Here is a 144,179-nt window from a genome sequence, read left to right as displayed (position 1 = left end):
GAGGCCAGACATTGATCACTGGCATCCCAGAGTCACTCCCCTAATGCCAGCCATCACTGCTCCTCACACCACAACAACCATCTTTTCTTCCACAACCACAAGCTACCCCAGCCTCTAACCAACTGCACACCAGTTATAGCGGGGTGGGGATACAAACCCTGGTTTCGGTAGGGGGTAATGAAAGTATAATGCAAGTATAGAGGGTGCCAGAGGTGGAGGAGGACAAGACACACGAGCAGATTCAGCAGACAAACTCACCTAAACAGTCCTACAATCACTAGAAATGCCAGCAAAAACAAGGCCAAACAGGCCAACTCACCTAAAATGGCCACCTGGCTTTAAAAGGCTCACATGGGCCATACCCTCCACTTAAATACATCCTGGATTTTTTCCTTGCTTCTCCCAAGAGTCTGTTTACCCTAAGTGCTCCCCCTGCTGGGCCCCCAGCTACTATAGCTTCTTCTGATCCAATCCACTGACCGGACCTTACTGCCTCATCTGACATTTCCTTTGCTATTTTCCTCACACTCTGTCCACTTATACCCAACTCCCTCAGTAATGAAACAACAGACTTTGCAACAAATCCTCTACTTCCTACTTCCACTGGACATATACTAACTTTCCATCCTCACTGCTCTGCTTTTTCCTTTCATATGCTTCTGGTACTAAGTCCTCCCAAGGAACAGTCAGCTCTATGAAACAAACTCTCATTCTACTCCGAGACCACAAGACTATATCAGGCCTTAGGTTTGTGGAGGCTATTTCTTAGGGAACATCAAGCTTTCCTCCTAAATCTACCTGCATCAAATCAAATCAAATTTGATTTATATGGCACCTTTCATACTTAAAAACCAACATAAAGTGCCTCACAGAGGCTAAAAACAACAATGATAAAACATACCAACCCTCCCACCCCCATAAATACCCATAGAGACACAGAGACATACACACACACACACATACACACCCACACACAAACTCAGACCCACAGCACCTATCAGACAGAGACATGGCCGGGCACCGAGACCTAAGGAAAGGAAAAAACCACCCTTGGGGGCCAACCACATTGAGAGGGCTCCTGGCCCATGACTTCAGGGAGCGCTGCCACAGAGACAGCCCCGACCCGGGCAGACAAGAGGCCCCACACCAAGGTGCAGAGTCCTCCAGCCACCCGGGTCAGAGCAGTCCACAGGACAGCACCCCGTCAGTGGACCAAAAGCAGCTCCCAGTGTGGTAGGCCCCCCATGAGGAAACACTGGAGCTAAGATAAAATAGATAAAATGCTTTTCAGCTCATGTAGTTAAAAAGTCTCACTAAAATATATAGTTAAAACATATAGTTAAAATAGTATAGAACAAAAATATGGTAAAAAGTTTGATTAAAAGGAATAAAGGAATCAATAAAATCAAATAAAAGCCTGATTAAAAAGGTGGGTCTTAAGCCTCTTTAAACATTAACAGTCTCTATAATAACTAAAAGCCGCCTCCCCGTGTGTTTTAGATCGAACACGTGGTATGGTTAAAAGGCCAGTGCCGGAAGACCTCAGGGTCCGTGAGGGTTGATATGATAAAAGTATGTCCGATAAGTAAGAAGGACCAAGACCGTTAAGACATCTAAAAACGAGTGAAAGAACATTGAAATTGATCCTGAAGCATACGGGGAGCCAATCAAGCGATTTAAAACTGGTGTAATGTGCTCCCGCTCTCTGGTCCTTATCAGCACTCATGCGGCTGAATTCTGGAGTAGCTGAAGATTAAAAATACTCTTTTTTGGAAGACCATTACAGTAATCTAAAAGACAAGAGATAAAAACATGCATCAGCACCTCTGTACTGGCCTGAGAGAGAAACGGGCGGAGTCTGGCTATATTCTTAAGATGGTAAAAACCTATCTTTGTTATGTTTTTGATATGTGGAATAAAACTAAGCTCAGAATAAAAAATCACGCCCAGATTCTTTACAGTTTGTGATGATTTAAGTTTAAGTTTCTCTCTCTGGCCTTCAGGACCAATGACCAAAACCTCAGTTTTGTCCTGGTTGAGCTGTAGGAAATTCGCTGCCATCCATGACTTGATATCTAAAATGCAATAAAAAAGGGCCTCAAGTGGCCCTAAAGATTAAAAAGAATTGGACCTTAAATTGACCCCTGGGGGACCCCACACTTGGTATCATGGGTTCCTTAAGAACATGTATCCATGTAGTCCTCACAGAGAGGACTGATCAACAGATTTGATGTATTTTGTGATATCTGCTAAAATTACTGTTAGTTAAAAGATCAATGGTGGAGAAGAGAAATTTGGGATTGTTTTTATTGTCAGAGATCAGTTTTTTTAAACGGGAAATTCTTTCCTGTTTGATTGCATAATTGTAGGTTTTGAGTTGTTGGTGTAAAATTTGGTAGTGAATGGTTAGTTTTGATTTTCTCCATCTCCTTTCAGCACTCCTGCAGTTTCTTTTCAGTTTCTTTGTTTCTTCATTTCTCAAGGTTTTTTCTTGATTGTTTTGGTTAAAAGAGGAGTCTCTGAGTCCAGCGTTGACTTAAGATTGCTGTTAAAATTGTCAACGATAAAATCACAAGGTGCTGGTAAAATCTCTGCCAGTCACAAGCATCCTCTAAGCCAGAGGTTCCCAAATGGTCTGGCTTCAAGACCCACAATCATTTGTTATAGACAAGCTGCGACCCAGGAAAACATCTCAAATTTCTTGAATGAAAACATGTTGCAGTTTGAACCTGGCATAAAATAAAATATCCCAGTGTGTCAATAGACACAAAATTCAAGTTTAACGATAAACAAAGCAAACAAAAGAGTGTGATGGTAGAGAGGAAAAATTCCCTTTAACACTCAAGTGGCTGCATTTTAATTCAAAATCAAAAAGTGCACTGAGGTCGTTCCCCCCTTTTGTCCTCAATATAAGAAAATCCATATATTATGTAGTCAATGTCGTACCTGCGTTTAGCCATGGTCACTGTCATATGAAAGAGTGACCATGGCCTCCTGCCCTACGCCATGCTCTAAGAATAAACTGTTTCTCTTCTTAATTGCCTCCACAAAAACTTTAGGATATCAGGTACACTTTTATAAACCTGGTAGGGGACTCCATTTGGCCCTGGGGCCGACAAAGCCTGACTACCTGCTCAACCTCCTTCCACCAAGGTGGTCTAACATCCATCTTATGAGCTATCTCTCCTAATGGTGGCATGTCAGGTGGAAGGCCTACAACTCTACACTGCTCAAGATCTGAATATGTATTTCTTAGATACTCTTCCACCTCTGACTTTGTTGCTTTAAGCCGCCTCCCTTTTCCTGGTTAAACAACCCTTTAACAAACTTGAACAGTGCCCTGTAAAACGCAGTCCTTACATATTCTATCTTCTTTCTCTTTCTCCTAAGATATTCAGCCCTTCTGAGTATTGATAGCCTGCTTCTAAATTCTTCCTCTAAAACATTAATTCCCTCCCTCTCTTCCTCTGTAGCTCTTTTCCACTGCTTTCTTAAGTTTCTTCTTTCCTTAACCAGTTTCTCCATTTCTCTTTGCTGTCTAAACTTAACTAAATTAACTAAACTTATCTATATGTACATACTAAATAGAATACAAAAATCATTCCCTTCCAAACATCAAAACCAATCAGATGAACTCAAAAGTGCGCTGTCGTAACATTGAAACAAACTATTTACTTTTCAATAGCTGAACACTATTCTAGCATTCTTTATTAGATGCACAGTATATAAATATCACTGGTGAATATCTTTTTATAGTGAAAATATTTTTTTTGGATGAATGCTTTGTTTTGAACATATTATTTTAAATCATTCAACAAAAAATATGTTAACAATTTACAAAAATATATCCATTTACAACACATAAACCGTAACATTTGTAACTTTCTCTCTCTCACACACTATTGTGATAACAATATTCATCAGCAGGACATATGGCTCCCCCTCTTTACATTAACAATCTGGGCAAAGTGAGGCTTCTCTTCTGTAAACTGGAGATGCATTTAACTGCCTTTGAATACTCTGACCTGGTGGTGGTAGACTGGGTCCTTGTGTCTGCCCACTGAAGCTGCCTGGCTAGCTTCAGGTTGGGAGCTGCAAGGGCTGCTGGTTTCATGGCTGGAGTCTGTCTGGACCTGATCTGGGTCTGACTTGTGCTTCTTTACAAAGAAGTCTGAAAAATTCCCTTTCTTTTAATTGTTATCTGTCCCTACACAAAATAAGACAGCGTGATTAAACCTCAATATTGTGTTAATTTTAAACTATTTGTCTCCATTCTTGTGTTTTAACATACTTTAAAATAAACTATCAGCCTAGCTACTACAAAATTAACTAGCTCATGCAGGTTAGTCAGTTTGGCAAAAGTTATATTATTTGAACTTTACAATAACAAACAAGCTTCATGAACTTTGATATAATCTTTGTGCATCTGTTACAGTTTCATCTAATGTTACAGTCTAGTATGAAATCCTTACGTACTGTGTTGATTGTACACTTACTGAAAACCAACAATGATATGATTTCCCCCACATTATTCCAATACAGTAGTTCGATTACGTGGAATCATTGATCCTCCTGCCTAACCCCGTCTATAGGTTCTACTAACGTCATTTGTGAGATGACGTCATGCGCACGCTTCATCTTTTGGCTCAGATTGTTTCCAACATGGTGTCGATGCAGAAGCGCTCCAAGGTTTGGTTATATTTCATCAAAAAAGACAATACTAGGGCCAGTTGTAACACGTGCAGAACTTTAATCACATCAAAGGGGGGAAATACCTCCAACATGCCGAAACATTTGACCATACAGCATGCCTTTACACGAATGTAAAGTATTTGACACGCTGCTAAGCGATGGCGGCGACTCTTGTGGGGGAGCCTGTGGCACAGCATCTTCTGTCTCAAAAGTCCCAGGTAACATAGGGCTCTCAAGTCTCACGCATTGAGCGTGACAGTCATGCTTTTCAGTCTTTTGTCACGCACTCCTGCCACACATTGTAATTCTCATACTGAAAAAAAATTCTAATATGAATTTCCCTGGTGCCGCTATCGCTATGGAAATAGCAGGAAACAAGCATGTCTCTCCCATGAGTCTGAGCAGAGCAGTTAGTAATAATAACAACAACATGAAAATGATATTATTAATGAAAGACCCCCATTCCTGCGGCCAGTGCCAGATTAACACTTCGCTGTACCCTGGGCAACGATATTCAAGGGCCCCATGATCACAACCCAAGGACCACCATGATCTGGAAAACACAGAATAAATGACAGTAATATAAATATACTGAAAACTTCAGTAGCTAACTGTCATCAAGTACATTTTGATGTACAGATGTACTCATGTATAATGACAATAAAGAAGATTCATTTAATTCTTAAGTCTTTTTTTGTCAAGGCCTCTCACTCACATTTAATGTTATGAAAACAAAAGACAACAGCATCAGTATAATCTGGTAAAATTGATCCACTACATAGAGAGGGAAGGAAGTGTCCTTTATTTTCACAAAAAATAAATAAGGAACACTTTCAAAGCATCCAGTATTTATTTAACAACACCGATTCCCAAAACAAATGTATTGAACTGATAGAGCCATCACAGAGGAAGTCCACACACAGGACAATCAAGTCATAGTGCAATATAAACATTTTGAAATTTGCCTGTTTTCTCTCAACAACAATAAAGCATTTTCATGGAGCCATACCAGAGTAAGTCATGGAGTTCCTCAGGGTTCTGTGCTTGGACCAATTCTTTTTACTTTATACATGCTTCCATTAGGTAAAATTATTAGACAGCATGGCATAAATTTCCATTGTTATGCTGATGATACTCAGCTGTACTTATCTATGAAACCAGATGAAACCAATAGGTTGGTCAGACTACAAGCCTGTCTTAAAGACATAAAGACCTGGATGACTCAGAACTGTCTGCTTTTAAATTCAGACAAAACTGAAGTTGTTCTCTTTGGACCTGAGCGCTTCAGGGAGAAATTGTCTAGTTATATAGTTACTCTAGATGGTATTTCCTTGGCTTCTAGTTCTACAGTGAGGAACCTTGGAGTTATTTTTGACCAGAATTTATCATTTGACGCACATATAAAACTGGTTTCTAGGACTGCCTTCTTTCACCTTCGTAATATTGCTAAAATCAGGAACATCCTGTCTCAGGGTGATGCAGAGAAACTAGTTCATGCATTTGTTACTTCAGGATTGGACTACTGTAATTCCTTATTATTGGGCTGTCCCACATATTCTCTGAAAAGCCTCCAGCTGATCCAAAATGCTGCAGCCAGAGTTCTGATGAGATCTAACAGCAGAGATCATGTTTCTTCAGTTTTAGCTTCTCTTCATTGGCTCCCTGTTAAATTCAGAATAGAATTTAAGATTCTTCTCCTCACATATAAAGTTCTTAATGACCGAGCTCCATCATATCTTAAAGATCTCATTGTAAGATATTTCCCTAACAGAGCACTTTGCTCCCAAACTGCAGGCTTACTTGTTGTTCCCAGAGTTTCTAAAAGTAGAATGGGAGGCAGAGCCTTCAGTTATCAGGCCCCTCTCTTGTGGAATAAGCTGCCAGTAAATGTCCGGGAAGCAGACACCCTTTCCACTTTTAAGATTAGGCTTAAAACTTTCCTTTTCGATAAAGCTTATAGTTAGGGATGGCTCAGGTAATCCTGAAACATCCCATAGTTAAGCTGCTATAGGCTTAGACTGCTGGGGGAGCTCATCTGTCACACCTTTCCTCACTTTGCTCTCTTTTAATTTCACAATTGATTTTATGTACATGTGACATTATTGTGGTTATTAACTTGTGTTTCCCTGTTCCAACAGGTATCCTTTGAATGGTGTTATGGTGTTTTTCCCCCCTCTTTTCCCTCTTTTCTGTCTTCTCAAACCCCAGCTGGTCGAGGCGGATGGCCACCCTTCCTGAGTCTGGTTCTGCCAGAGGTTTCTTCCTGGTTCTGGTTCTGCCAGAGGTTTCTTCCTGGTTCTGGTTCTGCCAGAGGTTTCTTCCTGTTAAAGGGAGTCGTTCCTTTCCACAGTCGCCACAGGCACGCTCAGGACGGGAGATTGGACTGAAGACAAGTTTTGGTGCAATCTGTTGGTTTCCTTAGCTAGGCTATTTTTGAACTGGCTCTATTTTGATTAATTGGATTTATTTGAAATGATTTAATTGGATTTCATTGGATTATGATTACAATGAATTTAACTCCAATTGGCTTGAATTGGACTATATTATTTAAGTGCCTTGAGATGACAATTGTTGTAATTTGGCGCTATATAAATAAAACTGAATTTAATTGAATTGACAAGGAAAAAATAAATAAAATGCAGTAACATTTGTGTCATGATTGTAGTTTTCATAGTTTAGGTTATGTGTTTATTCATTAGTTTTTACCATGTTTCCCCTCAGTCGCTCTTGATCATCGGTTCACTCACTTCACCTGTGCTTTGAGTATTTGTCAATACTTCAGTGTTTATTTTCCAGGTTTCCCCATACACTACAGATCCTCGCCATCATTCTTGTGTTAAGGTTGGTCTTGACAAGTTTGTTTCCATAATTATTAACCATAGTTCATCATAGTTCACGGTTTTGTTTTCCCAAGTATTTATTTCATAGTTAAGCTTTTTGCATTCTGGCTCAGCCGCACTTTTTGTTGTTCCTTTTTTTGTCTGTATTTAAATAAATCAAGTTTTTATGTTGAAATACATCTGTATCTGGGTTCTACCTCCACCTCCAAGCCACACCACAGCAACCACAGCTAAGCTTTTTGACAGTTTGTATAATTTTAACTTGTTTTAAATTAGAAAACCACCTATCACATCACAACTCAACAAGACAGGGAAGAGTGAAACATTTCAGTGCAAGATAAACTTTGGAAATCTGTCAATTTCTCTCAATTAAACAAGACAAAAAGAAATGCTACATAATCTGGCAAAATACACAGTTTTAATCCTAAATAATGGGGAAGTACATGCTTGGATTTGAAATGCTTGATTTAATTTGGCAAACACATCTTACACTGACATTTTTCTGGACTTTGAATGTACAAACTGGTGTACTATATCTTCGAAATCAAGGGAACTAACTAGTTCATGTTTGATGGCCAAGAGAGAAAGTGCAGAGAGCCGTGACTGTGACATTGTGGTCCTCACTCCATTAAAGCTGCAGGCCCCCGGTAGATCGCCTCTTCCCGGAGCTGATTCATAACCGGCCCCCACAGTGCAGGATCCCCAGGGAGTAGAAGAGGCATTGACGTACTGGGGCAACTCGCAGACTCGACAAGCGGCTCAGATGACGGTGAGAATCCGGGCCGTCGGTTAAATATGACGGGGGCTCTTCGCTCTCCGAGCTGTGGACATTAGCTAGTGCCGGCAGTGAAGAAATGTCCTGGCTTGCTGAGCTGTACTCGTTGACGGAAACTGCCTGTGATGTAAAACTTCCAGGCCCTGTTGATTGTAATAATGTTAGCAACATGCCGTATGAATGATTTCCATCTGATATTAACATTTAGTTGATGAGGACTGCAAGAGTGATGCAACAAGCGGTAGGCTCCCGCAAACCTGTAGCTCACTTCTTTCATCAAGGCAGGGAAAAGTAAAATGACAGAGGCCAAAATAGATAAATGTTAGTGTATATTTGAAATTAAAGTGTTACTGCAACCGAAGCCATTTGTACTATATTTGTACTATATATAACAGGATGAGAATCAATAAGAGAACTTATAAGGAACTGAATCAATAGGCGATATCAATAATGGAACTGGAATTGCTAAATTCTTAACAATTCCCATTCCTAGTGGTACGTTGAGTTACGAGTCTAATTCATTCCATGACAGAGCTCATAAGTCAAATAGCTCATATGTCAAATCAATATTCACCATTGAAATGAATGGAAATACCATTAATCCATTCCATGCCCCCCAAATAACCACCCCAATTTTTTTGTTACAGCTTTAATTTATTTATAAATAACAAACACTGTAGAAGAATAAAAGAGAATGTAAAGAAATGTACTGGTTTTATAAAGTGTATTTAACTTGGAGATCAGATGCTAGGACTGGCAGAAGATGCTAGCAGAGGAGAAGGGAGGAGAGAACGGAGGAGGTTTGCAACTGAAAAAAAAGAAGAAACTTAATCACCTTCACTGACGTTTGGCTTATTCACCACACTTATTCACCACAATTTCCTCACTTTTATCTGCAGCGCCTTTTAATAAAAACCTGTCCAATAAGGTTTGTGTAATCCTGCTTTTCAGAAATGAGTGAGGCAAGTGTCATTATATGGTGCAGTGGCACAACCAGCCTTTTTATTCTGGGTGTTTCTTTTCAACGAACTTTGAAAGTTTGGCTAAACAACTGCATAAATGCCAGCACAAAACACAAGAGATGCTTCCTTGGTCAGGTAACACAGTGAAGTGAACGAGTGAGACGTGGAATGCTGGCCGGATTAACTCACCAAGCCAACTAGCGGCTGTGTTCCTGAAGCTTCATAAATCGAGGGAATGACGGCTCGTGAGTCAAACTCGTATGCCGGGACACTCGTAACTCAAGGTACCACTGTACAGTGCTACATGGCGTAACATTAGCCTTTCATAACTTTAGCTTACTAGTGTAGTGCATTTCCTATCACCAAGATGGTGCCCGGACGGCAGCCTCGGTGTGTTGGTGCGCTTTGTTTTTATTCGTTTTGTGTTTTAATTCTAGTTTCTGCTGCGAGACCCGAAGCTCTTTCTCCACAGAAGAGCTCATGAACATCAGGGGAACAACTCCAGTGGATTTATTTCCCACGTTTCTCTGCACATCAGTTGGACATTTTGATCAAAGGTGCTCTCACCTTTGCCCTTACAGTGAAACACCAGAGGAGGGGGAAATGTACTGGTGCGCTTGTGCGACCACAGACAAGGCCTTCGTACACTGCAACCAGGAATATTCCTCTCTACTGTGCGTTCACCGTGCACTGTGTGACTCTGGGCTGCAGCTGACAGGCTTCCAACTCTTCAGAGCGGACTGCGACACAGAACTCTCCAGCAAAGTGAAAGTGGCTGGTGTAAAGACGTGACAGTCATCATACAGCACTCTTCCTCTGTTCTGGAAACTTTAATCATCAACTGCAAACCCTGCTATTCCCCACATGAGTTTGCTTCATTCATTCTGGTCGGTGTTTACATTCCATCCCTGGCTAGCCCTCAAGACACGCAGCGCACACTCACCGACCAGATACTGTGTGGAGAAGACATACCCGGACTCTTTAGTTATTGTCCTTGGTGACTTTAACAAAGGGAAACTCAATCATGAACTCCATCAATCCCATCCATTATCTGCCGCTGCTGCCCTGGGTCGGGTCGCCAGCTGTGACATCAGCCTCGGGAAGGACAGCTGTATCCCATAACACACCAGGATGAGTTACAACAATGACAAACCCTGGTTCACAGGCAAACTCAGTGGGGACGGTGACAAGTTCAAAGAGTCTACAAGTACAAGTTTAGCGGCCATACTCTGAGAAGCTACAAAAACAGTTCTCAGCTAACGACTCTGCTTCTGTCTGGACAGGGCTCAGATAGATAATGAACTATAGACCTACAGCCCCCCACTCCACAAACAATCTGCGACTTACCAACCAGCTGCATGAGTTCTAATGTCGCTTTGAAACACAATAGAGTAGACCTGACACCATCACCCATGACACCTCTCACCAGCCACAGCCCAGGAACTGCACACACCCCACCTCAGCAGGAGTTTCAGGCTCTCTTCCACTCAATGGGACACCTCTCTCCATCCTGGAGAGGGATGTTAACAAGTTGTTTAGGAAGCAGAACCCGCACAAGGCAGCAGGACCTGACTCTGTCTCCCCATCCACCTCAAAGCTCTGTGCTGATCAGCTGTTTCCAGTGTTCACAGACATTTTCAACAGCTCACTGGAGACTGCCTCAAGGCCACCACCATTACCCCCATCCCTAGAAATATAAGGATCACAGGACTTAACGACTACAGACCTGTTGTCCTGACCTCTGTGGTCATGAAGTCCTTCGAATACCTTAAAACACCTCAAATTCATCACAGATCTACTCCTGGACCCCCTGCAGTTGGCCTACATAGCCAACAGATCTGTAGATGACGCCATCAACATGGCCCTCTACTTCATCCTCCAGCACCTTGACTCCGCAGGAACCTACGCCATGATCCTGTTTGTGAACTCCAGCTCTGCCTTCAACAACATCATTTCGGCTATTCTTCATTACAAGCTCTCCCAGCTGAGTGTGCCTGACTCAACTCCACTCCACCTCTCAACGCTTGTCAGTCATTTTAAATTTTTTCCCCTTGTCCTGTTCAGCATTATGGCAGCAGAATTGTAATCTGAATACCGTTGATAACAAACAGATTTTCTTTGCCAAGGGAAGCTTTATAAATGTAAAGCTCCCCTTGATGCCCATCAACTGCTTATTTATTTATTTTTGTTACAATATATAACATGTAATAGAGCCGAACCGGACCAGGGGACAAGGAAAGAGGAAGAGCAAAGAAGAAGAAACAGAACAGAAATAGAAACAAAAACCAGACAACCAGCTGCTACCTGTAAAAACAAAACAGACAACAATCCACAGCCTCTGTTGGGAATCCAGCCTTAGGGCCACCAGGAGCACCTGAAAGCAGACAAGCAGAGAAAAAACAAACACACAAACAAACAAAAACAAACAAACAAACAAACAAAAACAAAACACACAAACAAACAAAAACAAGCACAAGTAGCAGCAATCGCATACAACACAGCTGTGGATAAAAATGACCTGAAACCACAGGAAAACACATCAACTGCTTAGCGAGCATGCTACTGGGCTAATGATTGTGTGTGTGTGTGTGTATGTGTATGTATAAATATATGTGTAATATTTATATATATATATATATATATATGTATATGAATTTTATAGTTATGATACGAAAAGAAAACTAATGATATCCATTGGTCAGCTCAATTATAGTTGTTTATTTGTCCACTTAAGCACATTTTATTTATACTTTTTTAGCCACAGCTGTGACTGTATCTCATGCAGCCGGTATGGATGCTCACATCTGGTAACCTAAATAAAAATTTCACATATGCAATCATTCTGGTGGGAACCTGGAATTACAGCACTCCAGAAGCAAACCGTGACTCCAAAACCTTGGCTCTCTGAAAATTTACCCTCGTTGGCTACTGTCCTCCTTAGTTGTTGTCCACCAACAAAAATTGACCAATCAAGGTCTTAGAAATTAAGACCGGTCTGAAAAAGCAACTGAGAAACAGTAAAGCTTACTTGCATAACACAGGCTGGGTGTACACCCAGATCCTGATTCCTAACGATGGTCAGAGATGCAAAATACAACAACCAAACACAAAACTCATTCAATGAAAGAAAAGTTAGCACATTATGAGAGCACGCACACATCACCAGTGACCAGTTACCAGTAGTGATCACAAAGAACTTATGGGATTTTAAGGAATTAACAGATACTACATTGGAATAGTACTAGATTAAATGTATGCTATGTTTTGTTTGGAAAAGGAGTTGAAATGTAAAGGTAAATATGTGTACCTTTATCTAGGAAAACGAATCCTATAAAACTAATTCCAATTTATCTAGGAAAACTAATGTTTCCCTAGATAAATTTTCACACAAAACAGTAAACCCAGCAGTTTTAATAAGAGCTGACACAGCAGCCATCAGTTCAATTAAATTCAGTTCAGTTTTATTTATATAGCACCAATTTACAACAAATGTCATCTCAAGGCACTTAAATAATATTGTCCAATTCAAGCCAATTGGAATTCAATTAATTTATTTCAACATAATCCATTTCACTCATACAGAGCCAATTCAAAAACAATATCCTAGCTAAGGAAACCAACAGATTGCACCAAAACTTGTCTTCAGTCCAATCTCCCGTCCTGAGCCTGAGGGACTGTGGAAAGGAACGACTCCCTTTAACAGGAAGAAACCTCTGGCAGAACCAGAACCAGGAAGAAACCTCTGGTAGAACCAGGAAGAAACCTCTGGCAGAACCAGAACCAGGAAGAAACCTCTGGCAGAACCAGAACCAGGAAGGGTGGCCATCCGCCTCGACCAGCTGGGGTTTGAGAAGACAGAAAAGAGGGAAAAGAGGGGGGAAAAACACCATAACACCATTCAAAGGATACCTGTTGGAACAGGGAAACACAAGTTAATAACCACAATAATGTCACATGGACATAAAATCATTTGAGAAATTAAACAGGGGGAAAAAGAGAGCAAAGTGAGGAAAGGTGTGACAGATGAGGTCCCCCAGCAGTCTAAGCCTATAGCAGCAGAACTATGGGATGTTTCAGGATCACCTGAGCCATCCCTAACTATAAGCTTTATCAAAAAGAAAAGTTTTAAGCCTAATCTTAAAAGTGGAAAGGGTGTCTGCTTCCCGGACATTTACTGGCAGCTTATTCCACAAGAGAGGGGCCTGATAACTGAAGGCTCTATCTCCCATTCTACTTTTAGAAACTCTGGGAACAAGTAAACCTGCAGTTTGGGAGCGAAGTACTCTGTTAGGAAAATATCTTACAATGAGATCTTTAAGAAATGATGGAGCTCGGTCATTAAGAGCTTTATATGTGATGAGAAGAATCTTAAATTCTATTCTGAATTTAACAGGGAGCCAATGAAGAGAAGCTAAAACTGGAGAAACATGATCTCTCCTGTTAGTTCTCATCAGAACTCTGGCTGCAGCATTTTGGATCAGCTGGAGGCTTTTCAGAGAATATGTGGGACAGCCCAATAATAAGGAATTACAGTAGTCCAATCCTGAAGTAACAAATGCATGAACTAGTTTCTCTGCATCACCCTGAGACAGGATGTTCCTGATTTTAGCAATATTACGAAGGTGAAAGAAGGCAGTCCTAGAAACCAGTTTTATATGTGCGTCAAATGATAAATTCTGGTCAAAAATAACAAAAATAATAGCATGTATAAAGTAACAAGAATCGGTCCAAGCACAGAACCCTGAGGAACTCCATGACTTACTCCAATGTGTGTGGAAGATTCTTCATTTACAAGAACAAACTGGAATCTATCAGATAAATATGATTTAAACCAGCCTAATGCAGTTCCTTTAATCCCAATAACATGTTCAAGTCTCTGTAACAGAATGCTGTGATCGATCGTATCAAATGCAGCACTGAGATCCAACAGGACAAGCACAGAAACAAGTCCGCTATCAGAGGCTAAGAGGAGATCATTGGTAACTTTCACCAGTGCTGTTTCTGTGCTATGATGCACTCTGAATCCTGACTGAAACTCTTCAAACAGATTATTTCTATGGAAATGATCACAAAGTTGAACTGCAACTATTTTTTCAAGAACTTTAGACAAAAAAGGGAGATTGGATATAGGTTGATAATTAGCCAATACTTCTGAATCAAGAGTAGTTTTTTTAAGTAAAGGTTTAATTACAGCAACCTTAAAATTCTGAGGTACATATCCTATCAACAAAGACAGATTGATCAAATCCAATATGGAAGTATTGATTAAGGGGAAAACCTCCTTGAACAGTTGGGATTGGGTCTAAAATACAAGTTGATGGTTTAGAAGAGACTATTGCTGTTGTTAGCTCAGAAAGATCAACTGGGCAGAAGCTGTCTAAATACAATTCAGGTTCGAAAGATACTTCTAAAGCTGCTCTACTTGATGATACATCAGTGATAATAATGGGAAGGATTCCATTAATCTTCTCTCTGATAGAAACAATTTTATTGATGAAGAATCTCATGAAATCATCACTGCTGAGAGTTAAAGGAATACATGGCTCAACAGAGCTCGGACTCTTTGTCAGCCTGGCAACAGCGCTGAAGAGAAACCTGGGATTATTCTTATTCTCTTCTATCAATAATGAATAATAAGCAGTTCTAGCTTTATGAAGGGCTTTCTTATACGTTATTAAACTATCTTTCCAGACTAATTGAGACTCTTCTAAATTAGAGGAACGCCACTGTCTCTCCAGCTTTCTTCAGTCTGCTTTAAAGCAGCTGTGAATTATACCAAGGAGCCAACCTCTTCTGACTGATTACCTTCCTTTTCAGAGGGACAGCATTGTCCAGTGTTGTACGCATTGAAGCTATAGTGCTGTCAACAAGAGAGTCAAGTTCTACTGGAGTAAAATTTAGGTAGCCGTCCTCTGTCATATCAGCACATGGCAGTGAAGAAAAGGATGATGAAATCAACTCTTTAAATCTGGTTACAGCATTCTCTGACAGACACCTTCTATATGTAGAATTCTTCTCAGAAACTGTGTAGTCAAGTAATGTAAATTCAAAAGTTATTAAAAAATGGTCAGACAAGACAGGGTTATGAGGGAACACTGTTAACTGTTCACTCTCAATGCCATAAGTCAGCACAAGGTCAAGGGTGTGATTAAGGCAGTGAGTAGGTCTGTGAACACTCTGAGAAAATCCAATAGAGTCTAATATAGAATTAAAGTTAATATTTAGGCTGTCATTTTCAACATCTACATGAATATTAAAGTCACCCACTACAATGACTTTATCTGTACTCAGCACTAACTGGGATAAAAACTCTGAGAATTCAGACAGAAACTCAGAATAAGGGCCAGGTGGACGATACACAACAACAAACACAAGAGGTTTTTGTGATTTCCACTTTGGGTGGGAAAAACTGAGAATCAGAGATTCAAAAGAGCTAAAACTAATCTTCGGTCTCGGACTGATTAGTAACCCTGATCTGAAGATAGCTGCCACTCCTCCTCCTCTGCCTGTGGTTGGAGGAACGTGAACATTTAAATAGTCAGAGGGAGTTGATTCATTAATGCTAACATGATCCTCCTGCTGCAGCCAGGTTTCTGTAAGACAAAATATATCAATATGATGATCACAAATCAAATCATTCACTAACAGAGACTTCCAAAGGATAGATCTAATATTCAGGAAACCACATTTAATAGTTTGATGTTTTTGTTCAGTTAAAGTTTTTGTTTTAAATTTTTTTTGCACAAGAGGATTTGCTCCTTTTGTGTTTTTTGATTGAGGGGGGGGCAGCATCAGGTGGGAAGCCACAGAGAAGTGTGTAAGACTACAACTCTGCATCCTGGTCTCAACCCTGGGTTGTCATGTTTTTGGATGACTAATAAATTCGTCCATATTTCTAGAAATGAGAGCCGCTCCTTCCAAAGTGGGATGGATGCCGTCTCTCCTCATCAGACCAGGTTTTCTCCAGAAAGATTGCCAATTATCTATGTAGCCCACGTTGTTTGCTGGACACCATCTAGACAACCAGCGATTGAATGAGGACATGCGGCTAAACATGTCATCACTGGTCAGATTTGGCAGGGGTCCAGAGAAAACTACGGAGTCCGACATTGTTTTGGCAAAATTACACACCGATGCAACATTAATTTTAGTGACCTCCGATTGGCGTAACCGGGTGTCATTACCGCCGACGTGAATAACTATTTTACCGTATTTACGCTTATCCTTAGCCAGCAGTTTTAAATAGGATTCTATGTCGCCTGCTCTGGCCCCTGGAATACATTTGACTATGGTCGCTGGTGTCTCTAATGCCACGTTTCTGACTATAGAGCTGCCAATTACCAGGGTTTTGTCCTCAGCGGGTGTGTCGCTGAGTGGGAAAATCTATTTGAAACGTGGACAGTTTGATGGTGAACCACAGGCTTGACTTTAGGACTATGACTCCTCTTCCTGACAGTCACCCAGCCACTCTTAAGTCCCGGCTGCTTGGGATCTGCTCGGGGACGACTAACAGAGCTAGCTACGCTAGGTGGCTCCGCACTGACTAAAGGGGCCTGGCTCGCTATCGGGTGGTTTTCAACAGTGCAGAGCCGAGCTTCCAATTCAGATAACCTTGCCTCCAAAACTATTATTTTTTAAATTGGCTCTATATGAATTAATTGGATTATGATTACAATGAATTGAATTCCAATTGGCTTGAATTGGACTATATTACTTAAGTGCCTTGAGATGACAATTGTTGTAATCTGGCGCTATATAAATAAAATTGAATTGAATTTATTTGAATCAGAACTCTGGCTGCAGCATTTTGGATAAGCTGGAGGCTTTTCAGAGAATATGTGGGACAGCCCAATAATAAGGAATTACAGCAGTTCAATCTTGAAGTAACAAATGCATGAACTAGTTTCTCTGCATCACCCTGAGACAGGATGTTCCTGATTTTAGCAATATTACGAAGGTGAAAGAAGGCAGTCCTAGAAACCAGTTTTATATGTGCATCAAATGATAAATTCTGGTCAAAAATAACTCCAAGGTTCCTCACTGTAGAACTAGAAGCCAAGGAAATACCATCTAGAGTAACTATACAACTAGACAATTTCTCCCTGAAGTGCTCAGGTCCAAAGAGAACAACTTCAGTTTTGTCTGAATTTAAAAGCAGACCGTTCTGAGTCATCCAGGTCTTTATGTCTTTAAGACAGGCTTGTAGTCGGACCAACCTATTGGTTTCATCTGGTTTCATAGATAAGTACAGCTGAGTATCATCAGCATAACAATGGAAATGTATGCCATGCTGTCTAACAATGTTTCCTAATGGAAGCATGTATAAAGTGAAAAGAATTGGTCCAAGCACAGAACCCCGAGGAACCCCATGACTTACTCTGGTGTGTGAGGAAGATTCTTCGTTTACACGAACAAACTGGAATCTATCAGATAAATATGACTTAAACCAGCCTAATGCAGTTCCTTTAATCCCAATAACATGTTCAAGTCTCTGTAACAGAATGCTGTGATCGATCGTATCAAATGCAGCACTGAGATCCAACAGGACAAGCACAGAAACAAGTCCGCTATCAGAGGCTAAGAGGAGATCATTGGTAACTTTCACCAGCGCTTCTTCTGTGCTATGATGCACTCTGAATCCTGGAATTAGCACTTTTTATTTTTTCACATTTGATCATGGCTTTACTGATGATGGCAAAATGTATGGATGGCCGACTTTCTTAATCGGAAAACCCAGTTGTACCACACTGGTCAGAATGTTTCTGAAAAAGGCTTGACTTTCAATAATGAACTTCAGTTCCAATATGGGTCCTCTTGGGCAAACACCTCCAACATCCCATGGAAAGTAAATATTAAGAACATGACTTATAATTTGAACGTCCTGTCATTACCAGCTACTGTCATGAGCGACAGGCTCGCTAGCTCACCTTCTGTCTTTTGGAGCTGTTCTCCAGTTAAAACCAGGTGCTTGATAGCTGAATTTCCACAGCAGGCAGAAATTGTCATACATTTTGTCATTACACAGTCCACCCTTTAGAGAAAAAGTCTAATTGGTCCATTCCACTTTAATTTCAAATAGATTTTTCACAAAATCACCACAGCGATTGGTGTAAGCTATAGGGGGCCCACCAATCACAGAGCCTAATGCTTTCCATTGTCTGCCTTCTGTTGCAACATGGAGCTGGAAAAATTCTGACAGGATGAGAAACTGGCTTCTTTTTATTAACCTGTCACGTTCCAGCAAAAACTCAACAGAGAAAAGATTGGTATGATAGTATTACAGCTAAGGGTGTTTAAGAAATAATTATTCAATACATTTAGCCATCTATTAAGATCCCCAAGGGTTTCCCTCTGCAATACACACACTGCCAAATATGGTTTTGTGAACACCCCTATAGCTGGCTTAAAGTTGCATCAGTTGTGCACTACCTTAAATACCCCATTCAGCCCCTGTACCTACTAACAGGACACCAGTGGACAAAAAAGGCTCATCTATCCCACCATGAAAGTGCTATTTGAAAAGGGCTAACGATATAGGCATGAATTAACTGCACTAGTCTATTAGAAACAGACACTTACAAAGACATCGTCCGGATACTGAGTGTTGTTGATGAATGTTATGCTTTTATTACTGTATAACATTGAAGCTCATTTGTTGTGAGTCCCAGCACTTTTCATCTGAAAAAAAAAATGAAATGGACTCACATCATCCAGCTATAATTATCTGCAAGTTAGATTTCCCGCAACCTGCAGCTTCCATCTTAAATACTTATGTCTAGCCATAGAACAATGCATTTTATGTAAGGTTTACAGTTCCAAATAATGTCAGGAGGGACAGTTGGACCAGGAGCATTTTCACATTATTGAATGTGTTCCTCTTTACAAAAAAGTTTGAGCACCTCTGTTTTATGTAGTAGTTTTTTCTAACAAATATATCAGTGAACTGACTGAAACTTGGAGTTCAGTATTTTTACCCAACGGCACTTAGGTATAAGTAGTGGGGAAGCCTGATCCACAGTCACTTTATTGTGTTATGTAACATGTTATCTTCGAATTAAATACAGACTTTAGCTGTAAGTTAAAATGAAAGTTTATTGTAGAAAAAAACAGCCAATGAGCAGGTCTTAAAAAAAAGTTTGTGTTAATGCTGGGGCATAGTGTGTTCCATTTCTGACAAACATACTGCTCATTTCAACATCTTACAAAGCCAAAGTGAAGCAATTATTTTCATATCAGCTCAAATTCCACAGACATCTGTGATTGCATGACACAAAGCATAGCATTCCAATTAGGGAACACAGAAACATTAACGCACAGAGGAATGAACACACACACACTCAGTGGGATGGAGAGATTAGCTGTCAGTGCGTAGGCCCTTGACCTGCTATTTCTGGGGGGTCTGAGCTATTAGTGTTTAGATGTTCTGTGTGTATGGGTGCTCAATTAATTGCCGAACCAAGAGGTCATTGTTGAGCCAAAGATTTGTTGTTTATATAACTCAGAGCTGGAGAGATGTAGGGACTGAGAAACAACACAAACTTTATTTGTTCCAGTGGTTCTCTAAAAGTGCCACAAGCTGTTAAAAAATTACATTTAGCTTAAAAGCTCTGTATTAACCTCGCTAACTAATTCATATAATATTTGATCCACTACTTCAAAAACAATAGACACCTCAATTTAATTAAGACAATATTACATTGCAGGCTTGTGGGACATAACTTTTCATTTTTACATAAGCTGATTAAGAAATCCAAAACAAACAAATAATCTTTTTCAAATGCTAAATATCTGTAAATGGCAAAAGTATGTGACCCACTAAAATTTGCAGATAATTTGATGGTGAAATTCCGATGTTTTCAATAAGTGGGATGACAGTTAGGCGTGAGGAGGCACTGTGTTGTATTTGAAAACCAACAGGACTAAGGACTGATCAGAGTGAGAGCGTCACAAGATGTGTGAGGAATAGACTTCTCATAAAAAGCAACAGCACAGTTAAATATGTCAACTGGGAATAGCTGTAATAATTATTAACAAATATCAAGTACTAGGGTGAAAATCACCTAATGATGCTTTACGAAGGAAAACCTCCAAAATGGTATGTTGTAATGCTTCAATAACATTGGGTTTAAAACCATTATCTTTTCTTAACTGGGTAAGTTTGATTCCTAACCAAAAACTTATTTATCTAGACTTAACTATGAAAATGGTGTTACCTAACCCTAACTATCATCCCCAACCCTCAGCCAAACCAAAATGACAATTTCTCCCCATAATTCAAATGAACCCTCTCAAAATTGTAGGGTTCCTTTCGGCATTCTTCCAACCCATTATTTTATACTTGCATGTACCACAAGACAGGAGGATCTATCTACAACAAAAATGAACTTCCAAGACAAGTGTTTTGGGAAAGTAAATATTAGCGCAATGTCCATCGTAGACCAACAAATCCTCTTACCAGTACAACCCTGTAGGTTGTTTCTTTATACTATTAAATATTACCTATAGGACCGTCTTCTTAGAGATGGAAGGAGAAATATCATTTCTCTGATTTGAATGTCCTTAAAGAATGTCGGCAAATTTGACTTATATGAGTATTCCAATGGGATATATGAGCAGATGTCTTTATGAAGTGTTTGCTTCAGAATAAGCAACACGGTCCTTGCAAGGGGGGTTGTGTGGATGCAGAAGAGAGTAACACACTAAGAAGCAGGAGAATGACTTTTTAAACTCCTTTTTTTTCATGAATTGACTTTTTTCTGTCAGTTACTCTTTCTTTGGCGTTGGTAATCACAACCATGTATTTGGATATATCAGGCAACACAGTTTCCTGGTATGGTTTGGCACTCCAACTACTCTGTGAGGTTTAGAAATCAAAAGCACCCAGTGAGTCAAGTCAAGTCACCTTTATTTAGCAAATAAAAGCAACAGAAGTTGACCCAAATTTGAGTGAGAAAAGAAATAAAATCAGTTTTTGAAACTCATTTGGTTAAATTTAGAAAAGTTAATTAAAATGCAAGGTTAATATGTGACACCATGACATTTAATTGGTTTCCTTAGTTTACAGATTTCACATGAATTTCAGGTTGTTGTTTTTTATTGTTACTAAAGTAGCTAAACTAAATAAAAAAGAGCTCAAAAGATTGAGTTAAAACACACAGATCAACATGCACCAGCTTTTACTTTGATCACTGACCTGCTTTCATTGGCTCCGTCTAATTAATGTTGTCTGAGTGTCAACCAGCTAACAAAGGAGGCTTATCTCACTCCTGACATGCTTTCCCTCCAGCCACTTTTGTATATATGTATATATATGTGTGTGTGTGTGTGTGTGTACAAAAAAAGAGGCCACAGATCCTCCATCTTTCTCCAGCTTTCCTGGAATATCTAGACGCTGTCTTTTCCCATGCGTCATGTTAACGTTTTTTATCATGTGAACCTCAACAAAACAGTCTTACTCCTCGTAATAATAGTTGGGAGATATCCGCATAGAAAATGACTGAAACAGAGATGATCAAAGGTTGGTGCTCCTACTTTTTTGGTTGGCCATTGGCCTGGCTGCCGGCACACAGGGTATGGGAAGAGATGACAGCTTCAAATGATCAAGAGATCCCACAATCAAGTGGGATCTGGCACCCCTGGCATCTTTTTCATTGAAAGAAATGAACAATAAAAAGGAAACATTTTCCACTGGAACTTCCAAAAAAGAAAATAAAATGATTAAATGATTCATAGCCTCATAAGAGTCTTTTCCATTATATACTGTATAATCCACATACTCACACGAAAGAAACATACACACTAACAAAACACTTGATTACCCTGTCCATTGTTGTTCAGTTCCGGGAGACCAAAAGTTCCCACAGTTAGCTTGAGTGTGTTGGTACAAACAAACACACACACACACGCACGCGCACACACACACACACACACACGTGCACACACACACACACGCACGCGCACACACACACACACACACACACACGCACGCGCACACACACACACACACACACGTGCACACACACACACACGCACGCGCACACACACACACACACACACGCACGCGCACACACACACACACACACACGTGCACACACACACACACGCACGCGCACACACACACACACACACACGTGCGCACACACACACGTGCACACACGCACGCACACACACACACACACACACACGTGCACACACACACGTGCACACACGCACGCACACATGCACACACACACACACACGCATGCACACACACCCACGTGCACACACACACAAATATTAACATATTTTATGTACATTTATGCCTTACTGTTGCACCTTCATTCAAGACCACAGCTTTTGTGTGTGAAAGCAGGATTTCTTGTTTTCTTGGCACATTTGATGCAGTCCCTTAGTTTCCTTTGCAAGGCTGCCTTTTTACAAACTGGCATTATTCATGTGAAATTCTACTAATGTTGACAGAAAAGAATTTAACTGAGTTTGGGTTAATCTGAATTTAATTGAATTTGACTGAACTGGAATGTACTTGATTGTGATGAATTGTAATGAGGGGGAGTACATTGGATTGGGATCAAATGGATTGAATTGGACTATATCTAATTGAACTTTAATCGATCTAGTTTGATTGTTTAATAGTGCCCCAGTTTAATAGTTTAAAGTGCCCTAAAATGATAAAAACTGTCCCAAATGAAATACTTTCCACAATTGAGAGGTCTCCTCTCCTCGTTCAAGCTGCTTCAGAGAGGTGTGCTATGATATCCTATTTGTGCAGCGAATATTGTCCATCCAGAAACCAACTGGGATTACAAGTACTGATGACCACTAGACTTCTCATTACCACCTCTACTTTTATGATAAGGCCCTCTAAGGCTTTATCTGAATCCCTTTCCTGTCTTGGAATAAAAAATGACAGATTTATTAACCAGTTCCATGTGACATGACTGAAAGCTGTAGAGCAACTGATAAATAGATTCAATTCTTTATTGAGTTCAGGAATCAACGCGGGACATCTAAAGATTCAAGTGAGTTTGTGCACAAATGATCTAACCCCATTTTCAATAAGAATGCAATGATTGGGAAATCATTTAAGTTTTGTATTTAAAACAAAAGAGTACAAACAAAACAAAAACTAGAACTGATTAAGTCTATTGCTCTTTGAAAATATAAATGAATTTTAAATACATGTCAGCAACACATTGGAGTGTAGTAACAGGAAATTGGGGCCACTATAATGCAATGACTGATTTTGTGAACAAATCTTTTGTGTAGTTTAAGGAACAGCCACATCCACCGAGAAAGCAGCGCAGGCGAAATCTTCTGTGACAGTAGCCAAGCAAAGAGCTGGAGGTGAGCATTCTTTCAGTTTGTGATTTGCTTTTATTAACATTCTGTTTGTTGGACAAAAAGAATATGAATTCTAAAAGAAAAGTCCAGACATGTTGATCAGCATCGTATATGAAAGTCAGGTGGATGAAATCTGTAAGGTCCAGTCAGTTTTTATAAAGAGTCAGCTGGTGAATTATATCGTTGAGATTTTGTAGAATAAATTCTTGGAAAGGTCCTATTTTAGGTAGGTGTGTCATAGACTGATTCTAGACACTGCTGCCTAACTGGTTGCTGCTGTCATGGTGATAAGTGTTGACCTGGGTCTGTCCTGCAATCCCCAGACTTTCCCTTGACCGCTGAAGTTCTGGCCAATCAATCAAAAAACAATGCAAAGCCAAATAGTAATCATTTTTGGTCTAACGAGGAACAAGTGACATCCAAACACACAGACACAGAGTCATTTTCTTATATCTACAACATTAACAAAGATGAATATCTACAAATGTTTACAAAGACCATTTTCCTATTTACTGACCTCGAGATGTCAAAAAAAAGAGAAATCAGAAAACTGTGTCTGAAAGTTTTTTTTGGTAAGTATGTTTAATCCAAACAGCATCTACGCTGAGGAAATCAGTACATTCAGGCTTTTAGTCTGAGTGTGTGTCTTGTAATACTTTGGTATGCAGGCCATGCTACCGGATTTCATATCCCCTACATGTCTGCAGAGTGGCCCCTCACACATGCATACTCACACACACTTTTTGCTAAACTTGGAGATGGAGAGAAACCCCCTGCACAGAACAGCCTTTCCATTTGAGCGGTGCATGTGTGTGTGTGAGAGAGAGGCAGTGTGTGTAAGTCCTTGACTTCATCTCAAGGCCTGTTCAATAACTCTGTCGCTCCATCTCTTTTTGCACCATGCCAAGTTATTTCAGCTGAACCTTTTCACACTGTGAACTGGATTCCCCCCTTCATTTATACTGTCCAGGAATGTGAGTGCAAGCATGAATTCCCTTCGGATTTAGTCCTTTGTCGAAAAAATGCAATCAGCAGTTAATCAATTTGGAAGTTTTAATCCATGAGAGAAAGCTGTGGTTCCGAAGGAGATAAAATTAGCTTTAAAATGTAAACTAGTCAGCTTGCTTAAGTTAAAAGAGGAGACGCTTCATCCATTGTTGTAGGGACCATTAAAGAATTGAACGTAGCTGGTAACTGTAGTGATGCCAGCTAAGGCTGATCTGTGTTTTTTTTCATTACTTTCTTGGGCAATCACTTCAAATCCCCGATACATCCTCCTTATTGTTTATGTCTTTCTCTGCTATCTTTTTTTTAGCAGTTATGATAAATTCATATATGAATTCACTGAGCTGACCAATTTGCTTGACCCAGAAATGCTTCAATATACAAAGGAAATTCAAGTCCATATACCTTATATTAAGATGACTTTTCAGTTCTTACTTGAAAATTTAAATAATCATGTCAAGAATCAAGCATTTAGGCTTGTTTTCACTCAATGTATCTTGACTATCAAACTATTCTTTATTTAAATTAAGCTAACCAGAGTGAACTCCAAGTCTATCGTTAACTGATTTTCAATAGATAAATTAATCCAGTTTGAGTGTTTCAGTGTTAACGTTAATCTATTTTCTTATAGCTTCAGCTGACAACAAATACAAAGGCTTCATCTCTGCCTCTGTCATTTGTGGGTGTTGAACTGATGGTTATCTTTAAGCATAAAGATGGTATGAAGCTGACCTATCAAATCATTTACATCCCTTACTGACACCAGATATGGATCATCTTTTTTGTTTTGTTCTGTTATGAATTTCTTTTGCAGACATGTGTTTGCTTAGGTATTGTGTGCAGCTGTAACAACAGCATGACTCTGCCAAACACAACAAATACAGAGTCGTGAACTCAACCTAATATACTGACAAACGAGTGCATTCAATTCATATTTGAATTTGTCTAAGAGAGGGCTCAGAATCACAGACTTCAGCTAAATGAGCTGAATGAGTAGCAGCTAAAACTGATTCAGTATGGAATTGATATATAACTGCATGAGAAAACTTGAAAATGAGGCCTCTTTTGACCAGCAGAGAGGACAGAATATGTGATGGCCAAATCCAAAACCAAAGCAACAACTCAGTATATTAAAGACTAAGGACTGATAACTACTAAATGTAGTGGAGGGAGTTCAAAGGAGTGAGGATGGGGATATCTGCAAGTCGTGAAGAGTAGCTGATGGTGGAGTTGCTAAACAAGCTTGAGGTTGTCGGTGTGGACAGAGCATGGAGTGAGCATAGGGGAAAGTGTATAATAAGATATGTAAATGTGTGTTCTATAACATGTAACAAACAATATTTTTGTAGCTTCAACTCTTCTGGGCGAGCTTTCCACAAGGTTTAAGGGTGTGTTTATGGGAATTTTTGAGCATTCTTCCAGAAGCACATTTATGAGGTCAGACACTGATGTTGGACAGAAGGCCTGGCTCTCAGTCTCTGCTCTAATTCATCCAAAAGGTGTTCTATCGGGTTGAGGTCAGGACTCTGTGCAGGTCAGTCAGGTTCTTCCACACCAAACTGGCTCATCCATGTCTTTATGGACCTTGCTTTGTGCACTGGTGCGCAGTCATGTTGGAACAGGAAGGGTCCATCCCCAAACTGTTTCCACAGAGTTGGGAGCATGAAATGGTCCAAAATCTCGCTTTGCATTGCACTTGGTGGTGTATGGCTTGGATGCAGTTACCAAGGATACTCATTCCATGGAGCTGTCTACGCACTGTTCTTGAGCTAATCTGAAGGCCACATGGAATTTGGAGATCTGTAACGATTGACTCTGCAGAAAGTTGCTGACCTTTGCGTACTATGCGCCTCAGCATCCGCTGACCCCACTCTGTCATTTTATGTAATTTTCAGTATTATTACAGCAGTATCTACAGATATATTTAAAGATCTACCTTTAAATATAATTGGCAAAGTGTCCATTGTTTTTGCATTTTTTGTAGTTAAAACAAAATAAAAATGGGACTTGGAAATTCTGAGTTTAAACTGATGGCTTACAGTTTATTTTGAATTGCTACATTAATGTTTTGTTGGTAGTACCAGTTTCTCACTTATGAATATCCTTTAATTAACATAGAAAATTGATTGTATGTTAATTAATCAACCCCCCCCCCTTTTTATTTCCCTCAAAATGTTGTAAGAAGTGTGTAAAGCGCAACAATTTGTAACTTTTTCTCATCCATAAAGTGTCAAGTGACTTGCAGTAATTTGACTCTTGTTTCAACTCTTGTTTCAAGAGTTCAGGGGGCCATACACATTTCAGGAGGAGCCACTGCCCCTCGCCAACAAAAATTCAATATGTTATCTATGGTGGTAGCCTGGCAACATGGTGTTTTTTTAAAAACTCCCACACAGATCAGATGGGCTGAATCTGGGCTACTTGGAGAGCAGTTCTGGCTCAGTTACAGTAATTACTAATGTAATGTTAGCGATAATGAGTTGGGCCAAACTTAGGTTGCAACATGTGTTGTTTTCGACTGTCACATATGGGCTCTGATATGAGTTACAGCAAGGGTCGTTTGGGCCAGAATCCAGCCACATCTGGTGGATAGTAGGCTAAGTCTAGGCAACTACAATCAACCTGAGTCTTTGTTTTCTTAGAGACCAACTGGTCATCAGTCTGATTCACAGCTTTGTTATATATTTCAACTAAATGCTCAGTGCCTAATTGGAAGATTGAAGTGACCATATTTTATAATGGGTCATCATATTACTGAATATCATGAAAATGTTGTTGGTTTTAGGAACACAGACAAAATTTACGGAAATGGTATCCAAATGTCTCATGTAAGACATTTGGATACCATTATCATTTTCTGGACATACAGTGTCAATTTTTGTATCTTCTTGAGATTTACAACTTAGCTTTTTTCTGTGAAAACGTAGATTTCTGAAATATTTTTCTGTGCTGGTTTTGATGCTGTGCTTTTGGAGGGATTTCTGCCAGTAACTCTGGCATTTTTTCTTTACATCTGCTCTGATGCACAACCATGGCAACAGGAAAGTTGTGAAGGTGTTGGAGCAGCTAACTGAGCTTTCCTAAGCTTTTCAGAGATTTGAAGGGGAGACGTCTAAGATGCTGAGCAAGAACAAAATGGTGAAAAAGACAATTTCTTCTCTTGGTCATCATAGAAAGTGTGAGGACATTGGCAGATACAATGGACAAGTTTGGACCCCTGATGAGGACACAGAAGGAATATCAGGAAGGCAATTTTTTTTTTTTTACCCAGACATGGCCGCTCTAACACTGCTCTACTCAGCTTTAAGACTATATGAACGTTAATGGAGGATGATTACAGAGCTTAAAACGACAGATGATGTAATCCTGAACATGTCACTCAGAAGAACTAACTGAGTGAGTTCACGTGTTACCTGCCAACAACACCCAACCTATTGATGGTGACCCTGAAGATTTCAACCTTCCTCTCTGCAACACTTCAACTTTCAACATGTTTGTCAGCTGATTTATATTTAATTTTGTTATCTGTCTATTGCAATAGTATATCTTTAATCATGATTAATATTGCAGCAATATCATTTCCCTTCTTGGATTAATTAAGTCTCACTGGATTGAATTAGATTGAATTGAGGACCAAATTCGTCGGACCAAAATAAATCGAGTAGATATCATAACGGCAATCCAAGGCGACAGAGGTCAGTTAATATTTCATAGACTGTAGACATCCTCGTTCTGCCAGACTGAAGGCCACTTCAGGCTCTTATTTTGAAGGCATGCACGCTCCGTTTTCCTGGAATTGTGGCCTTTACGGTCTTAATTGACGCGACATCCTCCGCTGACCCTCAGGATTGATCTGTTTCCATATGACTGGGCTTTCATCCGCAGCAGGGTCCATACACATGAGGCAGTGCCTCTGAGGAAGAAGAACTGGATCTTGACAGAGAGACAAAGAAGAAGGCGAGAGAGCGAGAGTGTGTGTGTGTGTGTGTGTGTGTGTGTGTGTTATCAGCGGCAGCAGGATAGGACAGCGCAGACACCGGAGGGTTTTTTAAAATTCTCTTCTTTATGGTTCTCGGATCATAAACACTCAAGGACTTCTTCCAAACATGCACCTACTGGGAGTTTCTCTTTTACTGGCATATCTGCTCTACTCCAACTTCGCCAGCGACTCCAGCCACAGCGACTATTATGAATACTACGCGCAGGAGCAGATGGACGAGCCGGTAAGTTCGGAAAACTTGTTTTTGGGGGAACGCGTGTCTCTTCCTACGGTGATTGAAAGTAACCCTGTTACTCCATCACAGTCTTCTACACCACTGTAAGGACGTGGTGAAAGAGGTGGAGGAATTTTGAAAGGTTTGCGCTCCGTGTTAAGTCAAAAGTGTTGATGATGAAATGATTATTTTCCATTATTTAACAGATGTTTCAGACTAACGACACTTCAGTGGACTGAACATAATCTGCAGTGAGCCGATCCCACAGCTGTCACAGCAAAAAGTAAAGAAGGAAGCTTCTTATCACTTTGTCCTCGCTTGATCCATCCAGTTCTTCTGGAGGTTTTGTAAAACTCTTGCTTTTACACACTTCAGTATCTTAACAAAGTGACATCATTGTGGATTTGTACTTGAAGAAAATCATTTTTTGCAAGGCAGGGGACTGGGTTGGGGGGGGGGGCAGGACGGGACCATTTCACCATAATGTTCAGTTCAGAAGCATAATTCATCCTTTCACATTCATCATCTAAGAATGTGCATCATTACCCGGACAGCTTGAGATAAAGGGACGTTTCTTTCTGCAGACAGAGGGATCTAATGAAAGCCACCTCTTAGTTGAATAATAGCTCCCATGTCTTCATCTCGTGTATGTGTGGCTGAATGACCATGCAAAGCCAGATAACACCGACAAATAGCTGAAACATTTAAAAAGCATTGCAGTGAAATCCAGGCTGACACATTCCCCCTGGTGCTTTTGTCTTTTACTTCTCAGTTTTCTTCATTATCTCTCATTACATTCAACTGATACGTTCCTGAGTATAAACTGTGTAACAGTGATAAAAAAGCCCAGAACTTAGAGTTCATCTGTTGGAGCTGTGTAATAGCTGGACTGATGCATCACTCAAAAATGTTTTTCATGTCATGCTTTTGCAACACATGGAACTAAATTAACAAAAAAAGAAGAAACTGGACAAGAGAGGAAGGGAAAGAGGGCAGGGAACACTTCTAGGGGAGGACTGTGTGGCTGGGTGGGCTCTGGGGGATGAGGGATTAGGAAGGGGTATTTCCAAATTAGCCAAAGAAAGGGGCCAATGGAGACAGGTGTCACAGGGGTCAAGTGTGTGTGTGTGCATGGCTTTCACAGTGGCAGGGCAAGGCGAGGGGGAAGATGATTGCTAAGCAGTAGCACACAGCCATTTGATCACAGAAGAGTCTTAATTGGGATGATGAGTTTCCCTCTCAGCCTTTAAACCAGCCATCTGGAAATTAAACTGCTATTACAGTTAAGAGAGTTTTATATCAACATGTGAGAGATAATGCAGCAGAGCATGGATAAGGAGCAAATTATTCTACAAATTCAGATTTTTTTTTTCAGTTTAACTCAGATAAGACAGTGATTCATACCTCTCTGATTACATATGCAATACTGAAAATGACAGTTGATCTATGACTCTGAGGTCAATCCACTGTTGCTCTTTGTAATGTGTTGATATAAAAAAGTTGAAGGCACTTTTATCCTAAAATGAAGTACTGAAGCAGCTGTTAAAAGTAAAACGGCGTTGCTGTTGCACATCGGAGGGCCTCTCCACACATACCTTTGAAGCTGGGACCGTTGCGCCCTCGTTGTGCATCTGTGTCATTTGTAAAACTACAGCGGTGGCATGGTGTGGTTGAAGTTGACCTGCTGCCAATACGCCTCTGAGCCGGCAGGGGAGGTAGTAACACAGGCAAAATGGGCTACGTGTGTGCAGCCAAAATCACAGAACTGGCTTCTCTAACCAATAAAGCCCATTCCTTGGTGGTGGTTTGATGTGTGTAAGCAAACACGATTCAGGGCTGACCTCTATCTGGCTTATGTGAATTACCAAAAAGGAACAGCAGTATGTTAGTGACAATGTCTTTTGTTGCCGCAGCTGAAATGTGAAAAGGGCTACAGTTTCTTTACAGGTGTTGGAAAGAAGTGCTGCAAAGATAAACTATGTCCTACAGAGACTCTAGAGAGACCAAAATACTTCAGTTTGAAGGTTACTATCATTAGGGATAGGGTTATGCATTCAGCTGCGATGGTTAGTGTTAGGGTAAGAGGCTAAACAATGTATTATGCCAATGTCACCTCAAAAAGAGAAAAAACTAATTGGTGTGTATGTAAAGCAGCATTTACCTGGACCTTTATTCCTTCTGACAATCATTTACATATCAATTTATACCTGGCAAGATAGCAAAACGGTAACCCTTGAAATATGTTCTTGTGAAATATTTGGGTGCACCTAAAGTTTGTGGCAGTGCACCTAAAATGAAAAGTTTTGCACCTAAATGCAAAATGTTAGTCTGGAACCCTATTGTCAGACCAAATGGCGACCTACAATCTGTGCTGAGATGGATGTAAAGCTGTAGTCACCTTTTCTTGTCACTTGGCAGCAGACAGCCACCAACTCTCACAGCAGGTGCTGTTTACACATCTCCAAGCAACATGTTGAAAGCCTAAAGGAGAAAAAAAGTTAGTTTGATTCGTAAATGGAATGCAGTGATGTGCATTTTAAATAAAAAAAAACTTTAATTTTATTTCAACACGTCCATGTGTTCAGTGCCATGTGCACTGCTGAACCCCCACACTATCATGGATCTTGGCCTTTGAACTGTGTGCTGATAAAAAACAACAATGATCGGTTCATCTCTTTTCTCAGAGGCAGCATCCACAATTTAGAAAAATCTGTCACATTTTTCAGTCCAAACTAAAGAAGCTCAGGTCAAGAGAGTGCAACTGCTTTTCAGAATATTATTTATTCACTGTATTGGCATTGTAGGGTTTTAAACATTCAACAATGACTTGGTATTGCAGCTTATTACCATTTGCTATGTTAACACATAGTTGTGTGTTGTTTCTCTTACCAGAGCATGCAGCCATTCTCTTTATTTTGAAAGCAGGGAGAGCTGCACATGCACCTTCATGCATGTAAGTCTTTGTCACAGTGAGGGAAGTTCTTGGTTTTCCCTTCACTAAACAATGTTCCTTAATTTAAAAAAGTGCAACACCCAGGAGTTTCTTAAAGCCTACATTAGCGTTTTAAATGGAATTCATGGATGCAGTTACAAACTGCGCTCCCTAACAATGATTTTTTCAAGTGTTCCAGTACACATTATCGTGCACAATGAATGACTAAAGAGCACAGTCATTTTAATATATGTTTAAATTTAGGGCTTCATCAACGTTCTCTGAAACTCATATAATTTGCCAAAATGTACATACCGAAATTTACATTTTCAGTTCCCAAAAAGCTGGGATACTGTGCAAAATGTACATGAAAACAAAAAAGCCGTTATTTGATAGTCCCACAAAGCGTTATGTCATTTAAAATAGAACTCAGAAAATATATCATCTGTTGAAAGTCAGATATTTCAGTCATTGATGAAAAAAAATGAACTCATTTTGAATTTGAAGGCTGCAACACGTCTCAGTTAAGCTGGGACGAGCCTCACGTCTGATTTTTTAGTTTAACAACAGTGAATAGATATTAGGAAATTGGGGAAATCAGTTACTGGACCTTTGTCCCATTCTTGTCTAATACAGGATTCTTTCTGCTCAACGGTCCTTGGTGATGTTTTTCAAAGTTCTGGATGGAGACATTGAGTTCATTCTCAACAGGGATCTATTTCAAACTAACATAATTCTCAGTACAGTGCATACAGCATTTGAATAGTGAAAGAACTAAAGTACTAAAACAGGAACAAGTTTTCAAAGATTCTTTTCTAGTTACCTTGAAATAATTTTAAGATTCTGTTCCAGGTCAATGGTGCAGAATAAGAAAATGCCTTGAGTTGTGAGCAAGTGGTTTATGGCCTGTTACAAACCTAAGTGCTCTGTCCAACATCTGGTGAGAGCTGATAGAGGCATTCATGTAGATAATGTCACACTATAATCAGGCAAAAGGTGTAAAGGAGGCAGAGAGGTGGCAGCAACATGCCCTTTCTTGACATTGAAGGAAAAGATATATTCCTATAGAAAAAACGCAGTTTTAACTTGAATTTTTTACCTCAGTTTTTAGTTTTAGTTTTGGTTTCTTTAAAATATATTATATATAGGGCATACCCTCTGTGCATCTATTATCAATTTAAGATGAGACAGATCTAACTGAGTGGTATCAAATGCAGACTGCAGATGATCGAAAAGCAGGGCAACAGTGTTCTCACGACAGCATAAAGTTGCATGTCATCAGCATAAAGTTGTCATGATGCAGCCGTGATATTCTGTCCTACGTTATTAATGCAGCTCATAGAGAGTAGGTCATAAGACTGAACTTTGTCCCATTCTTGTCTAATACAGGATTCTTTCTGCTCAACGGTCCTTGGTGATGTTTTTCAAATTATTACTTTTAGACATAGGCCTCTCAGACCAAGCCATAAAGATATTAAGCAGTTTATAAACTTTATTTTGACATGGTCATAGTATCAATGTAACTGCTCATGAAAAATAGATTTTTTTTGGCTTAGTTCAAACTCTCGAACAGAGTAGTGAACCTGTGATATGTTGCATGCTACATGTTTTAAGGCCAGCTCCATCTGCCATCACTTCATTCAACACATTTTGTAGATCATTAAAATTCCCACTTCTAAATTTGATGCGCTTCTCAGAGGGCATCTACCCCCTATCATCTGTCACCACTGAACTGAACCGGAACTAATGTGGAAGTCTTTACCATTTGGTTGAACCATTAACTTCTCTGATCTCTCAGATCTAAATGTCAGCTTTGCAGCAGAAATATGTTGTATTCATTCTGAAATGGAGTGGATTTAGTCTGAGTGTCTGTCCAGAATTCTGATTTATCACATTAGTTTGAATCCAAAAATAACAGCTTGCGTTCAGGCCTGAAAAAACTATGTAAGTTCTGAGATGGGCTGAACTGGATGTAATGCATCAACATGAACAGGAGAACAATGACTGAGGTTGTACATGGTTCAGCCTAAATCTTCCCTGACTCTGTTGACTTACTCCATTTGGCTTGTCCTGGACAAAAATCCCCAGTTAGTCTCTCCCATGAACTGTGTTCTCATTTGTCTTCATGATTTTTCTCATGGTTCCTTCGAGTCTTTTACCCACTCCCCCTTGTTTTCATTGGCATCACAGTTTTCCTTTCGACCTGCAAGATCTGAACATTTTTTGCTTCATGGCTTTAGATGTTTTCTTAGTGTAAGCCCTATCAAACCACTGATCTCACACCAGTGCATTTGGAAATACGGTTGTTGGAGGGTAACATCAGCGCTGTTCAGCAACCCCCCTGTACCATAAGAAAGGGCTTTTACCTAACATTTCAAGACTGTGACTGTGAGCAAAAACTTCAACAAAGAGAATTAAGTATTTAAACATTATGTGAGTAACTGTTAGATACTTGAAACAACTAAATGTTGAAAATATATAGTAGTTTTTTAAAATACTTTTTGCTTCAGTATTCAAGTAAAGATTTTACATAGAGAAATCTTATATTATCCTTTCTCTCCATAAAAAACAAGATATGCCTTCTGCTCTTGTCCATGAAAATCCCTTACACCGTGTCTGTGGACATATATGCCAAATCATCTTTTTACTGCACCTCCAGCCACTGGCTTGTTGAATCCACAGGCATGGTATAGCCTCGCTTATTTGACCAATGGGTAGTTTCTCCTTATGTTTATTTTTGTCATCATTTATGGCAAGTGAGCAGGCAAGTTCGTAAGAGTTGCTGCTTTACGCTGTTTTCTGCTGATCTGTTTGTTGCTTTCCACTCGCTCAACAATGTTGCGTGTTCATTCAGTATATGCGGCACTGGTAACTTAAAGCCAATCACCAGGGCAGCTCATTTGCCAATCTCTGCAAGCTGTAAACAAGACACAACAATGTCCACGGCCTGCTTTATGAATAATGTTCGAGATCCTCTACCTGGGTAGCCAGGTACTAAAATCGTCAGCCCATTCTTCAGGAAATGTTGATGTAAAATTGGATTCAGGGAGAAAGTTTTCTTTTTATGTACGGCCCATTGCTGTTGGGACAAATTAATGTTTTGCTGCTGCAGGGTACCACTGTCCACAAAGTTGGCCACAATGAAGTGGATTTGTGATTTTTTCATGTTATCTTACTTCACATATTGTGTAACTTACACATTGTCTTCACTGCCTCTAAGTAATGAACCGTGGCCGTGGCTCAGTGGTGAGAGTGAACCTTCAGGTCCAATAACCTGAAGGTTGGCGGTTCAATTCACTGCTCAAAAGATTGGTGAACTGACAGCTGGAGGGGTGGCAGTCCACCTCCTTACCACAACCGAGGTGCCCTCAAGCAAGGCACAGTCCATACCACCATGCTCCCCAGGTGCTGTGAGGGGCATCGGTCTCTATGAGTGTGCATGTATGTGTTCCACAGGTGCCAACCTGGATGGGTTAAAAGGGGAGGAGAAACTTTGTTTATTTCGTGTGACTATGACTACATGACAATAAAGTAATATTAATCTTAATGAACCAAAAATAAATCAACAGTAAGTAGACCTTTTTGAACTCAACAACTGCAACCCACAAGAGTGCTTAGAAGAAAATCTCTCAGCCTCACACATGCTGATATGGAGTTTTTACAAATTCAGATGAAATTAAATTAAATGAAAAATACTTTTATAAATCCCAAAGGGAAATTATATTGTTCTTTTTAAATACGATCATTATAAGCTTTTATTATACACCCTGTAAATCTCTTTTTCGCTGAAGAAGCCTCACACTAATCACACTGTTGTTTCACCACGATGTTATGAATTGGATGGTCAGTGTTCTTTATGTTAACCAGCAGCATTCTTCTTTTAATAGTCACCTCCAAGGACTCCAGAGCCGTCCCCAGCACAGAGCAAGCCTTCTTTATCACTTTTGTCAGTTTCTTTGAGTCTCTGGCTCTGATGCTGCTGCCCCAACAGGTGCTACAAAGCAGATTGTACTTTCCACCACACACTTGTAGAAGATATGAAACATCTTGGTGCAGACGCTGAAGGACCTAAGCTTCCTTTAGAAGTCTGTTCTGTCCTTCTTGTAGACAGCCTCAGTGTTGCATTTTCAGTCCTGCCTGTTGTCCAGGTAGACCCCCAGATTTCTGTAGCCCTCAACCACTTCCACCTCTTCGCTTTGGATGAAGACAGTGTTTTACTCCCGCTCCTCCTAAAATCCATACACAATTATGTCTTTTGTTTTGTTTATATTTAAGATGAGGTGATTGTTCCCACACCGTGCCACAAAGTGATCGACCAGTTCCCTGTACTCAGCCTCTTGTCCGTCACTGCTACAGCCAACAACCGCAGAGTCATCTGAGTATTTCTGGAGACGACAGGCCTGAGTTGTACTATTGAAGAGAAAACGTGAGAGTCTCCTGTGCTGCTGACCATCTTCTCAGGCACACAGCCCTTCAGTCTCACAATCTGTTTGTCAGGTAGTCAGTAATCCACATGCACCTGTATTTTCTAAAGCTCCTTACATATTAGTACGGGCTGAATTGTATTAAAAGCACTGTGGAGATCCAACACGAGCCTCATAGTGCAGCCTGGTTTGTCCAGATGAGAATTGGCACATTGAAACAGGCAGATGATGGCATTTTCAGCACTAACCCGAGAACAATAAACTAACTGTAGTGGGTCCTGAGTGTCCAAGTGTTCACTCATTTACTGAGGTGAAACGATAACAGTCTGTCCAGGACTTTCATGATATGGGATGTTAGGGCAACTGGTCTCTAGTCACTGTGGGCAGATAAATGAGGTTTTTTAGGTACTGGAACTTTCTCCTGACTCAGGCTAAGGTTGAAGGGGTGCTGTCGAATCCCACATCGCTGTTCTGCGCAGGCCTTCAGGAGCCTGAGGCTGACACCATCTGGAGCTGCAGCCTTGTTCTGGTTCAGTCTCTCCAGCAGCTTCTTCATCTGACTGCTGGAGACAGACAGAGTGGAGGGGAGGCGGAGGAGCTCTCTTTGTGTATTGATGAGATGGGAGGTGTTGGTGAGGCTGTTTGAACAGCCATGACTGAAATGTAAGGTGACCTTATGGAGGTGTGACTACAGGTAGGATGTCACTACAGGGAGAATGTGACTACAGGTAGGATGTGACTACAGGGAGAATGTGACTACAGGTAGGATGTGACTACAGGTAGGATGTGACTACAGGGAGGATGTGATTACAGGGAGGATGTGATTACAGGGAGGATGTGACTACAGGGAGGATGTGACTAATGGGAGAAAGTGATTACAGGGAGGATGTGACTACAGGTAGGATGTGACTACAGGTAGGATGTGACTACAGGGAGGATGTGACTATGGGGAGGATGTGACTACAGGGAGAATGTGATGACAGGGAGAATGTGACTACGGGGAGGATGTGACTACAGGGAGAATGTGACTACAGGGAGGATGTGACTACAGGGAGGATGTGACTACGGGGAGGATGTGACTACAGGGAGAATGTGACTACAGGGAGGATGTGATTACAGGTAGGATGTGACTACAGGGAGGATGTGACGAAAGGTAGGATGTGACTACAGGGAGGATGGGACTCTGGGGAGGATGTGATTACAGGGAGGATGTGACGAAAGGTAGGATGTGACTACAGGGAGGATGGGACTATGGGGAGGATTTGACTACAGGGAGAATGTGACTACAGGGAGGATGTGACTACAGGGAGGATGTGACTACGGGGAGGATGTGACTACAGGGAGAATGTGACTACAGGGAGGATGTGACTACGGGGAGGATGTGATTACAGGGAGGATGTGACGAAAGGTAGGATGTGACTACAGGGAGGATGGGACTATGGGGAGGATGTGACTACAGGGAGAATGTGACTACAGGGAGGATGTGACTACAGGGAGGATGTGACTACGGGGAGGATGTGATTACGGGGAGGATGTGACTACAGGGAGGATGTGACTACGGGGAGGATGTGATTACAGGGAGGATGTGACGACAGGTAGGATATGACTATACGGAGGATGTGACTACAGGGAGGATATGACTATACGGAGAATATGACTACAGGTAGGATGTGACTACGGGGAGAATGTCACTACGGGGAGGATGTGACTACAGGGAGAATGTGACTACAGGGAGGATGTGATTACAGGTAGGATGTGACTACAGGGAGGATGTGACGAAAGGTAGGATGTGACTACAGGGAGGATGGGACTCTGGGGAGGATGTGATTACAGGGAGGATGTGACGAAAGGTAGGATGTGACTACAGGGAGGATGGGACTATGGGGAGGATGTGACTACAGGGAGAATGTGACTACAGGGAGGATGTGACTACAGGGAGGATGTGACTACGGGGAGGATGTGACTACAGGGAGAATGTGACTACAGGGAGGATGTGACTACAGGGAGGATGTGACTACGGGGAGGATGTGATTACAGGGAGGATGTGACGAAAGGTAGGATGTGACTACAGGGAGGATGGGACTATGGGGAGGATGTGACTACAGGGAGAATGTGACTACAGGGAGGATGTGACTACAGGGAGGATGTGACTACGGGGAGGATGTGATTACGGGGAGGATGTGACTACAGGGAGGATGTGACTACGGGGAGGATGTGATTACAGGGAGGATGTGACGACAGGTAGGATATGACTATACGGAGGATGTGACTACAGGGAGGATATGACTATACGGAGAATATGACTACAGGTAGGATGTGACTACGGGGAGAATGTGACTACAGGGAGGATATGACTACAGGTATTATATGACTATACGGAGGATGTGACTACGGGTAGGATATGACTACAGGGAGGATATGACTACAGGGTTATGTGACTACAGGGAGGATATGACTACAGGTATTATATGACTATACGGAGGATGTGATTACGGGTAGGATGTGACTACAGGGAGGATGTGACGAAAGGTAGGATGTGACTACAGGGAGGATGTGACTGCAGGGTTATGCGACTACAGGTAGGATATGACTATACGGAGGATGTGACTACGGGTAGGATATGACTATACGGAGAATATGACTATACGGAGGATGTGACTACGGGTAGGATGTGACTACAGGGAGGATATGACTACAGGTATTATATGACTATACGGAGGATGTGACTACGGGTAGGATATGACTACAGGGAGGATATGACTATATGGAGAACGTGACTGCGGGGAGGATGTGATTACAGGGAGGATGTGACTACAGGTATTATATGACTATACGGAGGATGTGATTACGGGTAGGATGTGACTACAGGGAGGATGTGACGAAAGGTAGGATGTGACTACAGGGAGGATGTGACTGCAGGGTTATGCGACTACAGGTAGGATATGACTATACGGAGGATGTGACTACGGGTAGGATATGACTATACGGAGGATGTGACTCCAGGGAGGATGTGACTACAGGTATTATATGACTATACGGAGGATGTGACTACGGGGAGAATGTGACTACAGGTAGGATGTGACTACAGGGAGGATGCGACTACAGGAAGGATGTGACTATACGGAGGATGTGACTATGGGGAGGATGTGACTACAGGTAGGATGTGACTACGGGTAGGATGTGACTACAGGTAGGATGTCACTATAGGGAGGATGAAATAGATGTGACTACGGGGAGAATGCGACTATGGGTAGGATGCGACTACAGGGAGGATATGATTAGAGGGAGGAAGTGACTACGGGTAGGATGCGACCACAGGTAGGATGTGACTACAGGTAGGATGTGAGTACAGGTAGGATGTGACTACAGGTAGGATGTGACTATAGGGAGGATGTGACTACAGGGAGGATGTGACTACGGGGAGGATGTGACTACAGGTAGGATGTGACTACAGGTAGGATGTGACTACGGGGAGGATGTGACTACAGGGAGGATGTGACGAAAGGTAGGATGTGACTACAGGGAGGATGTGACTGCAGGGTTATGCGACTACAGGTAGGATATGACTATACGGAGGATGTGACTACGGGTAGGATATGACTATACGGAGGATGTGACTACAGGCAGGATGTGACTACGGGGAGAATGTGACTACAGGTAGGATGTGACTACAGGGAGGATGTGACTACGGGGAGAATGTGACTACAGGTAGGATATGACTATACGGAGGATGTGACTACAGGCAGGATGTGACTACGGGGAGAATGTGACTACAGGTAGGATGTGACTACAGGGAGGATGTGACTACGGGGAGAATGTGACTACAGGTAGGATGTGACTACAGGGAGGATGCGACTACAGGAAGGATGTGACTATACGGAGGATGTGACTACAGGCAGGATGTGACTACGGGGAGAATGTGACTACAGGTAGGATGTGACTACAGGGAGGATGTGACTACGGGGAGAATGTGACTACAGGTAGGATGTGACTACAGGGAGGATGCGACTACAGGAAGGATGTGACTATACGGAGGATGTGACTATGGGGAGGATGTGACTACAGGTAGGATGTGACTATAGGTAGGATGTGACTACAGGTAGGATGTGACTATAGGGAGGATGAAATAGATGTGACTATGGGGAGAATGCGACTATGGGTAGGATGCGACTACAGGGAGGATATGATTAGAGGGAGGAAGTGACTACGGGTAGGATGCGACCACAGGTAGGATGTGACTACAGGTAGGATGTGAGTACAGGTAGGATGTGACTATAGGGAGGATGAAATAGATGTGACTACGGGGAGAATGTGACTACGGGTAGGATGCGACCACAGATAGGATGTGACTAAAGGTAGGATGTGACTAAAGGGAGGATGGAATAGATGTGACTACAGGGAGCATATGATTAGAGGGAGGAAGTGACTACGGGTAGGATGTGACTACGGGAAGGATGTGACTACAGGGAGGATATGACTACGGGTAGGATGTGACTACGGGGAGGATGTGACTACGGGGAGGATATGACTACAGGGAGGATGTGACCACAGGTAGGATGTGACTACGGGGAGGTTGTGACTACAGGTCGGATGTGACTACAGGTAGGATGTGACCACAGGGAGGATGTGACTACAGGGAGGATGTGACTACAGGGAGGATATGACTATACGGAGGATGTGACTACAGGCAGGATGTGACGACAGGTAGGATATGACTATACGGAGGATGTGACTACGGATAGGATATGACTATACGGAGGATGTGACTACAGGTAGGATGCGACTACAGGGAGGATATGATTAGAGGGAGGAAGTGACTACGGGTAGGATGCGACCACAGGTAGGATGTGACTACAGGTAGGATGTGACTATAGGGAGGATGTGACTACAGGTAGGATGTGACTATAGGGAGGATGAAATAGATGTGACTACGGGGAGAATGTGACTACGGGTAGGATGCGACCACAGGTAGGATGTGACTACAGGTAGGATGTGACTACAGGTAGGATGTGACTATAGGGAGGATGAAATAGATGTGACTACGGGGAGAATGTGACTACGGGTAGGATGTGACTAAAGGTAGGATGTGACTAAAGGGAGGATGGAATAGATGTGACTACAGGGAGCATATGATTAGAGGGAGGAAGTGACTACGGGTAGGATGTGACTACAGGGAGGATATGACTACAGGTAGGATGTGACTACGGGGAGGATTTGACTACAGGTAGGATGTGACTACGGGGAGGATGTGACTACAGGGAGGATGTGACTACAGGTAGGATGTGACCACAGAGAGGATGTGACTACGGGTAGGATGTGACTACAGGGAGGATATGACTATACGGAGGATGTGACTACAGGGAGGATGTGACTACAGGGAGGATTTGACGACAGGTAGGATATGACTATACGGAGGATGTGACTACGGGTAGGATGTGACTACAGGGAGGATGTGACTACAGGGAGGATGTGACTACAGGTAGGATGTGACTACAGGGAGGATGTGACTACGGGGAGAATGTGACTACAGGGAAGATGTGACTACAGGTAGGATGTGACTACAGGGAGGATGTGACTACAGGGAGGATGTGACTACGGGTAGGATGTGACTACAGGGAGGATATGACTACAGGTAGGATGTGACTACGGGGAGGATGTGACTACGGGGAGGATATAACTACAGGGAGGATGTGACCACAGGTAGGATGTGACTACAGGGAGGATGTCACTATAGGGAGGATGTGACTATGGGGAGGATGTGACTACAGGTAGGATGTGACTATAGGTAGGATGTGACTACAGGTAGGATGTCACTATAGGGAGGATGAAATAGATGTGACTACGGGGAGAATGCGACTATGGGTAGGATGCGACTACAGGGAGGATATGATTAGAGGGAGGAAGTGACTACGGGTAGGATGCGACCACAGGTAGGATGTGACTACAGGTAGGATGTGACTACAGGTAGGATGTGACTATAGGGAGGATGAAATAGATGTGACTACGGGTAGGATGCGACCACAGATAGGATGTGACTAAAGGTAGGATGTGACTAAAGGGAGGATGGAATAGATGTGACTACAGGGAGCATATGATTAGAGGGAGGAAGTGACTACGGGTAGGATGTGACTACAGGGAGGATATGACTACAGGTAGGATGTGACTACGGGGAGGATGTGACTACAGGAAGGATGTGACCACAGGTACGATGTGACTACGGGGAGGATGTGACTACGGGTAGGATGTGACTACAGGGAGGATATGACTATACGGAGGATGTGACTACAGGTAGGATGTGACCACAGGGAGGATGTGACTACGGGTAGGATGTGACTACAGGGAGGATATGACTATACGGAGGATGTGACTACAGGGAGGATGCGACTACAGGGAGGATGTGACGACAGGTAGGATATGACTATACGGAGGATGTGACTACGGGTAGGATATGACTACAGGGAGGATATGACTATATGGAGGATGTGACTACAGGGAGGATGTGACTACGGGGAGATTGTGACTACAGGGAAGATGTGACTACAGGTAGGATGTGACCACAGGGAGGATATGACTATACGGAGGATGTGACTACGGGGAGGATGAAATACATGTGACTAGGGGGAGAAAGTGACTACGGGTAGGATGTGATTACAGGGAGTATGTGACTACAGGGAGGATGTGACCACAGGGAGGATGTCACTATAGGGAGGATGTGACTACAGGGAGGATGTGACCACAGGGAGGATGTCACTATAGGGAGGATGTGACTACAGGGAGGATGTGACCACAGGGAGGATGTCACTATACGGAGGATGTGACTACAGGGAGGATGTGACCACAGGGAGGATGTCACTATAGGGAGGATGTGACTACAGGGAGGATGTGACTAATGGGAGGATGTGACTACAGGGAGGATGTCACTACAGGGAGGATGTGACTACAGGGAGGATGTGACCACAGGGAGGATGTCACTATAGGGAGGATGTGACTACAGGGAGGATGTGACTAATGGGAGGATGTGACTACAGGGAGGATGTGACTACAGGGAGGATGTCACTACAGGGAGGATGTGACTACAGGGAGGATGTGACTACAGGTAGGATGCGACTACGGGGAGGATGTGACCACAGGGAGGATGTGACTACAGGGAGGATGTGACTACGGGGAGGATGTGACTACAGGGAGGATGTGACCACAGGGAGGATGTGACTACAGGGAGGATGTGACTACAGGTAGGATGTGACTACAGGGAGGATGTGACTACAGGTAGGATGCGACTACGGGGAGGATGTGACTACGGGGAGGATGTGACCACAGGGAGGATGTGACTACAGGGAGGATGTGACTACAGGGAGGATGTCACTACAGGGAGGATGTGACTACAGGTAGGATGTGACTACAGGGAGGATGTGACTACAGGTAGGATGCGACTACGGGGAGGATGTGACTACGGGGAGGATGTGACTACAGGGAGGATGTGACCACAGGGAGGATGTGACTACAGGTAGGATATGACTACGGGGAGGATGTGACGACAGGTAGGATATGACTATACGGAGGATGTGACTACAGGTAGGATGTGACTACAGGGAGGATGTGACTACAGGGAGGATGTGACTACGGGTAGGATGTGACTACAGGGAGGATATGACTACAGGTAGGATGTGACTACGGGGAGGATGTGACTACGGGGAGGATGTGACTACGGGGAGGATATAACTACAGGGAGGATGTGACCACAGGTAGGACGTGACTACGGGGAGAATGTCACTATAGGGAGGATGTGACTATGGGGAGGATGTGACTACAGGTAGGATGTGACTATAGGTAGGATGTGACTACAGGTAGGATGTCACTATAGGGAGGATGAAATAGATGTGACTACGGGGAGAATGCGACTATGGGTAGGATGCGACTACAGGGAGGATATGATTAGAGGGAGGAAGTGACTACGGGTAGGATGTGACTATAGGGAGGATGAAATAGATGTGACTACGGGGAGAATGCGACTATGGGTAGGATGCGACTACAGGGAGGATATGATTAGAGGGAGGAAGTGACTACGGGTAGGATGCGACCACAGGTAGGATGTGACTACAGGTAGGATGTGACTACAGGTAGGATGTGACTATAGGGAGGATGAAATAGATGTGACTACGGGTAGGATGCGACCACAGATAGGATGTGACTAAAGGTAGGATGTGACTAAAGGGAGGATGGAATAGATGTGACTACAGGGAGCATATGATTAGAGGGAGGAAGTGACTACGGGTAGGATGTGACTACAGGGAGGATATGACTACAGGTAGGATGTGACTACAGGTACGATGTGACTACAGGGAGGATGTGACTACGGGTAGGATGTGACTACAGGGAGGATATAACTATACGGAGGATGTGACTACAGGTAGGATGTGACCACAGGGAGGATGTGACTACAGGTAGGATGTGACTACAGGGAGGATATGACTATACGGAGGATGTGACTACAGGGAGGATGCGACTACAGGGAGGATATGATTAGAGGGAGGAAGTGACTACGGGTAGGATGTGACTATAGGGAGGATGAAATAGATGTGACTACGGGGAGAATGCGACTATGGGTAGGATGCGACTACAGGGAGGATATGATTAGAGGGAGGAAGTGACTACGGGTAGGATGCGACCACAGGTAGGATGTGACTACAGGTAGGATGTGACTACAGGTAGGATGTGACTATAGGGAGGATGAAATAGATGTGACTACGGGTAGGATGCGACCACAGATAGGATGTGACTAAAGGTAGGATGTGACTAAAGGGAGGATGGAATAGATGTGACTACAGGGAGCATATGATTAGAGGGAGGAAGTGACTACGGGTAGGATGTGACTACAGGGAGGATATGACTACAGGTAGGATGTGACTACAGGTACGATGTGACTACAGGGAGGATGTGACTACGGGTAGGATGTGACTACAGGGAGGATATAACTATACGGAGGATGTGACTACAGGTAGGATGTGACCACAGGGAGGATGTGACTACAGGTAGGATGTGACTACAGGGAGGATATGACTATACGGAGGATGTGACTACAGGGAGGATGCGACTACAGGGAGGATGTGACGACAGGTAGGATATGACTATACGGAGGATGTGACTACGGGTAGGATATGACTACAGGGAGGATATGACTATATGGAGGATGTGACTACAGGGAGGATGTGACTACGGGGAGATTGTGACTACAGGGAAGATGTGACTACAGGTAGGATGCTACTACAGGGAGGATGTGACGACAGGTAGGATATGACCACAGGGAGGATATGACTATACGGAGGATGTGACTACGGGGAGGATGAAATAGATGTGACTAGGGGGAGAAAGTGACTACGGGTAGGATGTGATTACAGGGAGGATGTGACTACAGGTAGGATGTGACTACAGGGAGGATGTGACCACAGGGAGGATGTCACTATAGGGAGGATGTGACTACAGGGAGGATGTGACCACAGGGAGGATGTCACTATAGGGAGGATGTGACTACAGGGAGGATGTGACCACAGGGAGGATGTCACTATAGGGAGGATGTGACTACAGGGAGGATGTGACTAATGGGAGGATGTGACTACAGGGAGGATGTGACTACAGGGAGGATGTCACTACAGGGAGGATGTGACTACAGGGAGGATGTCACTACAGGGAGGATGTGACTACAGGGAGGATGTGACTACGGGGAGGATGTGACTACGGGGAGGATGTGACTACAGGGAGGATGTGACCACAGGGAGGATGTGACTACGGGGAGGATGTGACTACAGGGAGGATGTGACCACAGGGAGGATGTGACTACAGGGAGGATGTGACTACAGGTAGGATGTGACTACAGGGAGGATGTGACTACAGGTAGGATGCGACTACGGGGAGGATGTGACTACGGGGAGGATGTGACTACAGGGAGGATGTGACCACAGGGAGGATGTGACTACAGGGAGGATGTGACTACAGGTAGGATGTGACTATAGGGAGGATGTGACTACAGGGAGGATGTGACCACAGGGAGGATGTCACTATAGGGAGGATGTGACTACAGGGAGGATGTGACTAATGGGAGGATGTGACTACAGGGAGGATGTGAGTACAGGGAGGATGTGACCACAGGGAGGATGTCACTATAGGGAGGATGTGACTACAGGGAGGATGTGACTAATGGGAGGATGTGACTACAGGGAGGATGTGACTACAGGGAGGATGTCACTACAGGGAGGATGTGACTACTGGGAGGATGTCACTATAGGGAGGATGTGACTACAGGGAGGATGTGACTACGGGGAGGATGTGACTACGGGGAGGATGTGACTACAGGGAGGATTTGACCACAGGGAGGATGTGACTACGGGGAGGATGTGACTACGGGGAGGATGTGACTACAGTGAGGATGTGACTACGGGGAGGATGTGACTACGGGGAGGATGTGACTACAGGGAGGATTTGACCACAGGGAGGATGTGACTACGGGGAGGATGTGACTACAGGGAGGATGTGACTACAGGGAGGATGTGACCACAGGGAGGATGTGACTACAGGGAGGATGTGACTACAGGTAGGATGTGACTACAGGGAGGATGTGACTACGGGTAGGATGCGACTACGGGGAGGATGTGACTACGGGGAGGATGTGACTACAGGGAGGATGTGACCACAGGGAGGATGTGACTACAGGGAGGATGTGACTACAGGTAGGATGTGACTACGGGGAGGATGTGACGACAGGTAGGATATGACTATACGGAGGATGTGACTACAGGTAGGATGTGACTACAGGGAGGATGTGACTACGGGGAGATTGTGACTACAGGGAGGATGCGACTACAGGTAGGATGTGACTACAGGGAAGATGTGACTACAGGTAGGATGTGACTACAAGGAGGATGAAATAGATGTGACTACCGAGAGGATGTGACTACAGGGAGGATTTGACTACAGGGAGGATTTGACTACAGGGAGGATATGACTACAGGTATTATATGACTATATGGAGGATGTGACTACAGGTAGGATTTGACTACAGGTAGGATGTGACTACAGGGAGGATATGACTATACGGAGGATGTGACTACGGGGAGGATGTGACTACAGGTAGGATGTGACTACAGGTAGGATGTGACTACAGGGAGCATATGATTAGAGGGAGGAAGTGACTACGGGTAGGATGTGACTACAGGGAGGATGTGACTACGGGGAGATTGTGACTACAGGGAAGATGTGACTACAGGTAGGATGCGACTACAGGGAGGATGTGACTACGGATAGGATATGACTATACGGAGGATGTGACTACGGGGAGGATGTGACTACAGGTAGGATGTGACTACAGTGAGGATGCGACTACAGGTAGGATGTGACCACAGGGAGGATATGACTATACGGAGGATGTGACTACGGGGAGGATGAAATAGATGTGACTAGGGGGAGAATGTGACTACGGGTAGGATGTGATTACAGGGAGGATGTGACTACAGGGAGGATGTGAGGTCTGTGTTGCTTGAGGCAGAAAACGAGCATGTTGTGTTGATCTGAGCTGAACCTATTGAAATACTTTTGCTGCTCATTGGCTCTGTCCAGGCTTCCATCAGTCTGATCCTCTTTCAACTTAAAGCCTCTGATCTCTGGATGATCCCTGACTACACATTATTTTGCTGGAGCTTTCTTTTCAGCTTTTCTTTCTACACCTCCTTTGACCCTATGGTCTTCTTTTTCAGCTGTTTTTGAACAGTCCTCAATAACTCCCTATCTCCCGCCCTGAAGGCTTTATTTTTTATGTTCAGCAGCTTTTTCAGGTCACTGTTGATCCAGGGTTTGCTACTGGAGAGCATCTTAAAGCCCTTGTGGGAATAACAGTCTCCTCACAGAAGTTGATGTAATCTGTCGCACGCTCAGTCGTGGCATTTATATCATCTCAGTGTGGTTCACAAACTCCATTCCAGTCTGTGGATTCGAAGCATCCCCGCAGATCATCTTCAACTTTCTGAGGACATTTTTTCAAAGTTCGTGCAGTTATAGGTTGCTGTCTGACACTGGGTGTATAGTTGGAGGTGAGGAGAACCAGATCGTGATCTGCTTGTCCCAGCAGAGTTCTTCGTCATTAGCACAGAATAAATCCAGCTTTTTGTTTTCTCTGGTGGAGCAGTTGATAAACTGTTGAAATGTTGGAAGTGAGAGGGAAATCTCCAGAAATCACCCTCAATGTTTTGTTTTGTTTGTAGCCTCGCAGATATAAATATTAACAAGGTTTATATTATTATTAATTCAGTCTAATTCAGTCTAATTCATTTACTTCAGTTCAGTTCAATTCATAATTCAATTTAAACTGAATGTAATTGATTAATCAAAATAAGCCTAGTCAAGGATATGAACAGACAGTATTAACTGATTCAGTCGTGAGCATTAATAGGTGGATGACAGTGAAAAATTCCATTTTGACAGGAAACGTAAATGTTTAGAGTTGAGTTGATTGTTTGATTTGAGAAAAAAAGGTACTCGAAATAGTTTTGGAAAATCACTCATTTGTTAGTGTTCCATGAATGAAAAGTTCCAAAAAATGTTGATGTGTGCTCTTAGTTATATATAAAAAAAACGTTTTTCAGCGAGACCCTGGTAATCAGTCCCCAATCAGTGATCTTAGATTGGCCTCCTCTTTGAATGTTTGCCAGGGAAGTTTTACTGAGTTCTACTGAGTTCATCAGAGCTATTCTTATCTGTCCACTTTGAACTACTATACTTTTCAGTTTCTTGGCCTGCATTTCTTCCACCACTTATCCTTTTCAATCAGATATCTAGGCTTTATGTAGCTTTAAAACTCCATGTTGTAGGATTAAGATTTTTCTCTGAAGGTAATATCTACAAATAATGTTGCATTTGTTTCAGTTTATTACGGACTACTTTAACTTGGTTTTGCTACCAGCCATTTCCCTAGCACTTTTGAATATATGTAGACAGTAGACAAATTGTAAACTGGGTGCATTGAGGACAGGAAAACACGACTTAATGAGAAACACTGTAGCATAGTTCACTAACTAGCTTTGAGGTAAATCAGTAGGACTATGCCACTGTAGGAGAGATCTGTTTGGATTTGCAGTAGACAATTCTTTCCTTCATTCACAGAGTGATCACTGGAGTCAACGTTAACATGCCACTATTTTACATAAACTGTGCTGCTCATCAGAAGATTTAGGATGAATTTCCTGCAGCACTCATTAAAAAGAACATACTGACAATCATTTTTCAGCATTTGTAGACAGTTGTCCATGTGGATTGTTAGATTTTCCACCTTACGGCGTTAAACTTGCAGTTAAGCCTCTGATGTGAACATTTACTTTGGTTTTCCTTCCAGGAAAGTCTCAACCTCAAAGCATTCCTTTAAGACAGGGATGCTCACATCCGGTCCACGAGGGCCGCTGTCCTGCAGGTTTTAGATGCTTCCCTGCTTCAGCACACCTGAAGTAGTACACTATAGCCACCAAAAAACTGCAGCCTCCACGTAATCTGTAGATAACCCTGAATTTATGAATAGACAGATGCGGGGAAATATTTTACAGTGAGAGCATCTTTCTGTATGTCTTCCTCAGTATATATGAGTACTTAGTTCTCTGAGGGTTTATGTTACGCCATCGCTTACTTCATCATAGGGAAGATGACCAAAGAATAAGACATCAATACTCTTTCTCCCTGTCCTTTACTCTTAACCTGAACCTGGCTTGCCTCTTTTCCTTATAGTCTCTGTCCCACTTCTTTGCTCTCATCTCTCTCTTTATGTCTCTTTTTCTTCCCGTCTGTATCTTTTGCACATATTTCACAACCCCCTGGAGTCTGCAGAAGAATGCGCTGTGTACTTAGCAAACATTTTAAGGAAATTATTTTTGTTTTTTTCCTTGTGGTCTGTTCAGCTAAGGCTCACTGCTCAACCTGATCACTGAGATACATTCCTTTGGCTTCAAACTGAAATAGTCTTTACTCTAAGCCGCACAGCCAAAATGTAAAATGACCCTTCAGATTTATCAAGCATCTGTTTGACTTTGCTGCTAAATGTTTTGGTAGTGATTAAATTATGTAAGTTGGTGACATTCTAATGATATGTAAAGAATGTAAGACAAATGCACTAAATTTAGAAAACCTGATGTCTAGACAAGTAAAGCTGGTATTTTTCATCAAGTTGCAGTTTAAGAATGAGCATCTGCACCAATTACTACCTTTCTTAAAACTGCATTTTTTTTGTTGGCTAACGGTTATATTAACAACTTTGTTATGATTAACATATGAGCAGACATTTGCCAGCAAACACAGAAAATCCTATATCCTCTGTTTTGGTCTCCATTAGTGACTGAAGGAGAAATACGGCTGCTAAATGTTTCAAATTCTTAAAAATGATTCAACTTTCATTTTCTGTTTACTGCTTTGTCCTGAGGAGGTAGAACAGCTGGAAATGAGGATGAGCAAAAATATGCTGATGCTCTCAGTGAAACTAATCATTGTGGGTTCTCCCCATTTAACCCATTATTGTCACACAAATATTTCGTGAAGATGATTATTCTATTTGTATTAATAATCATTTGAATTCAACTGAACTCTTATAAAAGTTCAGTGTCATCCATATTTGATTGCAAGCAGACATTACAGCTGGAATACTTTATAAGGGGAAAACTCCATTTCTACTCTGTGATTTATATGCTAATTGCATTGGTGTAAAAATAAAATTGCTCGCTTGGTCTAGACAAATGTACAAATGTGAATTAGTCTGGAACCTCTCAGCTCATTTTAATTTCTAACTGCACTATCAACAGACACAGACCAAAATGTTTTTGGATGATTTTGGTCTGACTTCTCTAATCAATCAGAGCAACTAAATGTGATGCATCTCTGAGGGATGTGTCTCAACTGTACTACTCTGTGCTGTGGTAAGACAATAAACCCGTGCCACATCGTTCAGATGGTTGTGATTGGCCTGGCCCATGTAAGACAGGCTGGAAATCTATTCAAACAGGCAGGGGGCCAGAGGCATTCTGCCAGAAACGAATGAAAAATGAGGTAACGTTCCAGGATTGTAACATCGTGTCTCTCGCTTCAGCTTAATGCAACACAGCTTTATTCCTCTAGATGAGCTGTGAAACTAAATAAAAGAACTGTCACAGCAAATGGAACAAAGTACCTTCCTGTCCAAGACTATCTCAGAATACATTAGAAATGATCAAATTAATTTATTTTAGCAGTTTTAAAAGGTATGCAGAGGAGTACTTATCTCTTAGCATGCATAAATCTTAAAGTCTCAGCGTAAAATGTATGCACAGAACCATTTTTGATGTTGTAACACTTATCTCATCATATTCACATGCATATGACTCCTATGTCTGCCATATGTATCAGACAGCTAATATTGTCTAAATAGCAGCACATGCATTTGCTTTCGAAGCACACAGATGCCGTAATTGAGCCAGACTTACTTTCCTTACCTACCTTTAATGATTACTCATGATCACTCCTGTACCATGAACACCAACAATATAGTGATTTTGTATTGCTGCTGGACCAAACATAAATGTAGTAACACTCAGTGTGGACAGCTTGGTAATTTAGTAATTCTCAGCCAACCCCTAACCACTCTGGAGCAGTTGTTGGATTGAATTATATGTTAAAAATGCCATCATTTGAATCCTCTCTTGATGATATCCCAGGCGGCAGTTTATACTTTAACAGAAACATTACAAATTACAACATAATTGAATATGTTTGATTGATGTAGAAAAAAATGCTCAATCTTCATAACTGAAAGAAAATCAATAAGTCATCTTGGAGATCTTTCTGTGCATGTCAGTGGTGATCAAATGTTGGCATTTAAATTGCCAGGATTCATCATTCACAGAAAGGTTCCTGCTTGTTTAGTGTGTTCCGTAAAAGAGCAACACTAGAGAGTGGGAAATGTGTTGCACGCACAGCTTATTTATGGATGTATCACAGATAAAGTCACAGCTTGTTGTGAACATACACTGTGTTCTGCCATTGTCAGCATTTGTATAAGAGCTCAGAATAAAAAGTTCAGAAAGTCTTGCGTTGTGCTGACACTGAGCTCTGCAGCATTATAGTTATTATAGTTAACGATGTTTGTAATAAATAAAGCAAAATGAATAAATCAGGTATCGCAGAAGTGGTACTTTCTGGACCCTCAGCCATTTGGACACTTTTAAAACACCCTGTACAAAACCTTTACACCTTTACTTTTGACCTTTACTTTGATAAACAAATGTTTCATCCAGCCTTGCAAGGGTTAAGCCTTGTCTATCCTTTAATGACTTTTAGAAAGTAATTCATGCTTTCATTATAACCAGGCTTGACAAAAGCAATAGCCTTTTCTTGTTATCTGTTTTGTCGTCTGCAGCTCGTCCAAAACACCGCAGCTTGACTCCTGACAGGCACATGCAAATGTCTTGGCTTCTTTGCTCTGGCTTTCAAGTTGGTTTTGGAATTTATTTTATCTTAATGTTTGTTTTTATATCATTAAATCTGTTAGCGACTTCTTACCTTTCTGATCTTTTAACTTTGCACGCTCCCAAAAGACCCAGGAGAGCAGCTGACCAGATGTTCCTGTCTGTACCAAGGAACAGATTAAAGCACAGAGGAGATCAGTGCTAAACTTCTAAACAGCCTTCACCTTCGTACTATAACCTCACCAACACTCGACATTTTTAAAAACCTCTTTGAAAACTCATTTTTATACTTTGGCAGATAAATCAGACATGGTGTTATTTTTAAGCGTGCTTTCACTGTTTTACTCACATTCTTTTAGTTATATGCTTAAACTAAAGGTCAACGCCTATTGCTTTTTAACAGGCCTCTAAATAAATTGACCTGACTTAAGAAGGTTGATATGTGATTCATGAGTAGATCTGCTCACTAGCCAAGACTGGTGAGGGAATTTTAATTTTTTAATCTTTAATCACTGTAGAAGGATACCAGGTGAGTGAGATTACTTTAGTGTATGATGACACACATACACTCCCTTCGATTTACATACTTGATTCAGTCATCATGTTTTTCTCATCAGAGCTGTCCTCACTCAGCTGCAGATAAATAAACTCCTCTGTCTAGTTTGTCTGTCTTTCCTCTTTTTAAGCCAAAACAACCAGGCCAACTTGCTGCACATAATCTACACCTAATTTATTGTGAAACAATCAGATAGTGCTGCTCATAGTTTCGAAAGAAGAGGTACAAGGATAATCCTCAGCAGTCATAGTTTACAGAAAAAACAAAAAGACATCTGCATTTCATCAAGCAATTGAAGCTGAACATTGCAAAGCTTACAATATTTTTTCAGATACAGGCCAACATTCCTGTAGAAGCTATTGGATAGACCAGCAACCAATCAGAGCAATGAAATATTTGACATGGCATTGAGAAGTTCGTGTCTGTTTGTGGAGACTGACATCTTCCTGAATCCTTTGTGTATCTCATACATAGGGAAAGACTCATCATTTGTACTGACAGAAAACTGATTTTATTTATTTTCATTTTAGTTTCTGTTGAAGTTATTACAATAGCTGTGCTTTCACCACACAATTAAGCTCATTTGAAGCAGTCTTTGAAATGTTGCTTAATAAAACATACACATCGACTTTGTTTCCATTCCTGATTTGGAATAGACAAAATTGTTGCATAATGTGCTAGAAGATGAAGGCATAGGCCTTGGGACAGATGCATAAAACTATGTCTGTATTCTTGACCAGGCAGACGTGTAAATGCATTCTTTAAAAAACAGGGTTTATAAAGTCGTGTGTATGTATGATTGTCTCGTAAATCTCAATTGACAAGAAGTGCACACTATACAGTTTTGCTTAGAGATTTTAGGAGTGAGACACAGTTGAAAAGCAAAAACAAATATGTAAATTACTACTAATTATACGGAGCAAACTCATTGAAATAGTTTCTTTTGTTTTATCATCTTTTTTTCCTTTTCCAACTCATCTCTGCTATAAAAATGTGGGAATGCTTGGTTTGAAAAAAACATGATGTGCATACATTCTCACCACACACTTCCTTTATAATACCAGTTAATGTGAAGGAAAAAGTGTACACATGGTTTTTGTGCGTACATATCATTTATGACTCTCATGGCTATAAAAAGAAGAAAGTCACCATGGCCATATGAGAAAAACATTGATAGAGGTTTTCATGACTTGTTGTCAGTGAGTATCGGGCATATTACTAATCTTGAAGCAGAAACAGCTGAATATTCATGCTGTCAGTCAGTGTGTTGCTGCAGAAGAACTGAATTGCACTGGGCTTAGTGATAGCCCCTAATGTGCATCAACATTGTTTAAATTTTCTTTATTTCCATCAACCTTTTTGAATGCATTCTTCAAAAAATGTATACAAATAATCAAAATATGACTAAGTACTCCACTGGTGGTTCATCGTGTGCAAATGTTTGGTTTGGCGCTGTACAGGTCCAGCTGGTTTTGAATGTCACACATTAGGTCTTTTTCTTTTTTCAAAGATGCCGTTATTTATATCATGTTTAGGTAGGTTTTCCATGTGTCCATTTAGAAAAATCTCCTACATTTGGAACTTTGAAGACCTACGGGATATGCCTATGTGAAGCTTTTTTTATATAAAAGTACAACATCATAAGCTTCAGAGCTGACATGGCCTGGCCTAATGCTTAGTTTTGGACGGTCATGCAGCTCTTGATATTTATAACTTGGCATGCTCTTTGCAAGAGGCAGGCTTGAAAGACAGGAAGAGAAGCAGGGAATTGTGTGTGAGCAGGTCCTTCTTTAAAAGTGTCTGTACAACTTATCAAAGCCTAAGAAGGTAAAACCATTGTAAAAAAAGAAGAAACAGATGTTTTAACTGTGTAGTTTCGTTGTTCCTATGCATTTTGTACTTGTGTATGGCTTCTTCTGAAGCTATTGCTGTGGCATTGGGATGCCACTGAGTCCAGCACTTCTGAAGCGCTGCCAAAAACGGATATGGCGCTGTGTTGATGTCGTAGTCTCACCAATGCATGAGTAGAATCCCAGCCTAAAGTTTCCTCTTTTTCATTTCAGTCTGAATAAAGCTTGGCAACCTATGTCACAAAGCATTGCAGAATGGGTTGGTGTCATCGTAGCGTAGTGTGAAAGCCTGTGTTGGTGTTGATGTTTGTACCGCTCACTCGACTCGTGATAGTAGTGACACACTTCTCATCACTGTGTGATTGTAGAGAAAAAAAAAAGCTGCATACTGTATGTGAACCCTTTTTAAAGGTGTCATGTAATTGTGGATGATTGACCAATTTATTGTTTCTTTCTACTGGATACATGGAAGTTCTATATTTGAAAAAAATAATAATATCAATAACACAATAAGAAGCATGAATGCATCACAAATATGAGAAAAACAGCGAATATATATGTGATTCAAACACCTTAGCTTGACTGATGTGTATGTGATGTAATGCTTAGATATCACTGCACAGCTTCTTAACAAACACCAGTACCAATAAAAGTTCATTTCAATATTAAAACAAGGCTCTGATCATTCAAACTTTTAATTCACCTGAATAAAAATGTCAAGTGCACTATTTTAACTATGTTACATTGCTTGAAAACTTGATGTCCGTCGTAATATAGCTGATATACATTTCAGCTGTCCTCCATCAGTGACATCAGAAAACACTTGGTTCTGCTTCCAGGCAGAAGAACTAGAACAATAGCAGTGGCTGACTTTATACTTCGACCAAGATTGAATTATGAAAACCTCGTGGATCCTAGAAATGAAGAGAAAATTCACATTTGTTTTTTCCCTCAGAAGTTGAATGAATGGACATTACCACCAACAACTTAACAAGATTTTTCTCTGATGACTTAGAGCGCTTTCACACCAGAGCTGTTCGGTCCAATTTAAATGGACCAGAGTTTGTTTCCTCAGATAGTTTGCTTAGTGTGGGAAGGCATCATGGCTCATCAGAATTCTGGTGTGGACCAAACTAGTGAACTCTGGTCCACCTGAAAATGTGGGTCTCGGTTTCCTTGCGGGGGAACCATGGTGCAGTTTGCTGACTGTGGGAAATGCTAACAAACTATCCAGCGCACCAAAGAGAGGAAGGGAACCAAAGAGAGGAGGGAAACCAAAGAAGAGGGGAACCCAAGAGAGGAAGGGAACTAAAGAGAGGAAGGGAACCAAAGAGAAGGACGGAACCAAAGAGAGGAGGGGAACCCAAGAGAGGAGGGGAACCAAAGAGAAGAAGGGAACCAAAGAGAAGGACGGAACCAAAGAGAGGAAGGGAACCAAGGAGAGGATGGGGACCAAGGAGAGGAGGGGAACCAAAGAGAGGAGGGGAACCAAAGAGAAGAAGGGAACCAAAGAGAAGGACGGAACCAAAGAGAAGGACAGAACCAAAGAGAGGAAGGGAACCAAGGAGAGGATGGGAACCAAAGAGAAGAAGGGAACCAAAGAGAGGAACGGAACCAAAGAGAGGAGGGGAACCAAGGAGAGGATGGGAACCCAAGAGAAGAAGGGAACCAAAGAGAGGATGGGAACCAAAGAGAGGAAGGGAACCAAAGAGAAGAAGGGAACCAAAGAGAGGAGGGGAACCAAAGAGAGGAGGGGAACCAAAGAGAGGAAGGGAACCATAGAGAGGAACGGAACCAAAGAGAGGAAGGGAACCATAGAGAGGAACGGAACCAAAGAGAGGAAGGGAACCAAAGAGAAGAAGGGAACCAAAGAGAGGAGGGGATCCAAAGAGAGGAAGGGAACCATAGAGAGGAACGGAACCAAAGAAGAGAGGAAGGGAACCATAGAGAGGAAGGAAACCATAAGGTGCATTCGGACAGAGACTTCTAAGAATGCAGTTCTAAGATCTGTCCATCTCGAATTTAGTTATAAGAACTGCCCTTCCCCAGGGGAACCGTTTCATTTTGCATTCGCACATAAGTCGGGGACCTTGGTCGGGACTAATGTGACACAACCGTCTGCGACAGTGACGTGTTACTGTAGCGCCACAGTAAGGAGAGAAGAAAACAACAGCACCAAGAAGCTAACATGGAGAGCGAGGAGGCCACCACGTTCACGGTCTGCATGATGGTGATATTAATCATGGACGATCACATCAGGCGTCTAAGATGGAGGCTGGAAGAGCGCACAGCGAGAGTCAGGAGACGAAGAATCATGCAGCGGGCGATACTTCTTCATTTCATGGAGGAAAGAAGGAGAGCAGAGCGACGCAGACAAATGAGACGACGTCTAAGTTTAATTTATTAAACAAGCGCTGGTTGTGTCATTTCAGAAAAGGGGCGGAGCTACCAGCCACCAAACACCTATGTCATATGTGTTTCTATGGAACCCAGAAAAGACCATGAGAAGGAGCTAAAATGGTTATAGGAACTGAGGGCCGTGGTCCCTAGTTCTTGTATGTCCGAATGCACGAAAAAACGGCCACATTCCTGAAAAGATTATAGGAACTGCAAAAGGTTCATACAGTGGGAATGCACCTATAGAAAGGAGGGGAACCAAAGAGAGGAGAGGATTCCATAGGAACACATATGATGTAGGTGTTTGGTAGCTACGCCCCTTGTCAGATTTCTGCTTCTTCATTTCCACTTCTTGTGGCCCCACCATTTTTTAAAACTACTGTTGCAGCTACGAAGACAACAATGGACAGAGCCACTAATAAATGGACCGACAAAGAAGAAAAAGCTCTTCTGGCCATCTACGCCTCAGAGGAAATTCAGAGATTATTAAAAGAGAATATTAAAATTTTCATGACAATAAGTTGTCAATTAGAGAAAGCAGGGATTTATCATACCATGAAGCAGTACGGGGAGAAAATTAATAAACTTAACCAGAACTACATAAAAATGAAGGACCACAGCAACCAGAGTGGGGCGAACCTCAGTCCCTATCAAGGTCCCTGACTCATGTGCAAATGCTAAATGAAACAGTTCCCCTGGGGAAGGGCAGTTCATAGAACGAAATTCGAGGTGGACAGTTCTTAGAACTACGTTCTTAGAATGTCTCTGTCTGAATGCGGCTATTTACAGAGCAACATGCTGAAAAGCTCACTGCCTTGCTTGCTACTCACACTGTGCAGCTTCCTGTGAAAAAGCAATTAGGTTTGAACACCAAAGTAAAAACAGAAAGACGACATAAATTTGGTGTTGCTCCATTGTTTGTTTTTGTTGCAAACAAGCCAGCTGAAAGGGAAGGATTTCCGTTTTTTTGGTCCTGCCCAATCGATGAGCCATGTTTTTTCTCCTTTCTGGTCAGTGCTTGTTTCGGGCAGTTGTTGTAAGTGCATAACATTGTCTAGGTGATTTGGTCCACTTTCAAAAGTGCAGTGTGAAAGTGAACCAAATCAAATGAAGGTGTGAAATTTTTGCCACTCCCTGGCTAATTGAACCTATCCTGGTGTGAAAGCTCTTTTAAACGTTCTTTTAAACTGCAGAGTTTCACATTTCCTTTGCATGATCCCAAACTGTAACATTTTTGTCCATCACAGGACTGAAACATTTATCACAACATTTATCTAAGCTAATACAACCCGATAGCCATCCTCCCATTTAAGTTATCCCCCTCACCCACTAACTCACACAGACACACACCCACACATACTTTCTACCCTCATTCAGTATAGTTACATGTGAACAAAATTTGCTGTAATCATTGTGAAATGTTACCTCTTGAAGAAAAAAGAAAGAAAAACAGACTCTCAGGGCCTTTCAGATGTGAAAACTAAAAATATATTGTTCTCTTTGTTCTTAACAACAATACACTCCATTAAGTGAATTTGCGAAATTTTTTACTCCAGTTCACTGGGACTTATTTAGACTGACCAGTGTTTATGCAGGCCTTTTTGACTCTTGATGTTCTTTGAACTCAAAGTATGTGAGAGCTCATTCAGAGTGTTTTGACATGTGAAGGTTAACCACCTTCAAAGACTGACCTACAGACCCCACCGGTTGACATGCTGTGTTTTAGGCTCAATGGGACTGAATGGGAGATGTGGGGGAGCTGTGAATGGGAGCTTCTTTGGGGCTAGTATGCATAATGAAGTGAGATGTCACAGCTGAGAGGCAAAGATACTTGCAGTTTAGCAAATTTTAGGCTGAGAACATGATATACTATTCAGCATGGTGGATATTGCATATCTAAAGTTCACTCACTGTAATGTTCACTGGCAGTCATAGAATGTAAGACTGACATGAAAGACACATTTTTTAAGTGTGGTCTGCTCTTGGGTACAGTGAAACACTTACTTATGCCTTCTTAACACAACGCATGCAACAGATACAACAGAAAGAAAGCAGAATAATGCTACGCCCATTATATCCAAAGTAGTACAAGGCAGCCCCCTCACTGAATGGGCCACACTGCACACACTTGTCAAAATCACATTTTGGGGTTACTTGGAATGTTCTCTGGCCTGGCATCGCATGACGTCTTCTATGGACTTCCATGGGCATCAACTATGAACTGCTGGGCTCTCAGTCCTTGCTTCATTTTGAAGTTGCTTGTGCACTGTTTGCTTGATTCCTCATTGCCCCATGACTCAGAATATCATGTAGTGCAGTGAAAGGTGGAGGACCCAAATGCACACCCAAAGAGGCAGGAAGCAGCAGGAGAAGAGTAAAATACGAACGTTATTAACTCACGGAGCTGGAGCAAAAATCAAATGTGCTGCTGGTGCAGAAAAACCAACATTAATTCACATAAATTACAGAGTCCAAAACAAAGTCAACAAGGCCTCGGAACCAGGGGACATAACAATGACACACTCAATGGCCTGGCAATGAACAAAGGAATCCAGGCAGACTATATACCGAGGGGCCTAATGTCAGATAGTCACTAACAGGTGAGAGGTAATCAGCAAACAAAAGCCTTGTGTGACAAGAGGACTAACAAGGACAGGAAATAAAACTAACTATAAAAAAACAAAGCACAAATTAAGGGATTAAACAGGAGATAAAGTTAATTAGAGTTCAGATCAGGGCAAAAACTGACTGAACACAGAAAGGAGTGAGTTTATAGCAATTAACATAATAGAGCCATGCATAAACCAACTGAACTAGAAGATATGAACAGAATTTGACACAACTCCAAAAAACGAAAGGACAATATCTAAACCAGAACACAACAAAACCAATGAACCATGACACATGATGCAGCTGCGGAGCTTCAACCAGCACTCAGAAAGATTTCAATATTTTCACTTCAGCTGTGCACAGTCCCACAGCTGGGTTGCTCTCATAAGGCATGCAGAACTTGGCATTATAGCGTGCAAGCTGACAGTGGCTTTCTTGTTTCAGTGTTTGCCACTGACGCATGATGTGAAGAGAATAAACTCAGTTAAGAAGTGGTGTGTGCTCCAGTCTTCTTTTTCATTTTCTGAAGTTTGGTGGTTGACAAACCAATTTAAAGGTCCTCTACTACCACCAACTCAGGATGGATCATGTGACATACTACCTATGACTCTTTGCCAAATCAGTTTTTTTTTTGCTATATGTAATATAGTTTTACACGTCATGTTCAGAAGATAAGAGGTTTTGATTTATTTTTCTATTTATTTTAATTTAAGATTTGTTGATCTGTCCCTGTTTGCTTGTGTCATTATTGATCTGTGAGCCAAAATGATAGAATAAATTAAGTGGTTCTTAACAGGCACTCACCCTAAATTAAGCTCAACTGAATAGCTTGTTTTTTTTTTTTTTTTTTTTTTTTTTTTTTAATGGGAGGGTATGGCGCTGTAATGTTTAATACTATTGCTTCAGAGTAAAGGGCTGAACATAGTTTTCCCACATCTTGTGGCAAACTCAAAACTTGCTTCCTTTTTTTTTGTGAGCGATGGCTTTTTTTTGTCCAGTCTTCCAGTCAAAGCCAGTCAGCGCTATGGAGCTCTTCCAAGATTATCTTTAGTATCCTTGTTGCCTTTCTGATTAATGACCTTTTCTAATATTACACTACTGGTTTCAAAGCACACAGTGAACAAAATGCATATTCGCTCCAATCCTCTGAAGTAAATTATTCTTACATATATATATTTATATATATACATATAATTCTCCCCCCAAACTCCAGTGGGTATAATAATGTAAAGTGGATCAATATGAAGCCATGACTCATAGCAACTTGAAGGCTTTGGAAAATACACCAGCACAGTTTTGAGGGCACAGTTACATATTACATCTTAAGATTAGTTCAATGAATTTCAGAAGCTTAGTGTGCTGAAGTTCAGTGGTGGCTTGTGTGCTCCTTTTAGAGTGCATAGAGGCGTCCGGCAGGGCTGTGCACTGTCCAGGATGCTCTATGCACTCTCCCTGGAACCCCTCCTACAGAAGATACAATCATCTGTTCGAGGCCTGTTTTTACCTGGTTTTAACAGCAGTGTTGTTTTATCCGCATATGCTGATGATGTTGTTGTTTTTATCAAAGACCAACAGGATGTGAGTAGGTGAGTGGCATGAAGGCCTCCCTGTTCTCCCTCAAAGCCTAACCTGGAAGAGAGAAGAGTTAACGTATCTCGGTATTTATCTAGGGATCAACAACATGAGAAAGGAAAACTGGGACAACGTCAATGAGAAAGTAGACAACAAACTGGCTAAGTGGAGGTGGCTCTACTCACAAATGTCCTTCAGAGGCAGGGTGCTGGTCTTAAATAACCTGGTGGCCTCTTCATTGTGGCACAGGTTAGCCTGTCTAGACCCTCCATCAGGTCTCATTGCTGGGATTCAAGCAAAGATGGTCAATTTCCTCTGGGATAAATTTAATCGGGTACCACAGTCTGTGTTGTGTTTATCCAGAGATGAGGGGGGGCAGGGCCTGGTCCTCCTGGCTAGTAAGACAGCCATCTTCAGGCTCCAGTTTATTCAAAGACTGGAGCTGAACATCTGGTGTGGAGGGACATAGCTAGCTGCATACTCAGGCGTGTTAACAACCTGGGGCTGGATGCTGCTCTGTTTTTAACTGGTTTTATTTCTCTAAAGGTAAGTGGATTGCCTCCTTTTTATCAGGGTGCTTTTAAATCATGGGCGCTGTTTAAACATAAAAGAAGTGAGAAGTGTGACTCTCTGTACTGGCTGTTAAAGAGCCTCTGATCTGTGGTGCCACACTGGATGTGTGTTGCAGTACCGTGTCTGGACTGATGGGAGCGCTGTGTAGGTCGAAGGTTGTCTGCCTGAACCAGTTGGTAGATGCAGCAGGACCCGCACTGACAGACAGCCAAGCTCTGGGCTCTGTTCTGGGGGTGCGCTCTGTCCGGCTGATGGAGAGGAGCCTGGAGCTCTGGGGGAAGAGGCTGACAGAGAAGGAGAAAGGCCTTCTCCTCAGACACAGCAGAGGAGAGGCTGAACGTGACTCCAAAGACCCTTATTCTGAGATTCACCTGAGCCCTGGATTCACAGAGCTCAGCAGTCTTCTATTAAGAGTCTGCGATGGGGAAAAATTAAGCCAGCACAAGGTTGATTAAAAAGACTGTACATGAACTGTGTAAAAACTATTCACAAAGCGAGCTTGTGCAATAGAGCGGAGTGTGGGTGGGCTGAGAGGCTGGGTGGACTGAGCCTACAGTGGAGAACTCTATATAAATCTCCTCTGAAGAAGAGAACTGGAGATCTCCAATGGAGAATTTTACATGGTGCTATTGCAACAAACGCCTTTTTATCTGTTTTTAATCGCAGTGTTTTAAACGAGTGCCCTTTCTGTAGTAGCTGAAAGCATTTTTCATATTTTTACTGAGAGCAGGAGGTTAGCAGGATTTTTTAATGTTTTAACTCATGTGTTTAACCTATTTGGTGTTAATTTTACTGCCTCTGGTTTTATTTGTGGAGTCATATGAAAAAACAGAAAAGTGTAAACTCCTAAATTTTCTAATAGGAGAAGCAAAAATGTCCATCTACCTGACTCGCAGAGACAGACTGCAGGGAGGGTCGACTCTTGATGCTGTGACTCTGTGGAGGTACAACTGAGGCTAGAGTTTGGCTTCCACAGGGTCACAGGAAATGCGGATGTCTTTGCACAACAGTGGGCTCATGAGGAACTTTTGTGCCGGCTGGCTGGTGGGGAACTGAAATTTGTATCCTTTTTAAATTGATGCAGTCATGCATTAAGTAAACTGTCTGTGTTGTTTTTATACCAACTGTAAAGAAAGTGCTATTAAAAATCAAAATCAAAAAATCTTCTGCCGCATCCCAGTCTTCAAAGTTACCAAATTCACCAAATAAGTTAAAAGAAAGGATAAAGTCACTAATGGTTTTGTCTGTCTTGCCGTTGTGATAAATAAACTGGGAAATAAGTTGAGTCTCCGTTGCCATGGTTACCAACTAGTGTTTGAGCCAGCACAATAATTTAGATCTGTCATTAGGCAATTTGACCGGAATGTCTTTCCTAGGTGTCCATTGTCACTTTTTAATGGACGACACGGAGGCGTGAACCGTCTGACGTAACCTACACCCTCCAGCTAAGAATCGAGTATTCACCCAGACCATGGTATAATATTTTAATTTACTCTAAACTACCTTTTTTAAAAAGTTAGTACAATTTATTGAAGTTATACTAAATTTTATGAGAAATGCTGTGGTCAAAATATCTTAAGCACAACAGTTGTCTTCTCACACTTACTGAGATAACACTTCACAGATCAGGCTATTTTCGGGGGTGGGGAAGTGAGCAGCCTCCCACTCCACTTCTTACTCTGCCCGCTCTTCCTTGGATTGTGCCTCTCTTGAGATCAAAGACTTCTCTCTACTATGGCAACTGCTGAGCGATGGCAGGGAGAAAGAGAGACGGGGAGAAACAGAAAGTGTTTAGAACTGAACCTTGAAACCACATCATTTTGAACTAGAGTCAGCCACTGACTCTAAATCATTTTAGGCCAGGGTTGATATAAGAAGCATGTTGTTCAGTACGGCTGACAACAGAACATTTTCTTCATTGTCAGTGAGCAAGAAAATGAGGAAGGGCTCAGAGGTCAAGGCCAAGCACAGAAGATGGGGTGAACTTGACAAGTGATGCAATTTTACTGTAAAAATCTGAACAGCTAAATAGTTCTTGCATAATTTGGAAGCGTGCTTTGGGTCATTGTCCTGTTGTAGGAGGAAATTGGCTCCAATCAAGTGCTGTCCACAGGGTATGGCATGGCATTGCAAAATGGAGTAATAGCCTTCCTTTTTTAAAATCCCTTTTATTGTGTACAAATCTCCCAGTTTATCAGCACCAAAGCAGCCCCAGACCGTCACATTACCTTCACCAAGCTTGACAGATAGCGTCAGGCACTCTTCCAGCATCTTTTCACCTGTTCTGCATCTCACAACTGCTCTTCTGTGTGATCGAAACACCTCAAACTTTGATTCGTTTGTCCATAACACTTTTTTCCAATCTTCCTCTGTCCAATGTCTGTATTAATTTGTGTCACGAGGCGGAGAGGTAGGACCCAGATGCAGTTCTTTCAAACGGAACAAGGTTTATTAACAAAAAAGGGGACAAGGAGCAAGAACAAAAAAACGCAGCTGAGCCGGATTATCAAAAACACTAAACTATTAAATAACAAAACCATGAGAAACAAAACAAGACTGAGATCGGCAAAACAAGACTTATCTGTGTCGTGGAAGCATGAAGGGATAGTGAGGTAAGGATTCTGCCGTGACTGAAAGGAAACCAGAAGACTAAATACTGTGGAGGGAGTGATCAGTGAATGAGGTGCAGCTGTGAACAATTAACCAGGTGACTTGAGTGAACTGAGGTGGCAGGGGAAAAACAGGACTAGAACATAACTGAAACCATGATTAAACAAACTGACATAACATAAACTTCTATAGCTGACTGTGACAGAGCCCCCCCCTCAAGGATGGCTCCCAGACATCCAACGAGGGTGGGAGGGAGGGGCTCTGAAGGACCTAAAGCCGGGTTCCGTCTGGCGGATGGCCAGACGGCCAGGGACCCGATCCCCAGCGCCGGAGACCGTCTGGCGGACGGCCTGATCTCCGGCAACCCGGCCGCCCCTTCAGGGCAACGAGCCGAGGTGGAGTCCGCCGCGGGTTAACCAGGGTCCCCACTGGCAACAAGTAGCGGTGAGTCCGCCCGGGCTCCCACCGGCGACGGCGTGAGGTTACCTGAGCCTCCATGGGCCCGGACAGTGATGAGCCCACCTGGGCTTCCATAGGCGGAAAGGTGAAGGCTTTCCCCACCCTGCCCATCCCCGACGACGCCCATAGCCCCCTCCTCAAGAAATGGCTGCCAGACGTTCCAAAAATGGGGTGGGTGGGCGAGGCATCAGGCGTGAACGAAACGGGGTGGGTGGGCGAGGCATCAGGCGTGGACGAAACCGGCAGGAAGGCCGGATCAGGCGTGGACGAAACCGGCAGGAAGGCCGGATCAGGCGTGGACGAAACCGGCAGGAAGGCCGGATCAGCGTGGACGAAACCGGCAGGAAGGCCGGATCAGCGTGGACGAAACCGGCAGGAAGGCCGGACCAGGCGTGGACGAAACCGGCAGGAAGGCCGGACCAGGCGTGGACGAAACCGGCAGGAAGGCCGGACCAGGCGTGGACGAAACCGGCAGGAAGGCCGGACCAGGCGTGGATGAAACCGGCAGGAAGGCCGGACCAGGCGTGGACGAAACCGGCAGAGGCGTGGATGAAACCGGTGTAGACGTGGATGAAACCGGCAGGACGGCAGCGGGCTGTGCCGGGACGGCGATGTCAGCGGGCTGTGCCGGGACGGCGATGTCAGCGGGCTGTGCCGGGACGGCGATGTCAGGAGATGGAGCTGGGGACACAAAGGGAGAAATGAGAGGCCCGCGGAGAGCGTGCAACATCTGGGCCGAATCCGCGCCGAACACATCCACGAGTGCCTTGTGGTGGATAGCTCTCACGTCCTCCCAGGCAGCCTGGATTGCGGGCGTCCCTGGACCGAGTCCCCACCGGAACACCTCCAGGACCTGACCCGACAGCCACCACCGGTTGAACATGTCACCACCCTCAGCAAAGCAATTCTGCAGGGCGGCGAGTCGGCTCTGAAGCTCCTTCAGAACTGCTGGGTCCATACTGGCAGAATCCTTCTGTCACGATTCGGAGAGGTAGGACCCAGATGCAGTTCTTTAACTTCCAAAACAAGGTTTATTCCAAAAAAAACAAGACAAGGCAAAAACATAAAGCGCGGCAGAGCCGGATCAAAAATACTTAACTATTAAACAAGACTATGACTGTGAAAAAACAAAGGAACAGGACTATGAAGCAAAACCAGACTTATCTTTCTGTGACTCGGCATGACGGGATAGTGAGGTAAGGATTCTGCCGTGACTGAAAGGAAACCAGAAGACTGTGGAGGGAGTGATCAGTGAATGAGGTGCAGCTGTGAACAATTAACCAGGTGACTTGAGTGAACTGAGGTGGCAGGGGAAAAACAGGACTAGAACATAACTGAAACCATGATTAAACAAACTGACATAACATAAACTTCTATAGCCGACTGTGACAATTTGCCCATATCAATCGTTTCTTTTTATTTGCCACTCTGCCTAGAAGGCCAGGATCCCGGAGTGGCCTCTTCACTGTAGACGTTGATACTGGTGTTTTGCGGGGACCATTTAAAGAATCTGCCACTTGAGGATCTATGAGGCATCTATTTCTCAAACAAGAGACTCTGATATACTTGTCTTCTTGCTGAGTTGTGCACCGGGGCCTCGCACTTCTCTTTCTACTCTAGTTAGAGCCCGTTTGTGCTGGTTGCTGAAGGGAGTAGTACACCATTGTAGGAAAGTTTCTGTTTCATCGCAATTTCTTGCATGGAATAGCTTTCATTTCTAAGAACAAGAATAGCCTGGCGAGTTTCACATGAAATTTCTCTTTTTCTGGCCATTTTGAGAGAATAATCAAACCCACAAATGTGATGCTCCAGATACTCAACTAGCTCGAAGGAAGGCCAGTTTTATAGCTTCTCTCACCAGTAAAACAGTTTTCAGCTGTGCTAACATAATTGCACAAGGGTTTTCAAGGGTTTTCTATTCATCAATTAGTCTTCTAAGGCGATTAGCAAACACAATGTACCATTAGAAGACTGGAGTGATAGTTGCTTGAAATGGGCCTCTATACACATATGTAGATATTTAATTAAAAATCAAACATTTCCACCTAGAATAGTCATTTACGACATTAAAGGGGAACTCCGGTATTTTTAAACCTAGACTTTATTTCTGGCATGAAATACGTTTATCTACTCACCGAGAATAGTTTGGTGAAAGTCAGCGTCCTTCGAGAGATATTTGTATTATATATGATATTTATATGATATTTATTTATATTATATCTATCTATATCTATCTATTATATTGTCTACTGGGATGACGTCATGGATGATCAGGGCCTACGTGAATGATATGATGTTGGTGACTACAACAGTGCCATGTATGAGGAGAATACTTAATAAAAATCTAAGTTTGAATGTACTTAAGTTAGGACAGAGCTCCTGTTAGCTTGAGTAAAGATGTGGTAGTTAGTAAGATGGTTTCAAACCCAACCAAGGGGAGGAAATAGAATCCAAGAATGGCAGCTCAGGAGACATACAGAGATTGTGGGTAATGTTCAAATAGGCCGGGGAGGCTTAGGGCTTGGCCCAGGCAAACCGGTGTGGAGTAGAGCAGGTCCCAAGGAGAAGAGAAAACTAGTTGTTGAGCAGGTTCGTAAACAGGAGGAAATGTTAAGGGGTACGGAGGCAGTGGCTCAGGCTAAGCAGGGACAGTGGTTGAATTAGGAAGGTGTAGAGAAGAAAAAGCTTAGTTGGAAAGAGCTAGAAAAGAGTATTAGATTTTTGATAGGGGCAACATACGATGTATTGCCAACTCCCCAGAACCCTAAAACTCCGGGTAAATGGAGACCCGTTATGTCAGTTATGTTCAGGTACTGCAACTCTAAGGCATATTTTGTCAGGTGACACCTGATTCAAATGAATGGCTCCTTATCAGGCCACTGCAGAGCTTGATGACGAGCTGATCATTTGAATCAGGTGTTTTGGAGGAGGGAAACATCAAAAACCTGCAGGGCAGTGGGTCATGAGGACCAGAATTGAGAAACACTGGCCTAACCTGAGACATAGAGCCGACATGCTGACATCACATATGAGAGTACTATTCTCTGGTTTCAAGCTTTGGGGAGTCTCACATCACAAATATTACCTGAGCTGCCTGACATGTGAGCAGCTGTATAACATCTGTCTGGCCTCTTATGTGTACTTTTGGATTAAAACTGCTTATGTCTGCTGGATTTCAGTGATTGTAAAATGCATCTTTTTGTTCTTGGTTTATATGCTTATTGCCACCTATTTTGTTTTACACAATTAAACTGATAACTGATCTACTTCAGTTTATTTAATAGCACCAACTTATGACAAAAAGGTATCTCAGGGCACAGAGAAGGTAAACACGCTTATTTCAATATCTATTACATACAGTCCAATTAAATTATATTCTACTGAAATAATAAGATTCCCAATCGAGATTTTGTTCCTGCACCTGCCCTGGTTTTAGAGTTTGGGGAGGCTATAGAGCATGGCTCTGGATCAGTCAAAGATTCTGGCAAACCATCAGATGTCTCTTTTGTAACACAGTTTACAGCAGTGGGGGTGCTGATAATCTCATCTGAGGAAATAGTTCTACAGTGAGAGGAATACTTTAAGGATCTTCTCAACCCCTACTGATACGCGTTCCACAATGGAAACAGAGTTAGGGGGTAGACTCACCTGTCAATGAGGTTGAGGTCAATAGGTAGTTACACTCAGACATGTTCACAAGTAATTTTTTCCAAGTCAAGTCTCAAGTCTTTTGAGGGCAAGTCTGAAGTCAAGTCTAGAGTCTTTGTTTGTGCAAATGAAGTGTGACTCGAGTCCCCATCTATGGTTACACTTTGCTGCAGTGTTGAGGCCCCAGCGGTGGATAAGATCTGCCCTGAGCTCCTTAAGGCCCTTGATGTTGTGGAGCTGTCTTGGTTGACCTGCCTTTGCAACATTGCCTGTAGGTCAGGGAAAATGTCTCTGGACTGGCAGACTAGAGTGGTCTCTCTTTCTAAAAAGAGGATGTTTCCCAACGATAGGGGCTTACACTCTTCAGCCTACTTGGGAAAGTTTATGCCAAAGTGCTGGAGAGAAGAGTCAAGCAGATAGTCAGGAGAAACAAAGTGCAACAGTGGACTAAGCGTTTGCCCTCACAAGGTTATTGTTTTGTGGACACAGAGAAGGCTTACAACTGTGTTCCTCATAGTTTTAATAACGGAGGTGTTTAGAAGGTACGATGTATCAATGGTCCTCAATTGAAAAAAACAACAAAAAACATCTGTTTCAGTTCGGGTCTGGGCTGCTGCTTCAAGTAGAGGAGTTTAAGTATCTTGAGGGGGTAGAATAGTGCAGAACATTGACTGGCAAATTATGGCCATGTATGCAATAATGCATTATTGCAAGAAATTATGATAATTATAAAGACACCGGTCTTTTGTGATGAAGTGAAAGGTGAGCTGTCAATTTTACCATTCGATCTACGTTCCAGCTCTCAGCTATGGTCACCACCTGAAAAGAATGAGACTGCAGATACAAGCAGCTGGAATTATTTTACTCCAAAGGTTGGTCTCAGAATGTGTTCCCAGGGCGTATTGAGTTGAGATTATCATGAGAATGCAGACAGAATTGTCCTGGATCACCGCTGAATGTGGCTTGAGAGATCGGATCTACAGTCTACTCAGACTGTCTTGAGTGAGTTGACTTCTGTATTTGGCGCTGATTTTCCACTATTGACCAGATTGTTGAGGATGGATCTAAGCATCAGGTCAATTTTGGGTCCCAGACAACCAGAGGTTTCAGGAAGACATGTGGCTAAACTTGTAATTTTACAATAACTATTTTTATCCTTATGCAGCAGTTTTAAATAGCATTTATTGTTACCTGCTCTGGCTTTAGGAATACATTTTTCTATGGTTAATAGTCAGAACAAATCACAACAAATCTCATCTGAAGGTACTTCAATGATACAATCCAATTCAAGCCAATTGAAGTTCAATTCATTGTATCATAATCTAATCAAATATAATTGATTCAATTAAAAATAATCCAATTTATTCATACAGAGCCAATTCAAAAATAATATCCTAGCTAAGGAAACCAACAGATTGCACCGAAACTTGTCTTCGGTCCAATCTCCCGTCCTGAGCCTGAGGGACTGTGGAAAGGAACGACTCCCTTTTAACAGGAAGAAACCTCTGGCAGAACCAGAACCAGGAAGAAACCTCTGGCAGAACCAGAACCAGGAAGAAACCTCTGGCAGAACCAGACTCAGGAAGGGTGGCCATCCGCCTCGACCAGCTGGGGTTTGAGAAGACAGAAAAGAGGGAAAAGAGGGGGGAAAAACACCATAACGCCATTCAAAGGATATCTGTTGGAACAGGGAAACATAGGTTAATAACCACAATAATGTCACATGGACAGAAAATCATTTGAGAAATTAAACAGGGGGAAAAAGAGAGCAAAGTGAGGAAAGGTGTGACAGATGAGGCCCCCCAGCAGTCTAAGCCTATAGCAGCAGAACTATGGGATGTTTCAGGATCAGCTTTCAGAGAGGGGCCTGATAACTGAAGGCTCTGCCTCCCATTCTACTTTTAGAAACTCTGGGAACAACAAGTAAACCTGCAGTTTGGGAGCGAAGTGCTCTGTTAGGAAAATATCTTACAATGAGATCTTTAAGATATGATGGAGCTCGGTCATTAAGAGCTTTATATGTGAGAAGAAGAATCTTAAATTCTATTCTGAATTTAACAGGGAGCCAATGAAGAGAAGCTAAAACTGGAGAAACATGATCTCTGCTGTTAGTTCTCATCAGAACTCTGGCTGCAGCATTTTGGATCAGCTGGAGGCTTTTCAGAGAATATGTGGGACAGCCCAATAATAAGGAATTACAGTAGTCCAATCTTGAAGTAACAAATGCATGAACTAGTTTCTCTGCATCACCCTGAGACAGGATGTTCCTGATTTTACCAATATTACGAAGGTGAAAGAAGGCAGTCCTAGAAACCAGTTTTATATGTGCGTCAAATGATAAATTCTGGTCAAAAATAACTCCAAGGTTCCTCACTGGTTTAACTGAATTTAATTAGATGTCAGACCCCTCAACAATCTTTTTTCATAACTGTGACTATAGTGACAAATCTAGTGACTTTTAAGAAAAACACTCCAAGGTCTACCCTACAAGTTCTGTCAGTTCTTTTTCAGTTGCTCCCATCTACTGTTGGTATGTTTCACAAAACCACAGTTAATATGGATGATTATATTAAAAAAGTGTTGTTATGTTTTAAGAACTATCAAACTTTTGCACTTCCAGGAAATAGCAGAAAAGGCCAAAATGGTGATTTTCTTTCTTCTGTCAGCCACTAAATCCCCAGTCAACCTTGAACTGCTTGTTCTAGTTTCAGAGCAGGAAGCTGAGACCTCTCTAAAGTGACAAGCAAGTCATATTTAGAACTGCTGTATTCACAATTGTTTGATTCTTTGAGGCTGACTTTTTCCCATGTTAAAAGGATATTTGCGTGTGTGTATGAAAGCACCGGCCCAAACACACAAGCAGAAACACACAAGATGAGGGGAAACTGAGACAGGAACACATAAAGAATGACAGAAACACAAAGAGAAAGGATTTACGGAGAAAAGCACATACACATCCATATGCATAGAGACAGATAAATAAACACATCTTTCCTCAGGGAAACAATGCTTGCTGGAAATTGAGAGTTTTGATTACTGTGTGTCTGTACAGACTCTTATACAAAGGCGAGTGTGTGGGCATGCATGTGATATGGCCTTGCTTGAAGCAAAGATAAATGGAATGTACTTGTATAGTGCTTTTCTAGTCAATCTGACCACTCAAAGCGCTTTCACACCACATGTCACATTCACCTATTCACTCGCACAGCACGCTACACAGTGCTTTTTGTTCTCATCATCCACACACATTCAGACACATATGGATGGTAGGCAACATGGGGTGCAGTGTCTTGCCCAAGGACACTTATCTCCAAGGACACTGGTGATAGAATCACGAGTTGAATCTGTTTGGCTGCCAGCATAACTATTGAAGGAGGAGGACAACCTTCATCATAACCTCAAACCATCAGCTACATAGTTGAAAAATGGACACAGGTTGCTGCTCCAAAACTGGTTGTGGAATGGATAAAGCAAGTTCATAACGTGGCTATCCTCCATTGTTGACCACAACTATATTAAGAATATTATATCAAAGGTTTGGGTAATGCTTGGAAAGAAGTTGAATTCATTTTAAATTTTATTATCATTCCTCCCAGAAGATTGGGCAAAAATTGACTCAGAATTCTGCCAGAAACTTGTTGACGTATTGAAGGTGTCTGGTGAAGGTGAAGGCACTGCTACCAAAGGTATACTTGAAATGAAATAAAAAAATACTTAATTTTCATTTAATTTCCTTTCATACACAAGCAAATATAACGTGGTGTATTTTTTAGCTTGTATGTATGTATAATTTTTTTTACCAGATACTGAATGTGTAAAACATAAAAAATATTTATTTAACTCTAATGATATTTGTCAATGAGTCTACTTTTGCCTCAGAAAATAATGTCCATGTTGAGTTTATGTAAATATCTTAAGGAAACTGTAAAAATTTACTCACAAAGTCTAGGACTTAAATCGGTCTTGTCATCTGAGGTAAAGCAGAGCATAACTCAGCATCGTAGCCCATAAAACATTCACTTCTTACTTTTTTTGTGACTTTAACCCTTTTAAAAAAACTTTTGAAAAGTACATTTTTGTATATACTGTATGTTATTTTTTGGGGGTACTTGCCCCGTCTACTTGTACCAGTACAGGTATACTTGCTGTACATCTCCGTCTTTCTTTTCTGGTGTTTGTACACTTTTTTCCTCAGTCCCTGAGTTCGGCATGAGCGTCTCAACAGCTGCTCCATTGTCTGTTTACACTGCCGGCTCGCTGTTGCTAAGGACACTTTACTCTGTGTGGCCTCGGAGTTAACATCTACCTCAGCATGGATACTTTCGGACACTTCTGGACCCTGGTTTCCCTGCTACTATGGCTTTCTGTGGAGTTTATTTCGACCAATATAAGCAATCTGGATTTTCCTGACAGACAGATACAATCCTCCTTTCTCTGATCTTTGCTCCTCACATCATCACAGCTCTGTGCTCAGTGACTTTGTGCAGTGGTGTGATGATGCTTCCCTGGAGCTCAGTGTGGAGAAGACCAAGGACCTGGTGGTGACCTTCTCCAGCAAGCAGAGGGAGCTGGCAACAGGAGCTGTCACCACAGTCCATGGGGAGACTGTGGGAGTGGTGGAGGAGTACAAATACCTGGCCACAATCTTTGTCTGCACCTTAAAGTTTGCCTCCAACATCCTACGGAGAACTCAGCAGCGGAAGTATCTCCTGAGGAGCTCAACAGCAAGGACATCCTCAGAACCTTTTATTACTCCTATATCAAGAGTCTCCTCACCTTCTCCATTGCCTACTGGTACCCATCCATCAGCCAGCAGCACAGAACCCATCTGCATAATATGGTGAAAGTCTGCTCTAAAACCAGTTAGAGCACTTTCATCCCTGTGTGAGCAGCAGACTCTGAGGACAGCGTGCAGGATTCTTCAGGAGCCTTCCATGCTCTGTTCCCAGAGTTTGGGTGGTTCCCCTCAGGACTCCGGCTCTGCTGTCTAAGATGCAGGACATAGGAGGAGAGCGACTTTTGTCCCTAAGGCCATTCAACTCCGCAACTTATAGGATTCTCTACCTTCACGCCTCCCTGCACTGGACCCCTCACCCCCACACTCATCTTACTACCCACCCATCACCCTCACAAACACACACACACACTTACATCCTGCCCATCACCCCCATCTCGCCAACCCACTCACACAGACACACTGTGTCACACTGTGTGTGTGGGTGTGAAACTGTTTGTGTGACATGGTAACAACTGAATTTCTGAATTGTCAGGTATTGTAATGTTTAATATTAGGCAGGTTTTACGTATTTGTCCTGTCATGATGTAAAGTGACTGACCAGAAAATGGAAAACTACAAGTAAAATAATGCATATAAATAAACAGTACTTAAGTAAGTAAAATGTGTTTATAAAGCACACTTATATACAGTTAACTCTGACCAAAGTGCCATACAAAGAAAAAAGTCAAATATATATGAAAATAATGATAACATAATATATATATGATATAATATAAAAGCAGAGCATTGAGGGAGCAATACAGAGAAACAAAATAGTGAATACTAAACTTTACAACAAGGGACCAAAATCACATGCGGTAGATTTTTATTGCTGTGTATGCTTATGTCTGTGGGTGTGTGTTTGTGGGTCGGAGACTGAAAAAGAGAGAAGATGATGGGGATGAAGGGCAATAGATTGAAATACTGAGTCTGTCACAACAGGATTACAAAATTTTGTAAATCAAGATTGCTAGAAAATAACAAAACAAACAAACAAACATGTAAATAAAATGGAACATAAAAACAAAAATGAAAATGAAATACCCAAGTTACTATGAGGCAAGAAGCAGGCTACACTTTCAACGGGTCACAAGTCCATCACGGAGATAAAGGAGGTAAATTAATCCATAGTTGGCTGACGGTATTAAAGGAGGTACTAGGGTTCAGAATGCATCCCCTCATCTGTAGCCATTAGTAAGACATTAGTCATCTGTGGAAGAGCTGTCCCTGTTCTGTGATGTTATTGGAATCCATACAGAAATCCTTCAAACAAAAGGTAGTTTGGAAATTATCCTTTCTGTGAAGGGTAGAATAAGGGCTAGGTTTCTTTTGTGATTGCACACATGAGAGTTTCAACTAATCATGGACACAACAGAGAAGAAATGTTAAGAATGTTCAGTAGGGACAGACAAATTGATTAAACTGCTGTTTAGAATTGTATTTGAAATGACATCAACTGGAGAGGAGGAAGCTTTTATATGGAAGACCATCTCTAAAATGTCAGGCCATGAGCTGAGGGTAAATTGACTTAAGTTCTTAAAAAAAAAAACATTTTTTTTGGGCCTCCTCCCACCGTCCAACAACATGCTGTTAGGTTAACTGGTGTCTCTAAACTGTCCTCAGGAGTGAGAGTGAGTGTGTGTGGTTGTTTGTCTCGTTTGTCTCTGTGTGGCCCTGTGATGGACTGGCAACCTGACCAGGGTGAAACCCGCCTCTCGCCCGATGACCGCTGGGATAGGCTCCAGCCCCCCCACGGCCCTATTGACAGATTAAGCGGGTATAGAAGATGGATTTTTTGGGGCTTTTTATGCCTTTAATGGATAGAACAGTAGGAGAGAGACAGGAAACAGAGAGAGGGGTAATGACATGCAGTATAGGCCGTCTGGTGCAGGACTCAAACCAACTGCAGCGAGGACTGTGGCCTCTACATGTGGGGCGCCTGCACAACCCACTACACCACCGACCACCATGTTGATCTTAAACTTAAGGACAAATAGGATTAACAAAATGATCTGTGGTCTCAAATACTAATCTGGAATTATCTTGATGGTTCAGGATGAGTCGAGAAAATTATTGTTCACTGGGAATTTTACAGTGTTATTCTGCTGGTCTGTCATCACCACAAGACTTCTTCCCTCTTTGCCCTTCTTTCCTGCATTCTGACATACAGCTCCAGATACTGTAATTAGTTCATTCTCTCTTTTTCAACACAGGCTTGGGTATTGTTTGAACATTTGCAATTGTGTCTAATGTGGATGTAAAGAAAGTTTTGAATCAGTTTGTTGTAATACAGATTGTGATACAAGAAGCAGAACTGCTTCATCCACTGGGATGAACGGAGACACGTGTCTCCACGTGAAGGACCCACAACCAACTGGTGGGCACAAGCATGCTGAATCAAATGTATTTTTGTTAAGATTACAACTGTGAGTATTAGCTCTGTGCTCCCAAGTTCACAACATTGTTTTGTCCACAGAGATTTAGATTTATGGTGACTGATGTTTGTCCTGTGTGGGCCATATTCATACAAAGGACATGTGTCTGAGGATGAACTACAATAGACCAGCCTCCTTAAAACTGCTCACAGATCCTTCGGAGGGGATCCGTTTTTAAGGGCCTGGCAATTGTTGATTTTGTTGAGAGGAGGAACATGTTGACTCAGCCATGTCCTAATTTAAATGCTGCCTTTTTTCAGAGTCAATAATGATAGGGTTTTATGAAGTAGTTACGTTTTAGATGTATGATCCCGTTTTGTCTTTTTTTTTTTTAGGGTTGTTCAAGAGGGGAGTATATTTAGAGAGTTGCAAGAGAGTTGTTTGTGACCTAACCCACTTTACACAATGCTCCAATCACATTGCTGGAATAAAGGCATTGGGACTTAAACATTGTTTGATCGAGTGGCTCAGGAATGGAACATATTCTCTGTCTATATCCATGTATGAGTTTTCTGTTTTTAATCTTTTTGAAAATATGTTGAACGTGATTGGCTAAAGGTAAAAGGAAAGGTGAAAGATAGACACCTAACTCCCATGTACAGGAATTCATGCTTAAGACATTCCCTGGGAATGGTTATTTTTCACTTCCTCCATTTCATTTAATTTCGTTTTGCCTTTATTTGGACCTCCAGATTAGATTTAAGATTTATCAGAATTCATTTAACCATACCTGTGGATTTTACTTTGTGATGTGTTCTTCATGGAGAAGAGCATTTCCTGGTCATTCAGAGTAGTATCAGACATTTTGTACATATTTTTTGTAGCAGTACTTTCAATGTAGTGGTCTCTTGTTTTTTTTTCCAGGACACTGCACCAAAGCTAAATATGGAACAGAAGTTGCGTTTGGCTTCCAGTGTAGATGAACTGATGAGTCTCATCTATCCTTCATACTGGGCTGCTCTGAAGTGCAGATCCAAACTTTCTGCTGCTACTGTCTCTACAGCCTCTAAACTCTCACAGCAGTCACAGCCTCACCGACCGAGGCCACTTGCTGATACAGAGGAGCCAACATATGCTGCTGCCTACCTCAACTTGGATGTTCTGAAAAGTATGTTTAGTTTTGTTGGTGTTCAAAGTAGCGCTCCATGTAGGAAATTTCATCCAGATGTTCAATGGTCGCCTCCTCATACAGAGAAAGAACATATACATGTGTTAATTTCCCCCATACTCAAAACCTTAACCATCATATTTTCTAGTTGACTCAAATCAAGCTCTATGTCATTGGAGTCAGAATGAGAATTTGTATGTAGTTACTCAATATGATAATTACTCAAATCAAACATTATTCCATCCATTTTTCTATATGAATGTCTGCAGAATGAATACTTACATGTTTACTTCCACTTTATAAGCATGTATAAAATGACACAGTGCTAAACATTAGTATCCAATATTTGAAAGTTTGACATGAAAGATAAGGGGTTTGCCTTTGGCTAGAAGTTACTTTATACTGTTAATGATTTTCTGTCCTTGTGAACACTGTTAAAGGAAAATAGATGCTTATCATACGATATTTCAATCCTTACCTTGTTCTTAGCATTTAGGTTGAAATAGGGTTTAACTCATGGATACACACACATCTATTTAATTTGTGTAAGAATTAATAATTGATTAGCATCTTCGTGTCTCAGTAATTTGCTGACCATGTGCACATCAGTTGAATGAAAGACATGCTGCGAATGGCTGACTTCCTGTGTGTGCAGGTATAGAATCGGAATGGCGGAAGACTCAATGTATGCCAAGAGAAGTGTGTGTTGACGTGGGCAGGGAGTTTGGGGCTCCCACCAACGTCTTCTATAAGCCACCCTGTGTGTCCGTCTACAGATGTGGAGGATGCTGCCACTCTGAGGATAAACAATGCAAGAATATCTCCACTGGTTACCTCAGCAAAACTGTGAGCACATTCATTTTCTTTTTCTTATTCATATTATTTATGTTACATCCTTTAACGAGAACATTTCTGAAGAAATTTTGATGGGTGCCACTGGAGCTACTGTCCGCCGAGAGACCTGCTTGTTGCGTAACATGAAATCCAACATGAAACAGCTAAGGTACAGAGATCAGCTAAAAGATGTCAGATACTTGCTTGTTATGGTGGAATCTGCCTGCTTTAGGCAGCATGAGGAAGGGACAGCACACAGAAGGACTGTGTAAGCCAGAGACGGACCCAGAGGAGAACAGGTTGTGCCCCCGAGCTGTTTCACAAAAAGTTAAAGTCACATTGAAAAAAAAAGTTAAACCTGTGAACAGTAAGAATATCTGAGGAAGACACTGATGTCATTTTTCTGAAGGTCTTGTTTAGATTAGAGAGACCTGATGCTATGGGTGGGAAAGGAATATTTCAGGTAGACATAGGGACACAGGTTGTGATGTTGCGTGTGAGCGAGTGTGTGAGGTTGCTTCATAGAGAAAAGATGAGGTCCAGTTGAGTGACAGGCTGCTTGGTGACGTGGTTAGGTTTGAGAGTTTTTACTCAGCGGTCTCCCTCCTACGCAACCAGCTGGTTACCATGGAGTTTGGTGTAGAGACCAAGGGGGTGCACGCTCAACTCGTGATCTGGCTGGGAGCTGCTGCGTGTAGTGACATGGTCTTGGAGTGACTCAGGGGACCCTTGGAAACTCCGTGCAATTTGAGTTGTGTAGCAATGTGGGTGCAATAGACTCAGGGTTCTTATGGTGTGTGTTATGTGCTGCTAGGAGGGGGGGTAGTAGAGAGAGAGAGAGAGAGAGAGAAGAAGAGGGAAGAAGGGATGGGTTATGTTCTTGAGTTGTGGTGTGCTGCGGGTGCGATAGGAAAGTAGATTTCCTTTGAGATGAGTGGTGCAGGTGTTTGAGTGTGGGCTGTATGCAGTGGGCTCGAGACCCCTGGTTTGTGTATGTGGAGGAAGTGGGGGGGGGTTTAGAGGAGGAGAGAGAGGATGGACAGAAATGAGGTAGGAAGTGTAAAAGAAATGATTCTGGGAGACTTAGGTGTTAGGGCTGTGGTCCTGTGACCTTAGGGTAAGGGTAAATGGAAGGGGAGGGCATAAGAGATGGCCAAATGGTCAAATTTAGGGCCAAAAAGGTTCATTTTTGGGGAAATTTATGAAAATTAATTTTCCCGTGGTGGTGCCAGGGGAAGGACTTATGGTTAGGGCTATGATCCTGTGACCTTAGGGTGAGGGTAAATGGAAGGGAAAGGCATAGGGAGAAGGTGGTCCGATATGGGGTGAAAAAAGGGTTAGGGTTAGGGTTAGGGTTAGGTTCGTCAGACTGAGGCAGACAGACTCAGAACAAAAAATCCCCCTTGAGGCAAACCTGTGAAATCTTTTATTTGTGACAGTGTGACATCTACAACATAGCTGTGAAAACTCCTGGTTCGTTCAACTGGGCTCTTTATTTTAAGATGAGTGAGTAAGCCTTCCTGTTGGTATGTTACTGTAAAAATCTGACTAAAAAGGACTTGGTGCATTTTTCTTTATATATATCTGAAGAGGTCTTCCTGTTGATATGTTCCTGTCAGTAATGTAGGTTTTTACTTTAAAAGTCAGACTGAGGATATCCTCACAATGTTTGTCTGTGTTGATATGTTTTTGCTTCATTGAATGCATGTATTTCTATGTATTTCCTTCATATGTCTGTATGTAGACTCCACGTATGAGTGCATTTACCATTATTACACAGAAAACAGCCATAGTCATTATGATCATCACAACAGCACTGCAGCTGCTTGGCTCATTGGCAAATAAGCAGTGGGACAGAAGCAGAGGTTATAGTATCATTTACTCTACTATCAGAGGTCAAATCCTCAGACAGAGGCTGTCATTGTCATATTGTATTGGGAGCAGAGATTAAACCAGGTCATTAAACCTAAGAGGTAATTCATCCTGGTTTTAAGCGGAGAAGGGAGGAAGGAGCACACAATATTGCTCCAACAGACAGACAGGCCTTGCTGTTTGATCCTGAAAATTTCACTGTTCCAAAATAATATGTCTTATCTGTCTTATTCTTGAACTGTGAGCACCAGAAGGGATGGCAGAAGACACTGTTGTAATTTCTATGCTGCTCCTATGTAGAGTATGGTTCTTATGGCAGTTTAAAAACATCCCTCACTTTGATTTTTGAAGAAGATGAGGAGACCTGGTTTATAATGGAAGTCAATGGGAGTCCGAGTGTCGCTCTCTGCGCTCTGAGGCAATTTGAGAGAAAACAGTGGCCCAGCACAATGACGGTCACATTGGGTGAAAGAGGACAAGAATGCCTACATTTTGTTGTATAATAAAATCAGTGCTGTATAATACTGAGTCAGTGCGGTTACATGCGGGCAATCGGATCATATTAATGGCTAAATTACAATAAGATTGAGTTATTCAGCTCATGTAACAAGCTTAATCCGACAAGAAATCGAATCGGATCGGGTTACTTGCGATCGAATTAAGACCCCGGAATAACACGATCAATATTCCCACTTAACGTGCCTGGAGACAACAGTGGATCACATCGAGCGTTCTGCACATGCTCCAGATTTTTTCCCGCGATCGTCACCCGCAAGTGGAAGGAGACGATATTACTGTTGTTGTCGTCAGAAAGAAAGAAACAACATGATGGAGAATGCGCCGTTGTGCATCGTCTGTGCCATAACCAGCTCATCACAGATGGAGAGGGACGCAGCTTCATCTCGCTCTGCGTTCGCCATCTTTCTGAATGCCTGAGTTTGTTGTTGTTGGCGGTGAAGACGTCAACAGGAAGTGGCTCTATTAGCGATAGCTGAAATGGGGACAGCGCCACCTATCGTACCGGGGTATGACATGCTTTGTGCCAGTGAATCGATTCATTCACCACCATATATCCAAGGATAATTACCCTCAGATAAGGAGCAGAACCCAACTGTAGCTATAATCCAGTTAATCTCATCATGGAGACCCACTGAGTGTGTTTCGCTGTTGATCTGTTCCTTTGTGTTTTGTTTCACTTTTTAGAGGTTAGTGCAAAGAACTGTTGTCAAAATGGGTGGCATTTTAGCATTGTTTACACCATTTTTGTATTTGCGAATTTTGGTTTTGTGTTTGTGTTCAATCAATAACCATACACTTATCTCATAGAAAATTACCCTCAAAAGCTTCTGCTCTGAGGTTGGAGCTAAAAAAGCGCATATAGAAGGAATTTTATGAACTCCAGTTGGCTGCAGCTCTGTGGTGCAGACACAAAAAATTGGGGGGGCTTTGTCCAATAGTTATATGAACCATTAAAAACCCTCCTGCTGTCTGTAAGCAGGTAATCTGAAGCACATTTGAACTGTTTTGCAATTGTTCTTGGGGGGGTAAATTGATTTCACAGTCACTGACTAAACTAAACAAAAGAAATGTGATTTCTACTTTTTGTTGTTAGCATCAGCGGCACTTTTGATTGGTCAGATTCAGGTAAAAATGCTTTCCTGGAAAGCCTAACTGGTGACAAGGTCTGCAAACTAGCCATGGCTTGAAGTCCTAATGTACATTGTAATGTTTATTAATTTATTTCTTTTAAAATTGCTTATGTATTGCCCTTATTAAATTATTCAATAATTTAATTGAAACACTGAAATTAAAAAATTCAGAATTGTTTGCAAATGGGTCAAGACCATCAGAATCCATAAAATAATTATTATAATTTCTTATATAGACAAAAACAGAAATTACAGTCCAAAAAGTGTGACAAAACAGAACTACCAGTTACACCATCTGCATTGCTAGAAAAAAGGATAGGTTGTTAAAATAATGTGATTGTGATGATATAGTGTTTGTTAAAAAAAAAAGAAGAACACATTTGCTGCTGCAGTTGGTTTGATTCTTCGAATGCTGCTCAGGCAGTGAACCATTAAAGAGAACTATTTTGTCCAACTGTTGAAGAATTTCTTTCTAGGAACTCAACCTGGTCATTTTAAGAAAAATAATATACACCCTGTTTGGAGTCTGAAATACATCTGATTCTTACCAAGTTTCAAATTACATCAACTAATTATTTATTTCACAAACATTAAGTTGAAATACAGAGGCAGTATGTGAAAGTGTCCCCCAGCATTCCATGTCTAATGAAAATATGTTCATCATCAATAAGTCAAAGTGATTGTTTTTGTTATGACATCAGTGTCTCACGTTGTTGCCGAGGAATTTGGATGCAGTCTTTGTTACGACATTTCCTCAGATCATTGAAGTTATGTTGTGGAGAAAAGAGAAAAGAGGTCAAACTCTCCTTTTCAGCCTCTTCTGGGGAATGCATCAACAGCAACATCATAGAAACATATCACATGGCAGCACACAGAAAACTCCCAACAATGGCAGCTTGTGAGATGCTCTGATACTTCCTGATATCATTCTGTGCGTACATGGCCAAAACCCAATCTCTGTCCAGCACCACTGTGTCTGAGATTGCTGCAACATCTTCCATCATCACCTTCTGACCCTAAATAATATGTGGTGTGAGCAGTGGCTAGCCCCCCCGAAATCACTTATTAGCCATTTAAATCAACAACTTAAAATAAATAAATGAAAAAGTTAAAAAAAAGATAGAAAATAATTTATTATCATCTCGTTAATCCACAGTTTGCAGCATATAGGCTGCTTCTGTTTGTAACTCACAGCTTTATTGATGGGAACATTCTCCTCTGGCCCCATCCCTCAGGTAGCGGCCAATCTCTGAATTTCAGTAGTAGTACAGCACAAATAAAATCATTAAATGAAAGAGGAATGAACCAAACAATGAAACAAGAAGCTTTTTGAAAAATGAAAACTTTAGAGAATAACAAAAAAACAACAACAACACTCAGAATATTGACCGCTTAACGGAAGGAACATCACAAAACACCAAACTGTGCACAACATTTACCTTTACCCCATGTCACAGTGAGAATATGAACATATTATCCTGTTCTGATATGATGATGAGTAATGATACAACAAAGTGTAATAAACTGTCCATTTTTTAAGTGAAAATTCTTTATGATAACCATGTGCAGAGTTGTGTAGTGCTGCTCAGCCTCTTCTGGTCCAATCCTGTACCCGCTGGCTGCACTTTTTTTCTGGCTGAACGTCAGTTCAGAGTCTGATCCAGAGCTAGCTTGGTTACCACCCCTTTTCCCTGACGAATCGTCTCTAAGGACAATTCAGGAGAGAATTCAGACAGATTTCTTGACAGTGGTTGAAGGCTACAGATTGTTGAAAGTTTGGTGGCCACTTGGTGGAATGAATTGTCCAAATCAGCTTTTCACTCAGTTGGGCTTGGCCGTCCACCCTTTTGGGCCCTCATTGTGCACATGTGGATGACGACTGTATGATTGTTCCACCATCATCTTGGCATGATGGACACGCCTTCCAGAATTTCAGATGGGCACCTGGTAGTGCATCTAAACCCAAAAATAAAACAACTGGCCAGCTGATATGAACCATGTTTTAGGACAATACCAAAGTACTCACCAACCTGCTGTAAAGCATCAATTCGAAAAGCAGTAACATCAACTTATTTTTCTGTGGGAAAAACTTCATTTTAGAGAACACGGATCAACACGGAGACACAACAAGAGCAAAGACTCTCACAGAATTTAGGGAAGACTTGAGAAGTTTTGGTAAACCATGGTTAATAGTTGTATCATCCACCCCCCTGATGACTTAATTCTGCCGAACTCTTCCACTGCAGCTTCTCCTCCGTGTTGCTGTCTGCTGCAGGACAGAAATGTTTGTGGCTAGATTTTATTTTGGGAACAGCACAGCATCAAGAAAGCAGCCGATTCTTCTCAATGAGGAACGGATTAACCTGTTTAGGATAAATATTGTCTGTCCTCTCTTAATTCAGCTCAGAGTTTAGATGAAATGTTAATATAATCATCCTAATTCTCACCAGTTATAGTCCAGGCAAAGTAGCATTTTACGACAGACTAATTGTAAAATAATGTTTTGCAGCTTAGATAATTTCTGAGGCGTCCAGAACAACATACTAAATATCCTAAGAAATCTTAGTTGAGGAAATATGTTACATTTTCATTAATCCAAGATGTGTGCCAATAAGGCCAAACAACAGTACACCCAATGGGGCTATTTTTTGCTTTACTCCTATCAAAATTAAACTTTATACAATGAAAGTACCCATGAAAAGTAAACATTTTTGTATTACAAGTTTCTTTGAAAATGAATTTGAATACGGGAATGAGCTATACACTAAAATAAAATGCCCAAAATACACCCAAATAGGCTTAATTTTTTCCTTTACTCCACAATAAAACTTTACAAAGTAAAAGTATATATGAAAAGCAACTTTTTTTGTATTACAAGTTTCTTTCTTTTTCTTCTTCATCCAATCATCCTACTGCAATGCTGCTTTTAGATTGGCCTCTAACCTGAAAACTGCCTGACTTCGTAGTACCTGCCACGGGCATAACCCCTATAAATGTAATTATTAACTTTAGAACTATAACATTATACATCAGTAAATAAAGTAATATTTACTGGATATGCTGAGATACAGGCGATTCTGTGATAAAATAACTCAGAACTCATCTCCAGTGAAACCTCAAACTCTCCCTCCAACGTCAACAGCTGCAAAGTTCCATAGTCTTTGGGTCTTTTACCAAATGATGGAGTGGAAAGGGGGAAGTGAACGTATGGACCCAAAAGACTGGGGTGGCATGTTTTGGATGGGAGATTTATGCCAGTAATGACAGATCAGCCTGTGGCACCATCAGAACTACTAGATGCAGTCGTTGCAAGAAAGACTTCAGCACAAAAAAATGCACATGCAAAAAACATGGACTCCATTGCACTGCCATTTGCGGAGAATGTCATGGTACTAGCTGCACAAATTCACAGTTGCCTGATTTATCCGATGAATATGACCCAGGGGAGAAGAGCTAAGCAAAGAGGTACTGATAGATCAGGAACTGATATAGGGGGTGCCAGAACCAAGAGCCACAGAGAAGGTGTCGAGAATCCAGGCTGGATTTAAAAAAACAAACATAAAAAACTTTAAAAAGAAAAATGAAAAAAATATAAAAAACACCAAAAACAACCCTCCCCTATTGTTGCTACCTTGTCGTGGTGGGGAGGCTTGTGTGCCTCTGTGACCCTGAAGACTATACCGGCGGGGGTTATACCCCTGGCAGTTTTCAGTTTAGAGGCCAATCTAAAGGCAGTATTGCCATCACCTATTGGCAGCAGGATGATTGGATGAAGATTGGGCCGATATATTTGTCATGAATGGTGTTTCTGCCTATGCAAATTAATGTGGAGCTCATGTGCATCTTCAAATAATTTTTTAAAAAAAATCATTCTTTTACAATTAGTTCTGTTTTTGGTTCCAAAATGAGTTACTTTGCCTGGACTATTACTTTATACTAAATTCTTACCAGTGGCTCTTTGGTGATGCTGAGCCAGCCACAGACAATTCAGGATCAGCATTAAGTTTTTCTGCTCCAGCTGAATCAGAAACACTTCATGTGGTGCCAACAGTGTGACATCAGAGCTGCTTCCACCATCAGGTGATGTAACAACAGCTTTTCATACAGATTAGAATTAAAAACAAAGGTTTATTTTATTGGTTAGCACCATCGCCTCACAGCGAGAGGGTTCTGGGTTCGATCCCCGCCTGGGGCCTTTCTGTGTGGAGTCTGCATGTTCTCCCCGTGTATGCGTGGGTTCTCTCCGGGTTCTGCAGCTTCCTCCCACTGTCCAAAAAATGCATGTTAGGTTAACTGGCGGCCCTAAATTGTCCTTAGGAGTGAGTGTGAGCATGCATGGTTGTTTGTCTCGTATGTCTCTGTGTGGCCCTGTGATGGACTGGTGACCTGTCCAGGGTGTACCCGCCTTTCGCCCAATGACTGCTGGGATAGGCTCTAGCCTCCCCCCCCCCCGTGACCCGACTGACGGATTGGCGGTATAGAAAATGGATGGATGGATGGCTTATTTAATTTTTTCATTTATTTTAATTAATCATTTATTTATTTATTTTTGAGGCAAGCCTTGTGGCCGTGTGCTGCTAACTTTTCCTTAGCAGTGCCACAGCATCGTGCTTGTGTTGCCAGACATCAGATCTTTGGTTGGTTATTGATCGCTGTTATTGATCACTGTAGCCTTGCATGCATGTTTTGACTTCAGGGCCCAGGGGTCCTTTTCACTAAGCAGGTTCAGTGAAAACTCTGAGTTTATTAACCCTGAAATGAGGGAAACTGAATTTTTCATTTCACAAAGGGAGGTAACTCAAACCAGAGAAAGAGGGGTAACTCTAGCCTGTTTCAGTGAGAGAGGTGACTTAAGCTCTCGGTCAGTTACCGTAGTAACAGACTCTATGAACCTGGGCAGAACCAGGTTTTTCTCAGTGAACCTCGAGTTTCTCTCTGTCTCCGCCTTCTTTCAACCACACATGCCATTTGATTTCCTCATTCATTTGTTCAGTCAGCAGGCGAGTTTTGGAAGTCCATCCGGCATAGCAGGAGGCGACTTTTTTCACGAACATGGCATGTCCTTTTGACAACGATCCTGTGGATGAAGGTGCAGCATTACTGCGCAGAGAATTAGGTTATCAGAGCACGTATAGACGTTTTAGCATTTCCACACAATTATCTTTTTGAGCGACACAGTTTCACGTCACAGTTGATCATTTACATACACAACCTAATCTGTCCTTACATTTGCAACATTACCAACCGTAGTCATGCTCTCACATTCATCTGCCAGCTATCCAGAATGGCAGAGCAGTCAGAGACAAATTCAATAATCCCTTTAGAGTTTAAGTCACCATCACCACAGCAGTCAAATAAAGAGATAATACAAATTCCATTTGGTCTTCTTTATTTCCTACAAATACAAGAGCTAGTTCAGTTAATGTTGCAATAGTTCATAATTCACCTGTGACCATGCACCAAGGGTGTAAGTTTGGTCTTAGCTTTGGTAGGGACACTTCCCAGCAAAACTTTTGAATATTACAGAAACAGCTTAGTTTTAGGCTTTATAAACTTTGTTTATAATTCAAAAATAGAGAGGAAAAAACATCCCCTTGTTAAAAAAAAAGGAGGAAATAAATGTCTCTGGACATGGGGGAAGGGACAGTTCATGATGGGTTTTAAAACTACTGGTCATGAAAGCAGCAGCAAACTCTTCAGCTGTAGTGGAGGTGATAAAGTGGCGGCGTGAGGCTGAAATGTGAGATTTGGCTATAGGGGAAGGGGTTATGAATTCAAATATAATGGGGAGGTGATCTGTTATACAAATGCCACCTAATTCTGTGATGGATAGTGAGAGTCCATGGGAGATAATAAGGTCTAGTGTGTGCCCGTGTTGGTGTGTGGCAACATTTACTGACAAGGCCGAAAGATGACAAAAGGCTCTGGAACTCAATCGGCAGCTGGTTAGAAGGACAGCAGACATAAACATTAAAATCACCACAGATCAGCACACAGTCATTGTTTTGACTTTAGCAAGTAGGTCTGAGAACTCAGTTATGAATTCCTTATTTTGCTTAGGTGGCTCCTGCCACTTTGCTTAGAAGCTCCTGCTTCTGCCACTGCGTCCCAACAGCTACCAATGCACTGTTCCGGCGATTCTGCCCAGCCCTCGAGTCCCTCCTGCCGCCGCTTGCTTGTCCGCGCCGACCAAACGCTCCTTCTTGTCTCTTTTCCTTCTCCTTGCCCTCCACTTCCGGCTACCTGGTCTCCTTAAAAGCCAATCTGTTCCAGCACCTGATTGGCTGGCGCCGTGGTCAGCCAACAGGTGGATCCACTTACTTGTTAACGTAAAAAAACATAATACATGCAATAACTCAAATCATAATAAACATTGGTAAGGAAAAAATCCAAAACACAAAATCTAAATAAACATGGTTGTGTGGAAATCAGATCATTAACAATGAAGGTCTTATTTGTGAGCGATCTGGCATTCAGGAGGGCTGCACGGGCCGATGCACAGCTCACAATCCGCTCCGCAGCATGACCAAGCGGGCGGAGATTCCCCGGCACACAGCCACGGCTCCGGATCCTCCACGGCCGGCGACACGGAAGAGGTGACTCAGCGCCAGCGACAACCGGCTGGAGCCAACGCTAACTGTGCTCTGGAGAGTGCCGCAGGTCAAAATCTCCACAGTCCACGGGCGGGTTCTTCAACATAGATCCACAATCATCCAGACGAGAAGAGGCCAGGTGAACCCTGAGTGTGACACAGACTCCTCCTCTCTTTCCACGTCTCCTGTGCCTCTTGTTGCGAATTAATGCGAAGGAAGGACGTCGAAGATAGGCTGGTACAGATGCTAGGAATGGTGGCGGTGGGTTTGAATGTCCATTGTATGCATAGTAAGGCAAGTTGTTGACGGTTTCACAGATTTCTAGTAATGTTAGACGATGGTACACCCACATAGAAACCACATCATGAATGAAAAGTAGGAAAAAAGAAACAATCAATATCAAACTATACGGACGAAGACAGCAGGCCAAACACACCGGCGCCATCTTGCAGTTCAAAGATCTGTGCTTTACCTTCATTAGAGCAGCTCTGCCTTCAGTAAATTCGGTTTTACTTAAGCACACCAGATTAAATATAAAATTTAAAGGATTTCCCTCCACTATGATGCTAACATGAGAATGTCAGCATTCACACTTTAATGTAAGAAACAACTCCTGGAACAGTTCATAGATCACATCAACGTTGGCTCTCCAGGTTTCATTAATTCTCTCGGCCATGACTTGACTTTATGCTAAATGAGCTTCCCTCTGTATGAATGCTAACAAACACTGAGAGTCCTCAGCCAGAGAAACTCTGAAAAACACTGAATAGGCAGAACCTTAATGATCCAGAAAAACATGAGGAAAATTTCAAAAGACGGATGGAACACACTGTAAAACTTTAACATCTGGTGGCACCTTGGTCAGGAGAGTGTGAGGCTTTGACATCTCCACACACTTTACCTGCAACATTTAATGCTCTCAAATCATGCACTAAACTATACTTGGATTTCCTTATTTTACACCTGTAAATATTGCAGAGTCACACTCACTATGTGTTTTAACCAATAACTCAAGTAAAATCATTGAGGGAATAAGTGCATTCCCTCAATGATTTTACTTGCTCCCTTTTTGTCTTCCGTTTTCTGGCTGATTTGGAAAATTTGGCATTCTTTTTAACCCTATTCTCTCTTGGTAAGCAGAGTTTTTGGATTTTAAAATAAATAAGTAAATAAAAAATAATTGCTCTGGTAAAAACGTAACTTCTGTTATCATTGTGAACTCATCTACTAAATAACTAATAACTGAGTCACTGTGGTGCTCTTAAAGAATGGGCCAACGATCAACCAGCATCAGAATCTGTAGATAAACGTATTGTTTGGACTGTCCTCACTCTCAGGGCTGAATGAGAGAAGAAGGAAGCAGGGTTGAGATAGCTTAATGCTAAGTCACTTTGACCCAAGCAGAGGAGCCTCAGCTCACCCTTTCTCTATGATCTGGGTGGTCCCAGGTGCCTTCAATATGATCAATGTACAACACCCTTTAACTAATCTGGTCAAAGCAACGGCAACCACAGCTCTAAGTTACTCAACTTTAATTACCATCAGTTTTTTCTGCTATTTCATCAAATTTTGTTGGGAATTTATAGAAAAAGAGCTTCTAATATTTATTTTTGTCAGGGTGGGGCCTGTTAATTAATCAAAGTTCTAACTAATTGTACATGACATGTTGATATAATCTTAGTGTGAGAGCATTTATGACAAAGAGAACAACTAACAAACTTAAATAGGGAACATTATGGAGCAGCATAATGGTTTGGAAGTTATCTGTCATCTGAAAAAGCGTTTGGAACTTTTAAGCTTTGTGACAGTTGCAGACAGTAGAAGTGGGTTGATGTGATCAGCTGTTCAGAGGCTAGGTTTTGACAGGTTGTAATACACAATATTGCTGTAAGTATTCACTCAACCATCCAAATGATTAAATTCAGATGTTCCAATCACTTCCATGGCCACAACTTCATGTGGCGTTCAGATTAGCTCAAGAACAGTGCATAGACAGCTTCATGGAATGGGTTTCCTTGGTAACTGCATCCAAGCCATACATCACCAAGTGCAATGCAAAGCGTCGGATGCAATGGTGTAAAGCACGCCACCACTGGACTCTAAAGCAGTGGAGATGCTTTCTCTGGAGTGACAGATCACGCTTCTCCGTCTGGCAATCTGATGGAGGAGTCTGGGTTTGGCGGTTACCAGGGGAACGGTACTCATCTGACTGCATTGTGCCAAGTGTAAAGTTTGGTGGAGGGGGGATTATGGTGTGGGGTTGTTCTTCAGGAGCTGGGCTTGGCCCTTTAGTTCCAGTGAAAGGAACTCTGAATGCTTCAGCATACCAAGAGATTTTGGACCATTTCATGCTCCCAACTCCATGAAAACAGTTTGGGGATGGACCCTTCCTGTTCCAACATGACTGCGCACCAGTGCACAAAGCAAGGTCCATAAAGACATGGATGAGCCAGTTTGGTGTGGAAGAACTTGACTGGCCTGCACAGAGTCCTGACCTCAACCCGACAGAACACCTTTGGGATGAATTAGAGCAGAGACTGAGAGCCAGGCCTTCTGTCCAACATCAGTGTCTGACCTCACAAATACGCTTCTGGAAGAATGTTAAAAAATCCCATAAACACACTCCTAAACCTTGTGGAAAGCTATATATATATATATATATACACATAGGAGTGGAAGATGCGATTCTGTACATGCTGCATCGGGCATATGCTTATTTAGATGTGCCTGGTTCATATGTGAGAATCATGTTCTTTGACTTCTCCTGTGCCTTCAACGCCATACAGCCTCCCATACTGTGTGTGTTTTGTGTGTTTACTGAAACATAAGCTTCTAGGTATGGGTGTGGCCCCCTCCCTGACATCATGGATTATAGACTATTTGACTGCCAGACCACAGTATGTCAGGATGGGGAGATGTGTTTCTGGAATACTTTTGATAACAACAACACAGTCAGTGTTATAAAAACCTCATAATGTAGCACTGACTATTCACCTAGCTTGAACATATGCAGAAGTGATATATTCAAATGCTTCAATCAACCACCATCAAGTTTTAGACAGTTTATGCTTGGCAAACTAATATGAGTTGTCATGGTGATATTACATGTTGTTTTGAGTGTACTATGACTTTGTAAGTATTGTTACGCTACACTTCATGAACTGTCCAAATCACCTGACATTGAATGGTCTGATGTGAAAGGGCTTTCAGATGTTGCTGATTTCTTGTCTTCTTGGTTAAAAAACTGAATGCTCCAGACCATTAAATAACCACAACATCTGTTTTTACTGAAGTGCTCACACTTGCTGATTTTCAAATAATTGTGTACATTTAATTCAGAGCACCTGGCTGCTACTGAGCCTCTTAATTACCTCTTAATATAATTTACTTTGTTTTGTGTTCTTTGTTTTTCACATGACTTTAACCTAAGCACAGTAAAAAAAAAAGACATTCCTTCAATATGAATAAAAATATATGGATATTTATATGCATTTTAAAAAGAAATAACGTGCTTTAAAATTTTTTTGATGTCCTTACAAAACTTAAATGAAAGCTTTCTCAGGAGGGCAGGAAAATAACAAGACATTTGGACTTAAATCATCCAAGACACTTCTGCCAAGAGCTAACTTAATATATAGCTGGGGACATATAGCTTGTATTGTGCCCTTATTAAAGTTTTTATTCTTGGTGTTCATATTGAAGAAATAAATGGAAATGTTATTCTTTTGGGAGCAATGAGAGACCTTCCACGCAATACCTTCGAACCAAGATCTGTTTCAAGATTCTATAGCTCTGGTAAACTAAGGCACACAGCTGTAAGAGAAATTGATTGCGTCTTGTGTAAAACAGCTGCGGCATGCAAGCAGTAGTAATGTGTTGATGTCTTGAATGAAATGCTAATGTTTACTTTATTGTACAGTAAGTGTTGCTGACCAAGAACAGATTCACAAAATCTTGGAATTTGTAGAGATCAGAGCACATGTTTTCTATAAACATTTCCTGAGGAAAAAGATCACCAAGTATGACGTCTTCCTGCAGCTGGACCGGGAGCTATGTGCAAAACATAAATACAGGATGAGGGCATGCGAGTGCAGTGACATCACAGAGTATCCTTGCAAAAATAGCTACAGGCATGATTAAGAGGCACCACACCTCATGTGTTATCTGTGGAATATTGCATCAAACCTTTTCCCTGTGGAAAGAATAAAGTATGCTGATTTTGATCTTTGGAGAGAATCCACATTTGATTATTTTATGACCACTTCATTTTATGGCATGGGTTCAGATGAGATGGTTGTCATGCAATCAGCAGGTCATTGAAATCCTTCTCCATGTGTCAATGTATCCTTCAGCGAGACAATGAACCCCCTATATGTTCATCATTTTTTAAGTTTTTGTGTGATGGAGAAAAAGCACTGAATGTATGTAAATGGATGAATTACATACTCATTCTAAAGCACTTTGCTGAAAGATTAAAAGGTGCTACGTAAATGCAGACCATTTACTATAGCTTTTCTTATGCAGTCTAACCTTTGCTGCAATACATACTTTTCCGAATGTTTTTTTCAAAACACTTCCTTATTTTTGGGCACAAGAGACATCATGATAGATTTGGAAATTTAGGTTTTTATCACAAATATTATGAATGTAAGACATAATCATGGCACAGTTTAATGCAATTAAATATTTAATATCCTTCCATCAGTCTCTAACTTTGATAGCTGATTTTATTTAATCTTATTTTATAATTTATAACATTTTGAATTTTTTTTGCTTAGATTCTGGGTTTGAAAGTACCCATTGGTCTCATATTTTCTCTTCATAAGAGCTGCTATCTCTGCATTTCAGCAAAAAAAAAGTCTGTATTTAACCACAAATCCGTTGTTTTCAAATGTATTGTCAATACTTTATCTATTGCCTCTCAGCTGTGACTTAAAACTATGTAAATTGGCTCGGCTGGATAGTGCATTTACACATAGTTGTTGTTGATGGACTGAGTCATGCAATGTGTTACTGCTTTTTGTTTTAGCTAAGCTACGCTATTAATATCCTAAGTGTTAAATGAATGAACTGGTAGTAGTAGTCTCAGCAAATGGTTCCTTTGATATATGAACTGTTAAAGCTAAATCAAAGGGGAAGTTAACAGTTGCTGGAGTAAATCAAGCATGTTGCTGTGTCTGTTTGTGTTTGGGATGGTAATGCTTTGGCATTCACTTAGATTTCTCTTCGGATTAATAAAACGTCCGTCCGTCCGTCCATCCGTCCATCCATTTTTGTCCGCTTATCCGAAGTCTTGTCGCAGAGGCAACAGGTCCACGACAGAAACCCAGACATTCCTCTCCACAGCGACACTCTCCAGCTACTCATGGGGGATCCCGAGATGTTCCCAGGCCAGAAGGGATATATAACTCCTCCAGTGAGTCCTCGGGACTCTGTTAGGAAAATTTATAAGAATACTCAGGAATACTGTCTGAAATTCAAAAGCATAAGACATTTAATCATGTTGGAACAAGGGAACATCTACATACAGAGGGTGTGCTGCAAATGTTACAGAAAGAATTACAGAAAAAATGTTACGGACGCAGACTATCGTCATGGTGGGCGAGCACCTGGTGGCTTAGCCTGAAAAAGAATCAGGAAGCCATCTCTATGTGGGCCCACCACTTGCAGGGAGGAAATCTGAGGTTGTGTGCAATGTGAGCTGGGCGGCAGGCGACGGCGGGGACCTAGATGTGTCAATCCCTGACGATGCAAACTGGCTCTAGTTGGTCGAGTTGATGATCAAATATATAGCTGCTTGGAGATATTTATTTTTTTCAGATGTTGGTGCTGACCAAAGCTGTGTTAAAGGGGATTAAACACCAGGTAAATACAACAACAATTCTTGCATGTTCCATCAGAGGCCATCCCCACAAAATGCCACAAATCTCTAGTCTAAAGACTCCTTTACCTGGGCTTTAGCTTGGCTGTGAGTGTTGCTACAGTAGTTTCTTAAATTGAGATTTATGAAATGAGCTCATATTGAGTCTCCAAGGCCTTCAGCAGCTGACATTACCCAATGTTCTATCAAAATGAACAGTTTAAAAGAGGGTAAGAGATAAATGAGTACTGTAAATGAGAAGAAATTAGTATTCACACCATAAATACAGAACAAGAAGACATTCACTAATGTGCCAGACATGCTTGACAGCAGACTGTCAGGTTGATGTATAAAGTTTGTTTTGGAGGGTGTCTGTGCTGGTGTGAGAGCTAGTTCCACAGGATAGGAGATAATAACAACTTGTTTGTCAGGCTGGCTGTGTTCCTGAGATTACAAACAATGTGCCAGGGTTGTGTTTTTTAATCACTAGTTGCTGACTTCTGTGTTATTCCCTGTATCATCCATCCCCATTACGTTAGCATAATGTTAAAGCCATGTAATGTAAATTCTTCCTTGATCGATTACAATAACCAAAACTCTTTAAAAGGCTTAAAACTCTTGATTATGTGTTGTCAATTTAGCATTGCCAATATCCCCACTGCTGCACATTTTTCTACCAAATTGAACAGTGAGTGAATTTGGGCTTTTTCTGATGGACAAAAACACATCACTAAGACACATTAGGAGCATAGTTATATTAATAAAAGTCATTTGAACAACGGTGTTTCAGTGGTTGAAGCTAACTTTCACTTGAGGTAAGAGAAAAGGAGGCCAAGGCTGAAGCTGAAAGGCTTTTATCTGGCAGCAGATCCAAGGCTGCTGGTGCTGAACCACATTTTTTTTGAGGTTTCACAAGACATTGCTCCACTCTGGTAGTTTTCCTAACTGCTTTTTTTGGCAGCAGTCTCAGTCTACTTGCCAGAGTTTGGATATTTACATAGGCTACATAGTACATCGTCGAAATTATAGATGACTAGATAGTCAATTTACAGTTCAAATGAAATCTAATGACTTTTTCAATGTTGTTGAAAAAGGATTTGTCTGAAAGTGGACATATGGAAAGGTTAAGGGTCAAATATGACTGTTTATGTCAAGAGCATACTGTGGCTTATTTCATCATCTTGAAATGTTCAATAAAATAATTGCTTGGGCAGAGCCTTGAAACAGCTGGCAAGTGTTGAGAGAACAATCACTTAGAAAGTAATAGAATTCATGTTTAACTGTATAATTTGCTATTTGACTGACCGAATATGTTGAGCATTTATGTCTGACTGGCTTTGCTCAACACCTGTGAATTCAAGCATTTTCCTTCAATAACATGATGGTTTATTTTTCCTGCTACACTTTTATATTGTATCCAGTGTGTTCTGCTTGTGTCATTTTTGGCAGTGTTGTTTTAATGGTCTTAAATGCCTTAGATATGCATATGCAACATTACAAACAGTCTTCTCCTACGACTAGTACTAATAGTGATAGTGAATATATACATATATATATATATATAGCTTGTATAAGCTTTTACAAGCTATCAGGTCCCTGTATAACCAAAGCAAGAGCTGTGTGTGCATTCTTGGAATTCAGTCGAACTTGTTTACAGTGCTTGTTGGACTCTGCTTTTTGCTGATGACATGGCTCTGTTGGCTTCTTCAACCCAAGACCCTCAGTGTGCACTGGAGTGGTTCGCAGTTGAGTGTGACGCTCTCTTTGGCTTGCAGATGAGTCCTTGCCTCAGGCGGAGGTGTTTAAGCGTCTGGGTAACTTGTTCACAAGTGATGGCAGGTTGGAGCGAGAGATGGACAAATGGATTGGGACTTTGTCAGTGGTAATGAGGGTGCTGCTCTGATCCGTCGTGATGAAGAGGGAGCTGAGCTGGAAGTCAACACTTTCAATTTACTAGTCCATCTTTGTTCCAACTGTCACCTATGGTCACGAAATCTGGGCGCAAATACAAGCGGCTGAAATGGGTTTACTTCAGAGGGTGGCTCAGCCTTAGAGATGGGAGAAAGCCCCAGAGCTCCTGGACCTGTTGCCTCCCTGACCCAACCTCAGATAAGTGGATGAAAATGGATATATAAATATATGTATGCATATAAAACAAAAAAAACTTCACACTTGCCCTTATTGTGGGGAGTTACCTTCCTTCAAGTTCTGAACAGAGACCCGGGAGCTTAAGCGTTCTATGCAGAATTTTAGCTGTTCCTACAACTGCGCTATTCTGAACAGAGATCTCCGATATTGTTTCATGGGATCTGCTTGAGCCACTCTCCCAGTTTGGTGATCACAGCCTTAAGTGTTATGATTACTACTGGTACCACTACTGCCTTCAATTCCCACATCTTTTCAACTTCCTCCTTCAGCCCTTGGTATTTTTCAATCTTCTTGTTTTCCTTCTTCCTGATGTTGCTATCAATTGGAATTGCTATATCTATAACTAACCGAAATAACCGAAAGAACAAGATCGCGAATACAAGCGACCGAAATGGGTTTCCTCCGCAGGGTGTCTGGGCTCTCCCTTAGAGATAGGGTGAGAAGCTCAGTCATCCGGGAGGGGCTCGGAGTAGAACCGCTGCTCCTCCGCATTGAGAGGAGTCAGATGAGGTGGCTCGGGCATCTGGTTAGGATGCCCCCTGGAGGCCTCCCTGGGGAGGTGTTCCGGGCACATCCCACTGGGAGGAGACCCCGGGGAAGACCCATCCTGTCTGATGTGGTAGACCCACGGTCTCTTGCTCTTGTACTTAAGGCCTGTTATTGAGCTGCTATTATTAGTGCCTCTGTACTGTGTTTCAGGCCAGCTTTTTCTAGCAAGTGGTAGGACTTCACAATATCAGCCACTCCTTTAATCTGTTGGTGGTAAATGCCGTGCAGAGGAAAAGGGATGTTTCCATGATAGTCCCTCCTCTTCATCCTCACCTTCTCTGAGTTTCAGCTGCCTGAGACACTCACTTAGCAGTTCATCACTGGGGGGCATCTTCCTGATGTATTCCTGGATCTTTATTGTGTCATCTTGGATGGTGGCTCTGACACTCACTTGTCCTTGGCCTTCCTCCTTCCTCTTAGTATACAATCTCAGGGTGGTGCAATTGGGGTGAAACCCTCCGTACATTGTAAGGAACTTTCTTGTCTTGATATCAGTGGCTTCTATCTCCTCCTTTGGCCAAGTTATTATGCCACCGGGATATCTGATGACTGGCTGGGCGTAGTGTTGATAGCTCAGACTCTTCAGGACGTCTCTTGACAGGTACTTGGTTGTGACTTCCTTGTGGCCTCGTCATGGTTGGCATTTACCTGTGGGATCCCAAGGTATCTGTAGCTTTTCTCAATGTATATTATGGTGCTCTCCGGTAGTTCAACCCCATCATTCGGCCATATTTATCTAGGCCAAATGACATCCTGATGTTCTTGATGTATATCCTTGTGAGGTGTATCAGTGAGTCGATGTCTGGCTCAGACCTGGCATGCCGTGGTGGATGATCAGAATCAGAATCAAGTTTATTGCCAAGTAGGTTTGCACTTACAAGGAATCTGACTTGGTGTAGTTGGTTTGAGCATTAAGTATAGACAATAAATATAATACACGGAATCTATATATACACAGAGTTTAAAAAAATAACGAGCTACAGTGCAAGCTGAATGCTATAAATACTATATGTCATGACCTCAGGACACAGATGCAGGGTCAGTTTCAGATCAAGAGTGTTTATTAACGACTGGCAGGTTGAGGATATCCACACAGAGCAAACAAAAGGGCTATGAAACACCTGAAGCACTCTCCTCAATAACTATGGTGGAGAGGAGTGCAGCTATGAAAAATTGTCAAAATCAAAATCAGGAGGATCGCTCACTGCAGGCTCGAGGAGTCTGTGGCTGTGGATCCTGTGGGACAAAACCCCAGTAGTGAAGCTCATGACAAGAAACAACACACTGGCACAAGACGAGGGAGACGCAGACTATTGGAGCACATGAGGAACCAAGGGGAACAGGTGGAAACACTTTGGGAATCAGGGAAGACAATCAGACACTTGACACGAGAGGGCAAGGAAGGGCAAGGTACCTGAAACAAGAGGAAAGTTAGTGATTTCAAAATAAAACAGGAAATGACGAGACAAGACATGAATCAAACCAAAATTGTGACACTATAAATGTGCAGATATTCAACAGGATGATCTGGTCCCAAATAAATAGAGCTTTAATGTAACAGAACATCTGAAATGCTACGTTAATGTGGCGTTTAGGTCTGGAAGGGGAGAGGGAGAGAGTCAGTGTCAAGAGGGGCTCTGGGCCTTCTTGATAAGGCTAGTGGCGGATAAGAAGAAACTGTTCTTGTGGCATGAGGTTTTGGTCCTGATGGACCGCAGCCTCCTGCCAGAGGGGAGTGTCTCAAAGAGTTTGTGACCGGGGTGGGAGGGATCAGCCACAATCTTCCCTGCACTCCTCAGAGTCCTAGAGGCATACAGGTCCTGGAGAGATGAAAGATTGCAGCCAATCACCTTGTCTGTAGTCTGAATGACACGCTGCAGTCTGCCCTTGTCCTTGGTGGTGGCAGCAGCGTACCAGATGGTGATGGAAGAGGTGAGGATGGACTCAATGATGAAGGAGTAGAAGTGCACCATCACTGTCCTTGGGACGTTGAATATCTTCAGCTGCCACAGGAAGTACATCCTCTGCTGAGCTTTCAACATCCTCTACTGAGCTTTCTGGTTGCTCTACTTCAGAAGTGGCATCCATAGCCTTTGATGATGTGGAGGAGGCCATTCAGGCCTATGCAGAACAGCAGTGGGGACAGAGCATCTCCTTGGTAGATACCGCGCTTGATGTTAATTTGTGCAGTTGGCTTGGAATTGGTCTCTCACTGAATTCTGGATGAAGGCTCTTAGTGTTGTTGTTGATGTAGTAGAGTTCCAGGCAGTATTCATGTAAGTTGCTTGGAGTCATAGACTTTCTTTTAGTCAATCCAGGTGGTGCACAGATTTGTATGTCTGAGCTTACAGTCTTGAGTGACAGTTCTGTCGAGCAGTAGCTGGTGTTGTTCCTCGGTTGTTGCTCCCAATTCTCCTCTGGGCCTTACTCATGTATTTTGGCGTGTGCTTGCATGTCTTACCTGTTATGATACCTGACAGGCGCTTCCATTTTGTGCAGAGGTGGGTTATTGGCTGGTAGTTGAATGGAAATTCTTTGGATCCTTAATGATCAGGATTGTCCGACCTTGAGTTAGCTAGTCTCGGTGGGTCCCATCTATTAGCAGCTGGTTTATTTATGCTGCTGGGCATTCATGGAGTGCTTCTAGTGTCTTTAGTCATTAGGACTGCACCAGGCCCTCATGTCACGTTAGGGCCTGGTGCAGTCCGGTTCTTGGATGTCTGCTGCTGTGATGGTTTCTGATTTGTGTTCTGAGAGGTTGCTGTAGTCAGCTCTCAGATCCACTAGCCATGGAGCATTGGTGTTATGTGACGTTTCTCTCTCCCATATGCTGTTCTAGTATTATTCAGTCTCAGCCCTGGGTGGGTCGATTCTCTACCCTGCCACTGAGCGTACACTTTGGATGGTTCAGTGGAGAAAGCTCTATTTATAACCAGTATATATATATAGGATAGCATCCTATGTACTGAAAAAGACTAAATGCTTGGAACACAATGAAATAGTGTTCAGTCCATCACAATTTAGGAAGCATATCTTGACAGAAAGCACCATTTGGCTGTGTGCACATTCTCCTTTGCTGTCTTTGCAGCTGCTGATATGATATTTATTTTCTCAAAATGAAATGGTTTATAAATCATCAGGTTTTGCACTTTGATATTACACAGCAACAGAATTTTCACTTCTCCTGTAATTAAACCATTGGATGTTAGAGGGTTAAATAATTGTTTGATATTTTACAGAATCCCAAATAGTTGTTCAACCCCATCTCTAATAATATTTACTTCTGCAGTTTTTAAATATGCTTATCTATTAAACTTGACAGATAAATGGACCCAGCACACTTACTGCCAGGCTACCCTCCCCAAAGATCATGGAAATGAAATAGTTTTGCTGTGGGACGTGTCCTCTTCCAACAGCACACAATGCCACAATCAAAGGAAGTTCAGAAAAGATTGGAAGGAAAATGGAAGTATACACAGTCAAACCTTTGGACACACCCACTCAAAAGGGTCTTTGTACTATGAAGGAATAGATTAAATTCTAATATTTGAAATATCAGATTTCTCAAAATAATTATTGTTTGCATTTATAATAGCTTTGCAAAGTCTCACATTGTCACTGGATTTCTGACTGTCCTGAAAGAGTTCCATATATGCTGAATGTTTTTCTTTAGCACTGCAACGGATATTCTGTCAGTCAGTCCAACTTCTTGATATTTAGCTTGCGGTTTTGCCAGATCACTTTTGTGTCTGGGGAGGACGTTGTTTGGGGTGGGATGCATCGAGAACAGTGTTAATTCTGCTCTTTACCAGAAATAAATTAAGCAACAATGTCTATTCATTAGTCTGTGATTTGAATCGAAATGTAACTGGGTCATGCTGAAAGATCGATAACCTAAGTGACGAAATACTGTCAGGGGAAAAAGAAAATACACCAACTCAGTTGTATGATTTAACACATCAATACAAAATAAAGAAATCTGGGTTAACCAGGTCCTACAATTCTGTAAATACAACTATGGATGAACAACAACGAATCAAATATTACACGTGTCATATAACAAAAACTAAGCCACGTGGAAGCAGTTTGGGAAAGAGTAAGTATAGCCTTACTGTTTCCAAAAGAGAAACTGGAAAATCCCAAGAGCAACATTTTTCACCTGTTGAGCTACAACTCCATGTGGCTCAGTTAAATGCTGAAGTTAAAGACGAGGCGCAAGTATGGCTCATTTTGAAAGAACTGGTGAGGCATGTTTACCTTAGCACACCTCAAGGTTGGGCTTTAGCTCAGGGTTTGGTGAAGATTGCTTCATGTAAAAGTGTATATTACATTAAGTATATATTGTTCTGTGTCTAACACTCTTGTAAAGGAGAAAGAGCTATGGTTGTTGAAACAGATTATTTTGGACAGATTGGTTAATGGCTCTGTGATGGACTGGCGACCTGTTCAGGGTGTACCCCGCCTTTCGCCCGATGACTGCTGGGATAGGCTCCAGCCCACCCGCTACCCGATTAACGGATTGACGGTATAGAAAATGGATGGATGGTTAATGGCTGCTATGATTTCCCTTATGGATGTATACATTTAAATACTGAATCTAATTCAGTCAGACAGAGTACAGAAATACAGTGGGTCTTTCAGTGTCTTTTCACCTGTTTGACAGTGGAAACCACTTTAATGACAGAAATACATCACAATGCGATCAAGTGTTTTCTGAAGGAGCTATCTATTCTAAAGATTGAGCAGTTTTTTAAAATGTATTATTTGATTTCACAAAATGCTACATCAAAGTTTAGTTTCCCTCCTGCAATGGAGTTACATTTGGTTGCATTGTATTCTATTTGTCCAAGAGCAATACTATCTGTGATTGACTACAGGTTTTGATTATCTATTTACTGCCTGCCACAGTATTATTAGAAATGTTGAAAGAATGTTTTGCTGTAGTGGATTAAAATAAAACCCTATTAAGACAAAAGTGAAAAGCTGTATCATTTTGACCTCTACACAGATGATTTTTTTAGTGTAACTTTGATTACTGTTGTATGTACTGTTATATACAATTACTGTATTTACTACAGTGTTGCAATGAAACCAACAAATTAGAGCTTTCTGTGTGTTCTGTAACCATAGTGAGGTCAGTTATGATAATGTCCTCATTAGGATGAGAGGCAGAGATGGTGTAAGCTGTTTAAGGTTCTTGAATAGGTGCCATTGTGATTAATTACTTATTATTCAGGCTGCACATCCCTAACTGATAGAATAAAGAGTCTCTCAGGGTTTCTTTTCTATACATGAGTATTAATTGTCATACTCCATTTCCCAACTTAAAAGATTAGCATGGAAACACAATTGTAGTTACAAAGAACTATCCAAAATGTATTTTCTTTGACAAAAATTAAATAATTAAAAGTTGTTTAATTGCATGTGGATTTAAACATTAAATCAAAATGCATTGAAATAATTAAAAAAATAAAAACAGCCTCATACAAACGCTCACCCTGTCACTTGTAGAGTGCGGTAAAGTCATCCTCATTAAAAACACTTTGTTATGCTTGCATTTCCAATCTTTATTTTTATATTTTGAGGACATTTATGAGCTTCAACCTGAGCAGAACACAGTCAATTGAAATTGCTTTTTTTTCTTTCACTGTTTGAGCTACTTACACCCCCTCAAAAAAAAAACCAAAACACATCGGTTGAGAGTAGAAGATAAGGTTTCTTATTGTTTTGAGTACTGCATGTATCTGTATTAATCCAAAATAACTGGGAAGTGAATGGAATGTTGCATGCTGTGGTCAGCAGAAAAGACAAACTCTCCCCACAGTGACAGTAAATGCTCCGGAATATTTGCTGACACCTTTAAACATTGTCTCAATAGTTGACGTTCCTGAGATTTTACTTGGGGGTTCTCTGCAAGAAGCCAGAAGTAAATATTGCTGACGTTTGTGTACTCACATGCCACCACTCCAAAAGATCTCTAGAATATTTCGGGACTCCAGTGTATGTGTGAAAATACACACAATCAGGCTCCAATGGCAGAGCATGAACTCTCACCTAAAATCTACAGACCTTTCCACTGGGAAGGATGTGTGAGACTTGGACATTTTTATTTGTGCTTCAGAATAGAGGGCTGCATTGGGATTGGGTCCCGCCGAGTTGACCCAACTCAAATCTCGTGGGAGCGGGCGGTATGAACTTTGCTGCGGGCGGCTAAAAAAACCCACTGCGGTATCGGGATGTATCCTAGCGACAGGATGTCAATAAATGATGTGGAAAGGAAGCTCAAAGAGGGTCTTTACAGCACAAAGACAAAGCAAGGCAAGTCTGACATTTGGAGAAGTTTCTCAATTGTCCATGAATCTCTTTATTAATAGCCTATAAAATGACATGTTTTCTCCTGCGGGAGAAGACACAAAATCAATGCATTTCTATTGTTGTGCGGGATAAATTCTCAAAGTTTTGTGGGTGCGGGCGGGGGTGGACACACACAGGAGAAAATGGTCAGAAATTCAGCGGGAGCGGGATGAAGAAAACAGTCCCACGCAGGGCTCTACTTCAGAAAACAACTGCATTTCATTTCAGAACATGACCACTTTGAAGTAATTTGTAACTTTTTTTAAAATTAGTTTTCTTTGATTCACTGTTGTGTTCTGGAACTCATGGCAGTCTTTTCCGTTCTGATATCTTTGTATTCTTGCTCACAGTACAGAGGAAGACCAAATCCAAGACTAGCTCTTTCTTCCAGGTGTGCTCAGGCTGTATTACCTTCTCAGCCTCTTCTTCAGACCAAATATAAGGCTGATGTCTTCAAATTGACATTGGCAGTTGTACAGGCAGAAGATACACTATATTGCCAAAAGTATTGGCTCATCTGCCTTTACATGCATATGAATTTAAGTAACATCCCATTCTTCATCCATAGGGTTTAATATGACGTCGGCCCACCCTTTGCAGCTATAACAGCTTCAACTCTTCTGGGCAACTCTTCTGGGCTTAGGAGTGTGTTTATGGGAATTTTTGAGCATTCTTCCAGAAGCGCATTTGTGAGATCAGACACTGATGATGGACAGAAGGCCTGGCTCTCTGTCTCTGCTCTAATTCATCCAAAAGGTGTTCTATCGGGTTGAGGTCAGGACTCTGTGCAGGCCAGTCAGGTTCTTCCCCACCAAACTGGCTCATCCACATCTTTATGGACCTTGCTTTGTGCACTGGTGCGCAGTCATGTTGGAGCAGGAAGGGGCCATCCCCAAACTGTTTCCACAGAGTTGGGAGCATGAAATGGTCCAAAATCTCTTGGTATGCTGAAGCATTCAGAGTTCCTTTCACTGGAACTAAGGGGCCAAGCCCAGGTCCTGAAGAACAACCCCACACCATAATCCCCCCTCCACCAAACTTTACACTTGGCACAATGCAGTCAGATTGGCACCCTCTGTGCACTGTGTGCCTCAGCATCCGCTGACCCCACTCTGTCATTTTACGTGGCCGAGTTTCTGTTGTTCCCAATCGCTTCCACTCTGTTATAACACCACTGACAGCTGACTGTGGAATATTTAGTAGCGAGGAAATTTCACAACTGGACTTGTTGCACAGGTGGCATCCATTTACGGTACCATGCTGGAATTCACTGAGCTCCTGAGAGAGACCCCTTCTTTCACAGATGTTTGTAGAAGCAGTCTGCATGCCGAGGTGCTTGGATTTATACACCTGTGTGAGGTGAATGGAACCTGAATTTAATTATCTGGATGAGTGAGTGCATACTTTTGGCAGTATAGTGCATGCCCTTGCATAGTTTATGCTTCATGTTGTTTTCATGCAGCCAGATACAACCACTGTTATGATAACAGGAGTACATCGTAAGCACATTTACACGACACTTGGAAAAAAAAAATGAGTTTAGAATACATCTATGTATTTTAACTGATATGGAACCAAATTGAGCTTCTCAAATATAGACTTAACACACCCAGATAATGTTGTTGGGGTATATTAAAACATCCAATTTACCAATAAAGCTGCTCTCATTTTTATAGTTTTCTTTTGTGAGATGGGTAATTTTGACTGAAGGGCAGTCTATTAGGACTACATGTCAATTTATGGTTGCATTCCAAGATTCACACTGTCCACTGAGTCCACAGTGTAGGGCATCAAACATCATTCATTCAACTTAAACACATGTACTTTGGGACAAGGACAAGAACTGTTGTCCAATTAAATTTCCAGGGTAAGCTGTAACCATAACTCGACTGTCTGCTGGTGTTTCATATAAGAATTTTTTTTTTTAAAGAAAACGTACGAAATGACAGGAGGATACAAGTCACATATTTATAAAAACCTATTTCCAAAAATGTTGTTGCAGTATTCAACAATAAGTTCAGCTGGTCCTGGTCTGAGCTGCTGGGCCAGGGCAGTTTGTGCCTTTCACACATGGCTGCTTTGGGCTTAGAACTTTGGCGTGCCTGAAAAGCACAGAGAAACGGCATGAATTATCTCTCTGCAGCAGCAGCAGCAGGGACAATGCACTAACACCACAGATGTACATAGCAGTAAAACTATTTTGGGGGAGGAAATAGTTCTGCTAGAGCATAAATACCTACCTTTAAGGGTCATAAATATGCTTCTAGTGACCATCAAAACTCAACCGCATTCCTTGTTTTTTTCAGCAAGGAAAGATATTTGACAGGAGAATGTAATGAACAGTTGATGCACAACAACTGTGGACCCTGGACCTCCACATCACACCCTATGTGATTGCAAGGTTCCTCTTTGTGTATCTTGCTTCTCTGTAGAATTGTTTGAATTTGCTGGGAGAGAAGCTTTCAGTTGGATTTGAAGTTAAGTGTATTCTGTGAAGCCTTTAGCACTTTTTTAAATTAACTTTGCCTCTGTGTGAATTATTGCTCTCTCTACAGTTGTTTGAGATCACAGTGCCGATCACCCAAGGTACCAAGCCGGTGACTATCAGTGTGGCTAACCATACCCAGTGCAGCTGTCTTTCCAAACTGGACATCTACAAACAAGTTCATAGCATCATCAGAAGAGCCCTGCCCGAGTGAGTACTCTGTTACTATGGCACACACAAAGGGTTTCCATGAATTCAGATGTTAAACTGACTTATGTTCAAATCCTATCTGGACTCAGTTATAGCTGCAGCTTGCCCATACCTTATGCTTCCCTTATACCAATTTTAACCCTTTCCGTAAACTGTCTTTGACCACATCGTGAACATTTATGGTATGTAGAGTTGCTTCTTGGTTTTCTCTTCTTGTGGCCCCTGAGTCCTCAGCGCCGCTCTGTCAGTTTAGGACAGGAACAGCTTTTTCCTGTTCCATCAGAGGTGTTGGCAACGCACACGTAAGAGCACATAGTATTTAAGGCTGTTGTTACTGTGCTAGCTTCCTGTGAAGTCTGTGCTGGGGGTGTTATGCATTTAACAAAACATGTTTCACATTATATCTTGGATCAGTTTCACAGTTCCATGACATGTGTGTGTTCCTGTGTATACCTTCAGAAGATAGGCTGTGATTTTTGACCAATGAACAATCAGAGTCCCTCAAGGAAGTGGTTCATTATGTATTTTTTGGCTTTTGTCCTCTGAAAACAGAACAATACCTGTGTCTCTTTGTGACCAAAAATAAAAAAAACAATAAATAGATTAAAGCAGCTCAGATATTACAACAAAAACAGTGAAGCGTTACTAATTATCTCTGAAGTCTCCCTGGTTGGAACTCATTGGCTTTTGTAATACATAGGACCCCAAATGATGTGTGTTTAGACTATTATAACATAATATTTTATTTTGTTGTTTTGTTTTTGAGGCGCATGCATCATGAAGTGATGTGTTGTACTGCAAAGTTCTGCTCCACCCTCAGGAGCAGCAATTTCACCACATTTCAACAGCTTCAGGCACACTCCACTTCTTTTATTGAAAAATAAAACCAATCATGCTTTTTAGCCCTAAACTAGGTTGCTTTTAAGATGAATGTTACATAGCCTATTCTGTTAACTAGTGATCAGAGAATGCCCATCATCTTCATGTTAAGGGAAAAGTTCCTTGTAAATCGAGAGCCATTTTAGTTTTCGTTTTAGGGGATACCATAGAACTGACACTGCAATAATGCACTGTGGAGCATGTTTGAATCCATAATCCTTGACATAACCAGTGACAGGTAAAATATTTTGATATTTTGAAGAAAAAAACAACTATTAGAATTGAATAATTCACCAATGACTGATTTCCTTCGACGGACTGGATAACTATAACATGGTCTGATCTGATCTGACATCCCTCTGCTCTGAATGGGGCAAACATCCATAAAACATCCAACTGATGACAATATCATCTTTTAAGTGCACACTCCTGTACATTATAATCAAACATTGAAATAATGCTTTTAGACTACCACTTAATAACACTGATGAATTTAGTAAGGATTATGTAAAGTGGAGTTTTTCATCGGTCAGATATAAGACTGAATAATGAATGAATAATTATCAGCACTGTAATTACATGCTCAGTTTTAGTCAAATGGTGACAAAACCTAGCTTCTACCACAATCCTACACTTGATTGCATGACTCAAGGCATAAAAACAGAAGAACTGGTATATTTACTCAGAAACCACTTGTGTCAGATCATTTCTTGATAACATTTGAATTTACTATTAAGGGCTATGCTGGACAAAAATGCTGGGGGAAAAAAACACCACCACTGTGGTAAGTCTGAACAATGCTGCTGTACTTAGCCTGGATAGACATCTTTACAACATAGAAAAAAGATTTGCAAAGGGCTAGAACTGCATTTTATTCACTGCTAATGTAGGAAAATAAGAATAACCACAGCTTCCTTTTAAATACTGTTGCCTGGTTAACAGAGAGTGCTGAATAATGCATCCCTTCAGCATTTCAGAGCAATGATTTTATAACCTTTTTTTCCACTGTTAATTATGTTGGTTAGAGGACAAATTAATCTCTCCAATCCCACTAATGGCACAAAACTAATGTTTGATAATGAAAATTTAGACAATAGAGGAATGCTCAATTTATACTGTTATTCAAACTGTCTTTCCTCATTGAGCTAACTGAGTTAATATAAATCACAAGGACCATACCAATCAGGCTGTTGGAATATTTTCAAACTCTCATCACCTCTGTGCTTTTTCATATTAATCTAGGTCTTGATTGACCAAATAACACAGACCTAAAAGTCAGCTATAAATAAACCAGACCTATATCTTACCTTCCTTTTATCTTTGACATACTTGAAAGACTTATCTCAGGCATACTGATCCCTCGTTTGCAGAAGGGTGACTTTGTTTAGGGAGCCCCCACTGTACTGAAATGATAGCCTCTATGGTCTTGTCTTTGTTGGCCCCATTAGAGCTCAGTGCTACATTGCACACCATTTACCACAACATCTTAGTACAAAGACTTGAATATAAAATTGATACCTAGGTTATAGCTTAGGCCTACATCCATACTTTTTTATTCTCAAAACGTTCCAAAACGTTGCTTGGGCACACCCGTCCATGGGTTTTTGTGTTTCACATGTGCTGGTTTCCTTTTGTCCATGTTTCGACATTTCCTGTTTTTTTGTTCATTTCTGTTAGCTGTACTTTCGTTTTCTAACATCTGGTGTATGTTACTAATTGCCTCGGGTGTTGTTCATCCCCTCATCACTTTACATTCTCCTGGTTTTCCTTTGTTCCTTGCAAGATCATTGTATATTGCTGTTACCCAATGGGTCATTTTTTCTATAAGGATTCTTGTCCCAGTTAGTTTGCCTGAGTTAGTTTGTCTGCTAGTCCTTTCGTTGTTGATTTAAACATTTTTTTTTGTTCTTTCTGTAAAAAGCTTTGCTTATCCTGGCTTGGTGGAACCTTTGTTTAATTTATTAAAACCATTGTTTTTCTACCACCTGTCTCGTCTGGTTGTCTTGTATTTGGGTCCTTTTCCTCCATCCTCACACTGTGAACCATGATAACACTCATCCATCCATCCATCCATGCATTTTCTATACCCACTTAATACGTCAGTCGGGTCGTGGGGGGGCTGGAGCCTATCCCAGCGGTCAGAAGTGGGGTACACCCCGGACAGGTCGCCATCACAGGGCCACACAGAGACAAATGAGACAAACAACCACACACACTCACTCCTAAGGACAGTTTAGAGTCACCAGTTAACCTAACAGCATGATTTTGGACGGTGGGAGGAAGCTGGAGAACCCGGAGAGAACCCACGCATACACGGGGAGAACATGCAATCTATGATAACACCTATTGTTCCTGATATCACCCTGAGGGATTGTCTTTTCATTTTATTCACTTGTGTCTTACAAAAGGGGAGGAAGATCAACTGAAAAACTTTAATGTGACCACTGTAAATCATATTTGTCATAGGTGGATGGTGTCATTAGATGGATTAACAACTTAATGGTCAGGGTTACGTTTTGCAATAACTGCACTTTACAAGTTATCAGAACTTGATGCTGTAGAGTGTGTGTGTGCGTGCACTGGCATTTTTAAAAAAACATACACACAGAACAGGAGCACAGTACATCAGACTGTGGTTGCAATGCATTGTAGAAATTTCACACCTATAAATCATTTAGCATGCAAGGACCAGCACATATGCACACGTATGTTTCACATTAGGTGAAGTGAAAGGACCCCTCCCCCAGTCACCACTACCCCACCTTTAACTTTCCCTTTTCTCTGTTTCCTGTCTGCGTATGTCTGTGCCACTGCAGCTCTAATTGAAACCACACTGTGCTTTTTTATCGCCAGACTCTTTCACAACTTCAAACAATTTGTCTGTCTGCAAACATATCGCCTGCTGCCTGTCTCTGTGTCCAAATCAGTTCCCTACATGTTGCCCTACAGACAGACTATTTTCCCTTTGTGGTGGTTCATATAATTGACTGTAAATGTGCCTGTGTTTTGTGTGTAGAGAATTTTCAGGAGAAGTATATTTTTGTTGGCGGTTTATTGAAATTCAAACAAGGTATCTGATTTCTGTTGTAATTCCACATCAGGTTTGAGTTTATTTTCAGTTACATAGAGTTTCATTTTTTCACATTTCTAATGTTTGTATTAATAATATATCGGGACTTATGCAATAATGATTATTAAAGCTTTTTTGGGTACTTGTAGGATGAGCAACCTTACGACTTATTAAAACATACAGATTCAAACTAAATAAAATGATTCTAACTTTCTCTGTTTGTTGATCTATCATCAGGAGATTACATCTGTCACAGAACGTTTTTATGTGTGCTGCAGTATGAATTCACTATTGTGAGAAATTAAATAAAACCTCAGAGGTAACTCGGGTTGGCATATTTCCCATTCATATGACCAGGCTATCATCCTTACATGAAGATTCCTAATGGGGTTTGCAGAATGGCTGCTCAGTAGTTACATCCAATAGAAAACAACACACAGGCCCTCTTAAACCTTAAAGGACTAGACCAACAGCAGCCACTTCTACACCAGGTTCATGTTGAAATTTGTGCTTCCATCGTGAGGTAAGCGTCGGGAAAGCAGTTCTCAGAAATATGTTGTGTAGACAACCAGTAATACAGCTTACCCATAATGATGATGATGATGATGAATGATTTTCAGTTAATTTCAGCTGAAACATGTTACTGCTCTCAAGTTACAGCTGGGCAACTTTCGTGTCTTCACTTTTGAGTCATATAAACTATGGATTACACAAATGTCTATGTATTTACAGCATAACTGCGTTAAAAACAATTGTGCGGGCAGCTGCTGCACCACAACAGAGCAGCAGCAGAAAGGTTGTTGGTGTGATTTCAAAAGTGTCCCCACAATGCAGCAGTTCAGCAAAGCAAATGCCACGCACATTCGACACAGAGGGAACCCAGCCTAACCATGGGCAGCACCATGTGCCTTTGAGGGTTCATACAGCCACATTCTGAAACCTACATTTCCAATGTGGTTGCATTCAATTTCACCTCTCCATACACGGTTTAGATGACATAAATAAAACTGAGTTGTGCTACCACCAGCCATACTGTATGCCCTCCTACACCTTGTCTTCAAAGCATCTGCATTGAGTAGCTTGGTTTGCATTTTGGTGATCAATCCATGGGTTCGTCTGCATTTACACAGAAGACATTCATTAACTGTATTAAGCTGTTGGTCATGCTGTTGTATTGTATTCAGTGTCAACTATGAGCCAATGGAAGCAAAAAAAGCTGGACTGATGAACATAAGAGCATGTGTCTCACGTCAGATTTGCGTTACCCAAACACAGTTACTAATAAATATTTGGCTGTCCTGATTTCTTTGCAGATTGACAGTTGAGTTGTGGCCAAGTCATGCATTGTATTTGTTAAAAATGCAGGTCAAAGCTAAAGGTGAAGCCAGCTCAGGTTCAAATTTTTATAATCTCTGAAGATCTCAGACAGAATTATCAGGATTACAAAAGTAAACCCTCATATGCACCAGGAGGCATCAGTTTATTACAGTTAGCCCACTCATTTCTGGCACAGTGAAAAAAAACGAGATTTTTCTCTTCAGGTACAGATTGTTAATCCCCACTCTTTAAATGCTTTTATTTTAAAATATCTATCTTATGCCTTTATGTTCTGTCATTTATGTTTCATTTACATGAACTCGATAGAGAGCTACAGAGAAAAAGCGAAAGCAAGGATCTCTCTTATCCATGTAAAGCTACACAAGGTTATTCTGATATCCATAAAAGTTGACTTTTTAAAGAGACAGTTAAAACTGCTTGTAAAGGGAAAAAGAAAACAGGAACAATTCAGCTAAAGAACATAAAGTCACAATCAAGGTGTTGACATAGCAAACAACCTATCTAAAGCTGACCCAATTCAACTCAATTCAATTTTATTTATATAGCGCCAGATTACAACAATTGTCATCTCAAGGCACTTAAGTAATATAGTCCAATTCAAGCCAATTGGAATTCAATTCATTGTAATCATAATCCAATTAATTCATATAGAGCTAATTCAAAAAATTAATATCCTAGCTAAGGAAACCAACAGATTGCACCGAAATGTGTCTTCAGTTCAATCTCCCGTCCTGAGCGTGCCTGTGGCAACTGTGGAAAGGAACGACTCCCTTTTAACAGGAAGAAACCTCTGTCAGAACCAGACTCAGGAAGGGTGGCCATCCGCCTCGACCAGCTGGGGTTTGAGAAGACAGAAAAGAGGGAAAAGAGCGGGGAAAAACACCATAACGCCATTCAAAGGATATCTGTTGGAACAGGGAAACACAAGTTAATAACCACAATAATGTCACATGGACATAAAATCAATTGTGAAATTAAAAGAGAGCAAAGTGAGGAAAGGTGTGACAGATGAGGTCTCCCAGCAGTCTAAGCCTATAGCAGCTTAACTATGGGATGTTTCAGGATTACCTGAGCCATCCCTAACTATAAGCTTTATCGAAAAGAAAAGTTTTAAGCCTAATCTTAAAAGTGGAAAGGGTGTCTGCTTGCCGGACATTTACTGGCAGCTTATTCCACAAGAGAGGGGCCTGATAACTGAAGGCTCTGCCTCCCATTCTACTTTTAGAAACTCTGGGAACAACAAGTAAACCTGCAGTTTGGGAGCGAAGTGCTCTGTTAGGAAAATATCTTACAATGAGATCTTTAAGATATGATGGAGCTCGGTCATTAAGAACTTTATATGTGAGGAGAAGAATCTTAAATTCTATTCTGAATTTAACAGGGAGCCAATGAAGAGAAGCTAAAACTGGAGAAACATGATCTCTGCTGTTAGATCTCATCAGAACTCTGGCTGCAGCATTTTGGATCTGCTGGAGGCTTTTCAGAGAATATGTGGGACAGCCCAATAATAAGGAATTACAGTAGTCCAATCTTGAAGTAACAAATGCATGAACTAGTTTCTCTGCATCACCCTGAGACAGGATGTTCCTGATTTTAACAATATTACGAAGGTGAAAGAAGGCAGTCCTAGAAACCAGTTTTATATGTGCGTCAAATGATAAATTCTGGTCAAAAATAACTCCAAGGTTCCTCACTGTAGAACTAGAAGCCAAGGAAATACCATCTAGAGTAAATATATAACTAGACAATTTCTCCCTGAAGCGCTCAGGTCCAAAGAGAACAACTTCAGTTTTGTCTGAATTTAAGAGCAGACAGTTCTGAGTCATCCAGGTCTTTATGTCTTTAAGACAGGCTTGTAGTCTGAGAAACCTATTGGTTTCATCTGGTTTCATAGATAAGTACAGCTGAGTATCATCAGCATAACAATGGAAATTTATGCCATGCTGTCTGATAATGTTACCTAATGGAAGCATGTATAAAGTAAAAAGAATCGGTCCAAGCACAGAACCCTGAGGAACTCCATGACTTACTCTGGTGTGTGAGGAAGATTCTTCGTTTACAAGAACAAGCTGGAATCTATCAGATAAATATGACTTAAACCAGCCTAATGCAGTTCCTTTAATCCCACTAACATGTTCAAGTCTCTGTAACAGAATGCTGTGATCGATCGTATCAAATGCAGCACTGAGATCCAACAGGACAAGCACAGAAACAAGTCCGCTATCAGAAGCTAACAGGAGATCATTGGTAACTTTCACCAGTGCTGTTTCTGTGCTATGATGCACTCTGAATCCTGACTGAAACTCTTCAAACAGATTATTTCTATGTAAATGATCACAAAGTTGAACTGCAACTATTTTTTCAAGAACTTTAGACAAAAAAGGGAGATTGGATATAGGTCGATAATTAGCCAACACTTCTGTATCAAGAGTAGGTTTTTTAAGTAAAGGTTTAATTACAGCAACCTTAAAAGTCTGAGGTACATATCCTATCAACAAAGACCGATTGATCAAACCAATATGAAAAGCCTCCAGCTGATCCAAAATGCTGCAGCCAGAGTTCTGATGAGAACTAACAGCAGAGATCATGTTTCTCCAGTTTTAGCTTCTCTTCATTGGCTCCCTGTTAAATTCAGAACAGAATTTAAGATTCTTCTTCTCACATATAAAGCTCTTAATGACCGAGCTCCATCATTTCTTAAAGATCTCATTGTAAGATATTTTCCTAACAGAGTACTTCGCTCCCAAACTGCAGGTTTACTTGTTGTTCCCAGAGTTTCTAAAAGTAGAATGGGAGGCAGAGCCTTCAGTTATCAGGCCCCTCTCTGAAAGCTGATCCTGAAACATCCCATAGTTAAGCTGCTATAGGCTTAGACTGCTGGGGGACCTCATCTGTCACACCTTTCTTCACTTTGCTCTCTTTTTCCCCCTGTTTAATTTCACAATTGATTTTATGTACATGTGACATTATTGTGGTTATTAACTTGTGTTTCCCTGTTCCAACAGGTATCCTTTGAATGGCGTTATGGTGTTTTTCCCCTCTTTTCCCTCTTTTCTGTCTTCTCAAACCCCAGCTGGTCGAGGCGGATGGCCACCCTTCCTGAGTCTGGTTCTGCCAGAGGTTTCTTCCTGGTTCTGGTTCTGCCAGAGGTTTCTTCCTGTTAAAGGGAGTCGTTCCTTTCCACAGTCCCTCAGGCTCAGGACGAGAGATTGGACTGAAGACAACTTTCGGTGCAATCTGTTGGTTTCCTTAGCTAGGATATTAATTTTTTGAATTGGCTCTATATGAATTAATTGGATTATGATTACAATGAATTGAATTCCAATTGGCTTGAATTGGACTATATTACTTAAGTGCCTTGAGATGACAATTGTTGTAATCTGGCGCTATATAAATGAAATTGAATTGAATTGAATTGAATTGAATTGAATATGGAAGTATTGATTAAAGGGAAAACCTCCTTGAACAGTCTGGTTGGGATTGGGTCTAAAATACAAGTTCATGGTTTAGAAGAGACTATTGCTGTTGTTAGCTCAGAGAGATCAACTGGGCAGAAGCTGTCTAAATACAATTCAGGTTCTAAAGATACTTCTAAAGCTGCTCTACTTGATGATACATCAGTGATAATAGTGGGAAGGATTCCATTAATCTTCTCTCTGATAGAAACAATTTTATTGATGAAGAATCTCATGAAATCATCACTGCTGAGAGTTAAAGGAATACATGGCTCAACAGAGCTCGGACTCTTTGTCAGCCTGGCTACAGTGCTGAAAAGAAACCTGGGATTATTCTTATTCTCTTCTATCAGTGATGAATAATAAGCAGTTCTAGCTTTACGAAGTGCTTTCTTATACGTTATTAAACTATCTTTCCAGACTAATTGAGACTCTTCTGAATTAGAGGAACGCCACTGTCTCTCCAGCTTTCTTGCAGTCTGCTTTAAAGCACGCAGCTGTGAATTATACCAAGGAGCCAACCTCTTCTGACTGATTACCTTCCTTTTCAGAGGGGCAACATTGTCCAGTGTTGTACGCATTGAAGCTATAGTGCTGTCAACAAGAGAGTCAAGTTCTACTGGAGTAAAATTTAGGTAGCCGTCCTCTGTCATATCTGCACATGGCAGTGAAGAAAAGGATGATGAAATCAACTCTTTAAATCTGGTTACAGCATTCTCTGACAGACACCTTCTATATGTAGAATTCTTCTCAGAAGCCGTATACTCAAGTAATGTAAATTCAAAAGTTATTAAAAAATGGTCAGACAAGACAGAGTTATGAGGGAACACTGTTAACTGTTCACTCTCAATGCCATAAGTCAGCACAAGGTCAAGGGTGTGATTAAGGCAGTGAGTAGGTCTGTGAACACTTTGAGAAAATCCAATAGAGTCTAATATAGAATTAAAGTTAATATTTAGGCTGTCATAAGACAAAATATTAACCCAAGAGACAAGGATTTGATGGGGATGTTTATTCGCATACATCTGTTTTTTTCCCAGTTTCCTGGTGAACTGAAGTTATCTAAACTACATTTAATCAGTTTACCATAATGTAATATAAATCTGATTATAATTCTGTAATAAAAGCAATTTTAGCAAGTTTCCAATATCTCTTTCCTCTATTGCTGTGTTTCAGAAGCCTTCTTTATATTTATATGTTTATATGTTCTTTATATGTTGACAATATGACACACAATTCCTGAGGTCTGCATCTGATAACTATGTGATGTGTTTTGGTTGAAATACCACAAAGACACAGAACAACAGCTCCCTTTTCAGTCACGTCTTTACAGCTCTGTTCATAGCACAGAGTTGTACGAGAGAAGTGAACCACTTAGCTCCACTACAATGTAGCCTTCCTCAGGATGTGCCTCTGATCAGATGTGTCCCACAGCTTTATTCTACAATGCAAATTTAAATGCAAACACAAATTAATTGGAAAACCTCTGAATGGGAGTCATTGTGTGCAATTTGGAACATATCAGCCTGCGCTTACACTTTGCACAAACAGCAAATGAAACTCACTCACAAAAACTTGCATTTCCCATGCCTGCAGTTCAGCCCCACATTGGTACTGATTCCTTTTTCTGGTAAAACTCTCATTGCTTATCATGTATTGAAAAGGCTCATGTTGTTGAAACACAGCACCACAGATGGGAAAGCTGAAGTAACTAGCTATCATCTAACAAGGGTAAAAACTCCTACCATAGAAAGGCTGGATAACCTTGAATTTCACTCATTTTTTGTGTTTTTATCTGCTGACATTAAAAACTACTGCTTATCTAGGTTAGAGTTGTTAGAGTCGTGTCCAAACATAGGTTCAAAGATACAGATAAAATTGTTAGCACTTCATCAAGAAATTCTCTGCAGTTCATGTGTGAAAAGCTTTAGCTTATCCTGCAGTACTTACAATACTGTGCCCTGACTGCCTGATTGAGACTGATCCAGTAATCCTACTTTGTTCAAAATGTTTGTCTTCGATCCAGCAGGACTTACTTTTTTTTTATCTCATGCAGACATTTATCAGGAATTACATTTCTTGAAATAAAATGCTTTGTGTCTGTCCCAATCAACACCTCTATATAAGGGAGAGGGGAATCCTGTAGTAATCCTGTTGGTTCATGACAAAATAGTACAATATAGAACAATGTCACAGTACAGCCTCAAAAGATGTACAAGTTTCCTTCTCTCAGTTCACCAACGCCTTGGCAGATGGTGCCAAAGCCCTGACTCCCAAGCGAAAGATTCTTACACTGCCTTACATATTATACGTTAGAATACCTTACGTATTTTACATTGTTCTGTCGTTTTTTTATTTCGCCATTACTTACTTTTCTCCCACACGTTAACGGTTATTGTTTAAAGTGTATTGTAAAGGTACATGGTTAGGTTTACATGTTGCAAAACACCAAAAGGCCAAAGCTTCTGTTGGGTTGGATTTGCTGCCCAAACATTGTCTTTTCACAGTTTCTTACCCCAGATTGTGAAGCTACTTCTTTTTTTGACATGTGGGCAAATGTTTGCACAATTTATTTTGCAGTGAGACTGGGCTTTTATTAGTGATCATGGAAAATATGTTGACTCCCATGCTGCACCAGATTGTGGAAACTAAACAAATTGCTTTTCCCTGCCTAAACTTTGTACAAGTGTTAGCAAAGGAAAGAAATGAAGGACACAAAGTCCCTGGAACAAATAACAACTGAACAGCTAATTTGAAGACTTGGAAAAATGATACCAAATGTTTAGCTCTACATGTGTGTTATATACATGTTGGTGTTCCACTTTTTCCCCACTTTTATATAGAAATAAACTGAACTAAACTGAATCAAACTTTGGCCACGTGCACTGCTGTAGACACATTTTTGTAGCTGGTTTCATCCACAGGATGCTAATAAAAGTGTCAGCTTTGGAGTTATCAGATAGTTTATTGATATCTGAAAAAACATAACTGATTTGAAATTTCCCTGTATCATTCTACTCAAGATGTCTGATAGCCAACAGGACGTGTCCTCCCGGACAGACGTGGGGTATGAGGCAATGTCGATGCGTCAGCATGGCTGCCAGTGTGCAACACAACCCCGTTGCTCCATCGCTGCCTCCTCCGAAGTCCTTCCAGCAACACCACGGTGAGTCTTTACACATTTACAAAGAGGGCTGTCCTGTTATCTTTTATATCTGGTGATTAAATATCCAAAGGAATCTGTCTTTGCTTATTTTGCCCAAAATAGCCAAAATAAAAAAATGAGAAGGGTTAGAAAAACAAACAATTGCATCTGCTGATAGGCATTTGCAAGGACCAAATGTGTGGAAATCATTCTCAGCTCTAGACAACATAAAGACTGTAGTAGACGTCAGAGCAATTGTGGATTGAGTGTGACTTTTGTTTTGGCATGTCTTAAATACTTAGTCTACATATACAGCAGTTAATATGAGAGAAGTACTTAAGATGGTAACACTTAAATGATCTGGTCTTGAGTAAGGCTGCATTACATACATTTAGCAGCTTGTTCTGAAGTCCACCTATGTTGGCTCAATACAGCAAGAGTCCCATGTGGAAGATATTCTCTCTTTTAATGATGCACACGTGTGACCGTGTCAGTCAGGCGGCTGTCACGCTCAGGTGACGTAGGCCCGACGAGCTGATGTTGCAGATTATTATTATTATATCAGTGGAGTGTATATATAAAGCATTCAAAAGCCTTTTAATTACTACCTCTGAATTGTTGTCAGATGCATCCTGTTTGGCTTAATAGGCCCAGAGATGTGTCTCAAACTTGATTCGTCCACCTTTAGCAAATAAAGAACCGAACAGAGTTTAGAAAGAAATTCTAAAGCTTTGAGTGTTCCCAGGAGCACAGTGGCCTCAACACTTGGAGAAATAAAAAAGCAAATGTATGGCTCTTCATAAAGTTGGCCATACAACCAAACTGACTAACAGAGAAACGAGGGCCTTGATCAGCCCAAAAGTCATATCAACCCTTTAATGTCTCAAATGTGGATGTCGTCGATGTAGCTTTATCTGATCATTTTTGTGTTTTCTTCGACTTTTCTGTTACACCCAAACCAGCAGTTGGGTCTGCAGTTGTTCGGGGAAGACTCATAAATGACAGAACAGGGACACAGTTTATGGAAATGATTTGGTTTGACAACACCCCGTGTTCACATCAGGTCTCTTAAATGTTTTGGATACCATTGCTCCTGCCAAGGTTAGAATGGTTAAAAGTAGGCAAAGGGCGCCGTGGAGAAGAGAAGAGTTGGTCAGGGCACAGAAAAGGGAGTGCTGGAGAGCTGAACGGAAATGGCGCAAGTCAGAGCTCCAGATTCATTATGAGCGGGGTGCGATATGCCGGTGGGGATGGTGGGGACACGTACCAAAAAACAACACAAACACACTGTTACCGGAGTCATCCAACTCTGGAGAATGTTCACCTCTCCACTGAGTAGTATTTATGACTGCAGCATGTTTGCTGAGTCTTTATGTGTGTGTTTGCGGCATCCTCACTGTGTGTTTGGCTATGATAACACTCATTGTGGACTCAGCTTAAACAAATGAAAAACAGAGGTATGTGGAGACCTCAGAGCAGCAGATTCCACAAATAGTGCTGGCCTACAAATATATGTGCACTGTGTCTTTAACAGGGCCTGGGCAAATCCTCTAAGAAAGAATGCAATGGATTCCTATTAAAGGCAAATTTGAGTTTTCTAAATTATTGCAAAATATTTCTTCTAAATCCTCGACCTAAAGCTCGACCCGACTCTTATGCAGGACACTGAGATGTTTATGGTAAAAGACGTTTATTGTAAGGCTTTCCAACGGTGTGATCAGAGAAGTCTGTGGAGGGTGCCAAGAGGAGAGGGTTTGACAAGGTTAATATGGATATCAGGGGTTATTGTCCAAAGTTGTTTTACGTGAATGAGAGAGAGTCTTACAGGGTTATTTTTTGCAAAGGAGGGGAGGGTCACTGGTTGTGGGGCAGAGGTCCTGAGTTGGCGGAGGGCGAGCAGGCAGGTCGTTTATTCGAGGAGGTCCACCGAGAACCAGAGTGCACAGAAAAATGCACAGACTCCGCCCAAGCCTTCCGGGGAGCCTGCTCAGCCCAACCTAAGACTCAGAAACTCACACAACGCCACATCCAAGCATGATCATGACAAGTTCATCAAGTGCTGGGGTGTCAAGCTCATTGGGCCAAAACTAAAAACTTCAACTAAGTCATGGGTCAGCCTTGATATTTATTAAAAAATTTCTACAATTGAGGAAGTTTTTCATTGTATCTTCAGATATAAAGATGAACCTTTTCATGTAGAAACAAACTAAAGTTTTGCTTAAACATTGAATCTGGAACAAGCAAACCTTAAAACTATAAACATGTGAAGTCAAATGTTGAAAAAGAGACACATCTGTGTTAATCATTTCTCAGTAAGATTAAAGAATGTTTTTGTGAACAGATATTCTGCTTTCCACCGGTCTAGAAAGCTCCTGTTGTACCATTTTTGGCAGGAGTGGCCCAATGCGACTGGAAGAATTAGGTAACTAATGAATGTCAACAGGCTCTTGGAGACGCCAAGGCACCAGCAGAGCATTCTGGAATTTGTTATATATGCACTGTCTACTGGTGTACAGCTCTAGTAGACATTTGGTATTATCTCGCGGGCCAAATATAATTACACCTGAGTTTGACATCTGTGATCTGGTGGACAAGATTTACACCATTTGGAAATATACTGTAACTTACTGAAAATGAATAAATTGAATTTGGGTAAATCTAATCCAGCTCTGTCTCTTGCTTTCTGTAAAGTTTTTAAACTAATATGGGATGGCGTATCATTCCAAAGAAATGTATAGGTTAAACCATAGTTGGGTTTTCTCAGCTCTGGAAGTCTGGCAGAAATGTTTATGCCTAAATATCTTATATTTCCTGACTTTAATGTGGTAGTGGGTATATTCTGGCAATGAGTTCATTGACAGAACTGTGGACTTAGACCAGTTGATAGAATAGTCAGAGATTGATGAGAATTTTCCAATGAGGGTGATTCTCTGTGACAGATGTTTGTGAATTCTGGAGGAAAAGAAATACACCATCAGCATAAAGACTTATTTTATGTTCTACTTTTTTTGGATTGGATGCCTTTAATCTTCTTATTTTGCTTGATAGTGGCTGCTAGAGGGTCAATAAATACAGGAAAAAGTGAGGGGGAAAGTGGGCAACCCTGTCTTGTATCTCTCTGCAGAGTGAAGCTTGGAGAAGTTTGATCATTTGTCCGCACACAAGATGATCCAAATTCAAATTTGTGTAGAGTTGCCAGTAAAAACCCGATCAAATGCTTTTTCTGTATGTAGAGAGATGATTGTGATTTCTAAATTGTTGATGGTGAAATAGTCATAGATGTGTATTACTCTGGGAGAATGTGTACTGTTCATAAAACCTGTTTGTTCAGGATGCATAATGAAGGGGGTTATTTTTCCTAATCTTCTAGCAAGGTCTTTACAGATTATCTTTAGGTCTACGTTTAGTGAGGATATTGGGTGGTAGCTGGATGGGAGTGTGGAGTCTTTGCCTGGCTTCAGAAGTAGGCTGATGTTTGCAGAGTTCATGTTTGGAGGTATTGCATTATTCCCCTTAATCTGAAAATGAAATGTCATTTTATAAAATGTTGGAGCCAATGTGAACCAAAATTCTTTGTAGAATTCTGCTGGAAAACTGTCTGGAGTCCCTGAAACATTGAGTTTATTACATCAGGATCATGAGAGACATTTCCTTAACGGAAGCTGTAGTCGTTTTTTCTTTGTTTGTTTTTAATGAGTTAGCTAGATATCTCCCAGACCTGTTGCTATGTTCAAAGTTCTCAAAGCGAAGTCTTTGCATGAGGAACTGTGTGTTTTCTTTTAATCAATTATTTCATTTAATTCCAGTTTTTTTCCCCCATTCTGTTTAAAATGTGTTCATCTAGGAAGGCACCGTAGGCATCCTGTATTGATTTAATTTTTATTTCTAATTCTAATACTTTTGAAATTCTCTTTCTTTGTCTTATGCGATGAAAAAAAGATTATTTTACCTCACATTACTGCTTTTCTTGCTTCCCAAAAAATACTTGCTGATATTCCTGGTTGGTCATTATTTTCCAAATATCTAGTCCATTCTTTTTTAAAGAAATTAATAAAATCAAGATCTTTAAGTAATAATGTATTCAATCTCTAATTTCTAGTTGGTGGTGTGGTTCCCTGATACACCAGGGTGATAAAAACTGTGCGGTATCACTGAGAGTGATGGGATGGATTTCTGTTTCTGGGATATTACTTGTAAAGGCGCTGTGAACGAGTGGTGTACTGGTGAGAAAAAGTGTATTCTCTGAGAGTGGGGTGGTGGGAGTGCCAAGCATCACAAAGACCAAAATCATTCATGTACTGTTTGCCAACATTTGTAGATAGTCCTAAGACTACCAGTGGTACTGAGCCTGTCCATTCCAGAGTCCAATACCAGGTTGAAGTCCCCTATCATAATGACTGTCACCCATGCTATCACAGAGTGAAGTGAAAAAGGAGAGAAAAAACGAGGGGTCATCAACATTTGGGCCATATATATTAGCAATGCAAGGGTCGATTATTGTGCTGTTTTCAGTAAAATGTACTCCTCTTTGTCAGGACTTTTGTCAGCCTGAGGAAACTGTGCAGCTGTGGCAGCTTGTGAACAATGAGTCTCTTGTAATAAGACGATGTCTGCTTGTAGTTCTTCTAATCAAGTGAAAATTTGCAATCTCTTCTCCCTGAAACCAGTTCCACGCAAGTTCCATGTGTTGGATGTATGCTTCTGTGTGTGTGAGTCTGTTTTAATTTCCAGCATCATCATGTAGTTGTGTTCAGATCGCAGTGGATCTGCCTGTTGACACAGAGCTTGTCCACGGAGATGGCCGCAGACACGCAGTAGTCCTGTTACATGTTAGGCTTGCAGAGGCTCTGATCTGGAGCCCTGTGCGGGACTGTTTTCTTCATCCTGCTCCCGCTGAATTTCTGACCATTTTCTCCCGCAATGTGTGTGTCCACTCCCATCCGCACCCGCAAAAATTTGAGAATTTATGCCCGCACGATAATAGAAATGTAATAATTTTGTGTCTTCTCCCGTCCCGCAGGAGGAAACACGTCATTTTATAGGCTATTAATAAAGAGATTCACGGACAATTGAGAAACTTCTCAGAAATGTCAGACTTGCCTTGCTTTGTCTTTGTGCTGTAAAGACCTTCTTTGAGCTTCTTTTCCACATAATGTATTGACATCCTTTCGCTAGGCTACATCCCGATCTCACAGTGTTTTTTGTGTTTTTAGCCGCCCGCTCCCGCCGGTAGCAAAGTTAATACTGCCCGCTCCCGCGAGATTTGAGCTAGGTCCCGCGAGACCCAATCCCAATGCAGCCCTCAACTCTAATCTTACGAAGGAGGCTGACCAGGGAGGTTGATGCGCCTAACAGGACCGGTGGTCAGTGAGTGATTGTGGCTGTGTCAATAATCTCTGCCTAAATATAAGGGTTCCATATTGAACAAACACTTTTAGTCGCTGCCTTGATTCTTAAGATTAGATTTCTGAACAACTTGGGAATGCTACACAGTGACATATTACCTTAATTTTCTCCAAAACACATCCACAAAGGATGGATCCCCACCAAAAGTGTAATTGTGTGGTCACTATCGTTGGTGAGGTAGGACCCAGATGCAGTTCCTTGGATTCAAAAAAGGTTTATTCACAAAAACAGGAGCCAGAACAAAAGGCGCGGCAGAGCCGGATCTCAAAAAATACTTAACTTTGAAAAGACAAAACAAGACTATGTTATGGAATAAATACAATGACTATGAACTATGGCTATGAGGCAAGAAACCAAACTTAACTTTCGTGAGCAAGACATCAAGAAGAGGTGAGGATTCTGCAATGAATGAAAGGAAACCAGGAGACTAAATGCTGTGGAGGGAGTGATTAGTGAATGACGTGCAGCTGATGACAATGAAACAGGTGATGTGAGTGAAGCTGCTGGCAGGGGAGAAACATGACAAGAACTGAATCTAAGAATATAACAGAAAACCTGAAAACAAGAGTTAACAAAACATGGGCTGTGACACTATCATCCAAAGCAGAAATAATGAGGTTGAAATTTACAAGATGCAATGTTAAGACAGAAATATTTAGTGTTGTTCACTCATGGATTTACAGGCACTACGCTGTTATTCCCAGTTTAAGAACGATAATCCTTGTTGGGGAAGAAAGCTTCACTGAAAGTCATTACAATGATTTAGGTTGTTGATGTCTGTAAGAGCACACAGAGAGAAGAAGCACCCTGCATTGAATCAACAGTAAGCCGTGTGCCTTTGTTATCTGTGTTTGTTCATCTCTGACACACACGCACACTCATATAGTGTGTGTGTATTGAAAAGTTATTTAGCAGACCTTTGTGTTTTTCCTGAAAACCATGAGTGCCATTTGTGGAGGAAAGCCATCTGTGATATTCCAGAAGAAAGGAAGAACATCCTTGTGTTATTCTGGAATGTTAGTTTCATAGCTTTCTTAGAATAGAATAGAAATATACTATTCATCCCCCAGTGGGGGAAATTCAAATTAGTCGAGTAGCTCAAAAAATTATAAATATTTACAATGATTGCATACTAAACAACAACAACAATAATAATAATAATCAATGACGAAATAAATAAATGAATAAATGTGAGAAGAACATGTCAGCAGTCACTATTAAAAAGCCTTATGGCTGTGGGGACAAAGGACCTCCTGAACCTCTCAGTCCTGCAGCCTCTCACAGCAGCTGCTCCTCTGTCCTGCCAGGATGCTGTGGAGAGGATGTTTATTATTCTCCAAAACAGAATACAGTTTCCTCCTAGGCACTGAAAGGGTTTAGTCTTCAAACTACAATAGAACTGGCCTCTTTCACCAGTTTGTCCAGGTGCCTACAGTTTCTGTCTGTAGTGCAACTCTCCCAGCAGACAGCATAGAACAGTGCACTCTCACTGATAGTGTGATAAAACATGCACATCATGTCATTGCAGACAATGACGGACCTGAGCAGTCTCAGGAAGAAGAGACGGCTCTGGCCCTTCCTGTACACTGCTTCTATGTTGGCAGCCCACTCCAGTGTATTATTCAGCACCACCCCCAGGTATTTGCAGGACTGAACAGTCTCTCTCTCCCCTCCATCAATGCAGACTGACTGGTATGGAGTTTTAGATCTCCCAAAGTCCACCACCAGCTCTTTGGTTTTGGTAGTGTTCAGGAGCAAAAAGTTATTTTTGGTCCAGCTATGGAAGGACTCCATAAGGTCCCTGTACTCCTTCTCCTGTCCACCGCGCACACATGCCACAACAGCCGTATCATCAGAATACTTCTGTATGTGGCAGGACTCTGAGTTGTACCTGAAGTCTGATGTGTACAGAGTGAAAAGAAAAGGAGCCAAAACGGTACCCTGCGGAGCCCCAGTACTGCATTCTAGTGTTCCAGAAACACATCTCCCCATCCTGACGTACTGTGGTCTGACAGTCAAATAGTCTATAATCCATGATGTCAGGGAGGGGAACACACCCATACCTAGAAGCTTGTCTCAGTATGGGAGGCTGTATGGTGTTGAAGGCACAGGAGAAGTCAAAGAACATGATTCTCACATATGAACCAGGCACATCCAGATAAGCATATGTCCAATCCAGCATGTACAGAATCGCGTCTTCCACTCCTCTGTGTTTCTGGTAGGCAGACTGGAGGGGGTCAAGATCCTCAGCAACCTGCAATCTCATGCGAAGAACAAGGAGTCTCTCCAAAATCTTCATAATATAAGATGTCAAAGCCACCGGTCTGTAGTCATTCAGCTCCACCGGTTGCCTTAATTTGGGCACCAGTATGAGACAAGAAGTTTTCCACAGCACCGGGACTTTTTCCATCTGAAGGCTCATATTGAAGAGCCTATGAAGAGGGACTGCTAGTTGACCAGCACAGTCCTTCAGAAGCCTTGGACAGACTCCATCTGGGCTGCCCAGATGGTGTTATACAGTTTTACACAACTGTATAAGACTTTTAGAAACATCCAATTTTTGCAGCATTCTTTTTAAATTTTGGTATAATTTGTTCTTTAAGTCTGCAGATATCATTGACAACATCTGCAACTTTTGCATTCCCCTCAGCCATCCTATACAAACAACTTTGTGTTTTAGTGAAATAGTGCTCTATATCACCAATTCCTCTCCAACATATTCGTTATTTAGCACAGTATATATATATACCTATACTTACTATTCTGATCACCATCCATTTTCGTAAAAAGTATCCAAATTAGATAAATTCATCTTAGATTTGTTGCTACCGTATCTTACACAATTTCAAGGGGACAGTAAACAGACAGAGACAAATAAAATATCTCGACCTAAACTTTAGGTGTTTTTAGGTGTTCACCTAAATACCTAAACAACTATAAGCTTAAAAAATATAAAAATAAAAGAGACATTGTATATATTACTGTACTCTCTCATCTCCAGTGTTTCTAGTCTCTTACCTCCTGTCTATTGTGTTGTAAATTTCTTAAGTGCTTTTGTCTCTCTCTCTATTTATTTTTTCTTCAAATCTGTAGACATATTCTCAGCAGATGTGTGTGGCCCAGATAAGGAGCTGGATTTGGACAGCTGTCAGTGCATCTGTCGCCACAAAGATCCAAACCATGATTGCGGCCCTAACCGACACCTAGACCGAAACACCTGCCAGTGTGTTTGCAACATGCTGCCTGCTCTGTCCTGCCCTTTGAACCATGTCTTCAACAAGGAGACTTGTCAGTGCACATGCAGTAAGACCTGTCCGAGGCACCAGCCCCTCAACAAGACGAAGTGCTCATGTGAATGTAATGAGTCACCAAATAAGTGTTTCCTAAAAGGAAGAAGGTTTCACCAAGCTACGTGCAGGTAAGGAGTGATGCAAGGGTTTCAGTACCAGTTGCTGTTACAGGGTTTTTATAATTCCCCAGTTTTGCCCTTTTCGCAGCACTATGAATGAGAATAGTGTGTGATGGTTGGCCTGAAAGGAGCTGTACTATGAGGCTGTTTGCAAGTTTAGATCAGAAAGATTGATCATGATTCCAAAAGACAGCAATTTTCTTTCATTATAGAAGGCTATCACTTCATAGAATAAAATGTAATGTATTTCTCTTGCATCAGCTTTCATCTTTTGTGTTTATTTTCACCTCATCATGCTCATGAAGCTCACATGCTTTTTGTTGATTTTTTGCAACTTTTATAGTTTCAAAGTTTCCCATCTATTAGTTTTTCTTGTTCATTGATCTCTCTTTTTTTATTAATCCATCCATCTGTCATTAATTTCTCCCTCCATCCCTTCAGCAGTTTTGCATCTGTGCACTAAGCAAAACGTTGGCAACCCTTTCCCACCCACCTATCAACCTGTTCATCACCCATCCATCCACCTGTTTTGCATCCATTCATTCTCCCATCACCATCCTATTGACGTGTGGTATATAAAGCCACTTGTCATAGTCCAGACCTCTTATCATTTGGAATAAGTTTGTTTAGGAAATTATCTTATTAGCAACAATTACCTCAGTAAATTTTTGATTATTGGGAGATATTCCATTCAGTGTTTCAGTGGTTACATCATCCTGAAGTAGTGAACATAAACCCACATACATTTACACACTTAAGATGGCAGTTGTATATCCAGAGGAAAGCACTGGTCTGGCAGGAGTACGTGCTTACTGCAGTGAATCTGGTGTATAATGCTCACCCTCTATGTGCAAATGACTTCTCATAGCTGTCACTTAACCATTTCCTCTCCCCACACAGACAGAAACACACACACCTATACACACATCAATTCATCCTGTCAGTGTTGACCCCTCGTGACCCTGTTTGAGAATGATTTATGAGTGGGACAGCAAAGTTTGGGATCTGGCACTTATGTGTGTGCAACTATAAGTGTATGTGTTTCAAACAGAGTATGGGTCCATTTAGACTCTTCTGTGTATTTCATCGTGGGTTCATAGGTCTCTAACCAGAAGACCTATGACCAGTAACCAGAACTAAATATTTTGTCGTCCACCAAGTGACACACCATGCAACCGAAACAGCAGTGGCAATTATGTGCCAGAGGCTCTGTTTTGTAGACTAAGTAGGAAAGGTCTTGGATATTTCAGTCTTTCTTTGGTCTTCCACGTTTACTCTGCTTGTGTTAATGTTGCTGGTCTGGTCAAGTAGGACCAAACTGTGGGTGAGAGTTGACTTGACATGAGAAAAGTTTTTTTCTTTCACCAATTCCAAATGTCATTCTTGTGGGTTGCAAAAGCCTCTGAAAATGGTTTGATATTACTTTGGTGTACATTTCTTGCTGTGGTTAAAGTTCTGGTGGAGAGGTACAGGTTGTAAGTCATATGGTATTTCTGAAGTAGTTTTTACTGTTATGAAATCTACATTCAAGTGGTAACCGTAAACTCTTGGAACACACAAAAAAGTTTGAACTCATTGTTTTTGTAAGGCAGCGGTGTTTGGTACTACTGAAAGCACGTAGGCCTCTGGGACACGTGGCAGGCCATTGTTAATGTTAATGCATAGTTTGCTATTACAATGGAGAGCGATCAAATATAATCTGTTTCTTTGTTAGCAGCTTTCGAATTCACAGCCAGTTAACAAATGTTCGCACTCATTGTGTCTTAAAAAGTGCACGTTCATACATATGGTGTCATACAACAGATTGTATTTTTGAATTGACTTTGACTGCACAAGAAGTATTTTGCATAAGCAAAGGAAGACTAGAAATTCAATCTCCAGGATCAAAACATATGACAGTTTCAACAGTGATGTACATTTATCTAAATAGTTCTGACTATTACTATTGAATACTTCTAAGTCTGACCAATCAGATCGTCTAAGAGGGCCCAGAAAAATTGAAGTGGCAGTTTTACATTTCTTTAAGTCCACAGAAGATAGATCCTTAAACACAATGACTATTGCATATGCTTATATTTTTAATTGCAGACAGGACGAACCCAAGGTCTTTCATGTTTTGTTTTGGTTTTATTTGTTAATATATATATTTTTTTTTTGTTATTTTGGCTGTTGAATTTAGCAATACATGCTAAAACAAAGAAAAATAAGTTTGGATGGCAAAGCTTTTACCACTTTGTAACATTGCCAATTGTTCTCACAACACTTAAAGTCTGAGTAGAGCAAATTCGAGAATTTGCATGAAAAACAAGGTCTATGTCTTTGATAATCCTTGCTTAAATTATCTTAGGGTCAGAGCTGTTTCACTGAATTTTGGAGTTTGACTGTTTAACTGTTTTTTAGGATGTTTACATAGTTCAGGGAAGCTGAGAATCTAAGGAAATCTAAAGCCAAACCCATCCCTAACATTTGAATGTTACAAATAGTCCTATTAGATGACTCAGGGATGTCACGGACCGTGAAGACACAGGACACAGATGCAGGGTCTTTTCAAAGTCAGAATGTTTATTTAGAACAAACAACTTGTTTCTCCAGGACAGAGCAAAAACGAGAGGCTGTGAAAACCTGAAGCACTCTCCTCAATAACTATATTAGAGGGGGGTGCAGCTATGAAATGATCAAAACCAAAACCCTCTCCACTCTAGGAGGAAAACAGATAGGGCTATGAAATGGTAACAAATAAACTTCTCACACTCTCCTAGTGAGGCGGAATAAACAAAAGATGCTCTCAATTAACGGAGGCACAATCACTAATAAACACAAAACTCTCCAAAAAGGGAGGCACAATCACTAATAAACACAAAACTCTCCACAAAGGGAGGCACAATCACTAATAAACACAAAACTCTCCACAAAGGGAGGCACAATCACTAATAAACACAAAACTCTTCACAAAGGGAGGCACAATCACTAATAAACACAAAACTCTCCACAAAGGGAGGCACAATCACTAATAAACACAAAACTCTCCACAAAGGGAGGCACAATCACTAATAAACACAAAACTCTTCACAAAGGGAGGCACAATCACTAATAAACACAAAACTCTCCACAAATGGAGGCACAATCACTAATAAACACAAAACTCTCCAAAAAGGGAGGCACAATCACTAATAAACACAAAACTCTTCACAAAGGGAGGCACAATCACTAATAAACACAAGACTCTCCAAAAAGGGAGGCACAATCACTAATAAACACAAAACTCTCCACAAAGGGAGGCACAATCACTAATAAACAAACACAAAACTCTCCACAAAGGGAGGCACAATCACTAATAAACACAAAACTCTCCACAAAGGGAGGCACAATCACTAATAAACACAAAACTCTCCACAAAGGGAGGCACAATCACTAATAAACACAAAACTCTCCACAAAGGGAGGCACAATCACTAATAAACACAAAACTCTCCACAAAGGGAGGCACAATCACTAATAAACACAAAACTCTCCACAAAGGGAGGCACAATCACTAATAAACACAAAACTCTTCACAAAGAGAGGCACAATCACTAATAAACACAAAACTCTCCACAAAGGGAGGCACAATCACTAATAAACACAAAACTCTCCACAAAGGGAGGCACAATCACTAATAAACACAAAACTCTCCACAAAGGGAGGCACAATCACTAATAAACACAAAACTCTCCACAAATGGAGGCACAATCACTAATAAACACAAAACTCTCCACAAAGGGAGGCACAATCACTAATAAACACAAAACTCTCCACAAAGGGAGGCACAATCACTAATAAACACAAAACTCTCCACAAAGGGAGGCACAATCACTAATAAACACAAAACTCTCCACAAAGGGAGGCACAATCACTAATAAACACAAAACTCTCCACAAAGGGAGGCACAATCCCTAATAAACACAAAACTCTCCACAAAGGGAGGCACAATCACTAATAAACACAAAACTCTCCACAAAGGGAGGCACAATCACTAATAAACACAAAAACTCTTCACAAAGGGAGGCACAATCACTAATGAACACAAAACTCTCCACAAAGGGAGGCACAATCACTAATAAACACAAAACTCTCCACAAAGGGAGGCACAATCACTAATAAACACAAAACTCTCCACAAAGGGAGGCACAATCACTAATAAACACAAAACTCTTCACAAAGGGAGGCACAATCACCAATAAACACAAAACTCTCCACAAAGGGAGGTACAATCACTAATAAACACAGAACTCTCCACAAAGGGAGGCACAATCACTAATAAACACAAAACTCTCCACAAAGGGAGGTACAATCACTAATAAACACAAAACTCTCCACAAAGGGAGGCACAATCACTAATAAACACAAAACTGTTCACAAAGGGAGGCACAATCACTAATGAACACAAAAACTCTCCACAAAGGGAGGCACAATCACTAATAAACACAAAACTCTTCACAAAGGGAGGCACAATCACTAATAAACACAAAACTCTTCACAAATGGAGGCACAATCACTAATAAACACAAAACTCTTCACAAATGGAGGCACAATCCCCAATAAACACAAAACTCTCCACAAAGGGAGGCACAATCACCAATAAACACAAAACTCTTGACAAAGGGAGGCACAATCACCAATAAACACAAAACTCTTCACAAAGGGAGGCACAATCACTAATGAACACAAAAACTCTCCACAAAGGGAGGCACAATCACTAATAAACACAAAACTCTTCACAAATGGAGGCACAATCACTAATAAACACAAAACTCTTCACAAAGGGAGGCACAATCACTAATAAACACAAAACTCTCCACAAATGGAGGCACAATCACTAATAAACACAAAACTCTTCACAAAGGGAGGCACAATCACTAATAAACACAAAACTCTCCACAAAGGGAGGCACAATCACTAATAAACACAAAACTCTCCACAAAGGGAGGCACAATCACTAATAAACACAAAACTCTCCACAAAGGGAGGCACTATGAAACTTAACAACAAGGCTCTCCTTTAACGGAGGCGCAAAGATCCTATAAACCAAACACAAAACTCTACTATGAAACATTAGCAAAACCAAAATCACTCCTTAACGGAGGAACAACACAGACTATGAAAACTTATCGTGGGCTAAACTATGATTATGGAATAAATTACAAACAAAGATAGCTCTGTAGGAGGATCACTCAACTACAGGCTCAAGGTTACGTGGCTATGGAGTCTATGATACAAGGCGCTGGAGTGAAGAACATGGAAGGGTTGTGACACACTGGCACAAGGGAGACGCAGACTATTTGAACACATGAGGAGCCATGGGGAACAAATGGAAACACTTTGGAATCGGGGAAGACAATCAGACATTTGACACAAGAGGAAGAGCAAGATACCTGAAACTAGAGGGAAGTTAATATTTCAAAATAAAACAGGAAATAACGAAACAAGACATCAATCAAAACATAAAACGTGACAAGGGAGGTGGCTCTGTATATTAATTTTGTGCAGAGCTGTGACAAGAGTTCTAGATCACTGCCAATACCCACCTATAATTCACATAGTACTTAGCAAACTTTTATTGGAGATAGCTGGTAGTTACAGATACAACAACACTGTACAACACTGCTGCAACCACCAAACTGAGTCTCTCTCTCTCCTACTAGTGTGCTAATGCTTTGCTAGTGTGGGTCAGCTGAACTTAGCATTTAATATCTACAGTTTGCATTTGGGATTTCACATTTACAGTATGTGTGATTCCACAGGACCTCTTTAACCTTAGCCTGAGCCAGGAGAAAGTTCCATGACTGTGGAAGACACACTTATTCTCATACCTAAATAATCTCATCCATCTGCCCTCAGCGACTACAGACCAGTTACCCTAACATCACACATCAGGAAAGTCCTGCAGAGACTGTTACAGGCTTACCCCAGTAGGCAAGTTAACATCTTTCAGGACCTACTTTGGTTTGCTTATTGTACTCGGGTTGATGTTGAAGATGTCATCACCTACCTGCTTCAGCAAACCCACTCTCATCTGGATAAAGCAGGCAGCATGGTGAGAATGATGATCTTTGATTTCTCAAGTGTTTCAAGTATAATTCAACCTGCATTCAGCCTGTTATGTAAGAAGCTGCAGAAAATACAGATGGTTGCCTCCACAACTTCTTGGATTATTGACTACTACACAAACAGACCACAGTTTGCTGTTTGTTGGACTGAGTGGTTGTGTTTCTGAGAGGGTGGTCAGCAGCACAGGAGCACCACAGGGGGTATTGCTCTCACTGTTTTTCTTCACTCTTTACACATCAGACTTCCAGTGCAACTCAGAGTCCTTTTATCTCCAGAAATAGTGTGATGACCCTGCAGTTGTTGGGTGTATCAGTGATGGGAAAAAAGGCTGAGTATAGGGTACACTTTGTGACATGGTGTGGGAACAATCTCCTCATCTTGAACATTAACAAAACAAAAGATTTGATTGTGTAGGAGGAACAGGAGTAAGAAAAAACACTATCACTATCCTGGGAGAAGAAGTGGAGGTGGTAGAGAAATACCTGTGAGTTTGCCTGAATGACAGACTTGACTGGAAATTCTTGAAGCTGTCTTCAAGAAGGAACAGAACAGTTTATACTTGTTGTGAAAACTTAGGTCTTTCAATGTCTTCAGCAAGATGTTGCATATCTTTTATAAGTCTGTGGTAGAAAGTGCGTTCTACTTTGCAGCCATCTGTTGAGGCAGCAGCACCCAAGGCAAGAAACCGAACAAAATGATGAGGAGGGCTGGCTTTGTGCTGGGGGTTAGGGTTACTGCTCTGGAGCCCCTGATTGTGCAAAGAAGTTTAAAACATAATGGACAATACTGGACATAATTTACACAACACAGTGACAAAATGAAGAACAGTGCAAGAGGTCATTTCTTCTAGCAGCAATGACCATGTACAATGATACCTTGAGATGATTATTAGAAAGAAAGAAATACTGCAACATTATTATTTCCCATAGGGATTAATGAAGTATTTTTTCTGTTTAACTACTTTATTCTGTTGCTTTGATTACAAAAAGCCATCTTTACCCCATGTGCTTCATTTAAGTTTTCTTTGAGATTTGTCATGATGGTATGCAGAGAATACTGGGCCTCATGCAAGAACATTTTCGTATTCTTATTCTAAATTTCTTTATTTACTTTATTCTCATGAAGGTCTCGTATGAACACGCCACGTCAGATTCAACAAACACTCTTAACTTAAATGATGAATGCCACCCATGCGTATTTAAGTGCACGTGCACGAAGATAGTAAGTTTGCATACTCCATGCCCAAAATAATACCATATAAGGCTACGCTTCCTTTCTCCTGTGTCAGGAAGTGTTGAATCATGAGAATGGCATCAAGGCGCAAAAATAACATATTTATGGGCTCTGCAACTGAAGTTCTGCTTTCAGAGATCCAAAAAGGAAAATCTGTCAGTTTTAGCAGTGTCAGCAGTGGAATTACAGGACCTGTAAAGCAAAGAAAGCCATTACGAGTTAATTCCGTGTCACCTGTAGTTCGTAATGTCACCGAAATAAAGAAGAAATATCTTAAAAGTAATTAAATATACAATCTATTGGTCAAGAAAACTTGATTCGAATAACAGTGGATTATGTTACATGACTCCTACGACAGGTTCGCTCATAAATTCTGTTCGTACCTGAAAGAAAACTTAAAATACGAAAAAATTGGTGAATGCGGAAATTCTCTTAAATCACTTATACGCACGACTTAAGAACAAATCGGTTCATACGAGTGGTTCTTGCATGAGGCCCAATGTTCATATTCCACTGATTTTGATACTTTTACTTGTAGACTGTTAATAATTTATATTTAGCTGGACGACAAAGCATTTGTCAGTTATGTGACAAATTCAGAACACAATTTAGTTTCTGCTATCCTCAGACTTTAAAAGACACTTTGACAGGATACCACATAACGAAGGGTTTTGTGTTATTTAATCCAATTATAAGCCAATTAGAGTTCAATTCATTGTAATCATAATCCAATCAAATCCAATTAATCAATTTCAAAATAATCCAATTCATTCATATAGAGCCAATTAAAAAACAATTGGCCATCCGCCTTGACCAGCTGGGGTTTGAGAAGACAGAAAAGAGGGAAAAGAGGGGGGAAAAACACCATAACACCATTCAAAGGATACCTGTCGGAACAGGGAAACACAAGTTAATAACCACAATAATGTCACATGTACATAAAATCATTTGAGAAATTAAACAGAACAGAAAAAGAGAGCAAAGTGAGGAAAGGTGTGACAGATGAGGTCCCCCAGCAGTCTAAGCCTATAGCAGCTTAACTATGGGATGTTTCAGGATTACCTGAGCCATCCCTAACTATAAGCTTTATCAGAAAGGAAAGTTTTTAGCCTAATCTTAAAAGTGGAAAGGGTGTCTGCTTCCTGGACATTTACTGGCAGCTTATTCCACAAGAGAGGGGCCTGATAACTGAAGGCTCTACCTCCCATTCTACTTTTAGAAACTCTGGGAACAACAAGTAAACCTGCAGTTTGGGAGCGAAGTGCTCTGTTAGGAAAATATCTTACAATGAGATCTTTAAGATATGATGGAGCTCGGTCATTAAGAGCTTTATATGTGAGAAGAAGAATCTTAAATTCTATTCTGAATTTAACAGGGAGCCAATGAAGAGAGGCTAAAACTGGAGAAACATGATCTCTGCTGTTAGTTCTCATCAGAACTCTGGCTGCAGCTTTTTGGATCAGCTGGAGGCTTTTCAGAGAATATGTGGGACAGCCCAATAATAAGGAATTACAGTAGTCCAATCCTGAAGTAACAAATGCATGAACTAGTTTCTCTGCATCACCCTGAGACAGGATGTTCCTGATTTTAACAATATTACGAAGGTGAAAGAAGGCAGTCCTAGAAACCAGTTTTATATGTGCGTCAAATGATAAATTCTGGCCAAAAATAACTCCAAGGTTCCTCACTGTAGGACTAGAAGCCAAGGAAATATGATCTAGAGTAACTATATAACTAGACAGTTTCTCCCTGAAGCTGAACTTCAGTTTTGTCTGAATTTAGAAACAGACAGTTCTGAGTCATCCAGGTCTTTATGTCTTTAAGACAGACTTGTAGTCTGACCAACCTATTAGTTTCATCTGGTTTCATAGATAAGTACAGCTGAGTATCATCAGCATAACAATGGAAATTTATGCCATGCTGTCTGATAATGTTACCTAATGGAAGCATGTATAAAGTAAAAAGAATTGGTCCAAGCACAGAACCCTGAGGAACTCCATGACTTACTCCAACATGTGAGGAAGATTCTTCGTTTACAAGAACAAGCTGGAATCTATCAGATAAATATGACTTAAACCAGCCTAATGCAGTTCCTTTAATCCCAATAACATGTTCAAGTCTCTGTAACAGAATGCTGTGATCGATCGTATCAAATGCAGCACTGAGATCCAACAGGACAAGCACAGAAACAAGTCGGCTATCAGAAGCTAACAGGAGATCATTGGTAACTTTCACCAGTGCTGTTTCTGTGCTATGATGCACTCTGAATCCTGACTGAAACTCTTCAAACAGATTATTTCTATGTAAATGATCACAAAGTTGAGCTGCAACTATTTTTTCAAGAACTTTAGACAAAAAAGGGAGATTGGATATAGGTTGATAATTAGCCAACACTTCTGAATCAAGAGTAGGTTTTTTAAGTAAAGGTTTAATTACAGCAACCTTAAAAGTCTGAGGTACATATCCTATCAACAAAGACCGATTGATCAAATCCAATATGGAAGTGTCAATTAAGGGGAAAACCTTCTTGAACAGTCTGGTTGGGATTGGGTCTAAAATACAAGTTGATGGTTTAGAAGAGACTATTGCTGTTGTTAGCTCAGAGATACATGATACATCAGTGATAACAGTGGGAAGGATTCCATTAACCTTCTTTCTTTTTGGCCTCCCAACCTAGAGAATACAACTCAGCTTCTGAACAAGATTAAGATAAACTTTATTTTTTGCAAACTACCATTTTAAGCAGCATTCCTGAATGTTTATGTATTTAGCAGATGCTTTTATCCAAAGCAACTTACAGGTAGGGTAAGGGGGTCTTGCCTAAAGTCACTATCCATCCAGACACTTCAAGTCTGTGATGTTTTCTAAAGAAAGCATTTGCCTAAAATTATTTTATAAAATGATGCACTGTGGAGGAAGAAATATTCAAATCCCTTTGTGTTAGAGAAGCATTGTTTTCTTTCTTTATTTACAATAATTATTCTACAATTGTTTTTCTTTATAATATCCCAACTTTTGGCAGCACATACCAAACATTATGTGAGGAAGGTAAAATGACCAACAAACCCACATGGACAAAGGAAAAACTGAACAATGCAAAGCATACAAATGTAGTGATAGATTTGAGTTGTGTTCTTTTCTTCATTTCTTTATTTCTCTTCTTTATTTGATGAAGAGTCCTGCACACCAACACAAACCTATTTTACCCATTTTGCCAGATTAGATTTTAATAAATAATTCCTAGTTTTGAAGCTAAATCTACTTTTATTTCATTATAGTTGCCTCAGGCCTCCTTGTGAAGTCAGAAGGCGAAGGTGTGAACCAGGCTTCTTCTTCAGTGAAGAGGTGTGTCGTTGTGTTCCATCCCACTGGAGACGGCTGGACTGACCTGTGGCCCATAAGATGCTAACAAGATGCTAGTAAGAGGATTCCCATCAGCTGTGATGGCAGCTAAGTGTGTGGACCCTGATGAACATGGGGAAACCTTAGTGAATTGAATGCAAATGTGGGAAACTGGTATCTGAAGATGAGAAATGCACTGGTTCTGCTTTGAAGACATTTTAATGGGAGAGCCAATTTTTGGAGCCCAGGATTAATGGAAAGACTGAAAAAAAAGAATAAACACTCAATTTTTGTTATAAGATTGTTTTAAAATATTTTCAGTATTCCTAATGTCAGATATTGATTATATAATTTATTGAATACTATTTTTCAGCTTCTGTCTATTGCAATTCCAGTATTGTTTATGAAAATACACTGTGATCAATATTTTTGTATCATGTAAAGTTTCTGTGTAAAATAAAGTATACTGAATGTTTCTTTTGTTTCATTTAGTCCAGTAGTCCAGTCTGTTATGATGTGTGTTGTACTGTTACATGCTTACAAATGTTGTGAGGCCAGGATTTGCTCTCCTAAAGACACAGGGACCTTAATGGATTTCATGTCATTCAGATTTGTCTCAAAAAATGTGAAGTCAAAGTGGCAAATAAGAAGGACTGCTTTGATTTTAAAACAGCTGTCAGAGAAGAACAGAATTCAGATTGATAAAGATTCTTAAATGTATACCTTGGGTCTTTGGCAACCCATTTGCAGCTGTAGCTCAGAAGGAAGAGGAGTTCAGTCAGATAGTCAGTGACATGATCCCCAGGTTCCCCCAGAACACATCTCTAAATGGTTGCCTAAAGTTGCTTCCATTGGTGTTCCATCGCGTGTAATAGTGAAAGAGCATCACATAACTTGTAATACCATACAAACTAAGAAGTGCTATATGAGTGTCAGTCTATTTAGCATTGATTCAATCAGCTACCTTGTCTTGCTCAAACTGTACTTAGGAAAAGATCTCTTAAACTGAGACTGACCCCAGAATGCAAGTCAAACGTGAATTTTCTTTTACAGTATTTACAAAGTCAAACACTAATTGCAGAGACAAAGTCAGCAGGTAACTGAATATGATTTCCACTGAGGGGGACACAGAGGTTTGCAATGAAGTCCAAGTAAATAATATAATGAGACAGTGAAGACAAGTACTGACCTGTGACTATTTGTTCATGAGCATGAGGTGATGGTAGTGGAGACCAGCAAACATCCAGGTGATGCAGAGATGGTCCACTAAGAGGTTGTTCGGTTGCTGAGAAAAACAAGAGTTCCAAGAGCGAAGAACACAACAAAAATCTTTTATGAGCATGATACACAAATCAGGCCTGTACGACACTGCAGTGGAACAGACGGACTGGTAGTCGGTGAACAGTTGATCCGGGAGAGGAGATTAATGAATCATAGGTGTAGTGAGTGGTGAGAAAAATAGTAGAGCCTTACAACTACTTGTGTTAAATAATGTTCTGGCTTTAGAATGTCAAAAATGGCATGCCTATCCGTGCATTTTCTATACCTGCTTAATTCAACTTGGGGTTGCAAGGGAGCTGGAGCCTATCCCAACTGACACTGGGCGAGAGGCTGCATCTACTCTGGACAGGTCGCCAGTCTGTCATAGGGCCACACACAAACGAGAAAAACAACCATCCTCCCTGGTAAGGATGGTAAGGATCGCTGATAGTTGGATACTGGATAGCACATGCAGTATGTATTTGTCCAGACATTCCATCTGGTCCAGCAGCTTTCCTGTGATTCATCTTGCGTAGTACTTGCTCCACCTCGTGTTGTTGGAGAGTCAAAGAGGTGCTGCTGTGTGTTGGTGGGGGAACTGTTGGCCTGTGTGCCTCAAGTGAGTTTGTTTACACAGAAATATGTTTGTTGACAGTAACATATTGTGGAATATAAAAGTTTTATAAAGTTAACCTAACATGCCCGTCTTTGGGCGGTGGGAGGACTCCGGAGAACCCACGCATACATGGGGAGAACATGCAGACTCCCCACAGGGATTTGAACCTGGAAGGATCCTATAAAAGTCAATTGTTTGTCCATAACATCTAGTAATAATTCAGCAAAAAGCCTGCAGTCAACAGCAGTCAGTATGATGCAGGAGTTATCATTGAGTAGTGGTTGCACCACAGGTGTTCAAATATTGTGCCAAAAATAAAAACCATCTGATACCAAAGTGAAGCAGTGTAAAAATCCACAATATAACTATGACTATTCTAAGTTTATATGAGTTGTTTTATTGCTGTCAATGTTTACTGTACCCAGTTTAGCCCCCTGTCAGCACTCTTCCCTGTTTCTCTAAGCTTAGAGCTGCTCTAAATACACTAACTACCAAGTGACGTATGAATCCCTACAACAACAACAAAAATTAAAGCTGCAAGCAGCGTTGATCGGGCCAGAGCACATGCAGTCCTAGCAGTCCAAAAGTGGAGTTTAAGGCCACAAGCAGGTTGCGCTATAAGAATGTGTAAGTTTGGTCATATGTATGCGTTCTGGGTGGAGCCCAAGTGCAGCCTATGAAGTTTGATGATGATCGGACAATGTATGGAGAAGTTATAAGTGACTTATTTGGTCACCAGTAGGTGGCACTATAAGCATGTGTAAATTTGGGCATAAGTATAAATTCTGGGTGGAGCCAAAGTGCAACCTATGAAGTTTGGGGTAGATTGGATAATGTATGTGGGAGTTATAAGCTTCTTTGTTTTTCATGGCGAGCAATGGCCAGTCCTCGAACTTTGAGGTTTCGCCACGGCCACACCATTTAAGGTTTGAAAAAGATTTCCATAACTTTTAGTCCCCCATGGCTTAAGAGTATCGTGGCCAAGTTTGTAGCCTGTAGCATGAAATGTGTAGGAGGAGTTTGATCAAATGCGAGGTGTTGAAACGGGCAAAAATGGCACAAAAACGCATGTTCCACTCAAAATGGCCTACTTCCTGTGGACCTGGCACTGTGGTGTCCATAGGCTTTTTTGTGCGTCAAAATTGGCGTGGTTTGGAGCAAGTTTCACAAACAATAATAATAACCCTATAAGAACAATAGGGCCTTTGCAGTTCACTGCTCGGGCCCTAAAAAAGAAAGAAAAGAAAAGAAAAATACATGGCATGAAAATGAGATTGGATCTGTGATGAAAAGTTTTTCTTCCATACTTGGCATTGTGCCTCTGATAAACCAAAATATGTCAGGAAACAAAACAAGAGTAGCTGACATGAAATATTTCAAGTCCAACACAAACGTGGTACCACAAAGCTAAAGATGTGACAGCAACATGACAGATAACTCACTTTAGCAAACTGAACTGAAAAGCACTCCTTTGATTTCTTTTCGGCTACATCTCTATGGGTCAGTTTAACTTTTCCCCCAGTCAAAAGCAAATGTTTGGTTGGTTGAGGTGGTTGAGGTGGTTACTCAATTATTTATCTGAGTATTTATTTGTTTGATTATTCAATTTGGTCATTTTTATAAGGTTGTAAGAGTCTCTCAGAGTTTGATGAGTGCCATATATAGTTTCCAAGCTCAACATTTAACTGGTGTAATACTGGTCTAGACATGTTCTCAACCTCCCAAAGCCTTGGCCTTATCTAAATCTCAAGGCACCTTGGAAGGTGAGTAGAACCTTATTGTGAACTAGTCTGACTAAGGGGGCTTATATCTGTGAGACAGGGATGATAATGATTAGGTCATAACTTACATTTTATTCTTTGACAAGTACCATAACACAGATAAACATTTCTTGTTGAATGTGATACGGAACAATAACATAGATATCTGAAGGATTTAAATTTTATTTAATTCAATTTATTATAGGAATCAACCACAGCTTCGGGCTCTTCTTACTTACAACTTACACAGAGCAGAGTAAGAGGTTATCACGACTATATTATTTTCATTATGATAGAACTTGCATATCTACACTTTACCTAAAGAGCCAAGCAAAGTAAAAGCAACACAACATTAAATAAGTGAGCTAATCACAGATTACATACCATTCCAATTATTTGTTTTCCAATCTTTAACATTGTACACTTAATAGATTTGTTAATGTGTCACTTGAACTGTCCTTATTGAACTATTATATCTGGACACCAGGCACTCCAGGAGAGTTTAAGGCACAATAATGTGTAACAAATGTCAATGTACTTTAAAAAATGTCAGAATCTACTAGTTTAAGCAAATAATGTTAAGGCTCACGCACTGCTCTAATGTTGCTTTAAGAGCAAGTATAGACCATCTAGCTATAGGAGCTACAATGTTCATGATCATGCTGAGGTCTTGACCCAATAATAGTTTAGTAGTTTTGAAGTTTAGTCCATGTATTGTACTGCTATATTACAGATGGGCCTTCCATCTTTGATTCTGCCTTGATTTGGATCTCAACTAAATGGTAAATGGACATCATTTATATAGTGTTGATTCAAAGCACTTTGACACTATAAGCCTCATTCACACAGACACATGTACAACACTTCTTAGTCTATACAGTTTTACTAGTGTTACAGGCTATGAAGTGCTTTTTCTCTATCACACACATCCACATACTGATGGAGGCAACCTGGGGTTCAGTCTTTTCCAAGGACACTTTGACATAAGGTCCCTGCACACCTGTAAAGTGTTGATGCACTATTGTGTTGACCAAATCAACTTACATGAAGACAAGAAGACCTTCCAATGTATTCAAAGAAGGTAGCTTTGCGGTAGTTGGAGCCTCAAAGCCTAAATTTTTCCCGGGTGAAATACACACACAAGCTCAAGGTGAAAACATTACATATATGCAGTCAAGACTTTGATTGATTATTTTTTAAAAATCAGAGCAGAATTTCGACATTTAGTGAATTCTGAATGACTCAAGTCAAGACCCAAGACCTGCGTTCCTCTGAAAGGCATTGTTTCAAAAAACACTGACTTTATTATGATTTTCCTTCCTGGACATTCTTTGGCAATGAGTCATCCTCCCTGTGGCTAAACAGAGGGCAGCATACAAATGAAGGTTATGCAAACATCAGTCATCGATTAAACTGATCTAAGATTTTTTCAGCCTTCAGATTTGTCTTTTGTCAGCAGTAAAAGCTGCAAAGTGTCACATTTTATGTTTTGATTAGCTTGTTTCAAGGTTCTTTGTTATGTTTTCAGATTCTTTGTCATGTTTCCAGGTTAATTTCTTGTCATGCTTTTTCCCCTGTCACTTAGTTCACTCGTCACCTGTTTTCTGTTCCACAGCTCCACCTCGTCACCAATCACCTCCCCACAGTATTTAGTTTCCAGGTTTACTCACAGTCATGGCGAAATCCTCACTTCACTTACCTTTCATGTTCACGCTACATATTGTCAAGTCAGGTTTTTGCCTCATAAACACAGTTAATCCATAGTCTTGTTTTTCTTAGTCTTGTTTGTTATTTATCCATAGTCTTGTTTTGTTTTGCTAACGCTTCTAATTTTTGATATCCGACTCAGCCGCCTCTTTTGTTCTTGTGTTGCTTTTCGTCCTTTGTTTGGAATAAACCTTTCTGATTTCGAAAGTCTGCATCTGGGTCCCCCCTTCTCTCACACCACGAACCGTGACACAAAGCTGCCTTAGTTTTAGGCTTTCTCAGCTGAGTTTGCTGATTTTAAATTTGTAGTGTTTTCCACTCAGGAAATTGTCATTCTTCTGAAATCTGTGGCAATTCTTTCAGTTCTTTGTTGTGGGTAGCAGCTGCAGTTTTTGATGAAGTCACTAACCTCCCTTTGATTTCAACCAAGGGCATAAGTTTGGTCTTAACTTTGGTAGGGACTCTTCCCAGCTTCCCACCCCCCACAGTTTCACTTCACCTAAATTAAATGTCTCCACTGCTGCCAGTTTTCTCAGGCACAGTGAAGAAATGTAATGTGCAGAATTCCTTCCGAAGAGAAAATCTTTTCATCCACCCATTTTCTATACCTTTTTACCCACTTCATCCAGTTCAGGATTACAGGAGGGATGGAGTCTATCCCAGCTGTCACTGGGTTGCTAGTCCATCACAGGGCCACACAGAGACACTCACACTCACTCCTAGGGACAAATTATAGTCACCAATGAACCCAATATGCCTGCTTTTGGATAGTGGGAGGAAGCCAGAATATGCGGGGAGAACATGCACCAGAAACACTCTTACTTGAGGTGACGATGCTAACCATCACACCACAGTGCAGCCCAGAGCAAATTATATGTTAGATTGAAATTATCCAAGATAAAAACATTAAATTAGCCCCCATTCATTGTTTTTTTTGTGGAGATAGTTCGCTAACACTCAAACAACACAATGGTGCACTGAGACACCATCATACATGGTTTGAGGTTAATTAAACAAATTTTAGTTTTTCTGTGGGACAAAGAGCTAAAACATACCTCCACACAGTGAGGTCCAATGAAACAGTGAAATTGAGTGCTACATAAGAAGAATTTAACTAAACTGAGATGGTTTTTAGATGTTTGCATTGTTGTTCTAAAGTGTAGAAAATATTAAAAGACCGAATAAATAAGCTGGTTGAATTCAATAAGCGAGTATATAAATTCCAGCTTTTGACTGGCTTTGTGTAAATGTTACAATGCATTGTGCCCTATTAGGATACATTATAGAATAGAATAGGATGCTATATTGTCATTGCACAGAAGTACAACAAAATTAAGGTGCATCTCCAAATTGTGCTTATATGTAAATTAAATAACAATAAAAATCTAACTATATGAAACTATAAAAAAGCCTGAAGTGCCGCTCCATATTGCAAGAAACTTAGATACACAGCTTCACAAAGTGTTGCACTTGTGGTGACAGATTATTGCACATGATTATTGTGGAATTTGCAGATGGATTAAGAGTCTTAAAGCAGTTTATGCGCGTTTAGAGTTCTGATGGCCATGGGAAAGTAGCTGTTTGTCATCCTGACGGTGTGAGCTTTGGTTGACCTGTATCACCCGCCAGAGGGGAGCAAGTTGAACAGGTGGTAGGTTGTGTGGGAGGGGTCAGACAGGA

The 144,179-nt window shown here is 41.2% G+C and overlaps 1 protein-coding gene across 2 annotated transcripts; it reads left to right on the top strand.

Annotated features, from left to right (window-relative positions):
• The first annotated feature begins 28,445 nt into the window (after positions 1-28,445).
• Positions 28,446-137,632, top strand: vegfc (vascular endothelial growth factor c). Of its 2 annotated transcripts, XM_072383651.1 has the most exons (8): positions 28,446-28,837; positions 76,996-77,239; positions 77,895-78,085; positions 105,654-105,793; positions 117,559-117,701; positions 126,180-126,504; positions 132,996-133,065; positions 137,093-137,632. In XM_072383651.1, the coding sequence occupies exons 1-8, from the start codon at positions 28,721-28,723 to the stop codon at positions 137,111-137,113; spliced, it is 1,251 nt and encodes a 416-aa protein (XP_072239752.1). In that variant the 5' UTR covers positions 28,446-28,720; the 3' UTR covers positions 137,114-137,632. The 2 variants fall into 2 exon arrangements, with proteins under 2 accessions (XP_072239752.1, XP_072239751.1); XM_072383650.1 differs by lacking the exon at positions 132,996-133,065 and having other exon boundaries at positions 28,447-28,837.
• Positions 137,633-144,179: the final 6,547 nt, after the last annotated feature.

The sequence above is a fragment of the Leuresthes tenuis genome, unplaced genomic scaffold (assembly GCF_036924035.1).
Source record: "Leuresthes tenuis unplaced genomic scaffold, fLeuTen1.0.hap1 SCAF_4, whole genome shotgun sequence".
NCBI lineage: Eukaryota > Metazoa > Chordata > Actinopteri > Atheriniformes > Atherinopsidae > Leuresthes > Leuresthes tenuis.
This window is presented reverse-complemented; position numbering and strand designations above follow the sequence as displayed.

Coding starts and splice junctions, on each gene's coding strand:
- vegfc (XM_072383650.1), top strand. CDS start 28,721: ATGCACCTACTGGGAGTTTCTCTTTTACTGGCATATCTGCTCTACTCC. Junction 78,086..105,653: donor CTGGTTACCTCAGCAAAACT/GTGAGCACATTC, acceptor CTCTCTCTACAG/TTGTTTGAGATCACAGTGCC. Junction 105,794..117,558: donor ATCAGAAGAGCCCTGCCCGA/GTGAGTACTCTG, acceptor ATTCTACTCAAG/ATGTCTGATAGCCAACAGGA.